The following is a 121,896-nucleotide window of genomic DNA, read 5'->3' as shown; positions in this document are numbered from 1 at the left end:
TTTTTTTCCGGATGCCTCAAACAATCGGAAAGGGGATTCATCAGAGAAATAGACTTCACCCCAGTCCTCAGCAGTCCAATCCCTGTACCTTTTGCAGAATATCAGTCTGTCCCTGATGTTTTACCTGGAGAGAAGTGGCTTCTTTGCTGCCCTTCTTGACACCAGGCCATCCTCCAAAAGTCTTCGCCTCACTGTGTGTGCAGATGCACTCACACCTGCCTACTGCCATTCCTGAGCAACCTCTGTACTGGTGGTGCACAGATCCCGCAGCTGAATCAACTTTAGGAGACTGTCCTGGTGCTTGCTGGACTTTGTTGGGCTCCCTGAAGCCATCTTCACAACAATTTAACCACTCTCTTTGAAGTTCTTGTTGATCCAATAAATGGTTGATTTAGGTGCAATCTTACTGGCAGCAATATCCTTTCCTGTGAAGCCCTTTTTGTGCAAAGCAATGATGACAGCATGTGTTTCCGTGCAGGTAAACATGGCTGACAGAGGAAGAACAATGATTCGAAGCACCACCCTCCTTTTGAAGCTTCCAGTCCGTTATTCGAACTCAATCAGCATGACAGAGTGATCTCCAGCCTTGTCCTCGTCAACACTCACACCTGTGTTAACGAAAGAAACATAATGTCAGCTGGTCCTTTTGTGGCAGTTCATTTGCATGGCAAAGAGGGACTTTGCAATTAATTGTAATTCATCTGATCACTCTTCATAACATTCTGGAGTATATGCAAATTGCCATCATACAAACTGAGGCAGCAGACTTTGTGAAAATGCATATTTGTGTCATTCCCAAAACTTTTGGCCACAACTGTACTATTGCATGATAGCCAAGCCATCCAAACCTTTTAATGCAAATCACACCCAACTGATTACCATATGGTGCTGGTTTTTTGCACGCACCATTTAAGCTTTGTTTTAATGCTAAGGTAGGCTAATGTGATTAACATGATGTAAGGTAAGTAACAAAAACATTTCCCAGGACATAGACATATCTGATATGGGCAGGAAGCTTAAATTAATTTCAAAGATGATGGTACAAAAATACATGTTTTTTTCTTGGTATTATCTTTTACCGGATCTAATGTTTTATATTCTCCTAAATTCATTTCACATTCCCACAAACTTCAAATTGTTCCCTTTCAAATCGTATCAAGAATTAGCATATCCTTGCTTCAGGTCCCGAGCTATAGGCAGTTAGATTTGGGTATGTTATTTTGTGCGAAAATTGAAAAAAAAGGGTTTGATCCTTATGAGGTATTTAACGAGCAAACGATTCTTATTTTATCCATCAATTACATTTTTATTTGTTTGGATTCTTTCAGTGGCCAAATGTTTTGATTGAATGGCCTGTCAATGATGGTTTTCATCTCGGATAATAGATGGACCCTATAGGCAATAATAAAATTGCAGTTGTAATGGACATTGTCCAATTAACAGTTTGGTTATGAAGGATGATTATTTTGATAAACATGTTGTCCACACTCTAAATGTAGAGAAAAAAAATAAATAAGTATTCAGTTTAATATCACTGACCAGGAAATGTGAAATAATATCAAATTTGTTAAGCAAATGAGGCAAGATACAGACATGCGTATATGTGTATTCAAATGTGTGTCTGTGTATAGTTTGCTTATAGGACACACATGATGCACAACTCTATAATGTTCCAGTATATCAAACAATCCATTAATCTATTTGTCATTGTTGGCCTTTCCTATTCGTGTCAGAAGTGGGATGGAAAATGAAGTTATTATATTCTATTGTATTCTATTCTATTTCTAATAACTCCCTTGGCAAAGCTAACTTTTTTCAACTGTCAGTCTGATGCATAGGAAGGGTTGACTCAGCATCAACAAGATGCATCAGATGTCCTCAGATATCTTTTATCAGGATTCTGAAGCTCATTCAATGCCAAATTACTTGGAAACACAAGGCTATTGCAATAGAAGGCAAGGTCAACAAAACAGATGACTGAAGGACAACGTAATGACAAAAAGACACAAGGAACAGATAGCCTACGAGGATCCAATAACACGCCATTCATCACCTCTTTACCTTGTCTGTATGTACACATTTCTACCTCACATGTTTTCAAATGTATTGGTTATGTAATGAAATCTCAGCTGGTTAATGAAATGTGCTCTACTGATGTACAGTAATTTGATATGCGCAATAACAAGAGATGCAATTCATCTCTGTCAGGGAATGTCTAGGTCTTGTTTGTATGTCTAGGACATTCTCATGTGATGTAACCACACACACACACACACACACACACACACACACACACACACACACACACACACACACACACACACACACACACACACACACACACACACACACACACACACACACACACACACACACACACACACACACACACACACACACACACAGGTATACCTAGGCCTTGAGGTTGACAACTTTAAAGATTTAACACAAATATTGACTCATGATAAACACAGTTACAGTTGTGTATGAAACTGATGCCTGTTGATGTAGGGGGGGGGGGGGGGGGGGGGGGGTGTCCATTTGTTATGTTGCTTTCACCACTCCTGCATAGGACACACACACCACACCTCCCCTCTATTTATTCCAAACCACACATGCGGGTGTTTTTTATTTTTAGCCCAGATCGGGTTTCTCGCTCCCCATTCTGCGAAGGGAAGCGTTCAGCAACACATCTCTCTGTGACGTGAAGTGGTTGGCGCAGGCATAAACTCAGATTCTCGTTGAGTCGTTGGCACCATGGAACTGGAGCTGTCCAAGTGTTTATAATGGGATGTAATTACCATGAAGCGCAAAAATGTAAACCAAAGAGGGAATTCTGAAAATGCTAAGTAATTGCGACCAGTATTGGCTATTCTCCGGGATAATTGTCTTGTGAAATAGGCTGATAAACTGAAGCTTGAGTGAAACTAATAAACACCTGTGAGAGGAGCAGCTTCTACCAGCAACATTATTCAGGTATGGACATATAATAGTGTGATAAATTTGTTTAATTTGTTTTATATATCATATTAAATGTAGCAAACAAACATACCAACGTATTTTATTGATTAGACTATTGATTTGATCTTTCTGTGCATTTTACATACAGCCCCGTAGCCCACCTGTCCCTGAAGTATCAATCATGATGTAGACAAACTGTAGACTGAGCAGTCTATTTCTTCAAAAACGTTTATCACAGGTTTTTGAGGTAACAGCATTACTTATTTGTCACGTTATAGCCTAGTTACACATGTACTTATACAATATAGGCCTACACAGAAACGAGGGTGAGCGGAGAGAGCATATTGAATTTACTAGTGTAAATAAATATGTGTATGAACACTGTCCATGTCCCTGCCTCTCTTTCATAGTAACCTAAATATTATACCTTTATATCATACATTTTTTCGGCTACTCAAATTATTATTATTAATTATTATTGTTATTATTATTATGTATTATTAGTATAAAATAGGTAACTGTATTGTGTCTGTTGTCTCTCTGATTTAATGTCCAAGTGGTGCAACCAAATGCTCTTGTTCCTTGTCAATATCCCCTTCTTGCTTTCAGTCTTCTTCCAGAACAAGGTAACCTGTCCTTCGCCCAGGCGCCTGCAGCCGCGAATGATTCGACTATATGGATAAAGTATATCTCAGCTCCGCCCGAAATGAATCAGTTACAGCTCAGAGAGACTAGCCGATAGCAGCATACACACGCAATCGTTGCAGCAATGGTGGGCCAGTGTGACCTACCTCATAAAGGTGAGATCCGGACTAATAAACATATATTAATCCATAATAACAAGGTTGTTTCATAGTCATTTAAATATTTGTGTATTTAGTTGTACTTTTCCTGTGTGAAGTTTCAAGCGTGGTTAAGGTCATCATTTTGCATAACATTATTGTGACTGCACATATTTCAATCACAAGAGGGCGCAACAAGTCTATTCCTGCCCTTCTATACATTTCTATATGCATTATTGGACTTGGTTTAAACAGCTCCCATGGTATTAAGTCATTAATTGAGAGGCATTACAGATTGACAGATTGTTGTGGGCGCTTCCAATGCAATTTGTATTCTAGTGTTGATCGTTGAGATGGTGTTGATTCAGTCACCTGTGGCTGAATAAAGTTTCACAGTTTTAAGCCCTCCCTACTCGGATATAGCGTCGTCTGATTCGCTTAAAATGCTTCCCATCATCATGAGAACCCGTTATTTGTCCTCCAGCGTTCTTATAACCAGACTGTACCACAAGTTTTGAGGTTTGGGTTATAATTTAAATGTATTATGTAACCATTTTGGCAATTTAGCAATATTTTAAAGAATTTAGAGAAACATCAACCCACAGTTAGATATTTTTGTTGCTTCGGAACATAATGTTACATTTTAGAAGTAGTCAGGAAATATACCAATATATATGACTGTTGCTGCCCCCCTCTTCAAAGTTTTTGTTTGGCTCTGTTGAGATTCCGTTTTTCGGGTTCGATCGATTTCTATCTTGCATAAGTTATTTAGCCAACAACTTAAGCGCTTGACACAAAAATGTGAAACATTAAAGTTTCCCATATAAGACTCATTGTTGTTTAACATCGTCGATGTTTAAGCCAACAAGCTAAAAGCACAAGAAATACCAGAAAGCAATGTAGGTAGTGTTTAGCAAGCCAGTTAACGTCAGACCATCAGCTAGCAGACAACGAAGCGCGTTACCCGGTGTTTAGCTAGCTAGCTGGCTTGCGACGGCGTTAGTATAACTAGTTAAGGGTGTTGTTGTTAGCTAGCCAACAGTTAGCTCGCTTCAACTAGGCAAATGTCAGAATAAACATACATTGACTGCTTCTATGTTCCACCAGTAGCTAGCTACGTGTATATTCAGCCAGGAAGTTTGGTTAGCTAACTAACGTTAGCCGGCGAGCTGCCTGCTGTGTTGGCAGTAGGAGTGGAGGGTTTTAACTTCTCAAAAGGATGCTGCTAATGGGATCCTGTGAAAAAGTGGATTTTAATATCGCTCCTCGCACTGTCGCTCGGCTTGTCTTCGAAGCCGAGCAAGATAATCGAAATGGGGGAAATTCATCAAATGGGAGGTAGGACTGAATGCAACGGTTAACCGTTTACAATCTGTGTTGTGCAATCAATCAAATGTTTTTACAAAACCCTTTTTGCATCAGCAGATGCCTAAACCCCCAAACAACAAGCAAATCAAATATAGAAGCACGTTGTTGGCAACTTCCTCAGAGGCTATGAAGATAATGAAAGCTTGGCAAGCCAGTTAGCTAGGCTAATTTTAGCTAACTAGTTACAATACTAATGTGTTTTTATTGTACCGACCAAAGACTAGTTAGCTAACTAGACAGACTGTATTGAATACAGACTGGATACCGTTACTGTATTGAAACCCGTTTGAAGTTGTGAATATTAGCAACCCAACTGTTACCCAGTAACTTCTTGGCCCTGCCTGAACAGAATTGTTGTCATCAATGCCACGATCCTATTTTATCCATGAATTTGTCTCATCATGACTTTTAAGACTGGAGCCACGTTAGTATTGCACCTACGGAAGTATGATTTGGGGAAGTCCTTTCTGTTGATTGTTTAATGCCCACCTGAATCTCTGGTGTTTTTATTGCTAGTTTACAAGATATGGCTGTGTATGAAGTAAAGATGGAGAGGGTCACACCAGTATTACCATTGATTACTCTGAGCAAACAAGAGCATGCCAAGATTTATCTTGCGCAAACAGATGAGCAAATACACCGTGGGGCTTGGGCCTTGACATCAACAGGTGCCTGCATTGAATTGGTCAAAAGCACCTAGACTATATATATATATATATATATATACACATACATTATGTATGTCTGACAATATAATATATGTTCGGCATCATCAGTGCTGGCCATGACTGACTGGCTGAGATAGTTGATTTGGCTATGTCGATTAAAATCGCTCCACCATTTCCAGTTTGTCTCATTTCAGTTTGTGACAAAACAAGCGATTTATAGTGTAGAGAATCATTGTACCATCTAAACCTTTGTGAAATATTTTTTTTTCCCATTATCAAAAATGTTATATTTTCAGCTGTTTTGAAGCTGGTATACAAAACCGAAAGTAAAACGGGAAGCATAGAAATAGCACACACAGAACAGATCTACCGTTTCTTAGACATCCTATGTGATTTTTGTCTGGTCGCCCAAAAAGTTACATATTGCAGCTTTAAGAATGAAAAGAGGGGATGTTCATGTGGTTGAGCTGGACCTTGAGATTTGAAGAGATGTTGACATGTTGGGGTGTTTGAGCTGATCTTGGAGATGGGATAAAGGATTGTTGTACGCGTTGTATATGTTTTTTGTTTTTAAAAAGTGCTTGAATAGCAATAATCTTTCCATTTGACTCCCAAGTGCGCGCTATAATCACTTTTACTGACTTAATACCAGAAGGGAGCAAACCTGCAAAATCTGTCTAACAGCAATTTCCAACCAAACAATGCATCAAAAGAAATCAGACACCACTGATATTGGACACGGAATACATAACTTCCATCGATCTGTCTCTCTGATGATCAATAATTCACAAGCCATCTGTGTCATGCTGTATTTCCTGATACCATTTGAGGTCAGATCACAAAACCAATAGAAATAGACATCAACATGTATCAAAGTAACTGGGATCATCTTTTGTCCAGAAAACTGATTTTCTACCATGTTAGTTTTTTTCTGTTTATTAAGGGAGAATTAGACTGTTAGCCAATACTACAGTCTCTCTTCTCAGCCCCCTGCTACATCCGGACATAGATCGTTATCTCTCACTGCAAGTTCAACTGTGAAACTGCACGCCCTGTGAACTTGCCTCAAGGTAAAAGGGAGAGCAGGCGCATCGAAGGAGAGACGGGGACATCGGACAGAGGGAGAGTTGCAGAAGAAGAGGAGGAAGTGAGGAACAAAACTACAGACTGACAAAAAGATGCAAAGAAGCCCAGAGCATGAGCATGAGGTGGAGAGTTGGAAAAGAGAAGACTGCATTGTATTAAATTAAATGAGGGCCCCACCCTGGCTGCAACATTATTGACTAAAATTAGCGGGTGAAGCTAAACGGCTGTAACCTAGTGTCATGCCCTACATTACCATGGAGAATGAAACCTGCCTTCCATAATGGGATCTTTCATACTGCACCATCTGGATGTCACTGGAAACATGAGGTACATTCACAAATGTTAGCCTAGCTGGTCTAGGACCAGTCCACAATTGATTTGTACCAAAAAGCTGTGATCGCATCTCAGACCGACTTCCTCAACATCCTGACTTGGTGTCTGCATCATTCATCTGGGTGTTTTGAAGTAAAACAATTGGTCTGAAGAAGCTCTGAGAATGATGACCATGTCAGTGCTGGCCACCACCGGACCAGAAAGCAGCGGCTCCATGACGCAGCTCGTCCCCATCCCCACGCTGAACATCCTCCCCCCGTCCTCAGACACCGATGCCTGGTCTCGCTCTCCCAGCCCCCGGCCTCCCCGCCGCCACCGGTGCTCCCGCCCTCACCGGAGCAGAGCCTGGACCAAGAAGAGGAGCGATGGAGAACAAGAGGAGTCACTCAAACCCCGGTGGGACGGCACTGAGGAGGAGGAGGGGAGGTTGAAGGGGAGCGCTGCTCAAAGAAGCCACTCACTTCTCCCTTCACCCCTCTTGCCACCCCACGTGGAGGACGCGGTCCTGGGCCCTTCCTCGGACCTCTTGCTACCCCCGTCGTCTCGCACCTCCTGGTCACGTAGCTCGTCTCCCGGCCGGCGTTCACGCTGGTCCCTCAGGAGTCTGCTCAGCAGGGAGTCTGACGGGGACAGCTGCAGGTCAGTGCTCTGCTCTCCATCTCTCTCCTCTCTAGGACAGGCAGGCAGCCAGAGGCCTCAGGTTCCCTGCAGACTCACTTCAGAACCCCCTCAAGGCCCTCCCATCTAGGGATGGGCTCAGTTATCTGCTAGCTGCAGGACTTTGGTTCATGGCCTTGTCATGCACTGAATCAGGAAACTGTAACATAAGGCACTTAGTGCATTTTATGTCTAAGCATTAGGCTAAATGATCATTCACATGCTATATACTTCACTGATATTACATTAGATAAGATGAGGAGACTATGTTGTCACAGATAAAAGATGTCCCTGTTGTTTGACAGCGACTGGAGTGGAGTTTTCTGTAATGGCACACCACAAGCCAACTATTTGGAAAAGGCACAGCAGACCGGGCTTATTGGTTAAGCACTAAAACCACAGAGGGCAGATTATGCTGTTAAAGTCCTGGTGAACTCCAAGCTGGGTTATATCACAGTTTGATTTGGTCAGGCAGGCAGAGGAACATGTTCATCATGCTCTTATAGTATTTCAGAGAACAAAACCATTAGCCCATGTCACAATATTAAAGGTGCTACCTCGCCATAATTGAAGTAAGCCTGCATCTTAAATTCTATTCAAGAGAAATTGTAACATTTTGAGAGAGGGAGAGAAATAAGCATATGAAGACAAAGGCATGAGGCTGAAAAGAGAGTAGGCTAAATGAAATGTTAGGGAAAACGAGAGGTCTATCTGTTGTAGCTGAGAGCGAGAGAGAGAAAGAGACCTCTACTTGGTCAGTCACAAGGAGCAGGGAGGTGGGTTTGTGTGCACCGCTCATCCTGCTTAGAATGCATGACATCACCGCCAGCCAATAGGAGCCCACGCTTCGTCTGATGTCACCTCCGTCCAATGGGAGGGGTTGCTGCATTGCCACCAGTGTCCTCGGTGGGCCTGTTAAAGGGCCATCCAGGCAGGCAGAGGGTGTTCCTCTCTCCGCTCCAAATGAACAGCTGTGCCCTTGTCCTGTTCATTTACCAACCAGTTTTATTGACCCAGTTTTTGTTTTGTTTAATGAAACACATTACTTAGATAGACCTCTGACATTATTTTACAGCTCCTTAATGATACTGCCTGTATTTTCTATGTAAGGTGGTTAAATCTATATGAATTAGTTGAAACAATAACAAAGCGGCCACCCCGCCTCTTTTTTGGTAAAAAGCTAAGGGATGAGCCTGGATAAATGTAACCACTTTCAAATTCATAGACCGAGCTATGGATATAAGGACTGACCATCAATGCTGTCAAAATAATCGTTTTTGCTTTTACATTGTTTACAGTATAAAAAATGTGGTACGCCAGATGAACTAAGCTCATTAAATTGTCATCGTCAAGAATCAATGGCTATATATAATTAATTCAATGCTTAATCAATGATTTCATTGATCATTGAATCATTCATTCAGAAATTTAAGTTTAAAAAATGTATGTAGCAACTAAGGATTCTAGTTTTAAAAATGAAGGATTTACAGTTGGGAGTTTGTAAGACTGAAACCCGAAATGTTACAGTGCACTATAGGAAAAAATAAAATGCAAGTGTGCAGGCCTAAATGAAAACAGTGCACCCCTATTGTTAGTATGAACAACACCCGTTCACTGCAAACACACAAGTGCTGTTTGTTTAGGCTACATGCATCATCTAAAAGCAAGAGCTTTGTTTATCTACAGTACACACCTCATACTCCTGTTGTTATCTGAATGTTGCCATTATCAAATGATATGACAATACATTAGGTTCTGACTGAATCCTTTTCTAGATGCAGTCAGAGCATCAGGCAGGTAATACAGTGAGAAATGGGAGTGCTGGTGGTATTCATATATAAAACAGAAAAGGCCATGCATGGCTATGAATGATGAAGTCATCTTGTCATCAATACTTCATTGATCAAGTTGTTGTGAAATCCAGGCATTTTCTGTTTCATTCCGGTGTTTTGTAACACTAGCCGGTCGTCTCTGATGTTTGAGAGGACATGTGAAATTATTAGGCCTGAGACTATTTGGACTCATTCCCATTTAGCCTGGGCGCATTAATACAATGAGGCACAGTATTCTTATACCATTAAAACACTAGCCAGTTCATTTCATGTCTTTGGTTACCATTGTTTTTGTCCTGTTGCATGAAATAAACCCACAGTGTAGATGAGAATCATTGACCATTTGACAGCCACACCCTGACGGGAACGGATGATTAAGGCCAATGAAGGCGTTTTAGTTATGGTTCGGCTAATGACTTCTGCGTGTCAGCTGTGGTGGTCTCAACAGACGGCTGATTTCCATGGGGATCTGAATAACGATTTGCATTGGAAGAACATGGAAGGATTCTAATGCAAATAATGAGTTTTAATACAGTCAAGTATTCTGGGGTGTTTAGTGGGGGCGGCAGTTGATTTGAATCAGAGGCCAACAACTCGTGTGTGAAGCAGTCTGACGTGGAGAAATGCGAGATATGTTATGCGAGGCATGTTCCTACAAGATGCTGTGTAGCCACATCTCCCAGTCATTCTATTGTAGAGACTTGGTAGTTAGTAGACTAAGGCTAATATTTATCCTAATGTGATTTTACCTCTACCTTAAACCTCAGAGAGGCTACATAGTCTATAGGCTCCTTTTGGCTGACTCCAACACTTTGTTGTTTGGGGACAGCTGTGTTGTGTGTTTTATCTATCAGAGACCAAGTTGGATTCCTCAGTGGTTTAAAAGCACTTTTCCTTGGTGATCAAACCTCAGTCACTTGCGCAACACTGACTGCACAACTGTCTGAACAGTAGCAGAATTGTGGCGATAGTCTGAGCGACGGTGCGGCAACATCTTCCAATATAAAGCTAGTAAATGGCCTCGTAAATAGCCAACAGTTCTGTGTTAGGCTATCAGGTCTCAACACCAGTCATGAAATCAGTAAACATCTTAAAGATTGCACTTCCTTTGGCGGTTTAACAAAGTGTTAATGTAAGACAAACATGACTTGTAACATTCCTCCATAATCTGTTAGGTAACAGAGGATGGATGACAGTAATATGGTGCGTGGGGGAGGGGTTCATATTATCTCCAACTCCACCACTGTTGAATGCACACTTGATGCTGAATAACTAAAAGCATCACATTTAAAAAGTAGGTTAGGCATATGTTCTTTACCCATGGGCTGTTTTTTGTGAACAACTCGTCAAACATTACTTGCAGACTGGGGTTAAGTTAACTGAGGTGAAGGGAAAACTACTAGCTGATACATGTCCTCCCTGTCTGTTTAGGCCTGACCTGCTTGGCAGACGGATATCTAATTGAGTAATTGGCGTTGCCCCCCCCTCCAATTCACCTCTCTGCTGGCCACATAATCCCATTTGATAATCCATTGACACACAAAAACAACTGCAGATCAATTGTCTACAGGCCAAGCCATTGTCTCTCTGTAGCCTATGTTTGAGGCGTCGCCCCCAGTTCATCATATTTATGTTTGGATTAACTTTGACTAAGTGAGTTTTGGTTCAGGTCTCCCACTTAGCAGAAGGCTGCCTCAGACATTTATTCTGCTAGATAGTTTGGAACGGGGCCTCACCTGAAAATGTGCTGAGCACAGGCCTAAAACCCCACTCAACTAATTAGCCCAAAGAACATTGATCTCTCCCCACTGACGTTGTGCAACCACTGCTCTTTGGTAATAAGTGACTTTCTGTTGAATGTGCTAGGGACCAGATTCTTCTTTGCCTCCTCCACTCTTTATTTTTCTCTCTCTGTCTAAACATGTTATTTCTCTTGCTCCCTTCTTCATCCCCACCTGCCCTATGAATGGAAGAGATTACAGTAGGCACTCCTGTACCTCAGAAAAGCAGATTAAGAGAGAGGGAGGGAGCGAGCAAGAGAAGAGGGGATCTGCACAGCATGGATTATGATGTATCCTACTCAGTGGGTCTCTAATCCAGAGATGGACAGAGCGATTGTGGGTTGAACGACTGGGTGGGCTTCGGTCAGGTGGACACTGCGGGCAGCACTGTTTAGTGCGGGATAATTGCAGTCAGTGTGATAAACCATGTTAGCAAACGGCTGTGATATTTTATTACACCATGTTAGGCCTATATATAATCTGTCTACAACTGGCCCTAATTCATGTCTGCATTTACTCTTTCATAACCTTTCCCAGTACTGTCTTTATTGATTTTAAAATGACAATAATAAATAAGTCCTCTAAAAACCTATTTTATCTCCCAGTTCAACTCTACACTCTTAGGAAAAAAATGGTTCCAAAAGGGTTCTTTGGCTGTCCAGGTAAAACTCTTTTGGATTCCATGTAGAATCCTCTGTGGGAAGGGTTCTACATGGAACCAAAATAGTTATACCTAAGAGGGTTCTCTGAAGAACCCTTTTAGGTTCTAGATGGCACCTAGTTTTTTTTTCTCTAAGAGTGCACTGCTACTGTACATCCGTGCATGGCCTCTCTTGTGCCTCCACCTCCCCCTCTCTCTGCTGCCTGTGTGTTCAGTACGGATTACTTATGGGCGCAGCTTGTCAACGCTAGTTTGCCCAGACACGGAATAGGAGACTGGTTGAGGTCGCGCTACCTGCCTGGATGCGAGGGAAGGATGTTGGTGATGGGGAAGTGAAACAGGTCGCACATGAAGTGCTCGTTTCTATTCGGGGACCCCTGTGCGTTTTTATATCCGACAAAACAGACATCGGGATGGACAGTGTAGCGTCGGCTGGCTCGGCGCAGTGCACACAGGACCGGTGCCCTAGTGATACAGATACTATGAAGCAGCGTGTGGACATCACGTCCAAATTTAAAACACCTCATGACATGTTGGAGTAAGTGGCAAAATGATTATTTACGTAATGGAGTTGTCTGCCCTCCAAATGGAAATATTTCGCCTGTTTGTCCTCGTATTGAAATGCATTTCATAAAGGTATAGGCTACACTCGTATCCATGTGGTTTGGAAACTGGGAGGGTCAGTGATTGCATATTGAATGATGGGCTGGTAGAAAGGAAATGAACGTCGTTTGATTCTAATGGCCATTTCGGGCACCCGGGTCTGCTGTACTTGTGCGTCTATAGCAGTCTGAAATCCGCGACCTAATTTGGCTAATTTCTGACAGCATCTGTTATTGTGATTGTATAACGCATACTTCCATAGACAGTGCGATTTCACGGAGTTACATTCTAACCATGTCGTTGTTTACATTCTGTTGTCTGACAAGCGCTATGAATGGTGCTAGCGTACAGTAGGCTGTGCTTGGATGAAAGTCATTTTCTAAAAACGGCTCAAAACAAAATGTATGCAATATTTGACAGTCGTTTGCACCTCTACATTGCATGATGTGTGATTTAGTTTGTAAACTCACTGACAGATTGACACGAGCACGATACTGTCCGGTGTGGTCACACCAGTGACATTTTGAAGGGTCACACCCCATATAATTAGAATACTAGAAAGGACATGAACCTTCTTTATAATAGGATAAACTTAAACCATTTTGGTCAGGGAGTTGAGTCAACCACGGCTTGCCATTTCTGTGATAAGATATTATTTAAAATAAGGAATTTGAAGAGCTGATCTGCACTGTATGTCAGCTAGCCAGCCAGTCAGCTTTTTTTAGAGGAATGATTCCGTTCATTTGTCAAGTCAACTGCCAATATTGTAACATCCCATTCACACATGCAATCAATCCACAGCCATACACGGTCTGAAATCAGTTGATGATAGGATTTAGACAAGTTGTAAATGTAACAAGTCGGCCTACTGATATTGTATCATATAATAGCACTCTCAGCTTCTCAGGAAAACACACATTTCTACATTTATGGTCTGTTTGTATATATTTTATAGGCTATTTATACCAAAAATGTGCATAACTTTTAAACTATAATTATATGACAATATTTTAGATTGACAATAATTCTCACACAATTTCTGATATCACATACCTTTTTATTTTCCTGCATAAGGAAAATTAGGATTATACCTCTACTGCAATTAATTCCAATTAGACTGGTTTGGAATTCTCCCTGACCAATATGGCTGCCATTTTCCATTCTGGAACTTTGTGTTCAATTGCATATCTCCTCTAGTAATTGAATAGGATCTCTATGGGACACTGTCCCAGACTGAACACAACAACAAGCCTATTAGAGTAGGTGGGTAGGCCTGTATGCGGATATAATTAGTCCTAATGTACTTTGACCGTGCACACAATTTAGTTGCAATGATGTTACTGAATCCTCACCCACCTGTACTGTACTGCAGAGTCCCCCCCCACCCCCAACCCTACACTGCTGATTCAAATAATCAACGCTTGATGATGTGGTTATTTGAATTAGCTGTGTAGTGCTAGGGCAAAAACCAAAATGTGCACCTCGGGTGGGCCCCAGGACCGAGATTCCGCAAACTGTACTGTACATGGATAAAGTGCTTTTTAGCAGGCATCACCCCAAGTGTTGGCTCATTCCTATGATTTCATTATTCAGAATCACAGCTACTATTGGGTTTCTTCTTCACAAGGGGGTTGTTACCTTGGCGATAATGCTGATATTAACCCCTAGTCGCCCCCCCCCCGCCCCCCTGGTCACCATGACAACCGGCAATTGGACCAGTGTGGTTTCAATGCACTTTGGCAGTAATGAGAGAAGAGTTGGAGGACAGGGCCGAGGAAAGGGAAGGGAGGCTGCAAGGGAGAAGGGGAAGCTGACTGAGCTGAGGCTATGGATAGAAAAAACACTGGGGGGGAGGGGGGACACTGAGAAAAGCAAAGAGAAACAGAAGGTGCCGGAAGAGAGAGAGAGAGAGAGGGGAAGGGGTGACCAATTTGATTTAGAGGTTGATGGTAGTGTATAAATGCTTGTGGCTGTATACAGTGGAGTGATTACTCAGTGTCTGTGTGTGGGGTATGAGTTATTGTTCGAGATGAACAAAATGATCAAATGAGCTCACACAAGTAGACCACAGTGTCTGTTGAAAGCGACTGTTTGTTTTTGTGTGTTAATAGCTCGTTAGTACGATATGTTTCTGAGAGTCAAAACAGAAGGCGGTTGTTAGTTTTCACCGAACTGCAAATGAAGCGCAAGGCTGCAACCATGGAAACGTTTATGATGGCATCAATATAACCATTTTTACGGGGCCATGACCTGAACTCTGAACATGAGATGCACATATTATGACAGCAATATAGGTTTGACCTTGTCTTTGAGTTCAGAATGTCTGCTTTCACTAGAGGGAAGACAACAGGTGTGTAGTATGCTTACACAACCATGCTAACTTGATAAAAGTGCTCTTAATAAAACTCTCCATTGAATATTTTCTGCCCTAATGCGTTTCTCATGTAGGCATATTCATTCTTGCTCCAGTGCCTTGGAAATAAGATCAATTGAGAAACAGCCCCGACCTACTGTACTATTACCAAGCAGTGCTTTTTTCCCATTTATGTTGATGGTAGAGGAAGGATCCACAAGGTTCATACCACTGCACTGCCACAGGCAGTATATCTAGGCTATATAGGAATGGACAGTGTCTGACCGCTCTATAATCGGCACCAATCAGTTGGGAGAAAGGTTAGAGTTAGTGGTTGTTGATTTAGTGTGTTTTTAGCTAAATACAAAAGCACAGTACTTCCATCCTTTCCAGCATGGCCAGATGGCCTTAACTACTTACATCTTTGGCCACTGTGAAATCTTGAGGATGACATGAATATGAATGTCTGTACTCTTTCCCTTAGCCTACCACTAATCTCTCCTCTTCCGTCTCTCTCTTCAGTACTGCCAGTAACTCTCCGCGCAGCACCCCTGGCAGCTCCCCCTCTCTGCGCCGCCGGGTGCTGGGGGTTAGTGGTGGTGGTGGAAGCAGGACCAGCGACGCGGAGGGTGGCCCGGGGGAGCGCAGCGGGGAAAGGAGGGGTTCGGACAGCCCCCTGCTCTCTGCCTCCGCTTACCCAATCGCCTCGCGCCATTTCAGCCGCAATGCCAAGGTAAGGGTGCCCCGTCTCATGCCGCTCTCTCATTTTGTTATGTCAACAATATACCGGGGCCATATTCAGTAGGAAAAGGAGGTGGCGTGTTGCAGATAGAAATGGCATGACGTGATACCTTTGTCTACATGTCAGAGGCATTTGTGTATTTCTATACTATATTTCTATCTGAACGTTCCACAACGATGTGCCCTGCTGAACACAGCCCTGTTTAATGTAGAGATAAGAACAAACATGACAACACAGGGACACAGCCAGGCAGTCAGTAGTCATTGGTCGTGTGAGAATACCCATACTTGTGAAAAAAGTAACTTTTTTAATAGTATGTGAAATGTGGTGCTTTAAATGTCAGGATGTCATACTCATTTCGACATTTAATCAAATAGAATTCGCTGAACACGTGTGGAAGAGAATAGTCTTTCGAGACCCACGTATGTGTGACAACAGCTGATAATCAGCTGATGGGACGCGCTGTATCAAAATTGAATGAATGAAGGGAGTAAAAGCAATTGCCATTAGAGTATACATTCTCCGTAGGATGCCTAGTATGCTGATATTTGTTGCTTACTGCATTTTGTTTTCACGAATCAGTACGTTCTATATAGTATGTGGTTTAGTACACAGTTTAAGTAATGGCGTCAGCATGCTTCAGTTCGGCTGGCGCCTAGTGGAACTCGTCAAACCGAACGAGGGTGCTTGCTGGAAAAACTAGAAAAGGCTGCAATAGTACTGTTTGTCCATTTTGACACACAATAGCCAGTATAAACTTCCTCAAAATAGTCTGAATTAATCTAAAATAACTCAAGAAATCTGTCATTAATTTTTACTCTTTGCAGAGAGTGTGTCGCACACTTTGACGTCTAACTAAAATGTTTGGTGCAGTATTTCTTAATGAAAAAATGTGCACCAAATGTCATTGATTGACTGACTTTATTGAAGAATCCCAACTGTTGACCAATCACCGGCGAAGGGGCGTAGACTTTGGATCCGAATTTCGCCTTGCCTTCAGAAAAAATGTTGTGTGCCCGACCAGACGAAGTCCCCCGAAAAATAACTCACAAATTCCAAAACGAGCAAAAAACGTCACAGAATGTTGTCATAATATATGCAGGATCTCTTGCGAACTGTTTCGGCTGGGAAGCAGGCGGACGGACGCCTTAAGTAGTAGACGAGCCAGATTTTGGACACGGCCAGTGTTAAATGGATTTGGAATAGATTGACTGTGGGCAGATTGTCAATGCATGAATCATGGGCTGCAAGCCAAACGTTAAAGGCCCAGTGCAGTCAAAAACACGAGTTTTGGAAAAATACTGTGACATTTAGAAAATAATAAAAATGTCAGTGTAAGAGCTGTTTGAAAATACCACCTGGCATTTCAACCTGTTTTGGTGGGATGGAGTTCTTAACCTAACAATGACAGCTCGTTTTCAGTTTTTCCCTCCCCACTCCCAGACAGTCTTAGCAAAAATCTTGCTTAAGGAAAAGCTTTTTGCTAAGAAGCTATTTTGTTTATTTTTGACCATTTTGATTGTTTTTAATCACAGTAAGGTACTTCATTTTTTACACAGAAATGATGTAATATTAAGATAAAAACAGCTTCATTAGACCTTTTTACACACATAACAGTCAGAGATGATAGAAACGCACACAGCAAGCTTGATGAATGACCAGAACATCAAGGAACGTCGTACAGGCCAAATGGCTAGTTTTTCCGCAGTGTCCCATTTTAACCTATTCCCCAACTACATGAATGTCAAAATAGATAAGACTCTACATTTACTGTTTAAGGATGGAGGTGCCTTTTGGATGCTGTTCATCACTGATTGTGTGCTGTTCTTTCTTTCCCTTGCAGAAAATGCAGAGCTGGTACAATGTAAGTATACACTTTAAGGAACTGTTCATTAAGGGCTCACACTCCAGTGCACTTTATTCTGCTGACGGTAGCTACAGTGTTTCCTAGTTGGAGTGCACAGTACAGTATGAAATAGCACTTTACAGTGAAATGGCACCAATCGATGCCGAAAACGGTTTCTGTTAAATTTGCCACCCCCTCGTTTAATCATTTCACTAAGCTTTGAACTTTAGCTGATTTAATTGTTCATTCACCTTAGTGTTCTTCTCATTTACCTTCTCAGTCTGTCGGTTTTACCTCAGGGACATAGTATCTGATGTAATCTCACATGGCAGATGTACAGTGGGGTCCAAAGGTATTTGGACAGTGACACATTTTTTGGTGTTTTGGCTCATATAATTTTGAAATGATACAATGACTGACTAGGAGGTTAAAGTGCAGATTGTCAGCAGTCTTGTTGTGAGTCACAAGCTTGATGTAGTTATTGTGTGCTAGGAATATGGGAACCAATACTGCACTTTTGACTACTTTAATACACCTATTAGTGAATTTGTCCAAATACTTTTGGTTCCCTAAAATAAGGGGCGGACTATTTTCAATTATTTTTGGGGGGGGTTCACCCGATATGGATGAAGATACCCTCAAATTAAAGCTGACAGTCCACGTTTTAACCTCAGTTATTGTATGATTTCAAATCCAAAGTGCTGGAGTACAGAGCCAAAACAACACATTGAGTTCCAAAAGTATTTGGACAGTAACAATGTACAGTGGGGAGAACAAGTATTTGATACACTGCGATTTTGCAGGTTTTCCAACTTACAAAGCATGTAGAGGTCTGTAATTTGTATTATAGGTACACTTCAACTGTGAGAGACGGAATCTAAAATTCCAGAAAATCACATTGGATGATTTTTAAGTAATTAATTAGCATTTTATTGCATGACATACATCAGAAAAGAATAACTTAATATTTGGTACAGAAACATTTGTTTGCAATTACAGAGATCATACGTTTCCTGTAGTTCTTGACCAGGTTTGCACACACTGCAGCAGGGATTTTGGCCCACTCCTCCATACAGACCTTCAGATCCTTCAGGTTTCGGGGCTGTCGCTGGGCAATACGGACTTTCAGCTCCCTCCAAAGATTTTCTATTGGGTTCAGGTCTGGAGACTGGCTAGGCCACTCCAGGACCTTGAGATGCTTCTTACGGAGCCGCTCCTTAGTTGCCCTGGCTGTGTGTTTCGGGTCGTTGTCATGCTGGAAGACCCAGCCAAGACCCATCTTCAATGCTCTCACTGAGGGAAGGAGGTTGTTGGCCAAGATATTGCGATACATCAAATCAAATGTATTTATATAGCCCTTCGTACATCAGCTGATATCTCAAAGTGCTGTACAGAAACCCAGCCTAAAACCCCAAACAGCAAGCAATGCAGGTGTAGAAGCACAGTGGCTAGGAAAAACTCCCTAGAAAGGCCAAAACCTAGGAAGAAACCTAGAGAGGAACCAGGCTATGTGGGGTGGCCAGTCCTCTTCTGGCTGTGTTGGGTGGAGATTATAACAGAACATGGCCAAGATGTTCAAATGTTCATAAATGACCAGCATGGTCGAATAATAATAAGGCAGAACAGTTGAAACTGGAGCAGCAGCAGCACAGTCAGGTGGACTGGGGACAGCAAGGAGTCATCATGTCAGGTAGTCCTGGGGCACGGCCCTAGGGCTCAGGTCCTCCGAGAGAGAGAAAGAAAGAGAGAATTAGAGAGAGCATATGTGGGGTGGCCAGTCCTCTTCTGGCTGTGCCGGGTGGAGATTATAACAGAACATGGCCAAGATTTTCAAATGTTCATAAATGACCAGCATGGTCGAATAATAATAAGGCAGAACAGTTGAAACTGGAGCAGCAGCATGGCCAGGTGGACTGGGGACAGCAAGGAGTCATCATGTCAGGTAGTCCTGGGGCATGGTCCTAGGGCTCAGGTCCTCCGAGAGAGAGAAAGAAAGAGAGAAGGAGAGAATTAGAGAACGCACACTTAGATTCACACAGAACACCGAATAGGACAGGAGAAGTACTCCAGATATAACAAACTGACCCTAGCCCCCCGACACAAACTACTGCAGCATAAATACTGGAGGCTGAGACAGGAGGGGTCAGGAGACACTGTGTCCCCATCCGAGGACACCCCCGGACAGGGCCAAACAGGAAGGATATAACCCCACCCACTTTGCCAAAGCACCCCACCCACACCACATCTTCAACCGCCAACTTACCATCCTGAGACAAGGCTGAGTATAGCCCACAAAGATCTCCGCCACGGCACAACCCAAGGGGGGCGCCAACCCAGACAGGATGACCACAACAGTGAATCAACCCACTCAGGTGACGCACCCCTTCCAGGGACGGCATGAGAGAGCCCCAGTAAGCCAGTGACTCAGCCCCTGTAATAGAAAGAGGGGAACCGGCCAGGCAGAGACAGCAAGGGTGGTTCGTTGCTCCAGAGCCTTTCCGTTCACCTTCCCACTCCTGGGCCAGACTACACTCAATCATATGACCCACTGAAGAGATGAGTCTTCAGTAAAGACTTAAAGGTTCAGACCGAGTTTGCGTTTCTGACATGGGTTGGCAGACCCATGTCAGGAGCTCTATACATGGCCCCATCCATCCTCCCCTCAATACGGTGCAGTCGTCCTGTCCTCTTTGCAGAAAAGCATCCCCAAAGAATGATGTTTCCACCTCCATGCTTCACGGTTGGGATGGTGCTCTTGGGGTTGTACTCATCCTTCTTCTTCCTCCAAACACGACGAGTGGAGTTTAGACCAAAAAGGGCTATTTTTGTCTCATCAGACCACATGACCTTCTCCCATTCCTCCTCTGGATCATCCAGAAGGTCATTGGCAAACTTCAGACGGGCCTGGACATGTGCTGGCTTGAGCAGGGGGACCTTGCGTGCGCTGCAGGATTTTAATCCATGATGGCGTAGTGTGCTACTAAAGGTTTTCTTTGAGACTGTGGTCCCAGCTCTCTTCAGGTCATTGACCAGGTCCTGCCGTGTAGATCTGGGCTGATCCCTCACCTTCCTCATGATCATTGATGCCCCACGAGGTGAGATCTTGCATGGAGCCCCAGACCAAGGGTGATTGACCGTCATCTTGAACTTCTTCCATTTTCCAATAATTGCGCCAACAGTTGTTGCCTTCTCACCAAGCTGCTTGCCTATTGTCCTGTTGCCCATCCCAGTCTTGTGCAGGTCTACAATTTTAACCCTGATGTCCTTACACAGCTCACTGGTCTTGGCCATTGTGGAGAGGTTGGAGTCTGTTTGATTGAGTGTGTGGACAGGTGTCTTTTATACAGGTAACGAGTTCAAACAGGTGCAGTTAATACAGGTAATGAGTGGAGAACAGGAGGGATTCTTAAATAAAAACTAACAGGTCTGTGAGAGCCGGAATTCTTACTGGTTGGTAGGTGATCAAATACTTATGTCCTGCAATAAAATGCAAATTAATTACTTAAAAATCATACAATGTGATTTTCTGGATTTTTGCTTTAGATTCCATCTCTCACAGTTGAAGTGTACCTATGATAAAAATTAAAGACCTCTACATGCTTTGAAAGTAGGAAAACATGCAAAATCGGCAGTGTATCAAATAGTTGTTCTCCTCACTGTATATGCAATATTCATAGACGCGACTGGTCCTGCAAGATTATATTTGATAAAGCATAGAACAGCAAAAAAGTAATCATTCTCTCTCAGGTTCTCAGTCCCACTTATAAACAGCGCAATGAGGATTTCCGTAAACTCTTCAAGAAGCTGCCAGACACGGAACGCCTCATAGTGGGTGAGTGGCACACGCGTACACACACACACGTACTTTGTGTGCGAGATTGCATCTCTGTGCTGACACTGTGGAAGTGAAGGGCCGACACTGTTGCTTTGTCAGCCTGATGTCTCTCCTCCAACCTCCTCTTCCTCTCCTCCCCAGACTACTCATGTGCGCTGCAGAAAGACATCCTACTCCAGGGGAGACTCTATCTGTCAGAGAACTGGCTCTGCTTCTATAGCAATATCTTCCGCTGGGAAACCACTGTAAGTTATAGACACGCACACACATGTTTTGTTCTTCTATCTTCGTCGGGAGCTAAATTTGAGTCCCAATAAAAATCCTATTTTTCTAAACCCAAACCCTATATTTAACTCCTTACCCTAATTGCAACCCTAAACCTAACATCTGAGCTTTAAATAGCCTTCATCCTCATGGGCATGTGGAATTTTCCAAGTTTTACTATCCTTTGGGGAATTTTAGGTCCCCACGAGGATAGAACAAACCCCCCCACACACACACACAAACACTAACCCTCCTGTTCTGTTCAGATCACAATCCTGCTGAAAGATGTGACCACCCTGACCAAGGAGAAGACTGCCAAGGTCATCCCCAACGCCATTCAGATCAGCACTGACCACGACAAGGTGAGCCAAGGGGCTCGATATTCAGTCACACAGCCTACTATGGCGATTCAGAGTAGTGGAAGAACAGTAGGTAACAGGTGTATCAATGACATGTAAAGGAAAATAACTTTTATTATAGATTGTTGTAGACAGTAGAGGTCGACCGATTATGATTTTTCAATACCGATACCGATTATTGGAGGACCATAAAAAGCCAATACCGATTAAACGGGCAATTTTTTAAAAACTATATGTAATAATGAGAAATACAACAATTACTGAATGAACACTTATTTTAGCGTAATATAATAACAGCAATAAAAATCAATTTAGCCTCAAATAAATAATGAAGCATGTTCAATTTGGTTTAAATAATGCAACAAACAAAGTGTTGGAGAAGAAAGTAAAAGTGCAATATGTGCCATGTAAGAAAGCTAACATTTCAGTTCCTTGCTCAGAACATGAGAACATATGAAAGCTGGTAGTTCCTTTTAACATGAGACTTTAATTTTCCAAGGTAAGAGGTTTTAGGTTGTAGTTATTTATAGGACTATTTCTCTCTATACCATATGTATTCCATATACCTTTGACTATTGGATGTTCTTATAGGCACTTTAGTATTGCCAGTGTAACAGTATAGCTTCCGTCCCTCTCCTCGTACCTCCCTGGGCTCGAACCAGGAACACATCGACAAAAGCCACCCTCGAAGCAGCGTTACCCATGCAGAGCAAGGGGAACAACCACTCCAAGTCTCAGAGCGAGTGATGTTTGAAACGCAATTAGCACGCACCATGCTAACTAGCTAGCCATTTCACATTGGTTACACCAGTCTAATCTCGGGAGTTGATAGGCTTTAAGTCATAAACAGCTCAATGCTTGAAGCACAGCGAAGAGCTGCTGGCAAAACGCACGAAAGTGCAGTTTGAATGAATACTTACGAACCTGCTGCTGCCTACCACCGCTCAGTCAGACTGCTCGATCAAATATCAAATCATAGACTTAATTATAACATAATAACACACAGAAATACGAGCCTTTGGTCATTAATATGGTAGAATCCGGAAACTATAATTTCGAATTTTCGCATATACCCTGACTCTGCGTGCAAAGAACGCAAGAGAAGTGACACAATTTCACCTGGTTAATATTGCCTGCTAACCTGGATTTCTTTTAGCTAAATATGCAGGTTTAAAAATATATACTTCTGTGTATTGATTTTAAGAAAGGCATGGGTGTTTTAGGGTTAGGTACACGTTGGAGCAACGACAGTCCTTTTTCCGCTTATGCCACCTCATCGATTATATGCAACGCAGGACACGCTAGATAAACTAGTAATATCATCAACCATGTGTAGTTAACTAGTGATTATGATTGTTTTTTAAATGTTAAATAAAGGTGTTAAAAACAAAAGATCAGCCAAATCGGTGTCCAGTAATACCGATTTCCGATTGTTATGAAAACTTTAAATCGGGTTTAATTAAATCAGCCATTCCGATTAATCTGTCGACCTCTAGTAGACAGTATGTGTGTATATATATATATATATTGTTTAGATCAGTGATTGTCAACTGGGGGAGGGCGACGTCGTGGGAAGTTTACTTTGAAAGGATACCGCTGCAGCGCTTACTGTTGCTGAATTTACACGTGCCGTGCGATCGCAGTGGTGAAATGGCTCGCTACGTTCGGGTTTTCACGCTGCACTCACTCACTCACTGACCAATACAATAACGTTCTTGCCCCAAACACACACACTGATCCAATGGAATGAGAGATTTCTCGACACACTAATCCAATATAAATATAATACCGCAACACTGTTTTATTTTAAATGTGACACGTCCAATCAGATCTTCTGACAGCTAGCTTGATTGACAGCTAACTACGCAGTTGTGTTCTACAGGCGTTGCACATGTGGATAGTTAACTGTCATTTAAGTTTTTAAAACGTGCAGCTCCCTCTTCATCTACTGCTGCTTCCAATGTCAACAATAAGGCAGACAAATATGGACAAATATGGTTTTACATATAAGACAGTGAGTGTGGACGCAGTGCGCCCTATGCAATGAGCTGTTAGCTAACGACAGCATGAAACCACTCAAATGAAAAGGGATCTGGACACCAAGCATCCAAGACACAAAGATAAGACAGCTGACTTAAAAATAGTAAAATGTCAATATCTGGAGGCCTCACAAGATTCATTGAAGAAAAGGCACTTGGCATCATACCTTGTGGCCCAGCGCATTGCTAAGTGCAAAAATCCCACACCAGCGCAGAGGATCTCATACTCCCTGCTGCGATTGATATGTGAACTGAAATCTTGGGAAAGTCAGCCGCCAACAAACTTAAAACTATACCCCTATCCAATGACACCATGAGGAGAATCCAGGACATGTCTGAGGACATAACGTGCCAGACATCAGAGCACATCAGTGCAAATGGCCATTACGCACAGCAGCTTGATGAATCTACAGATGTAGCTCACCATGCGATTCTAATGGTCTATGTCAGACACGTCTGGGATAATAAGTGCTGATTTTCCCACCACCAACACTGCAAAGCCTGTCTTTAACACAATGAGGCAGCTGCCATGATGGGAAAGCACTCTAGGACAGTAAAGCGGATCCTGGAGAGAGCACAAAGTGCAACGTGGAACCACTGCTTCCTACACAGGGAGGCATTGGCAGCGAAGGACATGGTGCCTGAGCTCCACGCCACTCTTCAGGATGTGATCAAGTGTGTCAACTATATCAAAAAGAGTTCCACGAAAAGCAGGTGTTTCCAGGCTTTCTGTGGGGATATGAGGAGCGAGTACCAGCAGGTGCTTTATCATGCAGAGGTCTACTGGCTTTCCAGGGGTAAATGTTGGGTTGCTTTTATGAACTCTGAGCGGAGATTGCTGCGTTTCCTTCAGAAAAGAAGTCAACTCTGGCCAAACGTTTAGATTGTGAGGAATGGCTCACACAGGTTGCCTACCTGGTGGATATTTTTGATCATCTGAATTCTCTCAATGTGTCAATGCAATGGAGGGGGCACAATCGATTTGTACAGAGGGACGAAATGGATGCCTTCAAGATGAAGCTTACCATTTGGGCAAATCATGTTTCTAACGGGAGTATTGACATGTTTCCTAATGCTGATTTAGAGATTCATAATCTGATCAACAAACCGCACGGCGACACACTGAAAAAAAAAACATTAGACAGCATCTTGTCAAGCTGCAGGGAAAGTTTTGTGACGACTTCCCGGAGGAGAACAGGAGACAAGACGACTGGATACGGGACCCCTTTTAAGTGGAGATGGGAGGCGTTGCCAAGCAACGAAGAGGATCAGCTGGTGGAGCTGTCATTTGATCACGGACTGAGCATGGATCTGGTTAAAAATGTACACCTTTAAACTAAAATGTCAAGGTTGTGAAACTATTGACATTTGTAATTGATTAAGAATTCCTAATGACACTGGTATGTGTTATCGTTCGTTTAACATTATTAGACTGTTTATGATGTCGTGTTCTGCATGATAATTTATTACACCCCACTCCTGAACTGGTTGCTTAATTCAAATGTCTTATTCTCTTCAATTGGTACATGTTTTATCAGTTAATATGTCTGTGTAATGACTTTCCTTACTACCACAATTGAGACAGAGTCTGTTTAGTAAGTGAAGCCTGCCCAAGAAGGAAGCTGCAATACAACATTACAAAATGGAATCATCAACAGTCCATAATATTGGGTCGCGTCTCAATTGTCACTGTCAAATTTGGGTCCCCAGGCAAAACCAGTTGAGAACCACTGGCTTCGATGCTCCCAATGCTCGACAAATATCTTTTATCATGGCAAAATAGGCTATTTCTGTCATGGTTTTTGACAAGCCAAAGCCGAATCAATAGCAATGACCACTAGCCGTCATTCCATCATTCACTCAATTTGTTTTCCTCTGTGCTTGCTCTCTGTCGGTCGTTTCATCCAGCACTTCTTCACGTCTTTTGGGGCGAGGGATCGCAGCTACATGATGATTTTCAGACTGTGGCAGAACGCACTGATGGACAAGGTACCCACCTCCTCTCCCTCCTCCCAACTCCAGCTCTCACACTCCTGCCAGTTTGAAATGAATTGGGAATACACTACTGTTCAAACGTTTGAGGTCACTTAGAAATGTCCTTGTTTTTGAAAGAAAAGCGTGTTTTTTGTCCATTTAAAATAACATCAAATTGATCAGAAATACAGTGTAGACATAGTTAATGTTGTAAATGACTATTGTAGCTGGAAACGGCTGATAAAAAAAAAGGAATATCTACATAGGCGTACAGAGGCCCATTATCAGCAACCATCACTCCTGTGTTCCAATGGCACGTTGTGTTAGCTAATCCAAGTTGATAATTTATAAGGCTAATTGATCATTAGAAAACCCTTTTGCAATTATGTTAGCACAGCTGAAAACTGTTTATTGGATAATATAACTATTCAGTGATGAAATATATAACATAACAAAATGTAACAGGACCCAAAATGCATCTAACACTGAACAAAACTACCGGTTACTGATTGATTGAATTACTGATTGACGTTTTAATATCCTACAAGAGGAAATTCCAAGAAGTTAGTGAGACATTGAGAAGGTTAATGTCTGTTTCCTCTCAGCCTTTGTCCCCAAAGGAGCTGTGGCACATCGTTCATCAGTGTTACGGCACTGAGCTGGGCCTCACCAGTGAAGACGATGACTATGTCTCCCCCACCGGCGAGCACATTAACGGTCTACTGTGAGTGTACATGTTCGCTGTGTGTGTGTGAGAGAGAGATTCTGTTGATGTGCGCGCGTGCGACCATTTAGTTTGGCATTGTCCATTAAATTAGAACCGTCGTCCATTAATTTTGATGAACTTCAACTCCTCTGGATTATCGATCCCTTCAATTAAAAGCTACTACCTGATTGTGAATTTTTAATCATGCTGTTCTTCCTCCTTTTCCTCCTATGTCTTCCTTCATTCTGTCTAATCCCCCCCACCCCCCATACTGCCCTTTTTCTGTCCCCTTCATCTCTCTCTGTCTCTCTTTCTGTCTCTTATCATTCAACCTCTCCTTCCAACCCCCCACATCTCAGGCCAGTGGATGAGTCAGTCTCTGTCTCTGACCTGTTGGACCTCAGCTCCTTGGGGGCCATAGCTTCTCTGGGTAGCTCGCCCCCCTCCTCCATGGCAGCCTTGTTCCCCAGTGGCCCCCTCCTAGCCAGTGGTGGTCTGGGCTCATCTCTCCCCTCCTCATCCACCTGTCTGCCCATAGACATCCCCGGCAGAACCTCCCTGGACCCCCCGGACCCCAGCCCGCCCAGCTCCCAGATCTCCCTGCCCTCCACCACACACTCCACACACACCGCCTCCTTGTCCGCCCCCGCCTCGGCTGCTGCCTCTTTCGTGAGTTTTGTTTGATTTCATGCCAGGGAACTACAGGGTCATATTCATTAGACAGCGTTTTGATACGTTTCACCCTAAGCTAAGGGCATCGTTAGTTAGGGGGGGGGTTTAACTTTGAACTGGCTATAGAGATAGTTTATAATTATGACTGCTCCATTGTTTATCTTGATAGGATAAATATACCCCAGTCATACCCCAGTAGATCAAAGAGTCGCTTGTGGGCTCTAAACGGCCATCCGTCTCGGATGTAATGCTAATGTGTGTGTTCCAAATGGCACCCTCTTCCCTTTATAGTGTACTACAGGGAATAGGGTACCATGACCCTGGTCAAAGGTCGTGCACTATATAGGGAATAGGGTGTTATTTGGGACGCATGCCATGCTATGCCTAAAAGAGCCAGTGTTGTTGTCTGACCCGGGCAGAGTAGAGGCTTTGAGGTCATATCTGTCCGCTAAGGCTCATCAGTCGAGTGTGTGTGTGTGTGTGTGTGTTTCTGCCTTAATGACCTCACGGCGGGTGGTAACTAACTACCCCTTTCTCTCCCCTCACATGCCATTTCCTAGTATTTGGAGGAGGGCGGGGACAGTTTGTTGGAGTCGGCCAATCATATGGTGCCCCTGTCTGCCACCAGCCTGGGAAACCTCTCCTCATTGGACCAGCTCACCAACGACGACGAGCTGCCCACCGACCCCAGCAACTCCTCAGACACACAGGAAGAGGGTGAGTTCCTGGAGCCCACTGGAGCATAGTTTCATGGGAAAACATTTTACATTTCGGCAAACATAGAAAATACATTTTCATCTGATACAGACATGGGAGATTTGAGAGGGAAAGATGGGATTGTAGACACTTTTTACTGAGGTCAAATTGTAACAAACCGTAAGGTGGTTTTCTCTCCTCATCTCCTTTCCTTCCTTCCCACTAATCTGAAACAACGGGACAGGTGAAAGCGATTTCCACCCTGCTGCTTTCAGCTCTCCTTTCTTCTCCGATCCGTGCAGATGCAGAAGAGAGCCAGTTGAAACTGCTGCATACACACCCTTCCTATTGATCCCATACTAGTAGTCTAGTAGCACCTACATTACATTAGTCATTGACTCTCCTGAGAACAGACTGTGACTTGCTGCATTAAAGGAAAAACTCCAGAGAAACTTGAGACGTCTGCATTCACTTTTCTGAAAATAAGGATGTTTTAGTGGCTGTGATTTGACCGATTTTAAAGTGCAACGTTCACGTTCCAGAAGTCTAAACTGTACTAGTGTTACTTTACTAGCAACCTAAAGTGAGGACTCTTACACTTCTCTTCTGCTCAAACAGAACAGTGTTAAACTGTGTCCCGTCAACAAAAAGCACATTATCCCTCCATTATTGCTGATGTTTTTATATTTTATTTAATCCACGTGAAAAAGGCCATTTTATCTGACACTGTGGAAAAGCCAGCCCCATTTGGCTATTCAGTTGCGACAAATCCTGGGGGATATATACGAACAAATTGTTTTTAAATATCATAGAAATTCTGATGATAGACGATCTCAACTGTGGTATCTCTGCTAACGGGTGCGTTACTATAGTTGTGACTGGTGTGTAACTCTGTCCCCATCCAGACGAGGTGGAGTCGTTCTGTGCGGACCTGGCTGGCCGGCTGCACATCAACATGGTGGTGCGCATGAGCGTGGACAAGTTGCACGACCTGCTCTTCTCCGCAGACACACACTTCATCCAGCATCTCTTCTCCCAGCGCCACTTCACAGGTCCGTACCGAGCAAGCACGCGCACATGCTCAGGAAACGCACGCACCCATGTGTGCACACTAGCACACCTGCTCTTCACATACACGCGCAGAGACACACACACACGCACTTTGTTGATCTTACACGTGGTTGGCATTGGCAACGCTCTCGTTTTTCTTCCTCTTGATCCCTCTCTGCTCATTCTGTTTTCATTACCTTTCCAAATATCTCCTTAAATCTCTTAAAGTATAAATATTGTTCGTAGAGTACATTCCAGTACACACCACTGTTTCCCAGAACTAGTGATAGTCTGCCTAGAAACATGGATACAGTGGGGCAAAAGAGTATTTAGTCAGCCACCAATTGTGCAAGTTCTCCCACTTAAAAAGATGAGGCCTGTAATTTTCATCATATTGCACATTATGGTGGAAAATAAGTATTTGGTCACCTACAAACAAGCAAGATTTCTGGCTCTCACAGACCTGTAACTTCTTCTTTAACCTCTTGATTCTAGCCATCCCAGATCCGGGATCGTGAATACAGCCTCAAGCTCATTACCATAACGCAACGTTAACTATTCATGAAAATCGCAAATGAAATTAAATAAATATGCTAGCTCTCAAGCTTAGCATTTTGTTAACAACACTGTCATCTCAGATTTTCAAAATATGCTTTTCAACCATAGCAAAACAAGCATTTGTGTAAGATTATTGATAGCTAGCGTAGCATTTAGCGTAGCATTCAGCATGCAACATTTTCACAAAAACAAGAAAAGCATTCAAATAAAATAATTTACCTTTGAAGAACTTCAGATGTTTTCAATGAGGAGACTCTCAGGTAGATAGCAGCAAATTTTCAATTTTTCCAAAAATATTCTTTGTGTAGGAGAAATCGCTCTGTTTTGTTCATCACGTTTAGCTACGAAAAAACCTGTATCCAGGAGTGTAATTATCCCCGCAGCTCATTAGCATAACACAACGTTAACTATTCATGAAAATCGCAAATGAAATTAAATAAATATGCTAGCTCTCAAGCTTAGCCTTTTGTTAACAACACTGTCATCTCAGATTTTCAAAATATGCTTTTCAACCATAGCAAAACAAGCATTTGTGTAACAGTATTTGATAGCTAGTGTAGCATTTAGCGTTAGCATTGAGCGGGCAACATTGTCACAAAAACAAGAAAAGCATTCAAATAAAATAATTTACCTTTGAAGTACTTCGGATGTTTTCAATGAGGAGACTCTCAGTTAGATAGCAAATGTTCAGTTTGTCCAAAAAGATTCTTTGTGTAGGAGAAATTGCTCCGTTTTGTACATCACGTTTGGCTACCAAAAAAAACGAAAAGTCAGTCATCAAAACGCCAAACTTTTTTCCAAATTAACTCCATAGTATCAACTGAAACATGGTAAACGTTGTTTATAGAATCAATCCTGAAGGTGTTTTTCACATATCTCTTCGATGATATATCGTTTGTGGAAGTCTCCTCTCTCCCCTGAATCACATGGATGAAAGCGTGCAGCTTTCAATTTCGACAAAGGACACCGGGCAGACACCTGGTAAATGTAGTCTCTTATGGCCACTCTTCCAATGATATTCCTACAAATACGTCACAATGCTGCAGACACCTTGGGCAAACGGCAGAAAGCGTAGGCTCGTTCAGGGCACATTCACAGCCATATAAGGAGACAATGGAAAACAGAGCCTCAAAAATTCTGCTCATTTCCTGTTTGAAGTTTCATCTTGGTTTTGCATCAGTTCTGTGGCACTCACAGATAATATCTTTGCCGTTTTGGAAACGTCAGAGTGTTTTCTTTCCAAAGCTGTCAATTATATGCATAGTCGAGCATCTTTTCGTGACAAAATATCTTGTTTAAAATGGGAACGTTTTTTATCCATAAATTAAAAAGAGCGCCCCCTATATCCAAGAAGTTTAGAGGCTCCTCTGTCCTCCACTCGTTACCTGTATTACAGGCACCTGTTTGAACTTGTTATCAGTATAAAAGACACCTGTCCACAACCTCAAACAGTCACACTCCAAACTCTACTATGGCCAAAACCAAAGAGCTGTCAAAGGACACCAGAAACAAAATTGTAGACCTGCACCAGGCTGGGAAGACTGAATCTGCAATAGGTAAGCAGCTTGGTTTGAAGAAATCAACTGTGGGAGCAATTATTAGGAAATGGAAGACATACAAGACCACTGATAATCTCCCTCGATCTGGGGCTCTACGCAAGACCTCACCCCGTGGGGTCAAAATGATCACAAGAACGGTGAGCAAAAATCCCAGAACCACACGGGGAGACCTAGTGAATGACCTGCAGAGAGCTGGGACCAAAGTAACAAAGCCTACCATCAGTAACACATTACGCCGCCAGGGACTCAAATCCTGGAGTGCCAGACGTGTCCCCCTGCTTAAGCCAGTGCATGTCCAGGCCCGTCTGAAGTTTGCTAGAGAGCATTTGGATGATCCAGAAGAAGATTGGGAGAATGTCATATGGTCAGATGAAACCAAAATATAACTTTTTGGTAAAAACTCAACTCGTCGTGTTTGGAGGACAAAGAATGTTGAGTTGCATCCAAAGAACACCATACCTACTGTGAAGAATGGGGGTGGAAACATCATGCTTTGGGGCTGTTTTTCTGCAAAGGGACCAGGACGACTGATCCGTGTAAAGCAAATAATGAATGGGGCCATGTATCGTGACATTTTGAGTGAAAACCTCCCATCAGCAAGGGCATTGAAGATGAAATGTGGCTGGGTCTTTCAGCATGACAATGATCCTAAACACACCGCCCAGGCAACGAAGGAGTGGCTTCGTAAGAAGCATTTCAAGGTCCTGGAGTGGCCTAGCCAGTCTCCAGATCTCAACCCCATAGAAAATCTTTGGAGGGAGTTGAAAGTCTGTGTTGCCCAGCAACAGCCCCAAAACATCACTGCTCTAGAGGAGATCTGCATGGGTAATGAGCCAAATTACCAGCAACAGTGTGTGAAGACTTTTAGAAAACATTTGACCTCTGTCATTGCCAACAAAGGGTATATAACAAAGTATTGAGATAAACTTTTGTTATTGACCAAATACTTATTTTCCACCATAATTTGCAAATAAATTCATTAAAAATCCTACAATGTGATTCTCAGGATTTTTTTCTTCTCATTTTGTCTGTCATAGTTGAAGTGTACCTATGATAAATTACAGGCCTCTCAACTTTTTAAGTTGGAGAACTTGCACAATTGGTGGCTGACTAAATACTTTTTTGCCCCACTGTAGGCTACAACACGATAGGATGAAAAATGTTTAGTTCATTCTATGTGGCTGATCGGCCCTTCCTAAAGTCTACTCCGCCAGGGCTTGTACAGTAAGCTTTAGAGCTGCGGCAACGATGGGCACCCTATTCCCTATGTAGTGCCCTACATTGGACTGGTCCAACGTAGTGAAATAGGTAGGGAATGGGGTGCCGTTTGGGACGCTGCCTAGGAGTGTTAGTGCACGAGACGCTCGTTGCCACCCCTTCCACTCCACCGTCTCCTGATGCGCTGGTGCTCGTCTGCAGGGCGTCTCTGCTGCGCCACACAGTATGGCTGTTGTCATGTGTGGGGATGGAATGATTCTTATTGTCCTCCTAGTGCTTAGACAGGAGCTGTCCCAAATATTGGCACCCTGGCCTATTCCCTACGTGACTAATAGGGTTCCATTTGGGATACAGTCAGCCCCCCCCCATTCCTTTCTCTCTTCTCAGACATAGGCCAGTGTATTGTAGCTCTAATGAGCAGTCCACAGTATTTGTTTACGCTGTGTTAACCTTCCTCCATCTCTCTCTCTCTCTCTCTCTCTCCTCTTCCACACCTCATATGCTATTGTCTGTTTTGAGAGAAGCAGTACAGGGCTCTGCGTATTCCTTGTTCTTAGCACAGTCTCCTAAAGTTGTCATTTATTAGATGCTGCCATAGAGGCGTGGAGTTGGTTGGTGGCCTCCCTGGTTTGTGCCCCTGCCAGCTTTGAGGACACTGTGTGGCTTTAATTAGTGCGTTTCCATCTGTGAAGCAGTGCTGTGTCCCTCTCACTTTTCTCCCTCTGCCTTCCTCTCATTCTGTCCTCTCTCAGTCCTACTTTCTATTTCTCTCACTTAACGTCTCTCTCACACACACACTCCCTCCCTCATTCTTTTCCTCGTCCTCCCTCTCTCTCTCTGTCCCTCCGTCAGACCTGTCAGTTCGTGAGTGGCAGCAGGACGGCAGCAGTGGGAACACCAACCGGATCCTGAGTTACACCATCGCCATCAACAACCCCCTGGGCCCCAAGACCGCCCCCGTAGTGGAGACGCAGGTCAGTCAGTCAGCACGTTGGATTTCATAGTTTAAACAACATTTGGTCGACATGAGTGGAGGCTGGTGTCGTGTTAAATCAGACGACGGGCTCGTTTGAAATGAATGGAACCGGGTCAAACATATGGATTTGATGTGATTGATGCCGTTCTATTAATTTCGTTCCAGCCATTACAATGAACCTGTCCTCCGGTTTTTAAAGTGACACCAGCCTCCATTGTCCTCCATGTTCTGGTTTGAATATCCGGTTCGCCAAACAAACAAAAAAAACAACAAATTCTAGGGAATGGCACAGGAAACGTTGAGAGTCGGAGTCTCCACTGAGTTGGAGAACAAGACTTGACTTGCCGTCTGAGGATTGGGACACACCTCCTAGGTCATTCGCTCACGCTAACACCTTTCCCTCGCTCCCTCCAGACGCTGTATAAGAACAGTGCCCCGGGCGAGTGTTACGTGGTGGACTCGGAGGTGATTACCTCAGGCATCCCCTACCAGGACTACTTCTACACCGTGCACCGCTACTGCCTCACCTCCATCAACAAGAACAAGAGCAGACTCCGGTATACCTACTTCCACCAGCTTTTGACTAGTAGTTTGTGTATGAGTTGCCTAAGCAGATCAAATATCGGGGGGGGTTTTAGTTGTTTGAATCGACTTTTTGGGTGCTCACCTACTAAATGTTGTGTGTATCAGGTGAACTCACTGCCTTAGAAACCGAGAGTTTATGTTCTTACTTCACATAAAATACACCCGATATGGATGAAGGGTTCTGTTTAAACTGTTCTAAAGGTGCAGTGAACTCAACCTGATGTATTGCTCACATACACATATTTAGCAGATGTTACTGCGGGTGTAGGGAAACGCTTGTACTTAGGCCAAGGCTGTCGGCTCCATCAGTTCAGCGGCGGATCGGTATTCATTATGATACGTTTCTAGCTTCTTAGTGCATTATGTCTAGTGATACAGAGTGCTGCAGGGATGGGTTACTGGTTACAGTGTGATAGACTCGTGAGTTGTGGCTGCCTGTGTGTCTGCAGGGTGTCGTCAGATATCTGCTACAAGAAGCAGCCGTGGAGCCTGGTGAAGGCGCTCATCGAGAAGAACACCTGGAGCGGCATCGAGGAGTACTACAGACACATGGGTGAGACTGACTTACATTGTGGTCTTGTTCTCCTACTCAGGATAAAGCCGTGTCTGTGTTCTTATTGCTTCCTCTCTTTCTGGTTATGCCTCTCCCTCCCTCTCTGTCGCTCCCTCCCTCTCTGTCGCTCCCTCCCTCTCTGTCGCTCCCTCCCTCTCTGTCGCTCCCTCCCTCTCTGTCGCTCCCTCCCTCTCTGTCTCTCCCTCCCTCTCTGTCTCTCCCTCCCTCTCTGTCTCTCCCTCCCTCTCTGTCGCTCCCTCCCTCTCTGTCGCTCCCTCCCTCTCTGTCGCTCCCTCCCTCTCTGTCGCTCCCTCACTCTCTGTCTCTCCCTCCCTCTCTGTCGCTCCCTCCCTCTCTGTCGCTCCCTCCCTCTCTGTCACTCCCTCACTCTCTCTCTCCCTCACTCTCTGTCTCTCCCTCCCTCTCTGTCTCTCCCTCCCTCTCTGTCTCTCCCTCACTCTCTGTCGCTCCCTCCCTCTCTGTCGCTCCCACCCTCTCTGCCTCTTCCTCCCTCTCTGTCGCTCCCTCCCTCTCTGTCGCTCCCTCACTCTCTGTCGCTCCCTCCCTCTCTGCCTCTTCCTCCCTCTCTGTCGCTCCCTCCCTCTATGTCTCTCCCTCCCTCTCTGTCGCTCCCTCACTCTCTGTCGCTCCCTCACTCTCTGTCGCTCCCTCACTCTCTGTCGCTCCCTCACTCTCTGTCTCTCCCTCCCTCTCTGTCGCTCCCTCCCTCTCTGTCGCTCCCTCCCTCTCTGTCGCTCCCTCCCTCTCTGTCGCTCCCTCCCTCTCTGTCGCTCCCTCCCTCTCTGTCGCTCCCTCACTCTCTGTCTCTCCATCCCTCTCTGTCGCTCCCTCACTCTCTGTCGCTCCCTCCCTCTCTGTCGCTCCCTCACTCTCTGTCTCTCCCTCCCTCTCTGTCGCTCCCTCACTCTCTGTCGCTCCCTCACTCTCTGTCGCTCCCTCACTCTCTGTCGCTCCCTCACTCTCTGTCGCTCCCTCACTCTCTGTCGCTCCCTCACTCTCTGTCGCTCCCTCCCTCTCTGTCTCTCCCTCCCTCTCTGTCTCTCCCTCCCTCTCTGTCTCTCCCTCCCTCTCTGTCGCTCCCTCCCTCTCTGTCGCTCCCTCACTCTCTGTCGCTCCCTTCCTCTCTGCCTCTTCCTCCCTCTCTGTCGCTCCCTCCCTCTATGTCTCTCCCTCCCTCTCTGTCGCTCCCTCACTCTCTGTCGCTCCCTCACTCTCTGTCTCTCCCTCCCTCTCTGTCTCTCCCTCCCTCTCTGTCGCTCCCTCCCTCTCTGTCGCTCCCTCCCTCTCTGTCGCTCCCTCTCTGTCGCTCCCTCCCTCTCTGTCGCTCCCTCACTCTCTGTCGCTCCCTCACTCTCTGTCGCTCCCTCCCTCTCTGTCGCTCCCTCACTCTCTGTCTCTCCCTCCCTCTCTGTCTCTCCCTCCCTCTCTGTCTCTCCCTCCCTCTCTGTCGCTCCCTCACTCTCTGTCGCTCCCTCACTCTCTGTCGCTCCCTCCCTCTCTGTCGCTCGCTCCCTCTCTGTCGCTCCCTCACTCTCTGTCGCTCCCTCACTCTCTGTCGCTCCCTCACTCTCTGTCGCTCCCTCACTCTCTGTCGCTCCCTCACTCTCTGTCTCTCCCTCCCTCTCTGTCGCTCCCTCCCTCTCTGTCGCTCCCTCCCTCTCTGTCGCTCCCTCCCTCTCTGTCGCTCCCTCCCTCTCTGTCGCTCCCTCCCTCTCTGTCGCTCCCTCCCTCTCTGTCGCTCCCTCCCTCTCTGTCGCTCCCTCCCTCTCTGTCGCTCCCTCCCTCTCTGTCGCTCCCTCCCTCTCTGTCGCTCCCTCCCTCTCTGTCTCTCCCTCCCTCTCTGTCGCTCCCTCCCTCTCTGTCGCTCCCTCCCTCTCTGTCGCTCCCTCCCTCTCTGTCGCTCCCTCCCTCTCTGTCGCTCCCTCCCTCTCTGTCGCTCCCTCCCTCTCTGTCGCCCTCTCTGTCGCTCCCTCCCTCTCTGTCGCCCTCTCTGTCGCTCCCTCCCTCTCTGTCGCCCTCTCTGTCGCTCCCTCCCTCTCTGTCGCCCTCTCTGTCGCTCCCTCCCTCTCTGTCGCCCTCTCTGTCGCTCCCTCCCTCTCTGTCGCCCTCTCTGTCGCTCCCTCCCTCTCTGTCGCTCTCTCCCTCCCTCCCTCCCTGTCTCTTTCTGTCTCTGTCTCTCTCCCTCCCTCTTTCTGTCTCTGTCTCTCTCCCTCTCCCTCCATATCAGAGAGTGAGGTGTGTAAGCTGGAGACCCTGCTCCAGTCTGAGGTGTCAGTGGTGACCTCTGGGGATGTGGTGGGGGCAGACTCTGCCAAGACACCCCCGGCCCTGCGGCGACGCAAACGCACCTGCTCCCGGCGTCCGGGGGACCGGGAGAGAGAGGGAGGGGCCACGGGAGGTGGAGAGCGTGGGGACCGAGGGATGGGAGAGGAGCGGAGAGAGGCGGGTGAGTCAACAGGGTCGTGGTGGTGTCAGGAGGTCGTATTGATTAGGGCACACTGAAACATAGTCCCTCCCTTTTTCAGTAAATCTTCTTCCGTTTGATGCCTAATAAACAAGACCCATATAAAATATTGTCAAGAAGAGAGTTCAATGTTCACCTCTTGTCAATCAAACTTATGTCTCCAGGTTTATGGTAATTCATACAGTGGTGCTCTGCTTTGCATTATACACCGACATCTGGTGGTGTGATTTGGAACTGCATCCAAGCTCTTCTGGCAGTAAGTCACTTGTTTCCCATTTGGCCAGGTGGTCAGTACAAGCACGGAGAGCGGTGGCGTGGCGGAGGCAGCAGCATCTCTACCATACTGCTCATAGTCAGCTTCATGTGAGTACCGACCTCTCGGCGTGCGTGAAAAGAAACCCTGAATGTTGATCGTTTCCCCTGTCCCTTAGTAGTAGTAAACCAAGGGAATGATCAATTGCCTGATCTTGTCCAGTTTATGAGCTTATCAGAGCGCTTTAGGATGAATCCATACTTGAGGTACCGTAATTTCCGGACTATAAGCCACTGCTTTTTTCCCACGCTTTGAACCTCGTGGTTTATACAATGACGTGGCTAATTTATGGATTTTTCCCGCTTTCACAAGATTCATGCCGCCAAAGAATTGAGCACCGTCACATAATGTGATGTAAATCGAGCGCACTCAAACTTCCCATCATTCTGATTACGGTAGTCATTTTGTCACCCTCATCATGGCAAAGACACGGAGAAATGCATATGATGCAGCTTTCAAGTTGAAGGCGATCGATCTGGCTGTTGGAAAAGGAAATAGAGCTGCTGACAGCGTGGAGCATTGTCAAATAATCCACTATCATCGACGGGTTTGGAAAGGCTGAACTGCTGCGTGTTGAAGAGGGCAGCGATCCAACATCGGATGAAGCAATTCTGAGGCTATTCAACTCCGACACCGAATGAGATGTCTTCAGTGGTTTCAGTGCACAGGAGGAGGAAGATGGTGACCAATGACTTTCTTGGTAGGCTACTGTTTACTGCTATTTTTTAAATTTTTGTTACAAGCCGTGTTTCGTTTAAAGGCTGTGTAAAGTTAATTTGTTTCAATGTACCGGTAGGCACCTGCGGCTTATAGACGTGCGGCTTATTTATGTACAAAATACATATTTTAAAAAATTCAGTGGGTGCGGTTTATATTCAGGTGCGCTTAATAGTCCAGAAATTACGGTACACACATTTCACACAATTCTCCCATTTGACATCAATACATAACCTACACTTAACTCAAGTTGGGATTGGACCGTTTGTGAGTGATTGTGAAAGTGTTTTCGGGGCCTCTCATCCCTGTAGCATTACCGTAACCACCACAGTATGTGGGTTCCACTAGTGTACAAATGTCTGAATGCTTGTTTTGTCTTTAATCCATGTCGTCAAAGTGTTTACGGGGGGTTTCAATGAAATGAATATCTCCTCTGCTTACTAACAGCCTCCCGCTGCCTCTCTCTCTTTCTCTTTCTCTATCGCTTCATGTGCATAGGATCTGTGTCAGGTACCGTATAATAATCGTCAATGTCTTGCCGAATGACATGTTCAGTGTTTGATGTAGTATGATTGATTTGTTGTCCAAAAACGTGTGTGTGTGTGTGTGTGTGTGTGTGTATATACAGTTTGAGTTGTACAACCACTTTTCCCATTCCTTCTGGAGTTCTCATTCCTGAATGTTGTCCCCTTTTATTCATAACCTAGTCTCGCTCCCTCTGTTTTTGGCCCATACTTATGTCAATACATTTACCACTTCTCTTTTTCTGCTTTTTTTTGGTTCTCTCAACTCTCTTCTCTTTTCTTTCTCGCTCTCTCTCTCTCTCTCTCTCTCTCTCTCTCTCTCTCTCTCTTTCTCTTTCTCTTTCTCTTTCTCTTTCTCTTTCTCTTCTCTTTCTCTTTCTCTTCTCTCTCTCTCTCCTCTAGTCTGGTGGTGTTGGTGGCCCTCAACATGCTCTTGTTTTACAAGTTGTATTCTCTGGAGAGAGCTGCACACACACTGGAGACGTGGCACTCCTTCTCTCTGTCTGACAGGTAACCAAGCCAGGATACATCTTTATATTATAGCCATTATTACTTACCCATCAGAGGTTTATTTCACCTTTTATTTACCCAGGTAGGCTAGTTCAGAACAAGTTCTCATTTGCAACTGCGACCTGGCCAAGATAAAGCGTAGCAATTCGACACAGTACAACAACAACAGAGTTACACATGGAATAAAAAAAAACATACAGTCAATAATACAGTAGAACAAAGAAAACAAAAAGTCTATGTACAGTGAGTGCAAATGAGGTAAGATAAGGGAGTTAAGGCAATAAATAGGCCATGGTGGCGAAGTAATTACAATATACCAATTAAACACTGGAATGGTAGATGTGCAGAAGATGAATGTGCAAGTTGAGATACTGGGGTGCAAAGGAGCAAGATAAATACAGTATGGGGATGAGGTAGATGGGCTGTTTACAGATGAGTTATGTACAGGTGCAGTGATCTGTGAGCTGCTCTGACAGCTGGTGCTTAACGCTAGTGAGGGAGATATGAGTCTCCAGCTTCAGAGATTTTTGCAGTTCTTTCCAGTCATTGGTAGCAGAGAACTGGAAGGAAAGATGACCAAAGGAGGACTTGGCTTTGGGGGTGACCAGTGAGATATTCCTACTGGAGCGCGTGCTACTATGGTGACCAGTGAGCTGAGATAAGGCGGGGCTTAACCTAGCAGAGTCTTGTAGATGACCTGTAGCCAGTGGGTTTGGCAACGAGTATGAAGCGAGGGCCAACCAACGAGAGCGTACAGGTCGCAATGGTGGGTAGTGTATGGGGCTGTGGTGACTAAACGGATGGCACTGTGATAGACTGCATCCAATTTGTTGAGTAGAGTGTTGGGAGGCAATTTTGTAAATGACATCAACGAAGTCAAGGATTGGTAGGATAGTCAGTTTTACAAGGGTATGTTTGGCAGCATGAGTGAAGGATGCTTTGTTGCGATATAGGTTCTAGATTTAGATTCTAGATTTCATTTTTGATTGGAGATTCTTTATGTGAGTCTGGAAGGAGAGTTTACGGTCTAACCAAACACCTAGGTATTTGTCAACATATCCTAAGTCAGAACCTTCCAGAGTAGTGATGTTGGGCGGGCGGGTGTGGGAAGTGATCGGTTGAGTAGCATGCATTTAGTTTTACTTGCGTTTAAGAGCAGTTGGAGGCCACGGAAGTAGTGTTGTATGGCATTGAAGCTCGTCTGGAGATTAGTTAACACAGTGTCCAAAGAAGGGCCAGAAGTATACAGAATGGTGTCGTCTGCGTAGAGGTGTATCAGAGAATCACCAGCAGCAATAGCGACATCGTTGATGTATACAGAGAAGAGAGTCGGCCCGAGGATTGAACCCTGTGGCATCCCCATAGAGACTGCCAGAGGTCCGGACAACAGGCCCTCCGATTTGACACACTGAACTCTATCAGAGAAGTAGTTGGTAAACCAGGCGAGGCAGTCATTTGAGAAACCAAGGTGACACTGTCCTATTCTCTAGATTTAAACTACAACTAAATGCACCTCTGATTCCCACTGTTCTGTTTTGTTCTATGATTTAGTTTTGTTCTCTTCCGTTGCTCAAGAAACCAACACTTTCATTGGATATTACTTACCACCAGCGCTGCATTTCTAGCATGTGAACTAACTCCTCTTCTCTTGCTCTCTCTCTCCCTCCCTCTCATTCTTCTCCTCTCTTCTCGCCATCCAGTCCTCTACCCCAGTCTGCAGGAGAGTGGGCCCAGGTGTTGCAGCTCCAGAGACAGTTCCACCAGGCCCAGCTGGGCAAATGGCAACAGATCCTCCAATCCTCAGTCACTCTGCTAGACCAGGTGTGTATGTGTGTTTACTTTCTATGTGCGCACGTCATTTACAAAGCGTACACAAGGCTTACAAACGGCTTCACTGTTATTCATGAGTGAGTCATCATGACTGTCGTAATGACATTAGCCTCCTCCTCTGTCTCCTCCTCTCTCCCTCAGATGAAACAGTCGTTGGAAAAGCTCCACCGTGGCGTCGTCACTCCAGAAGTCCAGCAGGATCCCCCCTCGAACCCCACTTCAGAGTCTCTCAATGAGCACTGATCCTCCAGCCATCACCAGCCCTCAAGTGGGTATGAATAGACCACGGGGGAGGTAGCCAGAGGGGGAGGGTCCGGCTGGGCCAATCAGGGAGAGTGACTTACTCTCACCTGACCCCGAAGCTCCACTCCTGCTTCTCTACTCAAAACAGACAGGAAGAGATGTGGGGGGAGTGGGAATTACCTGTAAGGGGACCTTCACTACCCATAACTCCCCATGCCTCAGTTTGAGCAACCTGCAATGGGGTTGGGGGGTGAGAAACTTTTGGGGGGACTACACTAACCATAATTCCCCACACCTCAGTCCAAGTTCCACCTTCCATAGTCACCACCACCTCTCACGTCCAGACAGTTAGACTGGGAATGTCTTCAGGACTACAGCAATAACATAGTCATTACATTACCATATCTCCCACAGTCAGGGCTAAAGGCTGGCCAATTTGTATAGTACCATCCGCTCCTCACATGCAACCAACCATGCTGCTCTCCCTGAACCATCTCCCCTGCCTGAGAAGCCAAGAGACATTTTCAAGACAGACCATCGACTGCATTTCAGCATGTGCAGCACTGCTGATGCAGGATAGACTCGGGTCCAACGCATTTCAAATGGATAGACTCGGGTCCAACGCATTTCAAATGGATAGACTCGGGTCCAACGCATTTCAAATGGATAGACTCGGGTCCAACGCATTTCAAATGGATAGACTCGGGTCCAACGCATTTCAAATGGATAGACTCGGGTCCAACGCATTTCAAATGGATAGACTCGGGTCCAACGCATTTCAAATGGATAGACTCGGGTCCAACGCATTTCAAATGGATAGACTCGGGTCCAACGCATTTCAAATGGATAGACTCGGGTCCAACGCATTTCAAATGGATAGACTCGGGTCCAACGCATTTCAAATGGATAGACTCGGGTCCAACGCATTTCAAATGGATAGACTCGGGTCCAACGCATTTCAAATGGATAGACGCGAGTCCAACGCATTTCAAATGGATAGACGCGGTCCAACGCATTTCAAATGGATAGACTCGGGTCCAACGCATTTCAAATGGATAGACTCGGGTCCAACGCATTTCAAATGGATAGACTCGGGTCCAACGCATTTCAAATGGATAGACTCGGGTCCAACGCATTTCAAATGGATAGACTCGGGTCCAACGCATTTCAAATGGATAGACTCGGGTCCAACGCATTTCAAATGGATAGACTCGGGTCCAACGCATTTCAAATGGATAGACTCGGGTCCAACGCATTTCAAATGGATAGACTCGGGTCCAACGCATTTCAAATGGATAGACTCGGGTCCAACGCATTTCAAATGGATAGACTCGGGTCCAACGCATTTCAAAATGGATTGTCTTGACTTGGTCCGACTGCATTTCTCAAAATGGGCCAACCTGGATTAACTTTGTGTTTCAAAATGGATGCAAATTGGGAGCTTTCCCAGCCCTGAGAAACATCTATGGCTCTGTTCCCAGCTGAAGCCAGCCTAGGGGACTTATGTGCCTGGGTGTGAGGGGTCTGCTCAGCTAAGTCCCCCTTGAGCCTCCGGAAATGAGGGACACATGAGGAGAGCGGGACGAGAGAGGGGATAGATACATGAGACTTTCTGTAATCCAACCATTTTAGTCGTTCTTCCTTTCTCTCTTTCTCTCCATCCATCTTGGATCAGCAGCTTCCATCTTAAAGGCTTGATCTCTGACAAAGGCAGTCCGTCCTCTGGGAGAGTCATTTCAAAACCAGACGTGAATAATACAAAAAGACTCCTAAACCCTCTACGAGCTCATGTTTATCATTAGCTGTCTTTTTGAGGGTGACTGGGTCGTTTTGGGAATTGAGAGAGAGAGCGAAGGATGATTGTGTGCGCCAGACCATTACAGTATTTATTTTACACGACTTTGATTTCGAAAAGTCCTGTCCCGCTCTCAATGCGAGTGATTTTTTTCCCCCTTCTATAGGCTCTGTGTTAATACTTCAGCACGGACCAAGAAAGAGCTATAAAGTGAATATTTTATATTTCCTGGTCATAGCAATAATGATATTTGGTGATTTATACTACCTTTTTGAATGTGTAAAAAGTAGTATGTCACTAAAGTGTGTTTAGGGCAAAATGAGACGAGCAAGCAAAGATCTGGAGTTGGAGAAGAAGACGGAGAAATCTATGTATTAGAAAGAAGTGTCCTCATCGTCACATCGTCACTGTTACATTTGGTATTATTAAGATTAGTATGATTATGACTTGTTTGTTTGTTTTTCCGCACTTGGTCAACTTCTAATTGTATTATTGGATCGGACTTGAAGTGTTTCAGGGTTACCGGCTACTTTGTAGACCAGCCTGCGTACCAAATAGCACCCGATTCCCTTTATAGTGTGGTGCACTACATAGGAAAGGATGTGCCGTTTTGGGACGCAGACGCCGTAGACCAGGTAAACAGAGAGATGCAATAAACTAGTGACTTTCTAGTGTAAACTGGACTGGATTTAAAAAAGGACCAACCAGAAGTCTAGGCCCGGAAAAAGATTAAAGGGAATCGATTGCAGTAGTGTGTTTGTGAGTTCAAATTGATATGTTATTACTTTTCATTTTATATCTTCATTTTGTAGTCTATCCTGTTTTCTTGTTTTTGTTTGTCGTAAGGTCATCTCATTTTATTTTCTGCCCCCCCCCTCCCCCCATCTGATTCCCCCCTCACTGTCTATCATAAACCATTTCTCTTTTCCTCATTGTTTTCCTTTTCATCCCCCTTCCTATTGTCTTTCACTCTTTCTCTCCCTCTTTCCTCGTTGTGCTCCCTGCCCCCCTCTCTCCTTCAGTCTCTCGCCTGTGCAAGTGTGTGAGCCTTGCTGTGCACGGCCAAACAGTGAGTGATCAAAGGATGTACTATATTTATTAGGGTCAGGGGGGTCGCGGGGAGCAAATGTACTGTAAAAGATTTGATTGTACACAATGCCCTGGAGAGAAATGAAAAGCTCTAAAATATGCAACAACTCATCGGAGTCTGTGTGTGTGTCATTTTAAGCATTTTCATAAAAAGTTGAACTAAAAAGTATTTCAAGACAGTCGGTGTAATTGTCATCTTTCTGACTTCCCAGCTTGTCCAAATTCAAACTTATCTGTTGCTTTGACCTGGTGAGGCAAAGCATTTCATTGATTTTTAGATGTCTGCCAATCACAGCGACTGCAGACAAAGTCCATGTAGATCGATACTGTTGATTGACCTACAAACACAGTTGACCTACTGGCCTACATCATTACCAAGGAGCAGGAGACACTGTTGCAATCTATTCATGTCACAGGAATTGATCTGGCCTGCTATCTCTCTAGGTTGAAGGGTGGTCATACTGCTTACCGTATTAGATAATATATCATAATATCTGTCATTTCGTAGATGCTTTCACCCAAAGCAACGCAGTCATTTGTTATACCTACGAGTGGTCCCAGGAATCGAACCCACTGTTCCGGCATTGCAAGCACCATGCTGTACCAACTGCGCTTCAGAGGACACGATAGTTAATGGGGAACTTCAAACCTTGTCGTTTTGTTTTAAAAGAAGAACTTGAACTCTACTGTTTTTTTGTTTGTTAATTTCATACCTTCTCTGTTAATAAAGGGGCGACTGAGAGAAGGGAGATGCGGTGTAGTCGCCAGGATACGTACAATTAACATTTGAGTCATTTAGCAGATGCTCTTATCCAGAGCAACTTAGTGCATTTGTCTTCAGTTAGCTAGGTGGGACAGCCACATATCACAGGTATAGAAAGTACACTTTTGTTTCCTCAACGTAGCTATCAGTCCAGTCAAAGCTAGAATGGGGGGAGAACGTATATGTGCCGCGCCCTTAACTGTAAGGCCATCCTCAGGCACCTTGTCCATTTATGTTAAAAGTATATTTGGGAATTGTCATTTAAATAAGAGCGGTTTTAAAAGGTCATAAGGGAACGTTTGTGTTTGACCACTGCTGAAGTCGGTCATGGTTGACGCCATGGTCAACAGACGACACTATCTGCTATCTGACCCTCCTGACTCTCAGTGAGCCCGTCAATTTCCTGGAAATGTGACATCACTGTGACATCACCAGTTTCCAGTCAGCTACTCTATCATGAGGTTAGCCACTGCACATTGACAGCCATACAACATGTGACTGCATGCCAGAACAACAGGCCATTTCTGTCCCACACTTCAGTAGCCCCCTATGCTCTTCAGATGATATCATCACACTCTGTCTCTCTCTGCGTGCGAAAGAGACCGAAAAGTTCCCACAAACATTTCCCCAAATCTGACACGGTAGAGATTGTTTAGATTTAATAAACCAGACATAAAGCCTACTCCATTCTCACATGACAATTGTATTATGGTATACAGCTGACTGTTTTGGCAAGCAACATTTCCATAGTAATGTGAACTGGAAAAGCTCTCTTCAGTGAACATTTTGAATTACAGCAGAAGTAGATTATTCCCTGTTTTAAGCCTGTTGTTTTTCCCAACATATATTCCGCTATTTAATGAAGTTCTGTGAAAGGTGAATAGAAAATCTAACCTGACCAAATCGGCGTGACGTTATTTTTGATTTTTTAAAGGAATGTTGAATAATTCAAAATCTTGAACATGAATTCTAATGTTCACGCGTTGCAGTTATCATGCGATAACAATCCTATTATTCTTTCACTTTTCTGTACTTCAAATGTAGCAAACCCAGATCCCAATGACATACCACGAGAAAGTATGCATGCAACATGGCAGTGTGCTGCCCCTGGAGGTATAATTCAGAATTGACTGCCAAATAGGAATGACCGGGATGTCAGTTTTCAATAGCAGCTCACTACTCTGCTCCATAGGGACTGATCGATATGAGCACTAAGCCAACACTATGTATATAGAATAGTTTCTGCTCACATTTAGGTATCTTCATTAAATGACTTGTTTTAAACCTGTTTAGCGTCTTGTTTAAACCATTTCAGGTCTTCGACCAGTCACAGACATTCCTGCTCCAGACACACTGGACAAATTGTGGTAGTTTCCCACTGTAGTAAAATGGTAGCTAAAATCACATGCCCTTGGTTGTTGTAAATATGGTCAGGAAATTCTAGCAAATGAAGCATTAATGAAATATGGAGGGAATGCAATTATACTGCAATATATGCAATAATATAATATATATATATATATATATATATATAATATATATATATAATATATGTATAATGTATGGAGGTTTCCAGTCACAACGGTAGAATGATAGTCTCAACATTTAAAAATGGCACTGCTATAATGTGACACTTTCTAGAAGGATACATTGAGGAATTGACCATGATCATTACCTTAAGTCGTCTGACTTAAGCAACCCTCACAAGCTGATTTTTTAAAAATTATTATTTTTATTTTTTTCACCTTTATTTAACCAGGCAAGTCAATTAAGAACATATTCTTATTTTCAATGACGGCCTGGGAACAGTGGGTTAACTGCCTGTTCAGGGGCAGAACGACAGATTTGTACCTTGTCAGCTCGGGGGTTTGAACTCGCAACCTTCCGGTTACTAGTCCAACGCTCTAACCACTAGGCTACGCTGCCGCCCCAATGTCCAAATGAATGTCCATCGAATCACAACCGTCCTTTTCTCTCGCAAAAATCTCAATAAGACCTACCGGTTATGTGAAAATGATTCCATTGCATTGATAAATAGTTAGCTACAGTCCTTCTCGATTTACAGTATGTACAGGCATGAGTCCTGCACTAGACACAGGATAGTGAATTTGCCCCGATCCTAATGTACTTTTTGAGCTTCAGAGAGTTATCCTATTGGTAACATTACTAGAACATTAATGCTTTAACCTTTTAACAGGTAGACAGATGTTGTCAAACAGAAATGGTTGCTCTGGATGTGTACAATCCATTACTCCCAGCTAGTCAACCGTGTGTTAGGCTACTACTCCCCAGGGTACTAATTTCATTGACCTGAATGCATAACCTTCTTAAGGTTTTACTGGGATGCTTTTGAATATACCGGTAGGCTAGTCTGGATCTGTGCATAATAGCCATTGAAGGTCTGATCAAGACCGGCTACTGAAGCCAAGTAAGATTGCAGTTGAGTTCTGCTCTCTAATTGCTTTGATACAAACACACTTTAGAATCCTGAAATTGACCTTTAGAAACATATTAATGCCAATGGTTATGATGTATCACTACACATGCATCTATACTTAATGTACAATGCTCTGTGTGAACTAACTTAATATAATGTAGGAGTATTACAATGAAGATTTGGATTGCATAATTAAGCATACGTACTGTATATACAACTCTCTTTGATATTATAGTACTGCTCGATAGTACACTCATGCTGTATATTTGCATTTAAATACAGTAATGTCCTTTTTTTCCCCCATCGGCTATTTCACTTGTCATCCATCTGTTCTCTGGACAAGCCTCTTGGCTGCTCCTCCTGGATGGGGTAATGAGATGGTGTCAGAATGGAAGTCTGGAAGAAGGGGTGAAGGGCTATCGAGAGCTATTCGTCGTTTGGAGCCATTATTTAACCTGAAATGAAAACAAAACTTGCAAGAAAACATAGATGCCATGAATCCACTATTAAAGGAGAAGTTATATTTTACGGGGAGAAACCATCTAATATCAAGTTGTAAAATCCTGAACTTCTCCTTTAACATTCAAATGTTGCTGATTTGGTTCTGGGTGCTGATATGAGTTCCTTCCCATCAGTGACAGAACAAGAGTAAAGGAAAGAACCGACAATGAACGGCCAAGAGTCCAGTTATGGATTAGTAGGAGGGGAAACCTACCAGTGCTATTCGGTCACTGCCACCATTGCACAATTTTCTTTACTCTCCGAAGCTATAGCTAAGTAATCCGCCCTGAGAGTGAGGAATAGGAGAGAGGGGGGCAGAGAGGCAGTTGGAAAGAGAATAGAGCGAGGCAGTTGGAAAGAGAATAGAGAGAGGCAGTTGGAAAGAGAATAGAGAGAGGCAGTTGGAAAGAGAATAGAGAGAGGCAGTTGGAAAGAGAATAGAGAGAGGCAGTTGGAAAGAGAATAGAGAGAGGCAGTTGGAAAGAGAATAGAGAGAGGCAGTTAGAAAGTAACAGTTTTAACTAGGAAATTACATAGCAAGAAAATGTTTTCAGAGGAAGATTGAGGAAAAAGTGTGTAAGTGTGTGCTCTTGTGTGTGTGTCTGTGATGAATTGGACCAGTGTGTGTGTTTACTCACGCGCTCTCTCTCAGTGCTTCCTCGCCTTGCGCTGATATCTTCCTGTAGCAGTACATCATCTCCACCACCAGCCATACCTGCAGCCCAACGATGGTGACATACATCATCACCTCGGACAAGATGGACGCTATCCCCTGGTCACTGGAGAAAGAAATTAGGAGTTAAGAAGGAGACCGCCTTAATGAATTAGAAGCCATTTCAATGAAAATATACAGGTTTTCTGAATTTCTGATGCCTCATAAAACACGATGAACCAATTATCCCCGGACATCCACAAGGGTTCAGTGTTTCACTGGAAATGGACCAGTTTTTCAAGGTCAACATTAATCTCAACTAAAACTGTTGGAATGACTTCAAGTAGTGAGTGAGTTGACTAAGCTTGCTGCTAAACCCAATACTCTAGAGGCACTGCATCGACCGTTGTGGGAGCTTTTAAAATATTACGTAGGATTATGAAAGCAATTTAGCTCTTGGAAGTCTTTGACCGCTCCTCTCTTGAGAAAAATCCTTAATCCGAATGCAGCTCCAATAAAGCAGTACTGTAGGTCTCTATGTGTGTACAGTGCCTTCAGAAAAGTATTCATGCCCCTTGACTTATTCCACAGCCTGAATTCAAATGTGGATTACATGTATCTTTTTAAATGTCTCACCCATTGACACAATACACGATAATGACAAAGTGAAAACTTGTTTTTAGAACTGTTTGCAAATTTATTGAAAATGAAATACAGAAATGGCTAATTTACATGTCCATATGTATTAATACCCCTGAGTCAATACACCTTAGGCAGCGGTTACAGCTGTGAGTCTTTCTGGGGTAGTCTCTAAGAGCTTTGCACACCTGGATTGTGCAATCATTTCCCGTTAATATTTTTTTAATTCTTCAAGCTCTGTCAAATTGGTTGTTGATCATTGCTAGAAAGCCATTTTCAAGTCTTGCTATCGATTTTCAAGCCGATTTAAGTAAAAAATGTGACCAAGCCTCACAGGAATATTCAATGACGTCTTGGTAAGACGTCTTGGTAAGCAACTCCAGTGTATATTTGGCCTTGTTTTAGGTTATTGTCCTGCTGAAAATGGAATTATTTTGGAAAGCAGACTGAACCAGGTTTTCCTCTAGGATTTTGCCTGTTTTTTTAGCTCTATTACGTTTCTATCTATCTGGGAAAAAAACTTGTTAGTCCTTTCTGGGGATAATCATACCCATAACATGATGCAGCCACCACTATGCTTAAATATGAAGAGTGGTACTCTGATGTGTTGTGTTGGATTTGCCCCAAACATAATTCTATTCAGGACATAAAAAGGTTAATTCCTTTGCCACATTTTTTGGCAGTTTTACTTTCGTGCCTTATCGCAAACAGGATGCATGTTTTGGAATATTTGTTATACTGTACAGGCTTCCTTCTTTTCACTCTGACATTTAGTTTAATATTATGGAGTAACAATGTTGTTGATCCATCCTCAGTTTTTTCCTATCACAGCCATTAAACTCTAACTGTTTTAAAGTCACTATTGGCCTCATGGTGAAATCCCTGAGCGGTTTCCTTCCTCTCTGGCAACTGAGTTAGAAAGGGCGCCTGTATCTTTGTAGTGACTGGGATACACCATCCAGGGTGTAATTAGTAACTTCACCATGCTCAAAGGGATATTCAATGTCTGCTTTTGTCCCTTCAATAGGTGCCCTTCTTTGCGAGGCATTGGAAAACCACCCTGGTCTTTGTGGTTGAATTTGTGTGTGAAATTCACTGCTCAACTGAGGGACCTTACAATTATCTGTATGTGGCATACAGAGATGTGGTAGTTATTCAAAAATCATGTCGCTCTTGCTGCTAATGATTCCTTGATCCACCTCTACGCAGACGACACCATTCGGTATACATCTGGCCCTTCTTTGGACACTGTTAACAAACCTCCAAACAATCTTCAATGCCATACAACTCTCCTTCCATGGACTCTGTTCTTAAATGCTAGTAAAACTAAATGCATGCTCTTCAACAGATCGCTGCCTGCACCCGCCCGCCCGATTAGCATCACTACTCTGAACGGTTCTGACTTAGAATATGTGGACAGCTACAAATACCTAGGTGTCTGGCTAGGCTGTAAACTCTCCTTCCAGACTCATATTAAACATCTCTAATCCAAAATTAAATCTAGAATCGGCTTCCTATTTCGCAACAAAGCCTCCTTCACTCACGCTGCCAAACATACCCTCGTAAAACTGACTATCCTACCGATCCTCGACTTCGGCGATGTCATTTACAAAATCACCATGCCATCCGTTTTGTCACCAAAGCCCCATATACCACCCACCACTGCGACCTGTATGCTCTCGTTGGCTGGCCCTCGCTACATATTCGTCGTCAGACCCACTGGCTTCAGGTCTTTGCTAGGTGAAGCCCCGCCTTATCTTAGCTCACTAGTCACCATAACAACACCCACCTGTAGGACTCGCTCCAGAAGGTATATCTCACTGGTCATCCCCAAAGCCAACACCCACTTTGGCTGCCTTTCCTTCCAGTTCTCTGCTGCCAATGACTGGAACGTATTGCAAAAATCGCGGAAGTTGGAGACGTATATCTCCCTCACTAACTTTAAGCATCAGCTGTCAGAGCAACTTACCAATCCCTGCACCTGTACACAGCCCATCTGTAAATAGCCCACCCAACCACCTCATCCCCATATTGTTTTATTTACTTTTTTGCTCGTTTACACACCAGTATTTCTACTTGCACATCATCTGCACATCTATTACTTCAGTGTTAATTTGCTAAATTGTAATTACTTTGCTACTATGGGCTATTTATTGCCTTACCTCCTTACTCCATTTGCACACACAGTATATCGATTTTTCTATTTGTGTTATCGACTGTACTTTTGTTTATCCTATGTGTAACTCTGTGTTGTTTTTTGTCACACTGCTTTGCTTTATCTTGGCCAGGTCGCAGTTGTAAATGAGACCTTGTTCTCCTCTGGCCTACCTGGTTAATTAAAAATGTTAAATACTATTTTTGCACACAGAGTCCATGAAATGTATTACATGACTTGGTAAGCAAATGCTTATTGAACTTATTTAGGCCATAACTTGCCATAAAAAAGGGGTTGAATACTTATTAACTCAAAACATTTCAACATTTAATTTTTGTATTTTTTTTTAAAGTTTTTTTTTTTTTTTTTTAAACGTGATTCTATTTTGACATTATGGGGTATTGTGTGTAGGCCAGGGCCAAAAAACACAAGGGGTGTGAATACATTCTGAAGGCACTGTATCTATGTCTCTACTGTATGTCTTTTTTGATACAGTATCTACTTAATGGTCAGCTGTCATTGACAGTGATCTGTTGGATAATCATTGGCGTGGCGGTGGCTGAGCCTTTGGATTGTAAGATATGAGACTTAATGACAGCTGTGGCTGCTTCTGTGACGGGGCTACTACTACTTGCCATCCATCAACAGCTGTGTAGATAATGAGATGTATGACTGTTTCCTGTTCGCCCCTCTGTCATATGTCCTTGATTTTGATATCAATGCTTCCATTTTGGAACATGGTCCAACCTACCATGGGTCATCTAACCCTGACCCTAAATCAAAATCATATAACTTCATGCACCTTGTTCATCATCCGCTTGGACAATATTGCCACTTTTGTCAATTCAGGCATGGACATTGAGTGTCGGTCAACTCCTGCCCTCTCTTCCCTTCCTTCCTTCCCTCCCTCTACCCCGCAACCCTCTCTCCCCTCCAACTCTTCACCCTCTCCATGCAGGGTGTATGTATGCCTATGTCATGGCACTACTTTCACAAGGGTGATCTGAATGTACTACAGTATTTCCCTCTCTTCCACCCTCCCCTCCTCTCTCCCTCTCCCCTCTCCCCAGATGAGGGTGTGTGTCTACTATACTGTTTGTGTGTGTGTGTGTTCGTTTGTGTCTAGACCTAGACCTAACCCTGTGAACCCTAAAGCCAAAGCCTTACGTCTTGGCACCACGTTGAGGTGGACGATCTTGGTGACGTCAGTGTGGAACCCGTAGGAGGTGAAGGTGAGGGTGCGGTTGAAGATGCAGCGGTAGGTGCCCGTGTCGTTCCACGTCACGTTCAGGATGTAGATGGAGCCGTCCTGCAGGTCCTTGGTCTTCTTGCTGCCGTTCCAGTCCAGACGCTCGTAGAAGCGCTCGTCCGGAATGTCGCTCATTAGATCCTCGTAGCTGTAGATCTATCGGAGAACACAATGGGGGGGGTGAGAGTGAGCTTGCAATCCAAACTAATATGCTGTTTCCCCGTTAAATGGAGCATATCAGTTTGGATTGGCCTTGTGGTTAGAGCGTATGCCCTGAGATTGGAAGGTAGGCCGTTTGAACCATGTCATACCAAAGACTGCATTAAGGAGATGTATTTGGGGAAAGGCCTTGCAATAGACTAGCATCCTGTCCAGGGGTGTACATCGAGGATCCTGCTATTCTGGCTTGGACAAGATTATTTAGTTTCGATTCTAGGTTATATGAGACAGGGTTTGGTGAGCCAACACACTCATGCTGGGCAGATCATATTAGGATTTTTACATTACTGGATGAAATCTGTGCAGCACTTTAATCAAAGCACCAATGTTCTGCATCAACAAGGGCTCGTATCTCTGGACTAACAAGGGCTCATATCTCTGGACTAAGTGCTCAATCAGGTACTTTGGTTCTGTTATGATTTTATTATGGAGTGATTTCAAAAAGGATTAAGTCATTTCTAAAGCAATTTGGTTAGTACAGTATAAGCAGTGTTGAAAAAAGCACCCACTTGTCACATTTGAGTATAAATAAAGATACCTTAAGAGAAAATAACTCAAGTAAATGTGAAAGTCACCCAGTAAAATCCTACTTGAGTAAAAGTCTGAAAGTATTTGCTTTTAAATATACTTAAGTATCAAAAGTAAATGTAATTGCTAAAATATACATAAGTATTAAAAGAAAATGTATAAATAGTTTCAAATTCCTTATATTAAACAAACCAGACTCCACCATTTTCTTATTTTATTAAAGTGTACAGCTAGCCAGGGGCACACTCCAACCCTCATACATAATTTACAAACGAAGCATGTGTTTAGTGAGCCTGCCAGATCAGAGGCAGAGATGTTATCCTGATGAGTGTGTGAATTAGACCATTTTCCTGTCCTGTTAAGCATTCAAAAAATGTAACGAGTACTTTTAGGTGTCAGGGAAAACGTATGGAGTAAAAAAAAACATCCAAGTATTTTTACTTAAGTAATTTACATCAACGAGTATAAGTATCATGTGCAGTGTTTTTCCTGGTCCAGCATGCATGTCTATAACAGGGATTCTTATTTTTACAGTAAAACAATATAATAATAATGTCATTTAGTGTATACATTTTAATCCAAATAGATTTGTATTAGACAATGCATACATTTTAGAATATGTGACCCCAGAAGGAATCGAACAACAACCCTGAGGTTACTAGTGCCACACTCTTACCAAATGAGCCACACAAGACCACCTACAGTGACAGGTGAAGTGACTGGTCTACAGGCCTAAAGGTCTTCTGACTCTGCCCCTTGACCCCTATGAAACAACAGGCTGAATAGCATGGTCAGAGGTCTAACTCCTGTCACTCTGCTCTTGACCTCCAGCCCTGACCTCTCTTTGGGGTTCGGTTTCATGAGATCAATCTGAGCTTTCTTTTGTTTGAAGTTACTGGAGGTTATACGAGGCCCCTACTAGCGGCTATTGATGCATAATAGTTTAGGGTTTTTTATTGTTTTTGAGTATATGCTTTCAGCATTATGCTCAGCATACTGAGGGCTGAATCCTAACTTGTATGGATATGTACACACAATAACCCATGTAAATCATGCATTGCTATCAATAAGAGATTGTTTTAGTTATCCACACTGGTCTAAAACGGATTCACCACTTAACATCCAAACTTTTGTTTCACAGTTTCCAAATATTGTAGTGTCAAACCAGGCAACTGGCTGCGGCCACTCCCAGCAGGAGCCCTTGTTGAGGCCGTCTTAGTCACGGCCTGCCTGCATCACTTCCTGATGCATTAGCTGTTTAGAAACAAACAGAGCTAATGGGATCTCTCTCCTCATGTATGCTGTTATGTGCTGGAGGGATTTAATAGCTAATGGCTACCCTGTATTGATGTTTTTAACAGACTCCTTCCTTGTAGGGAAAGTTGTGTATGTTTACATCTGACACTGAGGAAAAGAGCCTGTCGTGAAAAATGCATGGCTGTGATGCTCTTTCTCATGATAAATGATAGCTCCCATTTCACTGGAGAAGAGAGTACTTGTTTTGCTGACATAGAAATTGCGTATGAAATGTAACCATGCTTGTTTTGATTGATGTGTTTTGTCTTTTTAGTGAATGAGTTAAAATGATCTATCTTGATGTGTCTCCATTGTACAGCACCCATTGGTGTGATGACTTGATAGTCATTGTGTTCAGTGGGGCTCTAACATTCATGAATTGCGTATGAAACCTTGTTTCCAAATTGAAACTAAAAGGCCTGCCTTTGTTGCTGATACAACAGACAAGTCAACCTGCTTAGCTACCTCATTGACTCTCCGTGGGGTCAATCCCCACAGAATGAATGGGGATACTTTTAAAACTCTGCTGGGAGGGATCACTTATTGTGCACTTGCACACTCCCTGTCATGGATTTAACAAACCCCCTCTAGCCAATGTTAACACCAATCCAATCCTTTAAATCCATGTGGGTGAGTGCGCGAGTGCACAGTTTAATCATTTATTTATTATGTTCTTTATAGCGGTTTTCATCATCTCAAAGCTGTGTCAAAAGCAAAAAACAAACAAGCAATACATCATGAGTAGCCTAGCCATAGTTAGCTAGGTCAACCAATAGTGTTTTTTAGTTTAGGAGAAATGTGGAGAATCAAAGGTGTGTCTCAACAATAAGTATTTTCCCCTGAGGTGTGCACTCATTCACTACTTCCCACAAATGTAAAAGCACTGCAGTCGGGCTAGTGGGAGTACCATACTTATTCTACCAGTCAGAACAGGTGCACATTTTACGAGGAGGAGAGATAATTGGGATATATCCCACTACTGTCCCTATGGATCCGTGTCTAGTTCCGGAGTTCTAAATTGAGCAGCTGCTGAAAAATGAGCTCCTGTATATATTGAGATTTAAATGTTTTTTTAGAGTGAAGTACATCGAAAAAATCAAGAGAAAACTGCAAGACTCAATAGAAGACAAAACAAGGAACAAACCAAAAAAGACAGGCTTTTGAAAAATTAACTATTTTTCATAAAATTGTACAGTTATCTTAGCTAGCTGAATTGCTAGCAGAATTGTTTACTTTACTTGTTTACTTACTTTACTGTTTACTTATAATAGCCATTGAAGGTCTGATCAAGACCGGCTACTGAAGCCAAGTAAGATTGCAGTTGAGTTCTGCTCTCTAATTGCTTTGATACAAACACACTTTAGAATCCTGAAATTGACCTTTAGAAACATATTAATGCCAATGGTTATGATGTATCACTACACATGCATCTATACTTAATGTACAATGCTCTGTGTGAACTAACTTAATATAATGTAGGAGTATTACAATGAAGATTTGGATTGCATAATTAAGCATACGTACTGTATATACAACTCTCTTTGATATTATAGTACTGCTCGATAGTACACTCATGCTGTATATTTGCATTTAAATACAGTAATGTCCTTTTTTTCCCCCATCGGCTATTTCACTTGTCATCCATCTGTTCTCTGGACAAGCCTCTTGGCTGCTCCTCCTGGATGGGGTAATGAGATGGTGTCAGAATGGAAGTCTGGAAGAAGGGGTGAAGGGCTATCGAGAGCTATTCGTCGTTTGGAGCCATTATTTAACCTGAAATTAAAACAAAACTTGTAAGAAAACATAGATGCCATGAATCCACTATTAAAGGAGAAGTTATATTTTACGGGGAGAAACCATCTAATATCAAGTTGTAAAATCCTGAACTTCTCCTTTAACATTCAAATGTTGCTGATTTGGTTCTGGGTGCTGATATGAGTTCCTTCCCATCAGTGACAGAACAAGAGTAAAGGAAAGAACCGACAATGAACGGCCAAGAGTCCAGTTATGGATTAGTAGGAGGGGAAACCTACCAGTGCTATTCGGTCACTGCCACCATTGCACAATTTTCTTTACTCTCCGAAGCTATAGCTAAGTAATCCGCCCTGAGAGTGAGGAATAGGAGAGAGGGGGGCAGAGAGGCAGTTGGAAAGAGAATAGAGCGAGGCAGTTGGAAAGAGAATAGAGAGAGGCAGTTGGAAAGAGAATAGAGAGAGGCAGTTGGAAAGAGAATAGAGAGAGGCAGTTGGAAAGAGAATAGAGAGAGGCAGTTGGAAAGAGAATAGAGAGAGGCAGTTGGAAAGAGAATAGAGAGAGGCAGTTGGAAAGAGAATAGAGAGAGGCAGTTGGAAAGAGAATAGAGAGAGGCAGTTAGAAAGTAACAGTTTTAACTAGGAAATTACATAGCAAGAAAATGTTTTCAGAGGAAGATTGAGGAAAAAGTGTGTAAGTGTGTGCTCTTGTGTCTGTGATGAATTGGACCAGTGTGTGTGTTTACTCACGCGCTCTCTCTCAGTGCTTCCTCGCCTTGCGCTGATATCTTCCTGTAGCAGTACATCATCTCCACCACCAGCCATACCTGCAGCCCAACGATGGTGACATACATCATCACCTCGGACAAGATGGACGCTATCCCCCTGGTCACTAGAGAAAGAGATTAGGAGTTAAGAAGGAGACCGCCTTAATGAATTAGAAGCCATTTCAATGAAAATATACAGGTTTCTGAATTTCTGATGCCTCAAAACATGATGAACCAATTATCCCCGGACATCCACAAGGGTTCAGTGTTTCACTGGAAATGGACCAGTTTTTCAAGGTCAACATTAATCTCAACTAAAACTGTTGGAATGACTTCAAGTAGTGAGTGAGTTGACTAAGCTTGCTGCTAAACCCAATACTCTAGAGGCACTGCATCGACCGTTGTGGGAGCTTTTAAAATATTACGTAGGATTATGAAAGCAATTTAGCTCTTGGAAGTCTTTGACCGCTCCTCTCTTGAGAAAAATCCTTAATCCGAATGCAGCTCCAATAAAGCAGTACTGTAGGTCTCTATGTGTGTACAGTGCCTTCAGAAAAGTATTCGTGCCCCTTGACTTATTCCACAGCCTGAATTCAAATGTGGATTACATGTATCTTTTTAAATGTCTCACCCATTGACACAATACACGATAATGACAAAGTGAAAACTTGTTTTTAGAACTGTTTGCACATTTATTGAAAATGAAATACAGAAATGGCTAATTTACATGTCCATATGTATTAATACCCCTGAGTCAATACACCTTAGGCAGCGGTTACAGCTGTGAGTCTTTCTGGGGTAGTCTCTAAGAGCTTTGCACACCTGGATTGTGCAATCATTTCCCGTTAATATTTTTTTTTAATTCTTCAAGCTCTGTCAAATTGGTTGTTGATCATTGCTAGAAAGCCATTTTCAAGTCTTGCTATCGATTTTCAAGCCGATTTAAGTAAAAAATGTGACCAAGCCTCACAGGAATATTCAATGACGTCTTGGTAAGACGTCTTGGTAAGCAACTCCAGTGTATATTTGGCCTTGTTTTAGGTTATTGTCCTGCTGAAAATGGAATTATTTTGGAAAGCAGACTGAACCAGGTTTTCCTCTAGGATTTTGCCTGTTTTTTAGCTCTATTACGTTTCTATCTATCTGGGAAAAAAACTTGTTAGTCCTTTCTGGGGATAATCATACCCATAACATGATGCAGCCACCACTATGCTTAAATATGAAGAGTGGTACTCTGATGTGTTGTGTTGGATTTGCCCCAAACATAATTATATTCAGGACATAAAAAGGTTAATTCCTTTGCCACATTTTTTGGCAGTTTTACTTTCGTGCCTTATCGCAAACAGGATGCATGTTTTGGAATATTTGTTATACTGTACAGGCTTCCTTCTTTTCACTCTGACATTTAGTTTAATATTATGGAGTAACAATGTTGTTGATCCATCCTCAGTTTTTTCCTATCACAGCCATTAAACTCTAACTGTTTTAAAGTCACTATTGGCCTCATGGTGAAATCCCTGAGCGGTTTCCTTCCTCTCTGGCAACTGAGTTAGAAAGGGCGCCTGTATCTTTGTAGTGACTGGGATACACCATCCAGGGTGTAATTAGTAACTTCACCATGCTCAAAGGGATATTCAATGTCTGCTTTTGTCCCTTCAATAGGTGCCCTTCTTTGCGAGGCATTGGAAAACCACCCTGGTCTTTGTGGTTGAATTTGTGTGTGAAATTCACTGCTCAACTGAGGGACCTTACAATTATCTGTATGTGGCATACAGAGATGTGGTAGTTATTCAAAAATCATGTCGCTCTTGCTGCTAATGATTCCTTGATCCACCTCTACGCAGACGACACCATTCGGTATACATCTGGCCCTTCTTTGGACACTGTTAACAAACCTCCAAACAATCTTCAATGCCATACAACTCTCCTTCCGTGGACTCTGTTCTTAAATGCTAGTAAAACTAAATGCATGCTCTTCAACAGATCGCTGCCTGCACCCGCCCGCCCGATTAGCATCACTACTCTGAACGGTTCTGACTTAGAATATGTGGACAGCTACAAATACCTAGGTGTCTGGCTAGGCTGTAAACTCTCCTTCCAGACTCATATTAAACATCTCTAATCCAAAATTAAATCTAGAATCGGCTTCCTATTTCGCAACAAAGCCTCCTTCACTCACGCTGCCAAACATACCCTCGTAAAACTGACTATCCTACCGATCCTCGACTTCGGCGATGTCATTTACAAAATCACCATGCCATCCGTTTTGTCACCAAAGCCCCATATACCACCCACCACTGCGACCTGTATGCTCTCGTTGGCTGGCCCTCGCTACATATTCGTCGTCAGACCCACTGGCTTCAGGTCTTTGCTAGGTGAAGCCCCGCCTTATCTTAGCTCACTAGTCACCATAACAACACCCACCTGTAGGACTCGCTCCAGAAGGTATATCTCACTGGTCATCCCCAAAGCCAACACCCACTTTGGCTGCCTTTCCTTCCAGTTCTCTGCTGCCAATGACTGGAACGTATTGCAAAAAACTTTAAGCATCAGCTGTCAGAGCAACTTACCAATCGCTGCACCTGTACACAGCCCATCTGTAAATAGCCCACCCAACCACCTCATCCCCATATTGTTTTATTTACTTTTTTGCTCGTTTACACACCAGTATTTCTACTTGCACATCATCTGCACATCTATTACTTCAGTGTTAATTTGCTAAATTGTAATTACTTTGCTACTATGGGCTATTTATTGCCTTACCTCCTTACTCCATTTGCACACACAGTATATCGATTTTTCTATTTGTGTTATCGACTGTACTTTTGTTTATCCTATGTGTAACTCTGTGTTGTTTTTTGTCACACTGCTTTGCTTTATCTTGGCCAGGTCGCAGTTGTAAATGAGACCTTGTTCTCCTCTGGCCTACCTGGTTAATTAAAAATGTTAAATACTATTTTTGCACACAGAGTGAGTCCATGAAATGTATTACATGACTTGGTAAGCAAATGCTTATTGAACTTATTTAGGCCATAACTTGCCATAAAAAAGGGGTTGAATACTTATTAACTCAAAACATTTCAACATTTAATTTTTGTATATTTTTTTTACGTTTTTTTTTTAAACGTGATTCTATTTTGACATTATGGGGTATTGTGTGTAGGCCAGGGCCAAAAAACACAAGGGGTGTGAATACATTCTGAAGGCACTGTATCTATGTCTCTACTGTATGTCTTTTTTGATACAGTATCTACTTAATGGTCAGCTGTCATTGACAGTGATCTGTTGGATAATCATTGGCGTGGCGGTGGCTGAGCCTTTGGATTGTAAGATATGAGACTTAATGACAGCTGTGGCTGCTTCTGTGACGGGGCTACTACTACTTGCCATCCATCAACAGCTGTGTAGATAATGAGATGTATGACTGTTTCCTGTTCGCCCCTCTGTCATATGTCCTTGATTTTGATATCAATGCTCCCATTTTGGAACATGGTCCAACCTACCATGGGTCATCTAACCCTGACCCTAAATTAAAATCATATAACTTCATGCACCTTGTTCATCATCCGCTTGGACAATATTGCCACTTTTGTCAATTCAGGCATGGACACTGAGTGTCGGTCAACTCCTGCCCTCTCTTCCCTTCCTTCCTTCCCTCCCTCTACCCCGCTACCCTCTCTCCCCTCCAACTCTTCACCCTCTCCATGCAGGGTGTATGTATGCCTATGTCATGGCACTACTTTCACAAGGGTGATCTGAATGTACTACAGTATTTCCCTCTCTTCCACCCTCCCCTCCTCTCTCCCTCTCCCCTCTCCCCAGATGAGGGTGTGTGTCTACTATACTGTTTGTGTGTGTGTGTGTTCGTTTGTGTCTAGACCTAGACCTAACCCTGTGAACCCTAAAGCCAAAGCCTTACGTCTTGGCACCACGTTGAGGTGGACGATCTTGGTGACGTCAGTGTGGAACCCGTAGGAGGTGAAGGTGAGGGTGCGGTTGAAGATGCAGCGGTAGGTGCCCGTGTCGTTCCACGTCACGTTCAGGATGTAGATGGAGCCGTCCTGCAGGTCCTTGGTCTTCTTGCTGCCGTTCCAGTCCAGACGCTCGTAGAAGCGCTCGTCCGGAATGTCGCTCATTAGATCCTCGTAGCTGTAGATCTATCGGAGAACACAATGGGGGGGGTGAGAGTGAGCTTGCAATCCAAACTAATATGCTGTTTCCCCGTTAAATGGAGCATATCACAGTTTGGATTGGCCTTGTGGTTAGAGCGTATGCCCTGAGATTGGAAGGTAGGCCGTTTGAACCATGTCATACCAAAGACTGCATTAAGGAGATGTATTTGGGGAAAGGCCTTGCAATAGACTAGCATCCTGTCCAGGGGTGTACATCGAGGATCCTGCTATTCTGGCTTGGACAAGATTATTTAGTTTCGATTCTAGGTTATATGAGACAGGGTTTGGTGAGCCAACACACTCATGTTGGGCAGATCATATTAGGATTTTTACATTACTGGATGAAATATGTGCAGCACTTTAATCAAAGCACCAATGTTCTGCATCAACAAGGGCTCGTATCTCTGGACTAACAAGGGCTCATATCTCTGGACTAAGTGCTCAATCAGGTACTTTGGTTCTGTTATGATTTTATTATGGAGTGATTTCAAAAAAGGATTAAGTCATTTCTAAAGCAATTTGGTTAGTACAGTATAAGCAGTGTTGAAAAAAGCACCCACTTGTCACATTTGAGTATAAATAAAGATACCTTAAGAGAAAATAACTCAAGTAAATGTGAAAGTCACCCAGTAAAATCCTACTTGAGTAAAAGTCTGAAAGTATTTGCTTTTAAATATACTTAAGTATCAAAAGTAAATGTAATTGCTAAAATATACATAAGTATTAAAAGTAAATGTATAAATAGTTTCAAATTCCTTATATTAAACAAACCAGACTCCACCATTTTCTTATTTTATTAAAGTGTACAGCTAGCCAGGGGCACACTCCAACCCTCATACATAATTTACAAACGAAGCATGTGTTTAGTGAGCCTGCCAGATCAGAGGCAGAGATGTTATCCTGATGAGTGTGTGAATTAGACCATTTTCCTGTCCTGTTAAGCATTCAAAAATGTAACGAGTACTTTTAGGTGTCAGGGAAAACGTATGGAGTAAAAAAAAACATCCAAGTATTTTTACTTAAGTAATTTACATCAACGAGTATAAGTATCATGTGCAGTGTTTTTCCTGGTCCAGCATGCATGTCTATAACAGGGATTCTTATTTTTACAGTAAAACAATATAATAATAATGTCATTTAGTGTATACATTTTAATCCAAATAGATTTGTATTAGACAATGCATACATTTTAGAATATGTGACCCCAGAAGGAATCGAACAACAACCCTGAGGTTACTAGTGCCACACTCTTACCAAATGAGCCACACAAGACCACCTACAGTGACAGGTGAAGTGACTGGTCTACAGGCCTAAAGGTCTTCTGACTCTGCCCCTTGACCCCTATGAAACAACAGGCTGAATAGCATGGTCAGAGGTCTAACTCCTGTCACTCTGCTCTTGACCTCCAGCCCTGACCTCTCTTTGGGGTTCGGTTTCATGAGATCAATCTGAGCTTTCTTTTGTTTGAAGTTACTGGAGGTTATACGAGGCCCCTACTAGCGGCTATTGATGCATAATAGTTTAGGGTTTTTTATTGTTTTTGAGTATATGCTTTCAGCATTATGCTCAGCATACTGAGGGCTGAATCCTAACTTGTATGGATATGTACACACAATAACCCATGTAAATCATGCATTGCTATCAATAAGAGATTGTTTTAGTTATCCACACTGGTCTAAAACGGATTCACCACTTAACATCCAAACTTTTGTTTCACAGTTTCCAAATATTGTAGTGTCAAACCAGGCAACTGGCTGCGGCCACTCCCAGCAGGAGCCCTTGTTGAGGCCGTCTTAGTCACGGCCTGCCTGCATCACTTCCTGATGCATTAGCTGTTTAGAAACAAACAGAGCTAATGGGATCTCTCTCCTCATGTATGCTGTTATGTGCTGGAGGGATTTAATAGCTAATGGCTACCCTGTATTGATGTTTTTAACAGACTCCTTCCTTGTAGGGAAAGTTGTGTATGTTTACATCTGACACTGAGGAAAAGAGCCTGTCGTGAAAAATGCATGGCTGTGATGCTCTTTCTCATGATAAATGATAGCTCCCATTTCACTGGAGAAGAGAGTACTTGTTTTGCTGACATAGAAATTGCGTATGAAATGTAACCATGCTTGTTTTGATTGATGTGTTTTGTCTTTTTAGTGAATGAGTTAAAATGATCTATCTTGATGTGTCTCCATTGTACAGCACCCATTGGTGTGATGACTTGCTAGTCATTGTGTTCAGTGGGGCTCTAACATTCATGAATTGCGTATGAAACCTTGTTTCCAAATTGAAACTAAAAGGCCTGCCTTTGTTGCTGATACAACAGACAAGTCAACCTGCTTAGCTACCTCATTGACTCTCCGTGGGGTCAATCCCCACAGAATGAATGGGGATACTTTTAAAACTCTGCTGGGAGGGATCACTTATTGTGCACTTGCACACTCCCTGTCATGGATTTAACAAACCCCCTCTAGCCAATGTTAACACCAATCCAATCCTTTAAATCCATGTGGGTGAGTGCGCGAGTGCACAGTTTAATCATTTATTTATTATGTTCTTTATAGCGGTTTTCATCATCTCAAAGCTGTGTCAAAAGCAAAAACAAACCAGTAATACATCATGAGTAGCCTAGCCATAGTTAGCTAGGTCAACCAATAGTGTTTTTTAGTTTAGGAGAAATGTGGAGAATCAAAGGTGTGTCTCAACAATAAGTATTTTCCCCTGAGGTGTGCACTCATTCACTACTTCCCACAAATGTAAAAGCACTGCAGTCGGGCTAGTGGGAGTACCATACTTATTCTACCAGTCAGAACAGGTGCACATTTTACGAGGAGGAGAGATAATTGGGATATATCCCACTACTGTCCCTATGGATCCGTGTCTACTCACTTTTGTGAACTCGCTCTCCCCTTTGGGCATGAAGGACCATTCAACAGTGGCCTCGGCAGGCACCTCGCCCCTCATCTTACAGGAGATACATCCCAGCTTAAAGCCTTCGCTGACCACTGCGTCAGTGTCAGAGTCCACCTCCACACAGGCTCCATGGCATAGAGACGCTGAGGAGAGAGAAAGTGCAACAAACATACAGTTAGCCATGGATATTTGGTGCTAGCCATGGATATTTGGTGCTAGCCATGGATATTTGGCTTTACAGCCCACTGGGCACACTGGGTGAATCAACGTTGTTTCCATGTCATTTCATTGAAATGACGTTGACCCAACGTGGCATAGACGTTGAATTGACGTCCATGCCCAGTGGGAGTGCACTCCTCTTTTACAGTGGTCACATCCGTGCAGCACGATAATTTGATCACTATAAACGGTTGGTCACTATAACCACGTTCACTTAAAATGGAGTGCAGTGTACGAGTAAATCTGAAGTAAGCCTGAGAGCCATCATGGGTGATGATCCATGGCTTGAGAACAGGCTGACACAAGACCAACGCCCAAGTGATATTATCTCAATACGTGGCAGGCAAACTGTCTCCAAATGCTTGTCAATTGAATTGGCAGATAATATGATAATGATATGGTAATGATATAATTAAGAGTTTTTGTTCTGCGTGCTTGCTCCTATCGCTCATAGCATGCTTGTCTTTTTTTCAATATCAGAGCATAAATTCTTGCATTTTTTATTTATTTCCACTCATAATTTCGATATACGTTTTGTTGTTGTTTTGGTCAATTGTGTTTTTTTTCTTTCAGATTCATATAGTCTATTGACGAATTAGCCAAACAAGCTACAATGGCTAAGGGTGACCTGGAAGTAGAAATTGAGGGGAAATAAACAGATTGCAGTGAGCGATGCTAGTCTCCTTGCAGCCTGTCTGCGAGGTGTATATAAGTAAGCTACTTGCATATATAGACGCATAAGTCTATATATGCCATAATGTCACATACTGTACATCGGCCGAGAGCAACACACCTGTAACTGCAAGTGTTTCTTTCTCACACTGCACCCTGCAGTTTCCACAAAGGCATCTGCACCTGCATCGCTCTCAACCAATGATCTCGGGCTATTTTCAGCTTTGACCTCTGGCGATGTGATTTGTTCAACCGTAATGAGATGAGGGGACAGGATACACATTGCACAGGCTGGCAGATGAAAAGTGACTTGAAAAATAAACCAATGCATAGTTTGGTTGAATTTCATAGTCACCATTCATAATATACTACAGTACCTGATATGCACCAACGTGAGAACTCTCTGAAAGAAATATTGCAAGACTGAATGCTGATACAGATGAAGACACAGAGAGAGAGACAATGCTGTAGATTACTGCAGAGAAAGAGGAAGAAACAGAGGGAGGGCAGGAGGGAAGGAAGGAAAGAGGGAGGAAAAGAAGGTGGGAGGAAAGAGAGAGAGAGAGAGAGTTAATAGCCATTTCTAGGAGAGGCAGAGGAGGGCACAGGTGTAATTCCTGCTGATTCACTGCAGAGAGAGGGGAAGGAGGAGAGAAAGTTAACATCACAACAGTTTCATCACATCAGCTACTTCTACACGGGGAGAGGGGGGAGACAGCCCATGCAGACAGACATGTAGAAAGGGGACTGGGATGGCAAGATTTGACTGCTCAGAAAGGAAAGGACCTGGAAGAAACACAGACATGAGGACCCGTAACTCTTTACACGACCACCATATCATCCAGCAAATTAGAGAGTTGGAAGGGGGTTGGGGGAGGTCACAAGACTGGACATAATGCTGACACACCATTGCTGCAAGACAGCAGAGGAGGGAGAGGGAGAGTGGTGAAAACTGACACAGTGTAATTATAGAGTACACAAACAGTGGCAGGTCGTTGTTTGAAGAGGAGTGACGAGAGGAGAGGAGAGAGGCACAGTGGGAGGAGTGGATGCTGCTGCCGGCTGTTCATAGCAGAGACAGCGAGAGGAGAGGAGAGAGGCACAGTGGGAGGAGTGGATGCTGCTGCCGGCTGTTCATTGCAGAGACAGCGAGAGGAGAGGGCAGGAGAGGAACAGAACATGCAGAGTGGGTAGACTCATCCAAACAAAGTGCAGACTCAGTGACCTACTGTTGAAGTCGGAGGTTTACATACACCTTAGCCAAGTACATTTAAACTCAGTTTTTCACAATTCCTGACACTTAATCCTAGTAAAAATTCCCAGTCTTAGGTCAGTTAGGATCACCACTTTATTTTAAGAATGTGAAATGTCAGAATAATAGTGGAGAGAATGATTTATTTCAGCTTTTATTTCTTTCATCACATTCCCAGTGGGTCAGACGTTTACATACACTCAATTAGTATTTGGTAGCATTTGCCTTTAAATGGTTTAAATTGGGTCAAACATTTCGGGTAGCCTTCCACAACCTTCCCACTATAATTTGGGTGAATTGTGCCCCATTCCTCCTGACAGAGCTGGTGTAACTGAGTCAGGTTTGTAAGGCCTCCTTGCTCGCACATGCTTTTTCAGTTCTGCCCACAAATGTTCTATAGGCTTGAGGTCAGGGCTTTGAGATGGCCACTCCAATACCTTGACTTTGTTGTCCTTAAGCCATTTTGTCACAACTTTTGAAGTCTTCTTGGGGTCATTGTCCATTTGGAAGACCCATTTGCGACCAAGCTTTCACTTCCTGACTGATATCTTGAGATGTTGCTTCAATATATCCACATAATATTCCTACCTCATGATGTCATCTATTTTGTGAAGTGAACCAGTCCCTCCTGCAGCAAAGCACCCCCACAACATGATGCTGCCACCCCAGTGCTTCACGGTTGGGATGGTGTTCTTCAGCTTGCAAGCCTCCTCCTTTTTCCTCCAAACATAATGATAGTCATTATGGCCAAACAGTTCTATTTTTGCTTCATCAGACCAGTGGACATTTCTCCAAAAAGTACAATCTTTGTCCCCATGTGCAGTTGCAAACCGTAGTCTGGATTTTTTTATGGCAGTTTTGGAGCAGTGGCTTCTTCCTTGCTGAGTGGCCTTTCGGGTTATGTCAATATAGGACTCGTTTTACTGTGGATATAGATACTTTTGTACTTGCGTACTATTGTTTGTACAGATGAACGTGGTACCTTCAGGCATTTGTAAATTGCTCCCAAGGATGAACCAGACTTGTCGAGGTCTACCATTTTTTTCTGAGGTCTTGGCTGATTTAATTTGTTTTTCCCAACATGTCAAGCAAAGAGGCAGTGAGTTTGAAGGTAGGCCTTGAAATACATCCACAGGTACACCTCCAATTGACTCAAATTATGTCTATTAGCCTATCAGAAGCTTCTAAAGCCATGACATCGTTTTCTGGAATTTTCCATGCTGTTTAAAGGCACAGTCAACTTAGTGTATGTAAACTTCTGACCCACTGGAATTGTGAGTTATAAGTGAAATAATCTGTCTGTAACAATTGTTGGAAAAATTATTTGTGTCATGCACAAAGTAGATGTCCTAACCGACTTGCCCAAAATATAGTTTGTTAACAAGACATTTGTGGTTGAAAAACGAGTTTCAATGACTTCAACCTAAGTGTATGTAAACTTCCGACTTCAACTGTATCATCAACCTTCTGCAAACTCATTTCCGGTAATGTGACAGAGCATAATATCCAAATCCGTTGCGTAATCTGTTGACGGTTGGGCAGAGATTTGCCTTATGCAACTAATATTCCAGAAACCGCAGATTAGATTAGGAGGAGCCAGTGTGGGGATTAGCCGTTGATATCAATTTACTGAATGCCTTCAGTCTGAATGCAACAATACAAAATGGTGAGTTATAGTTCAGTCCCTGAAAAGGCTGTCTATCTGTCAGTCCCTACAGACTGATGTTGGAAAGTCAACTGTTAGGAACGGACGGGATTGCAAGAGGATGGATGGAGGTCATTCTCTGAGCCAGAGAGGAGATAGAAGGAAAAAGCAGAGAGAACATACAAAAGAGAGTGATCTACAGTAGAGTGAAGGAGGGAGAGAGAGAAATAGAGAGAATGAAAGAGGGATCTATAGAGCGAAGGAAAGAGGGAGAGAGACAGAAGGGAAGCAGATCACGTCAGTTTCCATGACAAGGTTACCACCCATTCACAGTGGAGATGCATACACACCCTCGGCCTGGGGAAATAGCACACATCCATGACATGTCCCTGGACACTAAACCAAGAAAGGAACTTTCCATAGGAACAAATACGTGTAATGTACTGTTTGTTGCATTCATTTTCTCAGAGGAATTGACACATCTAGACCAGCGTCGCTGGCAGCTAGTGAAGTGACTGCATTTGAGGATGCCTGAAGAAGTCTTGGATCTGTGCTGAAAATGGTCTATTGACACTCCCCTAGGCTTTTTCTAGATTTGAATTAGAATCTCCAGGGAAGGAGTTGTCCATAGTACTGTACATTGAAGTGTGGTCTGGGGACTTCTATCAGTTCAGGCAAAGAGAGCATGTCACATGCCCTAAAAGACACATCTATAGAAACACCGTCCTGCCTTTTAAATGCTCAAAAGGCAGCATATTGTCGATTGGGACACAGCCTGCAGTGTTTGTTGTCTAATATCTATCTAGTAGGGCCATTTATCCTACTTCGAAACAGACTAAAGTATATTGATGAACTAAATGCTCTCCTGTAAATCACTACCTCCCTGCTTAATAGATACCAAACCCACTAGTGATCATTTATCCTTGTCTACCCTTGATCAACTCCATATCTCTCTCGTGCTGACTATCTCACTCTGTCTCGGTCTCTGACACACACACACACACTCAGATGTGTGTGTGTTGTCGTGAGACACCCATCAGGAAATTACTTTGGAGCACTATCCTCCCCTCTCCCTGTCTCCAGGCCCAATACTCTGTGTGTGTGTGTGTGTGTGTGTGTGTGTGTGTGTGTGTGTGTGTGTGTGTGTGTGTGTGTGTGTGTGTGTGTGTGTGTGTGTGTGTGTGTGTGTGTGTGTGTGTGTGTGTGTGTGTGTGTGTGTGTGTAGATTTTTGTGTGTGTGAACTGCTTCAACCTGAGGCTGAACTGCTTTGACTCATGGACAGACCCAGATAGAGAGCGGGAAAGAGGGAGGGAGAGAAGCCGCCATGTCCCCTCTTACGGAGGACCCCGCATCAGTGGTGCCTGCCTGTCTAGACTGACTAGGAACAGAGTGCCAAGAATAGAGACTCTATGACCAAGAGTCAGTTTATCTATCAAGTGTGTGTGTGTGTGTGTGTGTGTGTGTGTGTGTGTGTGTGTGTGTGTGTGTTCAATTAGAACATTTAGTCATGGTCCGGATTAGATTAAACGGATAGATTACACCTTCCATCAAATTTACAGATTTGAATAATTTGGCTATTCTGAACACCTGGGAGAAGCTTGAACCAGATCACAACTGCAAGTATATGAATGATCTTATCAGTGAAATGGCTGCTGCATTTCCATTTTCAGTCTTCCTATTCCAGATATTAGCACACACAATTTCAGTCCATCAATCAGGATAGCCTTTGGGAGGGCTATTTGAAATGGGCAAGTGAAGAAATTACGTTGATCTTAATTGAAGCTATGAACTATTGAATTGATCTCATCTAAAGTGCTTGAGATGTTTGGAGAGGCTGGCCACTTCCAGTATTCCACTAACATTAACCTCGTCCTCTAGCAATTCCTGCTCGTCCATTTGACAGGATATGGGTCTATGGGCCTGAGCTGGTCTCTCTAACAGCGAGGATTCCTCAAGGCTGCCCGTCTTTAGAGTTGATATGTCTTTATGTTTTACACTTGTCAACAGCAAGGACAAACGAGGCAAGGTAGTATACAGTTTAGTCATATTGGGGAAAAACGAGGTCGGCCCATTTTGGTCTTCTTGTCTCACTCCCATGTACGTGTCTCAATCATCTGCTTGTCCAACTCTCATCTACCTGTCCAACTCTCATCTACCTGTCCAACTCTCATCTACCTGTCCAACTCTCATCTACCTGTCCAACTCTCATCTGCTTGTCCAACTCTCATCTACCTGTCTCACTCTCATATATTTGAAGACCAGACTTATTTGAGGATTCTGTCTGTCTGTCCTTATCATCACCCATTGTCTGTCTCCCTGTCTGTCCTCTCTCATCTTCTCTCCCTGAATGGGTACAGATGTGCACAGCACGCCAGACCCTGTCTCTCTTTGGGCTGCCCTCACTTGGCCGGTCCGGCAGACAGACAGGATGCTTTATTTACCTGTTACACCTGTTACACAAGTGCTGTTGCATAACACTCATACCTCCACCCCAACCGTTCTCTTCCTCCTCCTCCTTCTCTCTCTCTCTCTTCCTTCTCTCCCCCCCCCCTCCCTTTTTCTCAAAAACATTTTTTTTCAACCTGGTCTCATTGTCCTCCATCACTCTGCAGCTCTCTTTGTGCAGCAACTCTCCATTCTCTCCACCCCCCCATTCTGTTGCTGCACTGACATCATTATAAGAGATTTGGCTGTAGTGCTGCCAGCGAGGGTAAACTGTGTGTCCTGAGGGTACTGCTAACGGGGGCAGGTTTAGATGGGGACATGGTGGGGCATACTGTGTGTCCTACATTTGGGACAACAAGTGGTGGCAGCGGTTGTTTCGTTTACAGGGGCAGGGTGAGAGGGGGACAGAGGTTGGCTGGGGGAGATGAGCTCCCCCTAAATCTCCCATTTAAGGAAATGCTTCCTTTTTTGTATTCAGAGCCTCAGCATAAACAAAGCATGTGACACGGAAGCAAAACCACATAGCACGTACTTGTACCTAAATACACACATACAGTATATACTGTACTCTCATAGATCAGACCATGCATCAGAAAACCTTCTGTCTGATTTGTGCTTTCACCACCACTCTGTAATAGTTAGGGCCACGTGTGCGTAATTACCTGACGCCTCTGAATTCTTCCGCTGTTCTGTTCACTACACACTTCAGTCTGACTGCAATCATTGAAGTCGTTTGTGGTGACGTCAAAATGAGGGGTGGTGTACAAAACAAAGTCATCCGCGATTGGATCATCTCTAACCAATCCAAGTAACAAAGCCAATGACGAATTCTCCAAATGCTGCTTTACCCACATCAGAATGGTGAGAATTCATTAGTGCTCTAGAAATTGTCTGGGAGGTACTCAGATCCAGACTAATTGCGGAGAAGAAACTAACGTCCGTGGTTGTGGTGTAGCATTTGGCCGGAGCAAGGAGTTTGGGTAGCCAGGCAATGTGTGTACATCCATTCAACTAGACACATGCAGGTTGCTCACACAGAGTTGGGATCATGATCTAGATTCCGCATGGTGACAATTTTGTTCTTCAGCAAATGGTCGGGGGATGGGACCGTTATTACAAATAATTTGAAGACAGCAAATTGACTACAAGAAGCCCAAACAGATACACTACATGACCAAAAGTATGCGGAAACCTGCTCGTCGAACATCTCATTCCAAAACCATCAGCATTAATATGGAGTTGGTCCGCCCTTAGCTGCTATAACTCCACTCTTCTGGGAAGGCTTTCCACTAGACGTTGGAACATTGCTGCAGGGACTTGCTTCCATTCAGCCACAAGACCATTAGTGAGGTTGAGCGCTGATGTTGGGCAATTAGACCTGGCTCGAAGTCTACATTCCAATTCATCCCAAATGTGTGCGATGGAGTTGAGGTTAGGGCTCTGTGCAGGTCGGTCAAGTTCTTCCACACCGATCTCGACAAACCATTTCTGTGTGGATCTCGCTTCGTACACGGGAGAATTGTCATGCTGAAACAGGAAAGGGCACTCCCCAAACTCGAATTGCCAGATGGTGAAGCTTGATTCACTCCAGAGAACGCCTTTCCACTGCTCCAGAGTCCAGTGGCGACGAACTTTACACCACTCCAGCCGACGCTTCGCATTGCGCATGGTGATCTTAGGCTTGTGTGCAGCTGCTCGGCCATGGAAACCCATTTCATGAAGATCCTGATGAACAGTTCTTGTGCTGACGTTGCTTCCAGAGGCAGTTTGGAACTCTGTAGTTGCAACCGAGGATAGACGATTTAAACGTGCTGCACACTTCAGCACTCGTTCTGTGAGCTTGTGTGGCTTACCACTTCGTGGCTGAGACGTTGTTGCTCCTAGACATTTCCACTCCACAATAACAGCATTTACAATTGACCGGGGCAGCTCTAGCAGGGCATACATTTGACGAACTGACTTGTTGGAAAGGTGGCATCCTATGACGGTGCCACTTTGAAAGTCACTGAGCTCTTCAGTAAGGCCATTCTACTGTCAATGGTTGTTTATGGGGATTGCATGGCTGTGTGCTCAATTTTATACACAGTTGAAGTTGGGAGTTTACATACACCTCAGTTTTTCACAATTCCTGACATTTAATCCTAGTAAAAATTCCCTGTCTTAGGTCAGTTAAGATCACCACCACGATTTCTTTCAGCTTTTATTTCTTTCATCACATTCCCAGTGGGTCAGAAGTTTACATACACTCAATTAGTATTTGGTAGCATTGCCTTTAAATTGTTTAACTTGGATCAAATGTTTCGGGTAGCCTTCCACAATAAGTTGGGTGAATTTTGGCCCATTCCTCCTGACAGAGCTGGTGTAACTGAGTCAGGTTTGTAATCTTCCTTGCTTGGAAAAACTTTTTCAGTTCTGCCCACAAATGTTCTATGGGATTGAGGTTAGGGCTTTGTGATGGCCACTCCAATACCTTGACTTTGTTGTCCTTAAGCCATTTTGCCACAACTTTGGAAGTATGCTTGGGGTCATTGTCCATTTGGAAGACCCATTTGTGACCAAGCTTTCACTTCCTGACTGATGTCTTGAGATGTTGCTTCAATATATCCACATAATTTTCCTACCTCATGATGCCATCTATTTTGTGAAGTGCACCAGTCCCTCCTGCAGCAAAGCACCCCCACAACATGATGCTGCCACTCCCATGCTTCACGTTTGGGATGGTGTTCTTTGGCTTGCAAGTCTCCCCCTTTTTCGTCCAAACATAACGATGGCCAAACAGTTCTATTTTTGTTTCATCAGACCAGAGGACATTTCTCCAAAAAGTACGATCTTTGTCCCCATGTGCAGTTGCAAACCGTAGTCTGGCTTTTTTATGGTGGTTTTGGAGCAGTGGCTTCTTCCTTGCTGAGCGGCCTTTCAGGTTATGTCAATATAGGACTCGTTTTACTGTGGATATAGATACTTTTGTACCTGTTTCCTCCAGTATCTTCACAAGGTCCTTTTCTGTTGTTCTGGGATTGATTTGCACTTTTTTGCACCAAAGTACGTTCATCTCTTGGAGACAGAATGCGTCTCCTTCCTGAGCGGTATAACGGCTGCGTGGCCCCATGGTGTTTATACATGCGTACTATTGCTTGTACAGATGAACGTGGTACCTTCAGGCGTTTGGAAATTTCTCCCAAGAATGAACCAGGCTTGTGGAGGTCTAAAATTTTCTTTTTGAGGTCTTGGCTGAATTCTTTTGATTTTCCCATGATGTCAAGCAAAGAGGCACTGAGTTTGAAGGTCGGCCTTGAAATACATCCACAGGTACACCTCCAATTGACTCAAATGATGTCAATTAGCCTATCAGAAGTTTCTAAAGACATTACTTCATTTTCTGGAATTTTCCAAGCTGTTTAAAAGCACAGTCAACTTAGTGTATGTAAACTTCTGACCCACTGGAATTGTGATACAGTGAATTATAAGTGAAATAATCTGTCTGTAACAATTGTTGTAAAAATTACTTGTGTCATGCATAAAGTAGATATCCTAACCGACTTGCCAAAACTATAGTTGTTAACAAGAAATGTGTGGAGTGGTTGAAAAACGAGTTTTAATGACTCCAAGCTAAATGTATGTAAACTTCCGACTGTCAGCAATGGGTGTGGCATAATTCGTTTATGAAATAAATTAAATAAGTATGTAATTGTTGTGTCATTTGTTCTCTCAGGTTCCCTTTATTTAATAGTAGGTTTTGGTCGAAGATCTGATAACATTCAGTATCAAAAATATGTAAACGGAGAGAAAATTTGAAAGGGGGCAAATTATTTTTTCACAGCACTGTACATGTAATATGGATTCAGAATGCATTTGTGCATACTGTAATATATGTGTTGTATGCATACCATAGTGAAGCACACCTCACAGCACAGTCCATTCTGTTCTCCACGATGGTAGGGGGGTAGACACAGCGGGGTTGTGTGGCAGATTAAGCAACAGTGAGTACAGGTACTAATCTACACTGTTCTAGACTGTTCCATGCTGCCGCTAATGAGCCCTCCATTTTAACTCCAACGCATGGCCTCATCTCATCTCGTTATTCGCTCTGAAAACAAGAACAGCTGGTTTAAGCTTTTAGTGAGCATTCCGGCAAAATGAGGGAAACGCACGCACACACACACACACACACACACACACACACACACACACACACACACACACACACACACACACACACACACACACACACACACACACACACACACACACACACACACATATACAGTGAAGTACACACGGGTCTTGTTTATTGCAGTCAATGGGAAGGAACACTTGGTTAAACAGTGCACAGGACATTGAATATACTGTATCTCTATGATTTAACAATCAGTGTTACTATAACAGTCAGAGTCCCTGTAACTAAGGCTAAACCAACAAAGATTCACACACCCTTCTCCTCTCAAAAGCTGACCATGCACACAGCACAGCCACTCTGATCATCCCACAGTACTGGGCCTCTATGCTTCTTGGCCCCTATAAGAACAAACAAAGAGTGAAGACTGGACTGTGGCCGTGACAACCACCCACTGCCCACTCACCTTGCAGAACCCACAGCGCCAGCGGGACCAGCAGCAGCTGAACTGCAGACATCCTGGCTTTGGGAAGGGAGACGCTCTCACCGGTGCCAACCCACAAGCACTCTCACACACACACCCCACAGACAGGGAAAGACAAAGCAAGACTGTAGGTCTCCGTCTATTAGCAGCTACTCCAAAGAAATGTGCTCCCACAGTAAAAACCTCTGGGTCTTCAAAAGGTCTTCACTCTCACTCCGGTGAGGATGAGTAAAAGAAAACTGAACTGGAGCGTCCCAACCAGTCTGAGAGAGGAGATCTGAGGCAGGACCTCTTCTGGTGAGGCGCAGTCAGAGTAACCTTTTTGTCCTCCTCTTCAGCTGCTGCTCGGCCTGGGGGGCATCCCTCTGTGGGGGGAGGAGGGGGCGTGGGGGGTGGCCAGGTGAGGAGGAGGTCAGCTCTAGGCTGCGTCCTTGTCAGTGCCCCGTTAGAGTCAGGAATATACAGCCTCCTCCTTACCTCACCGGCCTCCGTACTAAATCAGACTCGTGCCTGTGCAGCCTGTACAGAGTCTCCACACCCCTGTATTTAGTTACCAATGATGAAGAAATAATGCCCTGCCGCCTCGGGTTTCAGTAAACCTGGTTGTTCATTTAAAGCTTTTGTTCAAATATTTATAATCTGGACGCATTGGTTGGCAATGTGACTGGGTGCACACAGAAAAAAGGAACATGTGGTAAATGGACTAGTAGCTGATATGAAGACATGTTGAGTTTAGGCTCAGAAAGTAGAAAACAACATATAATTAATTGTGTAATGAGTTTGGGTGATGTAATGCACTATTAAATGTAAAAAAGTGTTATATTTGCAAAAAATAAAGATGCAGGTCCATCAACAAATCCTTCCACAACACTTATGATAATTGATGTTTTACATTTATATTTGAGTCATTTAGCGGATTCGCTTATCCAGAGGACTTGCAGTCTGCCTACTTATATTTTTGCTCTTGTTCATACCAATAAACCGGTGCATGTTTTTATTATTATTGTTTTGTTGTTGGTAAAACTGGTCCCTACAGGTCAGGATAACAGGTCATTCCATAGACAACAATTAAGAGTGATTGTGGCCAAGAAGGCAAGTAGAAATAACTTAACAGCAGGCCTATTGACCGATCTAACTTTGTACCATTTGTTATTATAGCAGTGGTCGTATAGATACCATACTAAGCAACATTCCGATATATTATTGGATATGACTATACAAACCCACCGAATTAATACATAAAAATTGCCTAATTAAAAACCGAATTAAATTCGTGATTTTCTCCACATCTGGCCACTTCACATGTGAAAAATATATGCTGCGTTTATTAGCAATATCTGTCCTTACATATGGTCCCTCTTATTCCTTTGTGTCTTTCCCCATGTGTTCCTCTTTAGATTAAATTCTCCATTGCGTCTACTGCAAGGTTTTGTGTCGACTGTTGCCTTCCAGCCAACTCGGTGCGTTTGAAAGAAACCTGCCGCTGCGCGGAAAGCGTGGCACAGTTCAGAAAAAATACGCGAAGATTCTCATTCTAGGCACTTTCAAATAATATCCACAGTAGGCATACGAACCGGCTATTTTTTCAACATAATTTGCTATTGAATAAGTGACCAGAGCGCCGAGGGGAAAAAACGGATGAGCCTGCGAAATGACATGGTCTTCGGAAGGCTATCTAGGCTATATCACTCTTTGGGACAGGGAGCGCAAAGAGAGGTTGGGGAGGGAGGTGAATGGGAGGAGGGGAGGAGTAGGGTACTGCAGCAGTGGAATGGAGAGGGATGATAGGAGAGGTATGTGGATGTGATGGCATCGATTTTTTCATGTATTGTTTCCATCCCATGCAAAACCCACGTATGTTTCTAGAACATACTGTATAGGCCTGTTAGAAGTGTAAAATGGGCAAATCCGAGCCTATAGGCCTATGAAACCGAGCCGTAGCATAACGCTGAGGCGGGTTTTGGCAAGCACTATGCTTTTAACTTGAGGATCAGACCCTTTTGTTCAATTTTTGCATAAAATGACATACCCTAATCTAACTGCCTGTAGCTCAGGACCTGAAGCAAGGATATGCATATAGAGTAACCATTGCAGTGAAAAAATACCATGCTATTGTTTAAGGAGAGTTCACAACAAAACGAACAACTTTTATCAAGGCAACTGGTTTGATACATTCACCTCTGAAGGTAAATTATGTGCTTTACATTCAGTAATCTGGCTCTGATTTGTCATCCTGAGGGTCCCAGCGATAGAATGTAGCACAGTTTTGTTTGATAAAATCCATTTTATATTCAAATGTATGAACTGGGTTCTACAGTTTGAGCCTGTGCATGTATTTTTCTATTGTAGTATCTTTTACCAGATCTAATGTGTTATATTCTCCTATACTAATTTCACATTTCCACAAACTTCAAAGTGTTTCCTTTCAAATGGTAGCAATAATATGCATTTCCTTGCATCAGGTCCTGAGCTACAGGCAGTTATATTTGGGTATGTCATTTTATGCAAAAATTGAATAAAAGGGTCTGATCCTTAAGGGATTATAGCTTTCACCTGGATTCACCTGGTCAGTCTATGCCATGAAAAATGCATGGAAAGGTTTTATAAGCTCAGTGAATATGTGTGTTGAATGTGATCGGGTAGGTGTGTCTTGTCTGTTTAATTAACAAAATAACAAACTATTGATTTCATGTAGATGGCGCATGGCAGCACCTGTAACACAAGCCTAATTAAACTCAAAATATGCTATTCTCTTCTTTTGAAAATGCATTTTATTAGTCGATTAACGCTTCTAAGGACATGTCTAAACAAATGAATAATGGGATTTATTCAAATAAACACCCACCCACATCTGCACACCACTACTAACACTTGTCCCTGGCATGCCGGCATGTACAGAGAGGTGTAAAAAGTTGTATGCAGGCAAGAATGTGGTAAAAGTGGGCCTGTTGGTCATTATATAAATATAAATATAAATTATATATGAAAGCCGTATAAGTGGCATAGTATGGCTACATCATTCAGAATATTGGCATTTACTTGGTAATTCTTGAACTTGAGACAATCACCATTACCATGACAACAAGAAATTGCATTCTTTGGATAAGACAGAGATGACATTTTTTTGCTTACGCCAAGCAGTTTATATGAGGTCAGTGGATTGATCACACAAAAGTATAAGGTGGGAAGCAAGTCCAAGGTGGACAGAATGAATAGAATGGACAGAGAAATTGAGTTAGGCACGATATGAGAGGGGGAGACTATGGGCATGGCCAAAAGGAGACCTAGAGGGACAGATGGGGAAAACAGAGATGGTGGTAAAAGAGAGCAGAGGGACATTCAGGGAGAGTGGAAGGAAAGACAGAAGGAAAAGGAGAGAGAAGATGGAGAGAGAAATGGAAAGGCATGTTTCAAGGAGAAAGAGTAGGAGGGGAAGTGAAGACAGAAAGAAGAACGAAGAAGAAGAGTGAGAGTTGAGAATGGATAATGAAAGGATTGAGAGAGCAAAAAGGAAATAGAAGAATGAAGGAGGTAGAGGAGATGTGGAAGTTGAAGATGGACAGAGAAGAAGAGATGACAGAGAAATGGAGAAAGAAAAGAGAGAAAGAGTGGAAGGATATGGTCAGAAATAAGGGATAAACTTCAAGACCAGGCATGCGTGTAGATGCACCCGACATGAGATCCAGGAAGAGAAATGGTGGTTGGAGGATAATGAGGAACAGTTGAAGAAAAAAGTAGTCTGAGATAGGAAAAAAGAAAGCCTATATAGAAAAGGAGAGGGCTGAGATATTTAAAGAGAGGGCTGAGGTATAAAAAGAGAGGGCTGAGAGAAAAAGAGAGGGCTGAGATATAAAAAGAGAGGGCTGAGATATATAAAGAGAGGGCTGAGGTATAAAAAGAGAGGGCTGAGAGAAAAGAGAGGGCTGATATATAAAAAGAGAGGGCTGAGATATATAAAGAGAGGGCTGAGATATATAAAGAGAGGGCTGAGAGAAAAGAGAGGGCTGCAATATATAAAGAGAGGGCTGAGGTATAAAAAGAGAGGGCTGAGAGAAAAAGAGAGGGCTGAGATATAAAAAGAGAGGGCTGAGATATATAAAGAGAGGGCTGAGGTATAAAAAGAGAGGGCTGAGTGTCACGTTCTGACCTTTATTTCCTTTGTTTTGTATTTATTTAGTATGGTCAGGGCGTGAGTTGGGGTGGGCAGTCTATGTTTGTTTTTCTATGATTTGGGGATTTGCATGTTTCGGCCTAGTATGGTTCTCAATCAGAGGCAGGTGTCATTAGTTGTCTCTGATTGAGAATCATACTTAGGTAGCCTGGGTTGCACTGTTTGTTTGTGGGTGATTGTCTATGTTAGTTGCTTGTGTCAGCACAGGTCTCATTTATAGCGTCACAGTCGTTTATTGTTTTTGTAATCAGTGTTCAGTACTTTATTTAATTAAATATTCATCATGAACACATACAACGCCGCATTTTGGTCCCCGATCCTTCTCGCCTCTCCTCTTCAGATGAAGAGGAGGACGACCGTGACACTGAGAGAAAAAGAGAGGGCTGAGATATAAAAGAGAGGGCTGAGATATAAAAAGAGGGCTGAGAGAAAAAGAGAGGGCTGAGATAATAAGAGAGGGCTGAGATAGTAAGAGAGGGCTGAAATAGTAAGAGAGGGCTGAGATAATAAGAGAGGGCTGAGATAGTAAGAGAGGGCTGAGATAATAAGAGAGGGCTGAGATAGTAAGAGAGGGCTGAGATAGTAAGAGAGGGCTGAAATAGTAAGAGAGGGCTGAGATAATAAGAGAGGGCTGAGATAGTAAGAGAGGGCTGAAATAGTAAGAGAGGGCTGAGATAATAAGAGAGGGCTGAGATAGTAAGAGAGGGCTGAGATAGTAAGAGAGGGCTGAGATAATAAGAGAGGGCTGAGATAGTAAGAGAGGGCTGAAATAGTAAGAGAGGGCTGAGATAATAAGAGAGGGCTGAGATAGTAAGAGAGGGCTGAGATAATAAGAGAGCGCTGAGATAGAAAAAGAGAATATTAAATGGAAAATTGACACTGATGCCCTTTGCAACCACGTGCCTATGTGAGAATGAATTCTCGGCCCTCACTAGCATGAAAACTAAATACAGGCACAGACTGTGTGTGGAAAATGATTTAAGACAGACTCTCTCCAATACAACCCAACTTTACAGAGGTATGTACATCCTTTCAAGCACACCCTACTCATTAACCTGTGCTGAGTTATTCACAATTTTGATGAACACATACGTTTTATATGTAAGATGGCTAAATAAAGAGCAAGATTATTGATTGTTATTATTTGTGCCCTGGTCCTATAAGAGCTCTTTGTCACTTCCCATGAGCCGGGTTGTGACAAAAACTCACCTCATTGTTGTGTTGAATAAATATACTGTGTAGTGTGTGTGTGGCAGGCTTACAACGATGGCAACAAACTACTTTTCAGTGCGCTGCCCCTGGTGCTAGAGGGGGTACGGAGCTGGAGGATGAATGTTTTGAAGGGGTAAGGGACTATTAGAAGTTTGGGAACTACTGCCCTAGAGCACACAAAAAAACTATACATACTTCGGCCTAAACATCTGCGCCACAGGTAACTTCCACAAAGCTGTGAACGTGCTGAGAGACAAGGTAAGAAGGGCCTTCTATGCAATCAAAAGGAACAAAATTCAACATATCAATTATGTCGTCTGGTTAAAAATACTTGAATCAGTTAGAGAACCCATTGCCCTTTATGGTTGTGAGGTCTGGGGTCCGCTCACCAACCAAGAATTCACAAAAATCGGACAAACATCAAATTTAGACTCTGCATGCAGAATTCTGTAACAATTTCCTCTGTGTACAACGTACAGCACTAAATAATGCATGCAGAGCAGAATTAGGCCACTACAACCACCTAAAAGGAAGCGATTCCCAAACCTTCATAACAAAGCAATCACCTACAGAGAGATGACCCTGGAGAAGAGTCCCCCAAGCAAGCTGGTCCCGGGGCTCTGTTCATAAACAGACCTTAAGGACAGCAACACAATTAGACCCAACCAAATCATGAGAAAACATAACTTGACACATTAACAAAAAAACGTAGCAAACTAGAGTGCTTTTTGACCCTAAACAGAGAGGACACAGTGGCAGAATACCTGACCACCGTGACTGACCCAAACTTAAGGAAATAATTGACTATGTGACTCAGTGAGCATAGGCTTGCTATGGAGAACGGCCGCTGTAGGCAGACCTGGCTCTCAAGAGGAGACACAGGCTATGTGCACACTGCCCATAAACTAAGTTGACTGTGCCTTTAAACAGCTTGGAAAATTCCAGAAAACGATGTCATGGCTTTAGAAGCTTCTGATAGGCTAATTGACATAATTTGAGTCAATTGGAGGTGTACCTGTGGATCTATTTCAAGGTCTACCTTCAAACTCAGTGCCTCTTTGCTTGACATCATGGGAAAATCTAATGAAATCAGCCTCTGATTTTTTTTGTGTAGAACTCCACAAGTCTGGTTCATCCTTGGGAGCAATTTCCAAACTCCTGAAGGTACCATGTTCATCTATACAAACAATAGTATGCAAGTATAAACACCATGGGAGTACGCAGCCGTCATACCGCTCAGGAAGGAGACGCGTTCTGTCTCCTAGAGATGAACGTACTTTGGTGCGAAAAGTGCAAATCAATTCCAGAACAGCAGCAAAGGACCTTGTGAAGATGCTGGAGGAAACCGGTACTAAAGTATCTATATCCATAGTAAAATTAGTTCTATATCGACATAACCTGAAAGGCCGCTCAGCAAGGAAGAAGCCACTGCTCCAAAACCGCCATAAAAAAGCCAGACTACGGTCTGTAAACGTCTGACACACTGGAATTGTGATACAATGAGTGAAATAATCTGTAAACAATTGTTGGAAAAATTACTTATGGCATGCACAAAGTAAATGTCCTAACCAACTTGCCAAAACTACAGTTTGTTAACAAGGAATTTGTGGAGTGGTTGAAAAACAAGTTTTAATGACTCCAACCTAAGTGTATGTAAAGTTCCGACTTCAACTGTAGGAGCACAAATGTCCACTTTTAGAACGTCCATGTCTTTTCCCCCCCGTTTGAGCATTAGAAAAAAGATACTGAAACATGGATGTGAAAACAACAGGAAGCAAAATAGTTAGAATTCCCCTCGTCACGCAGTAAAGTTAATTTTATAACAAAAATCTATCCTCACTCGAATGTGGTGAAAAACTTGATTTGATCAAATAAAAAATAATACAGATAATAACATCCACCGCTTTCACGAATGGCTTTTTCAATGTGTTGTAGAATGAGCCAATGGAGCCGTCAGTCTTACCGTCTGACCTGCATATGACTAGATGTCCTCAGTAGAAGTGACACACTGTAACTGTACGGTCTGTGTACGTAATGACAAAACACTACCTGGCGTCTCAAGCGGCTGTTCGAAAGGCTGGCTCATTATCATAGTGGAGCCCAGGTGGATTTGACAGTCATAAGGATCACAAACAGGGTAACAGACAGTGACAATCTTTGGATAGCTTTTCAGAATTCACCAATAAATTGGCACATATGGAAAATAAAGGCATGGAAACTGTAAATTTGTAATATGGAATACAATGATTTCCATGACAGAATTAAAAAGCAATTTTGGACTGACCAATGTCGATATTTTCAAATACATGTCATTTAAAAGTCTTATATAATGTCATTTCGAGAGCAATGTTGAGGGAATTTTATTTGAGTCAGAAAAGGATACTCATATAATAGGTAAGATATACAAAACCTTGCAGAAAGCCTATATAACTGACAATCTCTTAAAATATTAGACCCAAGACCTAAAAATAACTGATATTGGCACAAGATGAAGGCAGTGTTGGAACATAACTAACATTAAATTACAGTAAACAAAAATGAATGCTTATTCCAGTTTAAACTAATGTACAGGATGTATTATACGTGAGAAGAAAAAAAAATCACAAATTTGATAGCACAATGGCAGAGTCATGTCTTAAGTGTAAAACTAACAGTGACTCAATGATTCACGGTTTGTGGGAGTGCTATAAAATCCAAATGTTTTGGGCGGAATTAGAAGGTTGGCTGTCAGAAGGTTTACAATATAAATGTACTTTTAATACGTATATACGCATTTTTCAAGACATGGCATATGAGAGTGCTCGGTGAGATACCCAATTGGTTGGACTGTACTTTCTCGTCAATCATTTTGAATAAACATTTGCTTACAAATTGGAAATCAAATGAGCCTCCATCGTTAAGACAGTGGATGAATAAAACACATTATTATTTAAATATTGAAAAAATATGGGCTACATAGAGAAACAGAATACTGCAATTCGAGGTCACATGGCATAGAGCAGTGGTCACCAACCTTTTCTGAGTCAAGATCACTTTCTGAGTCAAAATGCAAGCTGGGATCTACCGCTCAGACATGACTGAAAAAACGTAAGCCTATGCAACATTAACCAATAAAAAACAATACCGTAGCAATGAGGTTTGTTCAGTAAGCTATAGGCCAAATACATTATCATCATATATTGGCTTTGTTTGAATTGCCTTGCCAATGTATTATTGTTCATTACATTTTTAATTTGAGGTAGGCTATAGGATGATCACACCGGTAATAGATCCGTTGTTGTATTACTTGTGAGGCACAGCTGAGTGAGCATACATGTCAATCATTTCTTTGTGTTTTTATTTTACTGGGCTGATGGTGCTTGCATCTGATGGTCTCAGAGGACGGAAGAGAAGAGAATGAGGGTCCGCCTCTCAACATCCCTTCTCTCCCTTTCCTCCATTGACAAAATGGGACACCGTCTTCCAGCTGATTGGGAAAATCGAGTCGCACCGCATTATTTCTTCCTCATGCACAAATCAAATTCATGTTGTTACTCCTATGAACTGAGACAGTGAAACATTTAGAAATGACCCAAGCCACTAATAATAACAACAACGCAAGCCTATAGATACACTTTCTTACTCATTCATTACAGCTGCACTGCTTGTTGTAGAGCTAAGTGCAACAGTGGAGGCTTCTCAGAGGAGGAAGGGGATGACCATCCTCCTCAGTGAATTTCATAAAAATAAAAATGGTAAGTTAACCTTTTTAGATAAAACTATACTAAATATAATCACGTCACCAAATAAGTGATTAAAACTCACTATTTTTTGCAAAGAAGGTCTACAGTAGCCTCAACAGAACTCTGTAGGTAGCACCATGGTGTCGCCAGAGGTCAGCTAGCTTCCATCCTCCTCTTGGAACATTGACTTCAATATAAAATCTAGGAAGCTCATTGTTCTCACCCCCTTCCATAGACTTACACAGTAATTATGACAACTTCCGGAGGATGTCCTTCAGCCTATCAGAGCTTTTGCAGCATGAACTGACATGTTGTCCACCCAATCAAAGGATCAGATAATTAATATAGTATTGAAAGCACAAGCTGCAGCTAGCTAGCACTGCAGTGTATAAAATGTGGTGAGTAGTTGACTCAAAGAGAAAGACAATAGTTGAACAGTTTTGAATTTTTTATTTTTTCCAAAAAATGTCAAAAATGTACTTAGTTTCACTTACTTAGCTCGTAAATGCAGCTAGTTAGTTTAGCATTGAAGTCCACAAGCGAAGGGAATAGAAGGAATACCAAAGTGGCTGTTATGAGAGTGAACTCTGTTTATGCATGATCGGGGGTGTATTCATTCTGTGGATTCTGTTGAAAAACATTTCTTCTTATGGCTTGCGGGCAGTATTTTGACGCCTGGATGAGAAGCGTTCCCAAAGTAAACTGCCTGTTTCTCAGGCCCAGGATATGCATATAATAGATATAGTAGATTTGGATAGAAAGCGCTCTAAAGTTTCCAAAACTGTTAAAATAATGTGAGTATAACAGAACTGATATGGCAGGCTTTCTGATATAGTCATGGTTTTGAAATCTCACAGTATCAACTTTGCTGTAGCTTTCTTTTATGCCTCCTACGTTACTGCCAACACAGTAATTTGAGCCATCCGATTGGCCAGTGGTAGGCCTATTGGGCACTTGATTTGCTCTCTGGCCCGCTGGGAAGGCAGAGTTTGTACCTTCACAGCCTGAGACGAATAAAACAAAATAGAAACAAGGCTTTATAGTTGGGTTTTTTACAGAAATGTTTGGAGATTAGGAATGCCTTGGAGATTGACCAGTTGATTGCGATCGACCGGTTGGTGACCACTGGTATAGAGTCTTACAAGTACTGGAAATTGAAGCAGTGGGAACACGTCGGTCTGAGCACGTGTGATGTCCTCGATGTTTGTGTGTGTCTGTCTATTGTATTGTTCATTTGGGTTTGAAAAATGTAACATTTATCTTTAAAAAAAAGGAGTTGCGCAACAATTGAAATCCTGTCAAGTGTAGCACGACAATAAACATACATTGTCTTTCTTACAAATCACACAATTGTAGTTCGTCAAAACACCTAAGTTACACGTTACACTATAACTTGCTGTAGAAAAAAGCCTACACATTATTTGGAAACCTGAGAGGTGGTGTTATAGGTTGTGAGACTTCTGAGTCATTTGGTTGTTGCAGATGGAAATTGTTTCGTTGAATGTGTCAAACTGCAATAAAAAAATTCTGAACTTCAACATGCATGATATTTACTACTGAAAGTTTGAGGGAGTAGGAAGGGGTAGAGGAATCTGTGTTGTTGACAGTGCTCCAATATGTATAAAATCCAACGTTCTTGTGTTAGATTTGGTATATAGCACTTTTAAAAACAGTTTTAGCTGTTGACAGACTTGACATAAGAGAAACATACACTATATATACAAGTATGTGGACAACACTTCAAATTAGTCGATTTGGCTATTTCAGCCACACCCGTTGCTGACAGGTGTATAAAATCGAGTACACAGCCATGCAATCTACATAGACAAACATTGGCAGAAGAATGGCCTTACTGAAGAGCTTAGTGACTTTCAACTTGACACCCTCATAGGATGCCACCTTTCCAACAGTTTAGTTAGTCAAATTTCTGCCCTTTTACTAGGATTAAATGTCAGTAATTGTGAAAAACTGAGTTTAAATGTATTTGGCTAAGGTGCATGTAAACTTCCGACTTCAATTGTATGTCATCAGCTAACAGTAAAATATACCAATTTAAAACATTGAAGGAAATTGTGAATATGGCTGAGAATTGAACAAAATATATTGAGTGTCAGTGTTGTCAGTATACAACATCTAGCAAGATCATAGCTTGTTCCCACTGCCAGTGTCAAGATGATGATGTAGCTGCCTCCAACATACAGTAGATCAAATAGTTATCCAATCAACACATGCTGCATTCTAACTTTTAATGAGACTGTATGATCTGTAATCCTAATTCTGTCTATCTTTTTCTGTTTCTAACATTTAACATTTAACAAATGTTAAATGTTATGAAAACTAAAATACTAATATCTTGATTACATAGCTATTCAACCCATGTGTCAATAAATGTTAGAATCACCTTTGGTAGTGATTACAGCTGTGAGTCTAATTGGGTAAGTCTTTAAGAGCTTTGCACACCTGGATTGTACAATATTTGCACATTTTTTTAATGTTATTCTTAAAGATCTATCAAATTGGGTGTTGATCATTGCTAGCCAGTCATTTTCAAGTCTTGCCATAGATTTTCATGTCCATTTAAATCAAAACTTTAACTAGGCTACTCAGAAACATTTAATATCGTCTTGGTAAGCAACTCCAGTGCATTCGGAATGTATTCAGACTCCTTGATATTTTCCACATTTTGTTACGTCACAGCCTTATTCTATTTTTTTTTAAATGTACTCATCAGTCTACACACAATACCCCATAATGACAGTGAACAAATTTTTTTTTGCAAATGTATTTAAAAATGTACATACACAACAAACCCGTTGCTATGAGACTCGAAATTGAGCTCAGCTGCATCCTGTTTCCATTGATCATCCTTGATGTTTCTACAACTTGATTGGACTCCACCTGTGGTAAATTCAATTGATTGGACATGATTTGGAAAGAAACACACCTGTCCATATAAAGTCCCACAGTTGATAGTGCATGTCAGAGCAAAAACCAAGCCATGAGGTCAAAAGAATTGTCCGTAGAGCTCCAAGACAGGACTGTTTCGAGCCACAGATCTGGGGAAGGGTACCAAAACATGTCTGCAGCATTGAAGGTCCCCAAGAACACAGTGGCCTCCATCATTATTAAATTGAAGAAGTTTGGACCCACCAAGACTTCTCCTAGAGCTGGCCACCCGGCCAAACCAAGCAATCGGGGGAGAAGGGCCTTGGCCAAGAACCTGATGGTCACTCTGACAGAGTTCCAGAGTTCCTCTGTGGAGATGGGAGAACCTTCCAGAAGGAAGAACCTTCAGGCCTTTACGGTAGAGTGGCAAGACAAAAGCCACTTCTCAGTAAAAGACACATGACAGCCCGCTTGGAGTTTGCCAAAAGGCATCTAAAGGACTCTCAGACCATGAGAAACAAGATTCTGTGGTCTGATGAAACCAATATTGAACTCTTTGGCCTGAATGCCAAGCGTCACGTCTGGAGGAAACCTGGCACCATCCCTAAGGTGAAGCATGGTGCTGGCAGCATCATTCTGTGGTGAAGTTTTCCAGCAGCAGGGACTGGGAGACTAGTCAGGATCAAGGGAAAGATGAATGGAACAAAGTACAGAGAGATCCTTGATGAAAACCTGCTCCAGATTGCTCAGGACCTCAGACTGGGTCGAAGGTTCACCTTCCAACAAGACAATGACCCTAATCACACAGCCAAGATAATGCAGGAGTGGCTTCGGGACAAGTTTCTGAATGTGCTTGAGTTGCCCAGCCAGAGCCCGGACTTGAACCCGAACAAACTTCTCTGGAGAGACCTGAAAATAGTTGAGCAGTGACGCTCCCCATCCAACCTGACAGAGCTTGAGAGGGTCTGCAGAGAAGAATGGGAGAAAGTCCCCAAGCTTGTAGCTTCATACCCTAGAAGACTCGAGGCTGTAATCGCTGCCAAATCATTGCCAAAGGTGCTCAACAAAGTACTGAGTAAATGGTCTGAATTCTTATGTAAATGCAATATTCAGTTTTTAAATTTTTAATACATTTGCACAAAAAAACCTGTTTTCACTTTCACCAATACAAAATTAAATCTAGAATCGGCTTCCTATGTCGCAACAAAGCATCCTTCACTCATGCTGCCAAACATACCCTCGTAAAACTGACCATCCTACCGATCCTCGACTTCGGCAATGTCATCTATAAAATAGCCTCCAACACCCTACTCAACAAATTGGATGCCGTCCATCACAGTGCCATCTGTTTGTTCACCAAAGCCCCATATACTACCCACCACTGCGACCTGTACGCTTGTAGGTTGGCCCTCGCTTCATACTCGTCGCCAAACACACTGGCTACAGGTCATCTACAATCTAGGTAAAGCCCCACCTTATCTCAGCTCACTGGTCACCATAGCAGCACCCACTCGTAGCACGCGCTCCAGCAGGTATATCTCACTGGTCACCCCCAAAGCCAATTCCTCCTTTGGTCACCTTTCCTTCCAGTTCTCTGTTGTTAATGACTGGAATGAACTGCAAAAATCACTGAAGCTGGAGACTCACATCTCCCTCACTTGCTTTAAGCACCAGCTGTCAGAGCAGCTTACAGATCACTGCACCTGTACATAGCCCATCTGTAAACAGCCCATCTATCTACCTCATCCCCATTCTGTATTTATTTATTTATCTTGCTCCTTTGTGCCCCAGTATCACTACTTGCACATTCATCTTCTGCACATCTACCATTCCAGTGTTTCATTTATATATTGTAATTACTTCGCCACCATGGCCTATTTATTACCTTAACTCCCTTATCTTACCTCATTTGCACTCACTGTATATAGACTTTTGTTTTATTTTTTCTACTGTATTATTTACTGTATGTTTTGTTTATTCCATGCGTAACTCTGTGTTGTTTTATGTGTCGAATTGCTACGCTTTATCTTGGCCGGGTCACAGTTGCAAATGAGAACTTGTTCTCAACTAGCCTACCTGGTTAAATAAAGGTGAAATAACATAAAAACGTTCTGAATGCACTGTATATCTGGCATTGTCAGTCTTACTATCTCCTGTCTTATCTGCTTAGAACAAGAAGGGCTGTGAGCAGAGTCAGAAGCACGGTGATGGGGACCAGGAGGATGGCCATGAACAGGAAAACTGGTTCAGGAAGCACCTTCTCTACTGTTGAAAAACACAAGAGGAACAGACATAGGGGTGGCGTCAGTCATTGAGTGGTATTGCAGATACGGAGAGAGAGCTACATTTCATTGCTATGTGCCGACCCAAATCGCTGTATACTGTATGATAAACCTGGATATAAGTCGACTTGGCAGTCTTCAGTAGATGTGACACACTGTAACTGTAAGGTCTGTATACGTAATGAGAAAACACTACCTGGCATCTCAAGCGGCTGTTCGAAGTGCTGGCTCAGTATCATAGTGGAGCCCAGGTGGATTTGACACTCATAATTCTTTCCCTTCTCCAAGGGGAGGATCACAGACAGGGTAACAGACAGTGACATGCTGGGGTGAAGAGGATCAATGGTCTTTTGGAATACTTTAGATCCGTCTTGTAGCAAGGATAAGAAAAACCCATCATCCCGGGAAACATTCACAGCACACATGAGTTGGGTCTTATTCTCAGGGTCAAGCCCAAAGAACATCGAATCTGTTTTAGACACACAGAAAGACATGCACATTTGTATCATAACATGGTCTGGTATAGGAAATGAAAAGCGGCAATTAGTGGACAACATGACAAAAGCATAGAAATTGTATCATTACCATGTATCAACAGCTTAACGCCGCTCCCTTTCGTCCTCTTATCTTGTTTGGCGGCCCTATAAGACAGTTTACACTCATACTTTCCACTGCTATCCTCCCACTGGACATTCTTCAGAAGTACAGATCTGTTCGGTGAGTTGCGGTCACTGTCCAGAACCTCCACACGACCCTTGTACGGTGACTCTGGGTCAGGCCACAGTCTTGTCATTTGGGTCAAACTTGTAATTTTATGCCAGTAGAGAATGGGATTCTTTGCCACCTGCTGGTCTGGAGTGTGGATGAACTGGCAGTCCATTGAGGCATTCTGAGCCAGTTTATACACAACCTCATCAGGTTTCTGGGTAACTGTCTGGGCCCAGGCTCCTGAGAAAGAAAGTGTATATGGAGGCTCTATGATGAGTCTGAAATGATTGGAAGCGTTGATAAAGATGATTTATTGTATGCTCCAAAAAAAATGGGAAATTATATTATGTCATCCTAATACAATTTCTCAGAGAAAAAAACGTTTTATTTAACTTCTTATGGCTGCAGGGGCAGTATTGAGAAGCTTGGATGAAAGGTGCACAGAGGTGCCCATATTCAACGGCCTGCTCCACAGTCATAGTTGTTAATATTTTAATATTAATATTAGTATTGGATAGAAAACACTCTGACGTTTCTAAAATTGTTTGAATTGTGTCATAACTCATATAGCAGGCAAAAACCTGAAATTCCACTCATTGTTAGCTTTTTTCTGGGGGTGGCAGATTTTCAACCAAGCTCTCATTGAAATTACAGCGAGATATGGATGAGTTTTCACTTCCTACGTCTTCCACTAGATGTCAATAGAACTTTGTCTGATGACTAATGTGAAGGGGGGTCGAATGAGACAGGAAATAGTCACCACTGACACGAGTTGACCATGCATTCACTATGCGCGTTCACAGGGGAAGGACCTGCGTTCCACCGGTCATCTGAAGTCATTCTAATTCTCCGGTTGGAAGATATATGTAAACAACATTCTAAAGATTGATTCAGTACATCGTTTGACATGTTTCTACTGACTGTTACGGAACTTTTGGACATTTCGTCACGTTATTGTGGACGCGCTATGTGACTTTGGAATTGTTTACCAAACGCACTAAACAAAGCAGCTAATTGGACAAACATCGGACATTTTCTAACAAATCAAGCATTTATTATCGACCTGGGATTGCTAGGACTGCATTCTGATGAAGTCTATGGGGTTTTGGTATGTCTAGGTAAATGTAGGTCTATGGCCTGAATTGGTTCCCAATCAGAGACAGCTGTTTATCATTGTCTCTGATTGGGGATCCTATTTAGGTTGCCATTTTCCATGTTGGTTTTGTGGGTTATTGTCTATGTATAGTTGCCTGTGTCAGCACTAGTGTTTATAGTGTCACGGTCGTTTTGTTAGTTTAAGTATTCGTCGTTTAATAAAGAGGAATGTATTCTCATCACGCTGCGCCTTGGTCTCCTCTTTACGACGAACATGACAAGTAGCCTAGCTAGGATTGTGGCATGTGTCTGTAAACTTTCCCTCCTCTGCACGCTGTGAATTTACCAATGCATCCGCATCTGGCAGTCATTTCATGAAGTAGATAACTCAACTGTTAACTCACTCATACTCGTTTTTGTGTCCTATTCAGCCTGTGGGCCTTGTGTTTGACACATGTGCGCTAGCCTATTAGCCACCTTTTGACTGACTTCATTGCCCTTACTCGTTTGATTATATTGACATTCCCAGCCTTAATTACAGTTGTCCGTTTTTGTTCAAAAGATTTGAGTAATTGAAACTGAAACAGTGGATCCCGAACATTTGGAGGCAGCAAACAATGTACCAAGCCAGTTGTGATTTACAACCTGATAGCAATATTTGTTGGACTACCAAGAAATGTATTGGTGAATTATACTGAACAAAAATATAAACGTGACATACAACAATTTCAAAGATTTTACATAGAAATCAGTCAATACATTCATTAGGCCCTAATCTATTGATTTCACATGACTGGGAATGCAGATATTCTGAGATTTTGTGACCAACAAATGATTGTTGGTCACATATACCTTTTTCCCATGGATCAGAAAACCAGTCAGTATCTAATGTGACCACCATTTGCATCATGCAGCGTGACACATCTCCTTCGTATAGAGTTTGCAAAGTAGTTAAAATGCTGTCCAATTCACTTTAAACTGAGATCAATTATGTTTTAAAGTCTGATGTTAATATAGATAACATTTTGGTAAACAAAACCTCTTTCTCTGAGCAATTGTATTACTATAAAATAACAATTGATTTTTTTTAGGAGCATACAATATAATAATTATGCTATTTAGCAGATGCTTTATACAAAGCGACTTACAGTCATGCGTGCATACATTTTATGGAAGGGTGTTCCCGGGAATCAAACACAATACGCTGGAGTTATAAGCGCCATGCTCTACCAACTGAGCAAAGGACCACTATATACACTGAGTATACCAAACATTAGGAACACCTTCCTAATATTGAGTTGCACGGATGTCATTGATGACGCGGATGCTACCCTACCGGACTGTTTTGTTAGTACAGACAGGAATATGTTCCATGATTCATCCAATGGCATTGAGGAGCATACCACCTCAGTCACCGGCTTCATCAATAAGTGCTTTGAGGACGTCGTCCCCACAGTGACCATACGTACATATTCCAACCAGAAGCCATGGATTACAGGCAACATCCGATTCGAGCTAAAGGCTAGAGCTGCCGATTATCAAGGAGTGGGACACTAATCCTAACGCCTACAAGAAATCCCGCTATGCCCTCAGACGAACCATCACACAAACAAAGATTCGATACAGGATTAAGATTTAATCCTACTACACCGGCGCTAGTTGGATGTGGCAGGGCTTGCAAACTATTACGAACTACAAAGGGAAACCCAGACGCGAGCTGCCTGGTGACGCAAGCCTACCAGACGAGCTAAATGCCTTCTATGTTCGCTTTGAGGCAAGCAACACTGAAGCATGTATGAGAGCACCAGCTGTTCCAGACAACTGTGTGATCACACTTTCCGTAGCCGACGTCTGCTAATCGTGAGCCTAAATCACTACTGCCCGTAGCACTCTTTACATTTTTGTATTTTACCAGGTAAGTTGACTGAGAACACATTCTCATTTACAGCAACAACCTGGGGAATAGTTACATGGGAGATGAGCCAATTGTAAACTGGGGATTGTTAGGTGACTATGATGATATGAGGGCCAGATTGAGAATTTAAGCCAGGACACTGTCAGGATTTGGCCAGGGTTGTTCCGGTTTTTGGTCACTAGATGCCCCCATTGTGCCTTTTGACCTTTTGTTTTCCCTTGATCCCCATTATTATTTGCACCTGTGCCTCGTTTCCCCTGATTGTATTTAAACCCTTTGTTTTCCTCTGTTCTTTGCTCTGTGTTTGTATGTTAGCACCCAGCCCTAGTACTCTGAGAACTCTTGTTGATCCCGGTGGACTCTCTTGTGGAATACTGTTTTTTTTGTTCTTGTTTGTTTGTTTTTTGAGTATCTCTTGAGGCTTTTTGTGCTTTACCTTCCACCTTGTGGATTTACCTTTTTTGTCTTGGAGGATTACCTTTGTTCTTGTAGGATTCCTTTTGAGGTTGTGGAGTTACATGTTTTCCTGAAGAACTTCACTTTTTACTTCATTAAATACACCGTCTCAAGTACTGCTGTGTCTGCCTCATCTTCTGGGTTCTGCCGACTATTCGTGGCTCAGTTGGTTAAGTGACTGTTTCTCACTCCGGAGACCCGGGTTCGTAACCGGGTCCTGACAGGACACCAGGGTTAACACCCCTACCCTTACAAAAAGTGCCATTGGATCTTTAGTGACCACAGAGAGATAGAAAAACCCTAGACCCACTCCAATTCGCATACCGCCCCAACATATTCACAGATGACACAATCTCAATCGCACTCCACACTGCCCTTTCCCACCTGAACAAAAGGAACATGTATGTGAGAATACTGTTCATTGACTACAGCTCAGCGTTCAACATCATAGTGCCCAAAGCTCATCACGAAGTTAAGGACCCTGGGACTAAACACCTCCATCTGCAACTGGATCCTGAACTTCCTTACGGGCCTCCCCCAGGTGGTAAGGGTGGGCAACAACACATCTGCCACGCTGATCCTCACTCCCGGGGACCCTCAGGGGTGCGTGCTTAGTCCCCTCCTGTACTCCCTGTTAACTCACGGCCAAGCCTGACACCAACACCATCATTACGTTTGCTGACGACACAACGCTGAGACATCCTAAAAGGAGGAGGTCAGCTACCTGGCAGTGTAGTGCCAAGACAACAACCTCTCCCTCAATGTGAACAAGACAAAGGAGATGATCATGGACTACAAGAAAAGGAGGGCCGAACAGGCCCCCATTAATATCGACGGGGCTATAGTGGAGCGGGTCGAGAGTTTCAAGTTCTTTGGTGTCCACATCACCAACAAACTATCATGGTCCAAACACACCGAGACAGTCGTGAAGAGGGCACGACAACACCTTTTCCCCTTCAGGAGACTGAAAAGATTTGGCATGGGTCCCCAGATCTTAAAAACGTTCTACAGCTGCACCATCGAGAGTATGACTGGTTACATCGAGAGTATGACTGGTTACATCACCGCCTGGTATGGCAAATGCTTGGCATCCGTAAGGCGCTACAAAGGGTAGTGCGTACGGCCCAATACATCTCTGGGACCAAGCTTCCTGCCCTCCAGGACCTATATACTAGGCGGTGTCAGAGGAAAATGCCAAAAATGTCAATCTCCAGTCACCAAGGCTTAGACTTCTCTCTAAGCCAAGCGGTCCAAAAGGCTCCTTAACAGCTTCTACTCCCGAGCCATAAGACTGCCGAACAATTCATCAAATGGCCACCTGGACTATTTACATGAACCCCCCCCCTTGTTTTTACACTGCTGCTACTCGCTGTTTATTATCAATGCATAGTCACTTTACCCCTACCTACATGTATGAATTACCTTGACTAACCTGTACCCTTGCGCATTGACTCAGTACCGGTACCCCTTTTATATAGCCTCGTTATTGTTATGTAATCTTATTGTGTTACTTTATTTAATTTTTTACTTTAGTTTATCTAGCAAATATTTTCTTACCTCTATTTCTTGAACTGCATTGTTGGTTAAGGGCTTGTAAGTTAGCATTTCATGTGACAAATAACATTTGAATTGATTTTAAATTTGGTTTGAATTGTCTCAAGGCTTAAAAATCCATCTTTAACCTGTTTCCTCCCCTTAATGTACACTGATTGAAGTGGAGTTAACAAGTGACATCAAACATGGATCATATACCTACATAGCTTTTACCTACTCAGTGTATATAGCTCAGTATTTGTATTATTTATTTGATAGTCTTTTTTTTGCTGATCTTTATCAAGGGTGCCAATATTTTCAGATGTGACTGTACCTGAAACTAGCCATGATATTTATTTGTGACAGACTTAACATAGTTTATTCTTAATATACAGTTTGGGGCTACGTGCTTATAATGGTTTGGTAATAATTAAGGAGTCAGAATTATTTAAAACACTAAAAGGTGCAGTCAAAAACATGGTTTCATATACATTTCCACACTATGAAGTAGGAATAATACTGTGGAAATGATGATAATGCCCTTTTAGTGTAAGAGCTGCTTGAAAATGTCTTGGTCAGATGGAGTTTTGGCCTGCCTGGTGACATCACCATTCGGTCAATTAGTTAATAGACCAATAAGAAAGAGAGATCCAAACCTCTGCCAATAACAGCTATGTCTCAGTTCTCCCCTCCCACTCAGTCCACTCCTAGCAAAGTTATTGAAAAATTGCTCTTTGCTATGAAGTTACTTAAAAATATATATATATAACATTTTGATTGAAAAAATTCAGTTACTTAATTGTTACCCAGAAATGATTTAATATTGAGGTAAAAAAAAAAAAACACCTGCATTGGACCTTTAATCCATTTTGCCAAAACATTTCAAATGTGGTAAAAGTTTAAGGAGCTTCAAAATCTTACCTGCAGCGATGAGGGCAATACTTAGAATGTTCCACAAATCTCTCTTTGAATTTGAGGTCATCAAAACCTTTGCCATCTTCCTTTTTACCACAATAATTACCTGATTAGACTTTAATCAGCACAGACAAAAGTGATAATACAAGCTGTGCTGAAAATGATAATTTCATGTCTCTGTCTGTATGGTTAAGTTCCGTAATCTATTGTAGAGAACGTCATAGGAAACACACCCACTGAAAGAGTTGGGCTGATCTGTGACTCACTGATATCTTTCCAGTCAGAGGATTGAAGGGACATTTCACTTAAAAACAATTTGGGCATTTTATTCATTAACCCACTGTTAATACAGTCCCCAAAATATATAGTTTTTGAGTGATATTTACCTTTAAGGTAACCTCAGAGAGTTACACCTAATAGTGAACTTTGTTTCCAGAGGACAACTGAGATGTAAAAACTAGGTGGCAGTATGCACCCTTTCAGTTTATCTACCAACTCATAGAAGTAGTAGAAGAAAATGGACCACTTCAAAATGGAAATTGCCTCAGTTGCGCTGCCTGTGCACTCACATACACCACAATGGGACATACACCAACCTGAAACACAATGTATTGGTGTGGACTGTTCTGCCCTCTGCATTTCAGACCAAAGTGAGACAATCTTAAAGCTCACCATAGACCTATTTAAACAGGTTAGCCTCTACAAAGTCTTTGGATGGATTTGCAGTATGACTATACTGTGTTCTGTTATTTATTCGTCTTTTCCAGTCCTAACTGAATGGGCAATTTGTGTATTTACAGTGTGATTGTGTGTTCTGTTTCACCTGTCTCTGTCCTCCATAGAGGCACAGCCCCCTACTGGTTTAAGTCTCCATTTTCCCATCTTCCCAAAAAAGTGTGTATGTGAGTTAATCAAAATGACCGGTAATGACTAGTGCTTTCTAACATTTCTACGTTTTGCCATACTTTGTCATAATCACTGCAGCTGATAGCATAGCACATACTCAACTTTTACTTGACGATAATCAACGGCATCCATCAATGTCAAATCAAATGTTATTGGTTATATACACATATTTAGCAAACACGGATGTAGCTAAATGTTTGTGTTCCTGGCTCCAACAGCGCAGTAATATCTAATAATTCACAATAATACACACAAATCTAAAAGTAAAACAATGGAATTACGAAATATAAATATTAGGACGAACAAAGTCGGAGTCCGGAGTGTGTGTATGTATGTATATATATATATATATATATATTAATACCAGTCAAAAGCTTGGACACACCTATTCATTCCTGTTTTGTTTTTTTTACACATTGTAGTATAATAGTGAAGATATCAAACTATGAAATAACGCATATGGAATCACGTAGTAACCAAAAAAAGTGTTAAACAAATCCAAATATATTTTATATTTGAGATTCTTCAAAGTAGCCACCCTTTGCCTTCATGACAGCTTTGCACACCAATGGTATTCTCTCAACCAGCTTCATGAAGTAGTCACCTGGAATGCATTTCAATTAACAGGTGTGCCTTGCTCAAAGTTAAATTGTGGAATTTCTTTCCTTCTTAAGACTCAGACCCTTTTTTTTCTTCAATTGTTGCCTAAAATGACATACCTCTAGCTTAGGACCTGAAGCAAGGATATACATATTCTTGATACAATTTGAAAGGAAACACTGGAAATGTGAAAGTTAATATAGGATAAGATAATACATTAAAGCTGGTAGAAGATAATACAAAAAAAAAACATGCGTTGTCTTTTTTCTCTCCATCATCTTTGAAATGCAAGAGAAAGGCCATTGTCTGATTTAGGACTCTAGGCACAATTTAGATTTTGGCCACTAGATGGCAGCAGTGCATGTGCAACATTTTACACTGATCCAATGAACCATTGTATTTCTGTTCAAAATGTTGTATCAAGTCTGTCCAAATGTACCTAATTGGTCAATGTATACTTTAAGTATATAATTGTGCACTCTCCTCAAACAATAGCATGCTATGTTTTCACTGTAATAGCTAATTTAAATTGGACTGTGCAGTTAGATTAACAAGAATTTAAGCTTTCTGCCCATATAAAATATGTCTGTCCTAGCAAATTTCTCTTGTTACTTACAATGTCATGCTAATCACATTAGCGCATGTTAGCACAACCGTCCAGAGGGTGGGACACTGATCTGTAGAGAACCTTAAGAGGATTTATTAATGTGTTTGAGCCAATGAAATCAAAAATCAAATTTTATTTGTCACATGCGCCAACTACAACAGGTGTAGTAGACCTTAGTGAAAAGCTTACTTACAAGCTCTTAACCAACAATGATTTAAGAAAAACATTAACATAAGTGTTAAGAAAATGAACATTTGAAAATAAAATGAACAAATATATAAACAGCAGCAGTAAAATAACAAGTGCGGCTATTTACAGGGGGTACCGGTACAGAGTCAATGTGTGGGGGCACCGGTTAGTCAAGGTAATTTAAAGTGACTACGCATAGATTATAAACAAAGAGTAGCAGCAGCGTAAAAGAGAGGTCTTGGTAGTCCTTTGATTAGCTATTCAGGAGTCTTATGACTTGGGGATAGAAGCTGTTAAGAAGCCTTTTAGACCTCGACTTGTCCTCTGGTCTGATGAAACAAAAATAGAACTGTTTGACCATAATGACCATCGTTCTGTTTGGAGGAAAAAGCGGGAGACTTGCAAGCCGAAGAACAACATCCCAACTGTGAAGCACGGGGGTGGCAGCATCATGTTGTGGGGGTGCTTTGCTGCAGGAGGGACTGGTGCACTTCACAAAATAGATGGCATCATGAGGTAGGACAATTATGTGGATATATTAAAGCAACATCTCAAGACATCAGTCAGGAAGTTAAAGCTTGGTCGCAAATGGGTCTTCCAAATGGACAATGACCCCAATCATACTTCCAAAGTTGTGGCAAAATGGCTTAAGGACAACTAAGTCAAGGTATTGGAGTGGCCATCACAAAGCCCTGACCTCAATCCTATTGAAAAGGGAGGCCTACAAACCAGACTCAGTTACATCAGCTCTGTCAGGAGGAATGGGGCAGAATTCACCCATCTTATTGTAGGAAGGTTGTGGAGGGCTACCTGAAACGTTTGACCCAAGTTAAATATTTTAAAGGCAATGCTACCAGATAGAATATGAGTGTATGTAAACTTCTGACCCACTGGGAATGTCATGAAAGAAATAAAAGCTGAAATAAATAATTCTCTCTACTATTATTCTGACATTTCACATTCTTAAAATAAAGTGGTTATTCCTAACTGACCTAAGAAAGGGAATTTGCTACTAGGATTAAATGTCAGGAAATGTGAAAAACTGAGTTTACAGTGTATTTGGCTAAGGTGTATCTAAACTTACGACTTCAACTGTATATATATATTTTTTGTAATTTCTTTTGTTTTTATTGTTTCCTTTTACGATATAACAATGCAATGCAATTACATTTTGCCCCCCCCAAATTTGGAAAGAATGCCTCTGCTCTCTGCATATCTAAAGGACCGTCTGTAGTAGAAAGGTCCTGCTAGAAGTCTCAAAATATATTGTTTATTTCTTTATGATTGGTAATCAGCTTACTTCTCGTATGTACAGTATGCATTTCCCAGAATGCTTTTCCCATGTACCTGTTTCGCACTGTTGTTTTTTGTTTCAAAGAATATCGTAATGTGTGTTTTATGGAATTCACAAAACACCTTGTCCTGTAAGAGGCTGATGTTCATTTGCCAACATTTCCATTTTTCTATTTCTTCTCCTATTCCAACAGTCAGATCAATGGGTGCATGATCAAATCAAATCAAACTTTATTTGTCACATGCACCGAATACAACAAGTGTAGACCTTACCATGAAATGCTTACTTACAAGCCCTTAACCAACAGTGCAGTTCAAGAAGAGTTAAGAAAATATTTACCAAATAACCTAAAGTAAAAAATTATAAAAAGTAACACAATAACGAGGTTATATACAGGGGTACTGATACCGAGTCAGTGTGTGGGGGTACAGGTTAGAGGTCATTTCAGTAATCATTTTGTCTTTTCAGTAATCATTTTGTGAAGTGACTATGCGTAGATAATAAATAGCGAGTAGCAGCAGTGTACAAAAAAAATGAGGGAGGGGGTCAATGTAATAGTCCAGTGGCTATTTGATTAATTGTTCAAAAGTCTTCTGGCTTGGGGGTAGAAGCTGTTAAGGAGCTTTTTGGTCCAAGACTTAGCGCTCCGGTACTGCTTGCCATGTGGTAGCAGAGAAAACAGTCTTTGACTTGGGTGACTGGAGACTCTGACAATTTTATGGGCTTTCCTCTGACACCGACTATCATATAGGTCCTGGATTGCAGGAAGCTTGGCCCCAGTGATGTACTGGGCTGTACACACTACCCTCTATAGTGCCTTATGGTCAGATGCCGAGCAGTTGCCCTACCAGGCAGTGATGCAACAGGTCGGGATGCTCTCAAACTTTTTGAGGATCTGGGGACACATGCCAAATCTTTTCAGTCTCTTGAGTGGGAAAAGGTTTTGTCGTGCCCTCTTCACGACTGTCTTGGTGTGTTTGGACCATGATAGATCATTGGTGATGTGGACACCAAGGAACTTGAAACTCTCGACCCGCTCCAATACAATCCTGTTGATGTTAATGGGGGTCTGTTCGGCCCGCCTTGTTCTGTAGTCCACGTTCAGCTCCTTTGTCTTGCTCACATTGAAGGAGATGTTTGGGGTTTTAGGCTGGGTTTCTGTACAGCACTTTGTGACATGAGCTGATGTAATAAGGGCTTTATAAATACATTTGTTTGATTGATTGTTGTACTGGCACCACATTGCCATTACAAACAAAATAGCACAATTGATTACAGGCATGTAAAACGTCATCCGTACTCTTCAGCGCCATTTCAAAGATTTATCATAGCTATCATGCCCACACTGCAAGCATCCACTTTATCTATGAGAGAGTGTGAGATCAGTAAATTGTCGATGCGTGAATTAAGTGTTCATATTTGAAAATTATGTGTAATCATGCTTACCTCCAAGTGTTTATTCAAGTTGGATAATCTTTGGATGCCGACAGCAGATGTACCATTGGAAGACATAGCTAGGATTGTAGACTACAAAAGCCTATTCCTGCTCTTTTCCCGCGATCCATCAAACCCATTTGGTGTGTCATCATAGTGGTCCTCTGGCTTATGGTCAGACTCGCTCAGGTGGAACAAACTTAAACTTGCGACTTTTTTCAATGCTGATTTGAATGTCATTGGGAAAACAGTACTGTGACTTTATTTTCATTAATCTGATGACTGTTATTTATCTAATCAGCTAACTATGTTTAATTGTTACCCAATTAAATTAATAATTAATTCATTAGGATTTGGGGCACCACGAGAGTAGTTTTTTAAAGAGTTACCATCTCCCGAATTTAACTCTAAAGGTCTTAACCTATCACATCTATAAACAATCAATTTATAAATCATTAACTCGTATTATTTCATCATTCTGAACAGTCGTAACCTCCTTGCATCTGCAAAACCAGAGCCTTACTTATGATTCAGTACTACACAAATTGGTTTAATTATTTATTTACTAGCTAACTAAATGGTAACACAGGATAAACATACACACTTAATACATTAGAAACAGGTCCCTAGAGGACTGACACAAAATGGCTGCTTGCTACAAAGGAGAGGGCGAGAGAGAGAGAGAGAGAGAGGGACAGAGACATAATACTTTGGTACATTTTCTAAACTACTCTCACAGTAATCATATACTTTGCACACAAACCGTAAATGCCTTGCTTCTTCGTGTATTTCTGTTGGAACCAGGCCGCCTAGGAAAGGGAGATGGGCCATTTTGTGGCACGCTTGTAAGGCTCTGATTTTCCAAAAGGAGTTCCCACCCGTCTTCTACTGTTGTTCTCCTCTGCTGTCGTCCGGTATACAGTGACTTGTCGTGTAGTCCTGAACAGAACTAAAGAGTTTATTTTACTTTCATTCGCTCTGGAAGATGCTTCTTTGAAGATAGGCTAGCCAGCAATGTCTATGGTTCCCGGTGGGGTGATGAGAGTAGTTTACAATGGTGATTTGACTAGAGTAGTAGAATGTTCCTACTTAAATTCACTTTTGAAGATACTTTACTTAGGGCAGCTAATCAGCCGTACCAGTGATTGTCCGGAAGGTGACTTTATCGTCTCTTCCTGGTGTTGAAATTCAGAGTTCAAACCACTTTGGATGTGAGCTGCAGCTCGACATCTTTCTGGTCTGATAAGTTCATTCGTAACCCATCATTTTATGCAGTTAATTCAAATGGGTGGTTCCGTCAGGCTGACACGCTCCCTTACCTCACTCAGGGGCGTAGCTTGTCACTTGTACAAAGTTATGTGAAACTATTATCTCTTATGGCTCCTAAAATCATGTCCCTCTCTTAATAAAAACACTTTTTTCATCATTTTTCATATTTCATGCTCAATGCATTGAATGGACACTTCACATAAATAGTTTGTATACTTTCCAAGTTATAGTATTCCATTTTAAATGACATCACAAAATAACACCCAAAACGTCACCAGTGTTCTCCAGATCGCCTCTGACCATTCCCCACGTTCTATGTTAGAAATATTGTTCCAGTATTCACTTTAGAGCATGTTAGAGTTTCGGCAGGAAAAGGTCTGGCACATTCCTTGGGTGAATTTGGAGAGGGAGATAGCAGAATGTTCTGTCCTTTATTTATAATAGTGCATGAGCTGTCACCCACCCACCAGTTCCATTCTCCCCCCTCTGCGGGTGAGAGGGGGTCTGGTTGAAGTTATTTATTGCAAAGCTGATTTGACCTATTTGGATCTCCCCCTGACAGTCATGACAACAGAGAAGTGTAAACTAATTATTTTGCAAACATCCTTTCTGAATTTAAAAGTAATCCTCAAAGTAATCATCTAGTGTTTCAGAAGTATCTGTAATCTGATTACAATATTTTTGCTGGTAACTAAACGGATTACAGTTACCATTTTTTTGTAATCTGTGTGAGGACCCTCCCACTCTGTCTGACGTATTCTCTCTTTGCTCTTGTTTTCCTTATTAGGATGCCGGTGGGCGGAGTTGGGAGGGTCGTCAAATACATGGGAAACACCTGGGCCAGGTGTGTCCCAGGATAAATGAAACTCTTCCACATTCATGGAAGAGACTCTCTACATGCAGACACCTTTCTAGATTTTGTTGTGTTTCTTGGTGGCCTTTTGGTTGTTTGCTTTGGCATCTTTCAACACCCTGCATTATCACATTCATGCATGCAAAACACTCACTTACACTACTGATTACACACACATTTGTATATTGTACTTAGTTTACTTTATGTAATAAATATATGTTTTGTTACTCCTTATCTCCACGTTGTCTCCCTTTTGTTACGGGCTTTGAGCCGGTTCGTGACATCTGTTACTCTCCAGCCCTGACTGTATCTAAACATATCATATTTATCAGTAAGATCTTTTGATATAGTTAATGACGTTAATTATTATTAGAATACATTGGACAGTAAGTAACCTGTGAAGGAACATTTTATGCTTGTGCTTTTCGACCAATTTCACTCGGTTCATTGAAGTGAATGATTGAGCTTGCCTGCGAGGAATCCTCACTATCAGTCTAATGCAATTTTGCAGTACGCCCAGAATATTGTTTTGAGAACCAAAAGGGGTGTCTCAGTTTCAAGGTCTCAGCTTAGAGAGAAGAAGCCTTGTGAGGTATTGGTCAGTCACATGCATGAACCGAATGATAATGATGAATTAATGATGAATAATGTAAATCATACAAATATAACCTGTCTGTTTAAGCAAGTGTAACAACTTTAGTCCGTCCCCTCGCTCCGAACCGGGTGCGAACCAGGGACCCTCTGCACACAGACAACAGTCACCCACAAAGCATCGTTACCCATCGCTCCATTGCAGAGCAAGGGGAACCACTACTTCAAGGTCTCAGAGCAAGTGACATCACCAATTGAAACGCTATTAGCACGCACCACCGCTAACTATTTCACATCCGTTACACTCACCCCCCTTTTGACCTCCTCCTTTTCCGCAGCAACCAGTGATCCGGGTCAACAGCATCAATGTAAGAGTATAACTTTAGTCCGTCCCCTCGCCCATACCCGGACTCGAACCAGGGACCCTCTGCACATATCAACAACTGACACCCATGAAGCATCGTTACCCATCGCTCCACAAAAGCAATGAAAACAATGCAGTGGAAGAGCAAAGGGAACCACTACTTCAAGGTCTCAGAGCAAGTGACGTCACCGATTGAAACACTATTAGCGTGCACCACCGCTAACTAGCTAGCCATTTCACATCCGTTACACAAGTATATAAGAGAACTCACGGGACTGCCCCGACAGAGCTCCTACCAGACATGTACTACTTTGTGTATTAAGTTTGTTGGAACCTCTCCAGATTGCTGATTTAAAAAATATATATTTTAAATTGACTCAGTGTCCCTGTGTTGAATTTCTACAACAAACCTTAAAGCCCTAGATTCCTAGAAGGTTCTTTAAAAAGTTTCCACTGGTGTTGCAACCTGAGGAACCCCTAAAGGCGCCTCCAGGAACCTTTTCATTTTAAAGCCCTCAAACGCAACTCTGGACCTCGAAGACAGTTCCAATGCATTGTTTTCATTGTTCCCCTCTAATCAGGGACTGATTTAGACCTGGGACACCAGATGTGTGCAATTAATTATCAGGTATAACAGAAAACAAGCAGGATTCATACCTTGTAGGGTAAGAGTTGAGTATCGCTGTTTAGAGTATACTGTTTGCTCAGTACATTTTGATAACTCAATACTAATTGAGGGCCTTTCCGACTGTCGCCAATGCGATTAAAAAACAATCCACAGCTTATTTATTTCAAAGACGCTAATGATCCTCTGTGGCCAAATCATGCTTTCTGGTGTAGTAGCCTATTTTGAATTATTTTATCTGTATCTGTATAGACAGGAGTAGGCTAATTAGGCTATATGATTTTGTCAATTTTAATTCAATTTACTTTAGGAGAAGCTTAGCCTATGGGGGACAGTGATCCCTCAAAAACAACTGAACGTTATCGTGATAGATTTGGTATAAAGCATGTTTTTTTTCATCTGTGGACAGACTTGAAATACAAGACAAAAAAACAACAACTATGCAACAGTGGAAAGATGCAACAGACTAGGTGTGAAAGATGCAGCAGTAGAGTCAAACTATTATAGCCACAAACTAACTGGCAGGAAATCCACAAACCTCACCTCACCTAGCCTATTGCACGTCACTGTCAACATCTTTTGCCAAACTGTTCTGTACATAAAGCTATTGTTCTGCTAAAGAGAGCATGAGCAGTCATTCACCTGCTATCCATCATATCTATCATCAGTATTCATCTTATTCATAGTGATCTGAGGGTGCTTGCTTACTATATCAGATGGAGGCAAGGTTTAGAAAACAAATTACTCAGAAGAACGCAACATTTTATTTGTGGAGCAATCTCTCAATTCATTTACGTTTGTTGATAACACTTGTCCACAGAAACTTCATTACCCATGAATCACAAAAATGTCGCTTGGATCTTTACGTAGAACGTCACATGATAAGGAATTCAACATGGAGGACATTGGAGTAACTGTTGAAAAAATTCAGGTATGATTCATTTTGACCGTGTACATTTTCACGCCGTTTCACCGTTGTTTTTGATTATACAAAGGTTTAAAAAGTATAGACAACTTAAAACGTACTACCTTTAGTCTAAAGTCTTATGTGAATACATTTAAATCGTACGTCATCCAACTAAACGTGCCAATTTATTCACGGCACTGTAAATGCTCTGTCATGTAAGCTAACATGCTATCGCAACTGGCAAGCTAGGCAACTTTAGCTAGTTAGCTAAACGTTTGTATTTTGGTGTGGCTACGTATCTATTTATGTTGTGGAGGTAGTATTGGTACGCTTCAAGCTACAACGTAAACAAAGTAATTAAACGGCCGACAGGTAAGGTTAGATAGTGAAGTTAGTTAACAAGTCAGAAAACAACCGAATGTGACGTTAGCGAGCTAGCTTAATTAGCTAGCGCGATAAATTAAATTGCATATGACTGAGCCTAATGTTGAATGACTTGTGAATTATTAGCCAAGACACCTACCGCAGTAACGTATTTATCCGTTACGGAACAGCACTGAAACAATCGTGGATTGAAATGTCTTCCAATCCGCGTCTCTCACATTTTCTGTCGGTCATCACTCACCCAGCATTAGGCAAGTAAATTAACTAGCTAGCTAGCAACACAACAAACAGTTAGCTAACGTTAGTAACATTAGCTATAGAGTTTTCACAGATTTGGGGGTATGCTCTCAACGTAGAATTTGTGTAAATGTTTGTGTTGTCTTGTGTCTACACAGGACGAAGTGCCTGCCATGCTGAACTCACGACCCCAGACGGGGCTTTCTTTCCTGGCCCCAGAACCAGAAGATCTTGAAGACCTTTACAGCAGATACAAGGTCTGTACTGTGAACAGCTTCTGTGTGTCTATGCTTGACTGTTGAGATCTAATTTCTTTCAGCACCACAAGAAATGCAATATAAATCATACAGGCCCTTTCTGTGATTTCTTCAATCACTGTAAAGATGTGAACTATTACGGTGCCTAGAGAAAGTATTCACACCCCTGGACTATTTCCACAATTTGTTGTTACACCCTGGATTTTAATAGATTTTTTTTGGCTTCTGGCCTACACCCAATACCTAAGAATGTCAAAGTGGAATAATATTTTTCTATTTTTTTAAACCAATTAATTCAAAATGAAATGCTGAAATGTATTGAGTCAAGTATTCAACCCCTTTGTATGGCAAGCCTAAATAAGCTCTGAAGTAAAAATGTGCTAAATAAGTTGCATGGACTCACTCTCTGTGCAATAATAGTGTTTAACATGAATTCTGAATGACTACCTCATCTCTGTACGCCACACACAATTATCTGTAAGGTCCCTCAGTTGAGCAGTGAATTTCAAACACAGATTCAACCACAAAGACCAGGGAGAATTTACAATGACTTGCACAGAAGGCAGATATCGGCAGGTTTTTACATTTATTTTTTAAAACAAACATTGAAAACTGACTTTAAAAAAAAAAGCGGACATTGAATACCCCTTTGAGCATGGTGAAGTTATTAATGACACTTTTGATGGTGCATCAATACACAGAGCGACTACGAAGTTACAGGCGTCCTTCCTCACTCAGTTGTCGGAAGGAAACAGCTCAGGGATTTCACCATGAGGCCAATGGTGACATTAAAACAGTTTCAGAGTTTAATGGCTGTGATAGGAGAACTGAGGATGGATCAACAATGGTGTTATTACTCAGCAATATTAGCCTAATTGACAGAGCGAAAACGAGAGCCTGTACAGAATAAAAAATATTCCAAAGCGGCATCCTGTTTACAACAAGGCACTGAAGTAATACTGCAAAAAATGTGGCAAATCAATGAACTTTTTCCTGGATACAAAATGTTGTGTTTGGGGCAAATACAACACAGTACCCGTCTGTATTTTCAAGTATAGTGGTGGCTGCATCATGTTATGGGTATTTATGTAATAGTGAAGGACTGGGGATGTTTCAGGACAAAAAAAGAAATGTAATGAAGCTAAGCACAGGCAGAATCCTAGAGGAAAACCTGGTTCAATATATTTTCCACCAGACACTGGGAGATGAATTGAACTTTCAGCAGGACAATAACCTAAAACACAAGGCCAAATCTACGCTGGAGTTGCTTACCGAGAAGACGGTGAATGTGGCCAAGTTAGTTTTGACTTAAATATATGGCCAGACTTAAACTGTTGTCTAGCAATGATTTGACAGAGTTTAAAGAATATTTTTTTTGGGGCCAAATCTGGAAGATGGGTAGGAGCAAGCCCATGTAATGCTTTGTAGGTTAGCAGTAAAACCTTGAAATCAGCCCTAGCCATAACAGTAAGCCATTGTAGGGAGGCTAGCACTAGAGTAATATGATCACTATGATTAATCAATAAACATTAATTCTCCATGACACCATTTACAATCTCCCCTTTACTATTGTAGAAGCTGCAGCAGGAGCTGGAGTTTCTGGAGGTGCAGGAGGAATACATCAAAGATGAACAGAAGAACCTGAAGAAGGAGTTCCTCCACGCCCAGGAGGAGGTGAAGAGGATACAGAGTATCCCCTTGGTCATCGGCCAGTTCCTGGAGGCTGTGGACCAAAACACAGCCATCGTGGGCTCCACCACAGGTACAGTATTTTTACACTTTTGTCTGTCCTCACATAGATTGTGTAGGTAAGCCTCTGGTTGTTGGATCCAGAGACTGGAGACTTGAATCCAAGTCGATATCGGCCCTTCTCTATCGGCTTTGCTGATTGTCCCTCTGCCTAGCAATTCTGCTGCTATGCCAGCCGCCACTCACAACCTGAGCCACGAGCACTGCACAATGCCGATGAATGTCTAGCTGGGAAAATCAGCAGCAGGAGCAAGCAAGCTCATTCTCCAACAGAAAGGTGCAGTATTGAGAAACTGATGAATTGACACAGTGAACAAAATTGCAGATGCGCTTCCCTTATACGGTTAGTTGACAGTTTGTGCAGAAATTCTTTGGTTGTGTAAGCCCACAGTTTCATCAGCTATCCGGTTGGCTGGTCTCAGACAATCCCGCAGGTGAAGGAGGTCCTAGGCTGGCGTGGTTACACAGGGTTTGCGGTTGTGATGCCGGTTGGACGTACTGCCAAATTCTCAAAAATGACATTCAATGTGGCTTATGGTTGAGAAATTAACATACAATTATCTGGAAACAGCTCTTGTGGACATTCCTGCAGTCAGCATGCCAATTGCCCGCTCCCTCAACTTGAGACATCTGTGACTTTGTGTTGTGACAAAACTGCTCATTTTAGTTGCCTTTTATTGTCCCCAGCACAAGGTGAACCTGTGTAATGATCATGCTGTTTAATCAGCTTCTTGTTATGCCACACCTGTCAGGTAGATGGCTTTATCTTGGCTAAAGATAAATGCTCACTAACAGGGATATAAACAAATTTGTGCATACATTTGAGAGAAATAACTTTGTGCATTTGGAACATTTCTGGGATCTTTTATTTCATCTCATGAAACATGGAACCAACACTTTACATGTTGCGTTTTATATTTTGTTCATTGTATTTATCGTAGTAGCAGTAAACAGCAAGTGATATGAGCGATGTGAAAGGGAGCGAAGTTGCAGCCTTGCTCTATCCGAATGTAGAAGTAGAATCAATTTCTAACCCACCCATTTCTTTCTTGACAGATGGAATAGCCAATTGAGATGTTTAAAATTTTGTCCTTGCAGCTGAGTTGTTGAGAGAGAATATTTTCTCCCGGTACCGGAAAATGACATAAAATACTAGTTTCGTAATACTAGTTTCGTAAACATCCTTGTTCACAAATCATAACATTACGTTGGACTCATTTGTGTTAAATATATATTTTATATTCTCAAACGAACAGCAGTGCCTATATGATGTCATTCCATACAGGTGTGACATACTAGAGTGATGCTCCTGTGCAAATGTTGATCAGTTGGCTAATATACTGTTAGTCCAAAATGAAGGACTAACAGATTGTCATCTGTAGCGCCATAGACTCCATTGATCAGCCAAAACAAGCTCAATAACTCAATGCATGCACACACTCCTATTGAATATGGATTCACCTGTATTGTGAGTATGCCTATGACATCTTCATTTACCCAGTTTAACAAGATATTTACCATTCAAATAAAGTGACCATTGTTATTTCGTTTGGTAATAACTAAGTCAAATGTATTGTTCGGTTTTAATATTGATGAGTTATTGCATACATGGCTGTCCTTGGGAAATGTTATATTGTATATCTGCCTAAAATATCGGACAACTTTGACCCCTAAAAAAATCCTTATCGGTCATTCTCTAATAGCCACACACCCATAAGCACCTATATTTTACACAGTAACACCAATGCCTCTTCTTACTGTGATGCTGAACATTTGCCTCTAATATTCACTAATGACATTTCCCCCTCTCTTTCCCTGTGCCACCCTCTTTCTCTGCTTCTCTCGTTGTCCACCCCCTTCTCTGTCTCTGTCCACCCCCTTCTCTGTCTCTGTCCACCCCCTTCTCTGTCTCTGTCCACCCCCTTCTCTGTCTCGGTCCACCCCCTTTTCTCCTTGACTCAGGCTCAAACTACTATGTGCGTATCCTAAGCACCATCGACAGAGAGCTGCTGAAGCCCAATGCGTCGGTGGCCCTGCACAAGCACAGTAATGCCCTGGTGGACGTGCTCCCCCCAGAGGCTGACAGCAGCATCATGATGCTCACATCAGGTACACATACACACTATTCTACCCCCTGGTATGCCTATCCCTTTTGTAATATGGGTCAAAGACGTACAAGGTTTTCAAAGTAGCAAAAAAATACAACATCAATTACAATTCTCTAAAAGGCTTTTACATTTACATTTAAGTCATTTAGCAGACGCTCTTATCCAGAGCGACTTACAAATTGGTGCATTCACCTTATGACATCCAGTGGAACAGCCACTTTACAATAGTGCATCTAAATCTTTTAAGGGGGGTGAGAAGGATTACTTTATCCTATCCTAGGTATTCCTTAAAGAGGTGGGGTTTCAGGTGTCTCCGGAAGGTGGTGATTGACTCCGCTGTCCTGGCGTCGTGAGGGAGTGTGTTCCACCATTGGGGAGCCAGAGCAGCGAACAGTTTTGACTGGGCTGAGCGGGAACTGTACTTCCTCAGTGGTAGGGAGGCGAGCAAGCCAGAGGTGGATGAACGCAGCGCCCTTGTTTGGGTGTAGGGCCTGATCAGAGCCTGGAGGTACTGAGGTGCCGTTCCCCTCACAGCTCCGTAGGCAAGCACCATGGTCTTGTAGCGGATGCGAGCTTCAACTGGAAGCCAGTGGAGAGAGCGGAGGAGCGGGGTGACGTGAGAGAACTTGGGAAGGTTGAACACCAGACGGGCTGCGGCGTTCTGGATGAGTTGTAGGGGTTTAATGGCACAGGCAGGGAGCCCAGCCAACAGCGAGTTGCAGTAATCCAGACGGGAGATGACAAATGCCTGGATTAGGACCTGCGCCGCTTCCTGTGTGAGGCAGGGTCGTACTCTGCGGATGTTGTAGAGCATGAACCTACAGGAACGGGCCACCGCCTTGATGTTAGTTGAGAACGACAGGGTGTTGTCCAGGATCACGCCAAGGTTCTTAGCGCTCTGGGAGGAGGACACAATGGAGTTGTCAACCGTGATGGCGAGATCATGGAACGGGCAATCCTTCCCCGGGAGGAAGAGCAGCTCCGTCTTGCCGAGGTTCAGCTTGAGGTGGTGATCCGTCATCCACACTGATATGTCTGCCAGACATGCAGAGATGCGATTCGCCACCTGGTCATCAGAAGGGGGAAAGGAGAAGATTAATTGTGTGTCGTCTGCATAGCAATGATAGGAGAGACCATGTGAGGTTATGACAGAGCCAAGTGACTTGGTGTATAGCGAGAATAGGAGAGGGCCTAGAACAGAGCCCTGGGGGACACCAGTGGTGAGAGCGCGTGGTGAGGAGACAGATTCTCGCCACGCCACCTGGTAGGAGCGACCTGTCAGGTAGGACGCAATCCAAGCTTGGGCCGCGCCGGAGATGCCCAACTCGGAGAGGGTGGAGAGGAGGATCTGATGGTTCACAGTATCGAAGGCAGCCGATAGGTCTAGAAGGATGAGAGCAGAGGAGAGAGAGTTAGCTTTAGCAGTGCGGAGCGCCTCCGTGATACAGAGAAGAGCAGTCTCAGTTGAATGACTAGTCTTGAAACCTGACTGATTTGGATCAAGAAGGTCATTCTGAGAGAGATAGCGGGAGAGCTGGCCAAGGACGGCATGTTCAAGAGTTTTGGAGAGAAAAGAAAGAAGGGATACTGGTCTGTAGTTGTTGACATCGGAGGGATCGAGTGTAGGTTTTTTCAGAAGGGGTGCAACTCTCGCTCTCTTGAAGACGGAAGGGACGTAGCCAGCGGTCAGGGATGAGTTGATGAGCGAGGTGAGGTAAGGGAGAAGGTCTCCGGAAATGGTCTGGAGAAGAGAGGAGGGGATAGGGTCGAGCGGGCAGGTTGTTGGGCGGCCGGCCGTCACAAGACGCGAGATTTCATCTGGAGAGAGAGGGGAGAAAGAGGTCAGAGCACAGGGTAGGGCAGTGTGAGCAGAACCAGCGGTGTCGTTTGACTTAGCAAACGAGGATCGGATGTCGTCGACCTTCTTTTCAAAATGGTTGACGAAGTCATCTGCAGAGAGGGGAGGAGGGGGGAGGGGGAGGAGGATTCAGGAGGGAGGAGAAGGTGGCAAAGAGCTTCCTAGGGTTAGAGGCGGATGCTTGGAATTTAGAGTGGTAGAAAGTGGCTTTAGCAGCAGAGACAGAGGAGGAAAATGTAGAGAGGAGGGAGCGAAAGGATGCCAGGTCCGCAGGGAGGCGAGTTTTCCTCCATTTCCGCTCGGCTGCCCGGAGCCCTGTTCTGTGAGCTCGCAATGGGTCGTCGAGCCACGGAGCGGGAGGGGAGGACCGAGCCGGCCTGGAAGATAGGGGACATAGAGAGTCAAAGGATGCAGAAAGGGAGGAGAGGAGGGTTGAGGAGGCAGAATCAGGAGATAGGTTGGAGAAGGTTTGAGCAGAGGGAAGAGATGATAGGATGGAAGAGGAGAGAGTAGCGGGGGAGAGAGAGCGAAGGTTGGGACGGCGCGATACCATCCGAGTAGGGGCAGTGTGGGAAGTGTTGGATGAGAGCGAGAGGGAAAAGGATACAAGGTAGTGGTCGGAGACTTGGAGGGGAGTTGCAATGAGGTTAGTGGAAGAACAGCATCTAGTAAAGATGAGGTCGAGCGTATTGCCTGCCTTGTGAGTAGGGGGGGATGGTGAGAGGGTGAGGTCAAAAGAGGAAAGGAGTGGAAAGAAGGAGGCAGAGAGGAATGAGTCAAAGGTAGACGTGGGGAGGTTAAAGTCGCCCAGAACTGTGAGAGGTGAGCCGTCCTCAGGAAAGGAGCTTATCAAGACATCAAGCTCATTGATGAACTCTCCGAGGGGACCTGGAGGGCGATAAATGATAAGGATGTTAAGCTTGAAAGGGCTGGTAACTGTGACAGCATGAAATTCAAAGGAGGCGATAGACAGATGGGTAAGGGGAGAAAGAGAGAATGACCACTTGGGAGAGATGAGGATCCCGGTGCCACCACCCCGCTGACCAGAAGCTCTCGGGGTGTGCGAGAACACGTGGGCGGACGAAGAGAGAGCAGTAGGAGTAGCAGTGTTATCTGTGGTGATCCATGTTTCCGTCAGTGCCAAGAAGTCGAGGGACTGGAGGGAGGCATAGGCTGAGATGAACTCTGCCTTGTTGGCCGCAGATCGGCAGTTCCAGAGGCTACCGGAGACCTGGAACTCCACGTGGGTCGTGCGCGCTGGGACCACCAGATTAGGTGGCCGCGGCCACGCGGTGTGGAGCGTTTGTATGGTCTGTGCAGAGAGGAGATAACAGGGATAGACAGACACATAGTTGACAGGCTACAGAAGAGGCTACGCTAATGCAAGGAGATTGGAATGACAAGTGGACTACACGTCTCGAATGTTCAGAAAGTTAAGCTTACGTAGCAAGAATCTTATTGACTAAAATGATTAAAATGATACAGTACTGCTGAAGTAGGCTAGCTGGCAGTGGCTGCGTTGTTGACTTTGTAGGCTAGCTGGCAGTGGCTGCTTTTGTACGTTCATTGGCGTGTCACCTATGCCCTTATAGAAGTTATATCCAAGAATAAAGCTAATCATTTATTTTTTGTGATTCATATGACTGTACCCTAGTAAAATGTATTTTAGAATAACACTAAGTGTTTAAATAAACATTTTTTTTTTTTTTTCATAATCACAACATTTCTGCTTCGACTGGCAGAAATATAACTAACTGAGTCAACAAAACAAAGTTATTGTATTTTAATATAAAATACTGATGTTAGACTGTATGACAATATTTTGTTACCCTGAATACATCGCTACGGCCCACAAATATTGATAAAATGTGATTCCTTGAGCAATAATTTAAGTTATAAAACTGCATAAAAAGACAGGATAAGATGTTTAAAATGTGCAGGCTAGCTGAACTTAGATCGCTTCCATACTAGAGAGAGAGAAATGACCCATACGCCACACAGATAAAGAACATAGGCTTTACTATGCAGCATAGTTTAATTGGCACATGAGGTACAGTTTACTTGGTTTAATTTAGGATTAAATCAGCATTGAATATTTCAAACAAAGCATTAATTAGAAAACATTCCATAAACATTGCGCAAAAAACAGTTTTGCTTAAAATTTAATCTCCATTTTTCAGATTTTGTCATTGTATGGATCGGTGGATGATCAGGGTTGACATTGACATCCTTCTCTGATAGCTGGAAAATGTAATAGTTATGACACTGGCACAGAATAAGATTCACATCCATTAAAAGTTATTAGTAGTCTATTAATAGTAGGCTATACAATGATGACACTTAATCAAAGTTTAAAAGTTAAATCAACTCCCCCTCCCTTTGTCTCTATAACATGTTTTGTTATTATTTCATTGCTTATGTTAATAATCACTTTACTATAATTTGAGCCTGTGGCAAAACTTTACATTGCGTTAATTTGCATTATTACATGATTATTACATAGTTAATGTTTTCATTATACATTGTTACACTATAACTGGTACATTTCGCTTCAATGCAGGTACATAAATGCAATTTCAAGATGACTACAGACATAGCTACATAAAATGGCCATCAAACTACTTCATTCAAACTTGTACAGTCTCGATTTTTCATAAAGTCCCCCAAATGTGAAGCAGCTATTAACTAATATAATTCATTTTTTATCCATAATTATGTGTGTAATATTATATGAACTAATATAATCCATCAGTTATACCGTATTAACAGTCCAATTAAACATTAACTACAGTGTAATAGTGCAACTTAATGTTAAGTGTTATCCACTCAGCTTTATATCCTATTCTGTTGCTGACGACAGCATGGAAACAATGCCTTGCTTTTTTTCTGGCTAGTCTTTCTGGTTCTGCGCTAATCTTTTGTCTGTGCCGTGCAGCCCTCTCCTTATTAGATAACGGCATCTATGCCTTGAAATGCCTTGAAATACCTTAATGCCATACAATTGTTTAAAATTATAATCAGTATTCATACAAGTAAATATGAATTGCATAATAAACTAGTTGAAAACATGGGATAACAAAGCTACTGTCATTCAGCCTAACGAGTGATGTAACATGAAACTTTTGTTGTGCTGAAGGACAAAAGTGTGATACTTGAAGGACAGATTTCATACAAACATATTTAACAGGCAGTGCTTTTTGGCAACCTATATAAATTAATGACCTTGACTTATAAAGATTATCCTTACTTTTTATATTTAATATAGCTTTTTATAAAATAACATTAAAAGTACGTTTTCTGTGTTGTACTGAAGGGAATGCGTTTTTGTTACAAAGGTTACTAGAGGGTGAAAAGGTGAAATCATAAAATAATTCAGCCATTTACTCACCTCATCACATTGATAGAGCATCTTCTTTTTGATGTCACACAATTACCATGTTATATGTTTTAAAATGGCTTTTTGCCTTTGTTCTACTTTATGACATTGATGAAGTGCAAATGTTCGGACAAAAGTTATTCTCGGTTTAAAATATTTTTTAGATACAGTATTGTCGCCCATTATTCTATATATTGTTGCAAACACTAACAGTTATGCCATGGGTGTTCATTTATATTTTTTAGGATGAATTTCTACATTTTAAAAACGCATAATTCAAATTTTTACCTGGATAGTTGCACTGAAGGACACTAGAGCTCAATAACTCCCTTATTGTAATAGTTTGCAACACAAATATTTCTGGATGAAAAGAAGGGTAAGAGTGATTTAATATTATATTGATCAATATATTTTTATGTTAAATTAATGGCTTTCGGACACCAAATTTATACATCTTTGACCCATATATATTGCACAATTGTGAGTGGAAAAATCATGCATTCATGCGTGCTTACATACATTGCATGCATATTCCAATCATTGATACCTTATCACTTGTAGTGCAGCTCCTCTCCTCTTATGTTATATGCGTTATTTTCCTGTATCTCCCCTTGCAGACCAAAAGCCGGATGTGATGTATGCTGACATCGGAGGGATGGATATCCAGAAGCAGGAAGTGAGGGAAGCAGTGGAGCTTCCACTCACACACTTTGAACTCTACAAACAGATTGGCATTGACCCGCCCAGGGGGGTTCTGATGTATGGGCCTCCTGGCTGTGGGAAGACCATGCTGGCCAAGGCTGTGGCTCACCACACTACAGGTAGGCCATTCACCATGTTCATTCACCATTATCTATAGGATGCACTGGTGCTAACATGATTAGGCTATGTTGTCATTTTTTTGTTGCAAATAATTGTCATGTTACCATATCAGTATTTGGTTATTGACCAATGCATTTGATGTCTTGGTCTCTTTCTCTGTCACTTTCTCTCTCAGCGGCGTTCATCCGTGTGGTAGGCTCTGAGTTTGTGCAGAAGTACCTGGGTGAGGGCCCCCGCATGGTGCGTGACGTCTTCCGGCTGGCCAAGGAAAACGCCCCCGCCATCATCTTCATTGATGAGATCGATGCCATCGCTACCAAGCGTTTTGATGCACAGACTGGAGGTATTTAGAATCAGCTGCACAGAATAGGCTATGGAATGGACTGGTCATTGGCTAATCACTAGCATTGCACATAGCAACCAAATCCAATAAGACAAGCAAAATAGAGCAGATTTACAGATGGGCATTTCTGTTATCAAATGTTTCTACCTGTGTTCTTCAGGGTTCTCAAGGTGCTTAAAGTACTGACATTCAAGTACTGGAATACCTTGAAAATCTGACGTTTTCTCAAGTTGGCACTTAAATGAAAATTAGAGGAGAGGGCCTCCTGAGTAGCGCACAACCGCCTGTGATCGGGAGTCCCAATAGGGCTGCGCACAATTGTCCCAGCGTTGTCTGGGTTAGGGGAGGGTTTGACAGGGGGGGGCTTTACTTGTCTCATCGTGCTCTAGTGACTCATTGTGGCCGGCTGGGTTACTGCAGGCTGACCTCGGGAGTCAGTTGAACGGTATATATTGTCTGACACATTGGTGCAGCTGGGTTAAGCGGGCAGGTGTTAAGAAGCTCAGTTTAGCGGGTTATGTTTCGGAGGACGCATGACTCGACCTTCGTCTCCCGAGCCCGTTGGGGATCAAAATTTGGGAGAAAAGGGGGGTTAAAAAATATATATATATTGATAGGAGAGGAGAACAGATGATGATCAAATGTGTTTATGGAAAAAAAATGTGTGTCTTGACAAAATAATTTCCAGGCAGACGACAGAGTTTTATTTCCTCGTGTGTTTCTCGCTTGGATGCCGGGGGAGCTTCCTCATTCCATACACGCTGCCAATTATCCAGGCAGGTACTGAACTACAGCCATCACTTCGATGGCTAAAATGCAGGGAAAATGTTAATTCAAATCCTGCCTTTTGTGCATATGGAACATTTCTGGGATCTTTTATTTCAGCTAATGGAACATGGGACCAACACTTTATATTGCGTTTTATATTTTTGTTCACCTTTTTATACCACTACATCACTGGACCCAATCAACCGACGCCATGCCATGTAAGGCGCAAAAAATGTGCCAGACTTTGACATTGCGAGCACGGGTAAATCGACCCTGAAGAGCCACATGAAGGGGGAAAGTCACAACGCTGCATCTTGCACTGGTGCCAGTTCTACGTTGTGTGACTCTCTGCTACAACCTCCAGAGCTTTTTTTGCCCATTACCTCATTCACAGGGGGCACACGATATTCCGCTTTATCAAGTGGCATCCGTGCTCCTGCCGTTCTAGTGGCCGTTTACGTGCCGTTTTTCTGACACAGCCCACCCGCCCTGCGACACGAAAGCTGCCAGTCAGAAGCAGGACGCTTTTTCGTAGCTATTAACTAGTAGAGTGGCTCAATTAAAAACATTCATTATGGGCCTCCCGGGTGGAGCAGTGGTCTAAGGCACTGCATCGCAGTACCACCGGAGACTCTGGGTTCGAGCCCAGGCTCTGTTGCAGCCGGCCGCGACTGGGAGGTCCATGGGGCGACGCACAATTGGCCATCCGCAATGTGGTTAGGCTACAGGAGCTTGCCACAGGAGTCGCTAGTGCGCAATGAGACAAGGATATCCCTTCCCAACCCCGCTGTGCCAATTGTGCGTCACCCCATGGACCTCCCAGTCGCGGCCGGCTGCAACAGAGCACTGCGCCCGGCCCGTCACGGGTGCACGCTGACCAGGTGTACGGTGTTCCTTCCGACACATTGGTGCGGCTGGCTTCCGGGTTGGATGTGCGTTGTGTCAAGAAGCAAGTTGGGTTGTGTTTCGGAGGACGCATGGCTCTCGACCTTCGCCTCTCCCGAGTCCGTACGGGAGTTTCAGCGATGAGACAAGACTGTAATTACTACCCATTGGAAAGGGGAAAAAACAAAAATTATAATAATTTTTCATTTAGCTGTAAGTTTAATGAAAATGCGAATAGGAAATGTGTGTTTACCAGTACACTCTGCTCATCACTACTCATATTACAAAATCATCAGTACTGACTTATATGTATGTAGTAAATAAGTAGTGAAACAATGTTTTTGAGTAGAGCTTGTAAGGCAGCCAAGTAGTTTTTTTTTTAGTTTGTGGTGATATATTGCCATCCGGTGGCGACTACGAACTACGTAATATGAACTATTACAAATTGATGGTCCTTAACAATAAATATTAGTGCTTGGAAAAAGTACTTGAAAGTCCTTGAATTTGACTTGCTACTGTCTGTACGAACCCTGGATCTCACATTTTAGCTGTTTACATTGTTTGATTGAAAAACTACAATGTTCAAATCAGCCTCAACTAAGCAGGTGGAACATGTGTCTGTAAAGCCCCCCTAGTTGCTGTGAGTGTTGGCTAGGCTATGGTTTCTCCTTGGCCCAGATGGAGTCAACAGACCCTAGAGCATTGGGGAAATAAATAACATTCACATTTTTTGTGGCCAAGTGATTTGTTTTGACTGCCACCACCATAGAGTTGGATAAGGTTAAGGACAGGGTAGTTGCAGTTAACATCCGGTTAGAGTTGGGAATCGGAATTTGCCCACAAAACAGAACTACCTGTAAAGATTTCAGTAAATGTCATTGTTTAAAGCATCCAGGTGAACAGATTCACACACACATCCACAATAGAGACAAACTTGGTTGTGGACTTTATAATTTTGATTGGGATTGATTATTAGGACTGAAAATAAGACCAAGCAGTTATTGGTGTGGTTGAACCCTGACATTGGTAATCCCTCATTGTATTCTCTCCTTCCCAAACAGCTGACAGGGAGGTGCAGAGGATTCTGCTGGAGCTTCTCAACCAAATGGACGGCTTTGACCAGACCGTCAACGTCAAGGTGAGCAAAGTGTGAGAGCGCTATGGGCTTTGCCTCTGACATGTTGTCTCCAGGGCTTATTGTATGTTGTAGTCCCATTAATGCAGCTAACCTGTAACTTTGTGTGTCACATTGAGAATATGTTTTTTTTTTTAAATGTCTGACCCACCTTTTTGTTCTCTTGTCAGGTGATCATGGCCACCAACAGGGCCGACACCCTGGACCCCGCCCTACTGCGTCCGGGACGTCTGGACAGAAAGATTGAGTTCCCCCTACCTGACCGCCGACAGAAACGCCTGGTCTTCTCCACCATCACCAGCAAGATGAACCTCTCTGAGGAGGTGGACCTGGAGGACTGTATCCTTATTATGCCCAACTTACAGCAGTCTCTCATAACGTGTGTGTGTGTGTGTGTGTGTGTGTGTGGGTGCAGGTGGGTGCAGGTGGGTGCAGGTGTGTGTGTGGGTGCAGGTGTGTATTGTACTAGCAGCATCATGCAATCTTTTCCTGCTCAGAACAAATTCTGTTTCCAGTTCATTGAGTGTGCTTGTAAGTTTTCATTAAATATTTACCTCCTTGATTATTCCTCTGATCTGGAAGAATAGTCTCATGAAAGGTGAAATGAACCATGACTTTAGTACTCTAACTGAATCCCGCCTTTGTAAAGTCTAATGCACTTCCCCATACCTTTCTTTGGTTGCTAAGTAACCGAAAGAACTCTACATTGTTCAGTGTCATATGTGTTTGCGGTTGTCCTTAACTAGTGTGTAGATGTGGCCAGACCAGACAAGATCTCCGGAGCAGACATCAACTCTATCTGCCAGGAGGTGAGTGGGACCCCGTGCTGTTGGGAGGAAGTCTTCCATGGGGGGTCAAACTACTCCAAAAGACTCCATGTCAAAGAGTCACAAGTTATTGCGTTTACTAACTCTTGTTCCAAAGAGAACTAAATATCACCTGTTGTCGGTGTGAGAACTGGAAACTCTTTTAAATGTTATAATTCTTTCATTCCTCCCACTCAGGCTGGCATGCTGGCAGTCCGTGAAAATAGGTACATTGTCCTGGCCAAGGACTTTGAGAAGGCCTACAAGACAGTTATCAAGAAGGATGAGCAGGAGCATGAGTTCTACAAGTAGAAAGTAACCCCCCTCTAAAAAATAAATAAAAAGGCATTCACACAATTTTGTGTGATTTATGTGTTTGTCTACTACCGTGTCCATTTGTGGTTTCACAGACTGACTAAAACACACACACACACAGTGAATGGACTGTGTCTTCATGTTTTACTTGACTGCAGCTTGTATAATGGCCTAGAGTTTGTACCTGCAATGTACTCACTGATTAAACAGTACTCTAAAAAATATTAAAATAAAAAATTTAAGAAAAGTATGCATAGTTGGTCTTTATTGTTCATGTGGACTGAAATATACTGGTTTAAAGTCTAGTGATGGAACAAGACAAACACACTAACATGCCCAGGGTCATCTGCAGTGGTAGCCATACATTTGATAGTTAAAGTGACTTGTTGGTCATAGAGCCTCTGATTAGGAGCAGAGCGCCAAGAATAGTCTAGGCACCTCCGTTGGAAGAGACATGGCAGCTTCTTTCCCCCTCTGTGTCTGCACATGGTTCAAAGCAGTTCAGCCTTACACCACAAGGGGAGAAACTTTCTGTTTGTCAAGCTCTCTGGAGATCGACATGAACTATTAAGGGCAAGATTGAAGTTTAGAAAGTAAAAGGCCCCTCATACAGTATATCAATTGGAATAGTACCCACTTGTGTCCTAATGGGGAAACATGGGCAGGTGGTCAGTGACTGGGTCAAGGTAGTTGGTGTAGAGGTCAATAGTTAGACTCCAGGTCCCAGTTCATGGTTTGGTAGCATCAGTGGCGGTTCTGGCTGGTATGGCTCACTGGGCGAACCCCCCCTTCAGCTCCTCCGCTTCAGCTACAGTCACTGAAAGAATAAGACACCAATTCTGAGAGCAGTCCACACATTTGGGTACGTTTCTGAGAGATCTCTTTCGTATATAAATATCAGCAGCTCAAGCAGGGTCATTGTCTAAGATGTCAAGTTCTTCAGTTCCTGTGCAAGCTCTGCCATCTAAGTTTGAGTGTTCTTTATAGTGCAGTGTCATGCTAAGGGCCTCTGTTCTGTCAGCTCCTCATTTGAGAGACCTTGGAAGGTTGACAGCACTCAACTTCTCTCCCACATTTTCCAATGTGGAAAATCTTTCCTGAAGGGCTGAGGTTGCAGCATCAACAACGACATTGAAAAATGTCACCTCCAGCTTCTTCAGATCATCACTCAAAGGCTCATCAAATGATTTGTATGAGAAGTGCCACTTTGTGGATCTCAGACTTTGTTGTA

General features: G+C 42.8%; 4 protein-coding genes across 13 annotated transcripts; 2 read left to right on the top strand and 2 right to left on the bottom strand.

Moving 5' to 3' along the window:
- Nucleotides 1-2,683: 2,683 nt before the first annotated feature.
- On the top strand, nt 2,684-44,402 carry LOC118367398 (protein Aster-A-like). 6 transcript variants are annotated; one of them, XM_052494202.1, is made up of 22 exons: nt 2,684-2,976; nt 3,110-3,208; nt 3,571-3,761; nt 6,766-7,837; nt 15,608-15,818; nt 17,671-17,691; nt 21,421-21,505; nt 21,650-21,753; nt 22,039-22,134; nt 26,079-26,159; nt 26,750-26,868; nt 27,210-27,519; nt 28,083-28,239; nt 29,124-29,270; nt 33,456-33,577; nt 33,994-34,136; nt 34,614-34,717; nt 36,966-37,184; nt 37,487-37,565; nt 39,159-39,266; nt 40,967-41,087; nt 41,238-44,402. In XM_052494202.1, the coding sequence occupies exons 4-22, from the start codon at nt 7,362-7,364 to the stop codon at nt 41,337-41,339; spliced, it is 2,805 nt and encodes a 934-aa protein (XP_052350162.1). In that variant the 5' UTR covers nt 2,684-2,976; nt 3,110-3,208; nt 3,571-3,761; nt 6,766-7,361; the 3' UTR covers nt 41,340-44,402. The 6 variants fall into 6 exon arrangements, with proteins under 6 accessions (XP_052350162.1, XP_052350163.1, XP_052350166.1 ...); XM_052494203.1 differs by lacking the exon at nt 3,110-3,208; XM_052494206.1 differs by lacking the exon at nt 6,766-7,837 and having other exon boundaries at nt 2,689-2,976.
- A 2,191-nt stretch (nt 44,403-46,593) lies between these two features.
- On the bottom strand, nt 46,594-75,441 carry LOC118367593 (sodium channel subunit beta-1-like). 5 transcript variants are annotated; one of them, XM_052494200.1, is made up of 6 exons: nt 75,071-75,441; nt 64,233-64,399; nt 61,100-61,337; nt 57,164-57,305; nt 56,696-56,767; nt 47,729-47,878 (listed from the first exon to the last, which is right to left on the bottom strand). In XM_052494200.1, exons 1-5 carry the CDS (start codon nt 75,120-75,122, stop codon nt 56,701-56,703), a joined length of 666 nt encoding a protein of 221 aa, XP_052350160.1. In that variant the 5' UTR covers nt 75,123-75,441; the 3' UTR covers nt 47,729-47,878; nt 56,696-56,700. The 5 variants fall into 5 exon arrangements, with proteins under 5 accessions (XP_052350158.1, XP_052350160.1, XP_052350161.1 ...); XM_052494201.1 differs by lacking the exon at nt 56,696-56,767 and adding an exon at nt 48,139-48,210; XM_052494199.1 differs by lacking the exon at nt 47,729-47,878 and adding an exon at nt 56,286-56,435.
- Nucleotides 75,442-89,237: 13,796 nt separating this feature from the next.
- Nucleotides 89,238-90,330, bottom strand: LOC118367592 (uncharacterized). Its single transcript, XM_035751182.1, has 3 exons — nt 89,947-90,330; nt 89,558-89,830; nt 89,238-89,344 (listed from the first exon to the last, which is right to left on the bottom strand). The coding sequence occupies exons 1-3, from the start codon at nt 90,239-90,241 to the stop codon at nt 89,238-89,240; spliced, it is 675 nt and encodes a 224-aa protein (XP_035607075.1). The 5' UTR covers nt 90,242-90,330.
- Nucleotides 90,331-105,523: 15,193 nt separating this feature from the next.
- On the top strand, nt 105,524-120,915 carry LOC118367397 (26S proteasome regulatory subunit 6B). The gene is made up of 10 exons (XM_035750832.2): nt 105,524-105,646; nt 106,402-106,500; nt 108,076-108,262; nt 110,212-110,358; nt 116,209-116,412; nt 116,589-116,756; nt 119,471-119,547; nt 119,715-119,883; nt 120,298-120,353; nt 120,549-120,915. The coding sequence occupies exons 1-10, from the start codon at nt 105,563-105,565 to the stop codon at nt 120,660-120,662; spliced, it is 1,305 nt and encodes a 434-aa protein (XP_035606725.1). The 5' UTR covers nt 105,524-105,562; the 3' UTR covers nt 120,663-120,915.
- The last annotated feature ends 981 nt before the right edge of the window (nt 120,916-121,896 follow it).

The sequence above is a fragment of the Oncorhynchus keta genome, chromosome 34 (assembly GCF_023373465.1).
Source record: "Oncorhynchus keta strain PuntledgeMale-10-30-2019 chromosome 34, Oket_V2, whole genome shotgun sequence".
In the NCBI taxonomy this organism is placed as follows: domain Eukaryota; kingdom Metazoa; phylum Chordata; class Actinopteri; order Salmoniformes; family Salmonidae; genus Oncorhynchus; species Oncorhynchus keta.
This window is presented reverse-complemented; position numbering and strand designations above follow the sequence as displayed.

Coding starts and splice junctions, on each gene's coding strand:
- LOC118367397 (XM_035750832.2), top strand. CDS start 105,563: ATGTCGCTTGGATCTTTACGTAGAACGTCACATGATAAGGAATTCAAC. Junction 105,647..106,401: donor TAACTGTTGAAAAAATTCAG/GTATGATTCATT, acceptor GTGTCTACACAG/GACGAAGTGCCTGCCATGCT. Junction 119,884..120,297: donor GGAGGTGGACCTGGAGGACT/GTATCCTTATTA, acceptor ACTAGTGTGTAG/ATGTGGCCAGACCAGACAAG.
- LOC118367398 (XM_052494203.1), top strand. CDS start 7,362: ATGATGACCATGTCAGTGCTGGCCACCACCGGACCAGAAAGCAGCGGC. Junction 26,160..26,749: donor AGAACGCACTGATGGACAAG/GTACCCACCTCC, acceptor GTTTCCTCTCAG/CCTTTGTCCCCAAAGGAGCT. Junction 34,718..36,965: donor GGAGTACTACAGACACATGG/GTGAGACTGACT, acceptor CCTCCATATCAG/AGAGTGAGGTGTGTAAGCTG.
- LOC118367592 (XM_035751182.1), bottom strand. CDS start 90,241: ATGGACTGCCAGTTCATCCACACTCCAGACCAGCAGGTGGCAAAGAAT. Junction 89,831..89,946: donor CGTTAAGCTGTTGATACATG/GTAATGATACAA, acceptor TGTCTAAAACAG/ATTCGATGTTCTTTGGGCTT. Junction 89,345..89,557: donor ACAGCCGCTTGAGATGCCAG/GTAGTGTTTTCT, acceptor GTTTTTCAACAG/TAGAGAAGGTGCTTCCTGAA.
- LOC118367593 (XM_052494198.1), bottom strand. CDS start 75,122: ATGTCTGCAGTTCAGCTGCTGCTGGTCCCGCTGGCGCTGTGGGTTCTG. Junction 64,400..75,070: donor GGCGCTGTGGGTTCTGCAAG/GTGAGTGGGCAG, acceptor CTCTCTCCTCAG/CGTCTCTATGCCATGGAGCC. Junction 61,338..64,232: donor GGGAGAGCGAGTTCACAAAA/GTGAGTAGACAC, acceptor GTTCTCCGATAG/ATCTACAGCTACGAGGATCT.